Source organism: Sapajus apella, unplaced genomic scaffold (assembly GCF_009761245.1).
Source record: "Sapajus apella isolate SASKATOON/1434 unplaced genomic scaffold, GSC_monkey_1.0 scaffold26, whole genome shotgun sequence".
Lineage (NCBI taxonomy): Eukaryota > Metazoa > Chordata > Mammalia > Primates > Cebidae > Sapajus > Sapajus apella.
This window is the reverse complement of record NW_022436966.1, coordinates 5,024,493-5,136,434: the sequence shown is the minus strand read 5'-3', so window position 1 is coordinate 5,136,434 and position 111,942 is coordinate 5,024,493. Positions and strand designations below refer to the sequence as shown.

The following is a 111,942-nucleotide window of genomic DNA, read 5'->3' as shown; positions in this document are numbered from 1 at the left end:
GACGGAGTTTGAGTAGGACACCTGGTGATGTACGGACTCACACCGTGACGAATGGTCTGTGCAGTTATTCAGGGGCCTGTAAGGAAAATATCAGAAGTTCAGAGACAGGAAGTCTAGTTAACTTTTAAAATGAACTCTAAGCTATATTCTAATCGTTTGGCTTCCCTGGGCCATAATGGAAGATGAAGAATTGTCTTGGGCCACAAATAAAATTTAATAACACTAACGATAGCTGATGAGCTTTAAAAAATCACAAAAAACTCTCAATGTTCTAAGGAAGTTCATTAATTTGTGTTGGGTGGCATTCAAAGCTGTCATGGGCTGTATGCAGCCCAGAGGCCATGGGTCAGACAAGCTTGGCATAGTCCTCTAGCTTTGGCTCAGCTAAACTTAACATTCCTCTCTTCTCCCAATAAAACTTGGCACTGGATAACAAAAACATTGGCTTTCATAATTATTATCTCTAAAGTAGACATTGATTTTTTTACAGCTGGGTTCTTCACTCTTCTCTGAAGGGGCTAAGGGGGTAAGAAAGATTGCCAGGAATAAAAAGTACTTCTGACTTCTTTCAAATTACTACCTTGCAGAAATTAATCATATGATTTTACTTACGTGAAGTGTAAAGTAAGGCAAAATTAACCAACATTGATAAAAGTCAGAATAGAGATTACTTTTTGAGGCTGTGATATTGTGACACATTAAGAATAGAAGAAACATGTATTAGATCTTCATCTCCAGTTCCTGGCACATAGCTCCTAAACCCTTGTAAAATCCTGGATGATAAAGGCTGGAGAAATGTCTTTTGTTATTTATATTAATTATTGTATGTTATTTAATCATATCTGAATTTGTTTTCATGAGGTGACTCTCAGAGGCTGGTGGTTACCAGAGGAATCACATGGCTGATTACAGGGTTGGAAATTTTAACGCTCCCTCCCTCCCTCCCTCCCTCAACCTCTGGAGAGGAAAGAAGGGCTGGAGATTGAGTTCAGTCACCAGTGGCCCATGATTTAGTCCAATCCCCGGGCTGCAGACCAGTACCAGTCTGTGGCCTGTTAGAAAGTGGGCTGCAAAGCAGGAGGTGAGCTGCGGGCAAGCAAGCACTCCCTCCTGAGCTCCGCCTCCTGTCAGATCATCAGCAGCATTAGATTCTCACAGGAGTGTGAACCCTATTTGAACCAAGCATACGCGGGGTCTAGGTTGCGTCATCCTTATAAGAGCTGAATGATAAATGTAATGCACTTGAATCATCCTGAAACCATACGCCCCATCTGTGGAAAGACTGTCTTCCACGAAACCGGTCCCTGGTGCCAAAAAGGATGGGGACCACTGATTAGTCAATCATGCCTACCTGATAGAACCTCCATAACATCCCTAACTGACAGGACTTGGAGGACTTCTGGGTTGGTGGACACATGGGTGTGCTGGGAGGGCAGAGCACCTGGAGCAGGACGGAACCTCTGAGCTCCACCCTCATACTTTGTCCTGTGTATGTCTTCATCTGGTTGGTCTTAAGTGGCATCCTTTAAAATAAACTGGTAATTGTAAGTAAAGCCCTTTCTTGAGTTCTGTGAGCCATTCTAGCAAATTATCAAACTTAAGGAGGAGGTCATGGCAACCACCAATGTCTAGCTAGTTAGCCAGATGGACAGGTCACAGTTTGGGACATGTGGAAGACAACTCTTCAAGCTGTACACTTAAGATGAGTGTACTTTTTGCACTTAATTGTATATTCTTTCTAATAAAAATTATTGTACATACAAATAACCACACATTTAGCAGCTTAAAACAACACACATTTATTAGCTCACAGTTCTGGAGGTTATAAGTCTGAAATGGGTCTCAAGATCTTGGCAGGGCTGCATTCCTTGATGGAGGCTGTAATTTTCTAATTTTACCATTCACTTAATCTTTTTTTTTTTTTGAGACGGAGTTTCACTCATGTTACCCAGGCTGGAGTGCAATGGCGCGATCTCGGCTCACCGCAACCTCCGCCTCCTGGGTTCAGGCAATTCTCCTGCCTCAGCCTCCTGAGTAGCTGGGATTACAGGCACGCACCACCATGCCCAGCTAATTTTTTGTATTTTTAGTAGAGACGGGGTTTCACCATATTGACCAGGATGGTCTCGATCTCTTGACCTCGTGATCCACCCACCTCGGCCTCCCAAAGTGCTGGGATTACAGGCTTGAGCCACCGCGCCCGGCCCACTTAATCTTTTAACAGATGCTTAGTGATTGTCAGCCACTAAAGCCTCTAATTACAACCTATCTGCACTTCTAATTCCACCCTATTCTCCCCATGCAGGTAGATGACTATGTTAGGCTTTTATTTTCAGGAAGCCTTAAGAATAAGGCACATTCAACTTGTTACAGGCATATTCAACTTATCGATACTATCTTGTCGCCTGTACATTTACACACATTCCTGTGACTATTATTATTATTAGAGAGGATGCTCTAATCATTCTTTCTCTATACAGATGTTTTCTCAGGGCCCTCTGTCTTATTAGAAATTGTAAAAGACCTTCCAATTCCCTTCACAGATGATTCTCCTCACATTCTCTCCATTTGCTTTTTTAATATACTTTTTGAGACAGGGTCTTACAATGTTACCCAGTCTGGAATTCAGTGGTGTGATCAAGTCTCACTGCACCCTCAATCTCCTGGAGCTCAAGCAATTCTCCAACCTCAGCCTCCCAAGTATCTGGGACTACAGGCATCTTGATATATTGCCCAGACTGGTCTTGAACTCCTGGGCTCAAGTGGTTCTCCCATTTCGTCTTCCCAAATTGTTGAGATTACAGGAGTGAGCCACTGTGACCGGCCTTCATTCAAATTTGCCTGTATACTTTTTTATTCTTGACAAATGAGTCAGCAAAGTTGCAAATGTCCCCTTATTTGACTTGGTTCAGTGTTTTAATATCATTCTGAAACAAAGATGCCAGGGATGCTGTTTCCAAAGTCTATGGTCTCTGTGCATATAGAAGCTCTAGTGAGGGCATGCTATTTCTCTTTTCCACTCAATCTGCACACTGGGGTGATGGCTACAAATGCTTATTGTATTACGGGATCCTTGGGGTGTCACTTCACCAGCTGGAAACCTCTGTGGCCAGTGGCGCCTTTGCCTGAGTTTTGCTCTGGCCCACTGGGCTTGTTCCACCCAGTTGGCCTGGCAGACTGAACTTAGCTCATGCTACTGGCCTGGATCCCATGCCTGCCAAGGAAGAACCAGGCATGTAGTAATGAGGAGTGTGTGAGTGAGCATGGGGTCCAGGCACTGCACATAGCCAGGCATACCAGCTGCTGCTGTGGGGTGGGCAGCTTCAGGTGCTGGTGTGGGCGCTGGCTCCCTGTGAGGCTGCATCTGGACTAGGTCATCAAAAGCTGCTTCCACAGCTGGCACTGGAGAACTTGGTGGGGCCTAGAAGCTTGGAGACTCCAGGAGCTGCAGGGATCCAAAGAGGGAATCACAGCCCTGGCTCAGGGCACTCCCAGGTCTGGGCTCCCTGAAGGGCTGCAGCTCTTCTCTCCTTTTTGCCTGCAAAGTGGTAAGCAGGGCATGTTTCAGCCCTATTTGTGTTACAGCTCTTTTAGCCCCACTGTTCGGTGGGTCCCAAGTTCTTGTCCTATGTTCAGGAAGAATGAGGTATACAGACAAGTAGAGGGTGAGTGAGATGAAGAGGAGTTTTATTAAGCAATAGAACAGCTCAGAGGAGACCCACAGTGGGCAGCTCCTCTCCATAGCCAGGTAACCCAATGAGTGTTCAGCTCTCAGCAGAGAGGGTAGCTCCCTCTGCAGGCAGGTCATCCTGTCATATCTTTAGCACTCAGCACACAGGTAGCACCTCTCTGCAGGCAGGTTGTTCTGTCATCTCTGCGGCTCTCAGCACAGAGAAGGCCCTGGAGTGGGTGGATCCTCTCTGCAGGCAGGTCATCTCTTTGTCCTCCTGTCATCTCCCCATTGTCTTTCCATTCTCTCTGTCCTCTCTTTGACTCTGGCTGAGTCTGGAGTTTTTATGGGTCTCAGAGAGGATGAAGTGTCTGCTGATTGGTCCATGGGCAGCAATTGGTGGGCCCAGGGAAAAGCACCACAAATTCCCCCTTAGGTCCCTGGCGGCCTGACCCCAGGCTTCAGGCCATCCCTGGCTTGAAAGTGGGGCTTCACCAGGGACCCACCCCCTCCTACCCAGGATCCTGTGTGCCTCCTGCCACTTTTCATGGCACTCAGGCTGTTCATGCCAAGGAGCACCTGCAGGCTGGCATTGGGCTTTCTTCAGTCCCCCACTCATCCTCCCTCCTGTGTTTGTCAATGCCCAAAGTCCAGAGGGCGCCAAGGCAGCATGGGACTGGTGTGTTGATGCCTCCCCGCATGTGTGCACACCTGGCTGGGCTGTGACAGCACCTGGGCTTGGTCCCATCTTTGGTCTGAGATTGGAGCAGATGCTGACAGCTGGGAGAAGCCAGGCAGTGGAAGCAGGCACTTCTTAGCCTGCAGGGGAAGGAGGGGGTGGCTTCCCAGGCCTCCAAGAGTGCAGAGATGCCTGGATCTGCAGCCGCAGCCTGGGTAGCTGTAGCTGTGCCTGGGATGGTGGGGTTCCTGCCTGCTCCTGACTCCCAAGAGCACAGGAGTGCCCTGGTGGCAGCTGCAGCTTGGGTGACTGCAGTTGCCTCTGGAGAGCTCTCTGCCCTGCCAACTCAAAAAGGGCAGGGCTCTTGTTTGTTCCCCCGCTTCTGTGGGCTCCGTGGAGTGCGCCCCCTGGCCATGCCTCCTTTCTGCATTTTCCCTGTAGCAGCAGGGGATGAGGTGCAGGTGGCACAGCAGCCCCAGCCAAACCCTGCACAAATGAACACGACACTCCAGGGGCCGCCCTGTGAGTCCCTCCCACAACTACGATAATAATGATAATGCCTGTCACATTATAAATACATAAATCTATAATGTGGTGATAGTTATGACATTAATATGTGAGATATAGAAATAGAGTCACTGCTCAGTGGCTAGTGGTGTTCTTTTAGCAGGGCTAGTCAGGGAAGCCCTCGCTAATAAAATGACACTGGAGCAGAAACCTAAAGGAAGAGAGTGAGCCATGTTGACATCTGGGGGAAAAGCATTCTAGACAGAGGGAACAGCAAGTGCAAGGCCCTGAAGCAGGAGTCTGCTCGAGGAGCATCAGGATCAGTACGGCAAAAGCAAAGTGTGCGTGGGAGATGTGAAGAAAAGGGACCTGATGGTGAGATGAAAGCAGCAGTGGCGTGGTGGAGCAGTGAGCCATCAGAGCCCATCGGCATAATGGTTCCATCCTTGGATCTATGAGCAACAATTCATGTCATTTGTACCTCCCTCCCTCCTTACAGCATTTGACTTTACTTCCCAGTTTCCCTCTGCCTCGCTTGTCAGTCCCTTTGCTGGCTTCATCTCTGGAGATAGAGTGGCCCAGGGCTCAGTCCTTGGACCTCTTTTTAATCCACTTACTACTGTGTTTCAAAAAGTCTCAAGCTTTTTAATATAAATCAACGAAAATGATGATTCCCCTGCAATGATTGGTGTCAATGCTGGACTTGTTATAAAACTTAAATTCAAAAACAAAATATTTTGCAAGAATATAATGCATATTTGTTACAGTGACAAGGAATGATTTCTCCTTAAAATAAAAACATGGAGAACACTATGAATGTATCACTGTAAGCTAAATATGGCCACATTGCTCAGTCTATGCACAGTTTTATGCACTCCTTAATAAATTGGCTGCACAAGTGGTCAAAGCAATTGACTTAGTTCTGCCAAATGTTAAACAGATTTCTTGAAATGTTAATTTAAAAAAATTAATTTTTTTAAACCTCCCTTAGATAACCAGGAAGATTGGATCAGACTTGGTTTTTTGATTGACATTTTAATACATCACATTTGGACTATACCCCTTCATGGGTATTCATAGGTGGTTATATAAACACATTGTGTAATCCACTCATTCCTAGTGAAATTGTGTCTTGAGGGAAATCAACTGGCAAATAATTTGACCCACTTTGCTAAACTGAAGTCAGTTTCCAAAAATAGAAATCATGGTATGAAGTATATTTGTGAAGCTGTGGACAAAATTTCAAAAAATTTGCCTGATTTCAAACTTTACGAAAATTAGTTAAGACTATTCTTTTTATCATCTAACTTAATATTGACAGTGTGGAAAAATTGCTACTAAAAAAGCAGAAGTTACTAAACAGTTGTTAAACGAGATCATAAAAAAGAAACAGTTATTTTAGAAGAGCAGAATTTTATAAATATCTTAAGAGTGGTTAGCCTAGATATGAAAATCATTGTGCAAAGATTGTATCCATATTTGGAAGTACCTATACTTGTTATCAGCTGTTTTCACTATGTATAAAAATAAATCTCTCTCCTACATAAAGGACTTAAGGCTAAATTCTGTGTTATAAACTGAATAAGAAACACGAGACCTAACACTGATGGGTTGGTGAGGAAGAAAATGTGTGAGGTTTTAGCTTCAAATTGAAGAAATAAGAAATCTTAAAAAGAAAATGTCATCTAACAGGGAAGCATTTCTGTGCCTTTCCAGGTACACGACAATCTCCCTTAGCCTTGGGGGAGATTCAGATCTATTACAGAAGCCACGTGAGAGAGAATAAGGTAACATTCCAACTCTGAAGTTCTTTGAGCTTGACAGCAAGGCTTACAATCCAGTCATTGGTGAGAGAGAAGGGGCTTCCTATTTTCAGACCTGGAAATTCAGATGGTGTAGCTCATGGAAAGAAGATGCTTCAGCTGGGTTTCCAGATGATGGGGCCAGAAGAGGGTGGTGGTGATAGAAACCTGACCCTCCCAGTTCTGGTGCTGTGGGAAAGTCAGGGACAGAGAATCAGGAGGACAGAAAAAATCTTGGGTCAATCCAATAACAATATGTCGTACTCAAGCTTCTGAGCCATGGAGAGTGGGAGGTTAGATAACTTGGAGACAGAGTGGCTTTCCCTGCTTGCAGATTGAGATTCTGGAGGAGACGAGGCTCCGTGCCAAAGTAGGGTGAGCCAGCACAGCCAAGACCGTTGCTGGGTGTTACCAGGAAGAGAGTAGCTCTAATTTAAACTCCAAGCCTCTCTGTTTCAGATGCAAAGGCAGGGGGTTTGTCATCACCCCTGCCATTGGGAGGGTCGGGTTTCCCCACAGCAGATATTGGAGAGAGACTGACTGGCTGTGTGGGTCTACATGGACGTGGAAGAGATTTGGGTCTATAGTCAGGCAATAGCTAAGGGAGGCCTGATTAACATGAGGTGCCAGTCCCTCCCACACCCCCCTCTACTCCCCATCCACTTACTGTTTCATAGAGAAGAGGCCGCACGTGCATCACCTATAAGGCAGGAGTAGATCCCCGCAGAAAGCCCAGGGACACTATCAGCCAGTTATTCTCCAGCAGACCTAACATCAGATACTGTAACCAGGTTTTGGGGTGCATGGGAGGCACAGCTCCCCAGAGAGAATATTGTAGGTTCTTGGTCCCTCGCCCTCTCAAGGATGAGAGAGGGGACCACGGCAGCTGCATGGTAAGCTTGTAAAGTAAATACCAGACCCAAAAAATGTTGCAGAAAAGTTATTTATTTATTTATTTATTTAGAGAGAGAGAGACAGGAGAAGAAAGAAAACTTCCACACAAGAGAGAAAAAGTACGTGGAAGGGGATCCAAACATGGAATCCAAAGGAGTGTGGAAGAAGGGGACTTTGAACCCAGGAGGAACCCCTACCTTCTCCAGGACCTCTGGCCAATGAAAAGAGTTCCTTAGAATTTCCACTGGAGTGATTGCCTTTTCAATTCTTCCCGCGCCCTTGAAAATTAAAACAGAGACTGTTAAATTTCCCGGATGGAGAGAGATGGGAGGGGAGCAAGAATTCCCAGCAGGGGGACTTGACACAGTTCACCCCCTGGTGGACCCGGAAAGAGGACACATTCCCTCTACTGGGCTGCTTGGGATAGCAATGATGGAAGAACAGATGTTACATGACTTCTCCTGGCACAAAATCACATGAATCCTTCTGTCTCCAGGTGCCACTATGAATGGGAATAGCATAGAAGGTGGCAGATAAACAGGGCAATGAGCATTTTCTTCAAAAATCTGATATTTAACCGTTGTTATTGCATTGGCCTAAGGTTTGAAATGGATTGAATGTTAAATCTTTTTCCCCTGCTGAAACCCAAAGGTTGGGGTCTTGGGAGGAACATCTGCTCTCTTATATCAGTTAAAAAAAGAAACAACACTTTTCTATACGTATATAGATTGTGTAAAAAAAAAAAAAAAAAAAAAAAAAAAAACCCTCGGCCGGGCGCAGTGGCTCACGCCTGTAATCCCAGCATTACCTGAGGCCAAGGCAGGGAGATCACCTGAGGTCAGGAGTTCGAGACCAGCCTGACCAACAGGGTGAAACCCACCTCTACTAAAAAAAATAAATAAATAAATAGAATTACCCAGGCGTGGTGGCGCATGCCTATAATCCCAACTACTTGGGAAGTTGAGGCAGGACAATCACTTGAACCTCGGAGGTGGAGGTAGCAGTGAGCCGAGACCACGCCACTGCATGCACTCCAGCCTGGGCAACAAGAGCACAAGAGCAAAACTCTGTCTCAAAACAAACAAACAAACAAACAAACAAAAAACAAACAAAAAAAAACTTCTGGCAGCATTCAGGATAACTAAATATTTAATTTTTCTATCTGTGATCCATTTCATTTGCAAAATAAAATTTGCAATGTTATACAAATATGTGTGGATTATGTGCTTTTGCCATAGTTCCGTAAAAATAAGGCAAGTCTGGTTATGACTTCCATCAGGTGATTTTTCTTTCACTGAGCCTGTTTTATTCCTGTATGTCACTGCCTTGGCCCCTGGAGCCATTTTGGGGTTTATGCATTTCTGCATTAAAAGAAATCAAATACCTCTTCAGGAACTCCTTGACACTGTGAAGGGAATACAAAGGGAGGACAGCAAAGAAAATTAACACACAAAACTCATTCAACAAAAGGATTTGTTAGTAATTTCATAGAAAGCGGACATGAATCCAGGAAAAAAATATGCATAGAAGTAGGGTTGTAAAGAATGCACTGCTGCATTCTATGGCTGTTTGTAGGACAGACAACCACTATGTAGTTCCTCATAAAAGTAAGCCTGCACTACACTAGGGGAGCTCCTTTATCTTTCCTTTCTCTTATTTTCTTTCTGGGTTCAGTGCTAGGCACTGGGATCTCACAAGGAATGAGACAGGTGTGATGGCACCCCATAATTTTAGTCAGGGAAGGAGAAAAAGAAAAGCCAGTAAAGACATACATAAAGTAAAATAATTTCCAAGTGAACTAAGTCCTCCTTACAGGGGAAACAGGATGTTCAAATGAGAAATAACGGGATCTTGGGAGGACGGTCAGGGGAGCAGTCCGCTTTGGCTACAGCAGGCAAGGAAAGCCTTGCTGAGGAACTGGTACAGTAGCTGAGACTTGAACGTAGGTGATCGGCTTGACCCAGTTTGATCAGGGCTTTCTTGGTTTTAAAATTAAAAGTCCTGCATCCCAGGAGTCTCTTTAGTCCCAGGCAAACCAGTATGGTTGGTCACTCTACTTGAAAGATAAGAAAGAACCAGCATTGCACAGAGTAGGGGAGCAAGTACCCCAGAAAGAGGGACTCACATGTATGAAGGTTTGGGGGTGAGAGAGACCTTGGCATGGCCAAGGAACCGAAGGATTGGTGTGAGGGAGGAGGCTGAGGGAACAAGCTGAGGCGGAAGAGACAGGTGAGGACCATGCCACATGGTGGAGGCTTCCGTAAATAGCTCTGGTTTTATTTGAGAGGCATTGAGAAATCATTGACAGGTTTCGTGTAGGGAGTGATGTGACCCCATTGCGTGCTACACGGAGAATAGATAGAAGGAATCAAGATGAGAAGCAAAGTTGGGATGATGTGGGAATAGCCCAGGTGAGAAGAAGAATTGATGAGAAGAGGAAAAATATGGGCCATGGTTTGGAGATGGAATGCACAAAGCTTGCGTGGATTTCTCATTGGTTTCTGGTTCAAGCAATGGGATTCATGGTTTAAAGCAATGGAGAAAATTGGAGGAAGAAGAGGCATTTTCTGCCCGATCTCCACCCTTTCTATAGATGAGTTATATGTCAGAGACCATAAGTTTTTAGAAGATGTAACTCTTTACAAAGAGACATTCATTCTAGGATTTCAAATATGGTGCCTGCATAAGCAGGAAGCTTAGAGCCCTGGGAAGGGGTTGTCATTCTTCCATCTCTGTCTTAGCCCAGTTACTTATTTTTGGAGAAAAACATTGAAGATAATGAATGACTTGCTAAGCAGTCAGAAAGATAAATGCAGAGATGGCTAGAAGGAAAAAAAAAAGTATCCGATGTTCCACGTGTATGCATTCACCACAGCTGTGTTACTTCTAGATCATAAACCCTGCCCAGCACTAGATTGAGAGTTAAAAAAAAAAAAGAATAAAAAAAAAAGAATAAAATATTTTAAACATACTATGAGCAAAAGAGAACACATTTAAAAAGAAAAGCATGCAAATAAAAATTTAAGTTAAAAGAATAAAAATGGAACCATAAGTGAAATGATTGAGCCAAGAATGATTCAGAAATTAAAGTAATAGATTCCGTTAAAAATAAACGAAGGAGGGCCAGGCGCGGTAACTCACGCCTGTAATCCCGGCACTTTGGGAGGCCTAGGCGGGTGGATCACGAGGTCGGGAGATCGAGACCATCCTGGTCAACATGGTGAAACTCCGTCTCTACTAAACCTACAAAAAATTAGCTGGGCATGGTAGGGCGTGCCTGTAATCCCAGCTACTCAGGAGGTTGAGGCAGGAGAATTGCCTGAACCCAGGAGGCGGGGGTTGCGGTGAGCCGAGATCGTGCCATTGCACTCCAGCCTGGGTAACAAGAGCGAAATTCTGTCTCAAAAAAAAAAAAAAATAAAATAAAATAAAAAAATAAACGAAGGCAATATCAAAAGAGAGATAACCAAAAAGTTAGTAAAAGATTAAGGTAAAAAATTACGGCTAAGTAAAAAAAGATTAAAAGGATGAGATATACATTGTGAAGTCAAGAATAGAAAGCGTGAAAAATAAAAATGTTAGACCCCGATGATTTAGAAAGGTCAAATCATGACAAAGTTAAATTAAGCTGAAGGGTAAACAGAGAGAACAAAAACAGGTGGCAAAAGACTAAAGGAGGAATTGCATACAATCAAAATATTAGAACTTGCTAAAATTTAACTCCAAATCCCCAAGCATTTATGGAATAAAGGTCTGGAAAAATAAGCTCCCATTACTTAAAAAGAAACAAAGCTGACAAGCCACATGAGTTACTAAGAGCAGCCTCTGAGCTGACGCAAACCTCATGGGCTGGGGGCTCCATTCTGGCTTCTTGAGGGCAGTGCAGAAGGCCTGAATGTGAATTAGTGTGTTCTCATGCTGCTGATAAAGACCTACCTGAGACTGGATAATTTATTCAGGAAAAAGCATTTCATGGATTTATAGTTCCACATGGCTGGGGAGGCCTCACAAACATGGTGTAAGGCAAAGAGGAGAAAGTCAGATCTTATGTGGATGGCAGCAGGTAAAAAGAGAGCTTGTGCAGGTCAACTCCCATTTTTAAAACCATTCGCTCTCATGAGCCATTCACTACCAAGAGAACAGCACGGGAAAGACCTGCCCCTATAATGCAGTCATCTCTCACTGGGTCCCTCCGACGAGATGTGGGAATTATAGAAGCTACAAGATGAGATTTGGGTGGGGATACAGAGCCCAACCATATCAGTGTGTGACCCCTCAAGTGCCCCTTTAATGCCAACAGCAGGTACTCAGCCTGGGACATTGCTGCTAGCTAGAGTCAACAGTGTTTCTGCTGTATCTCTGTTCCTACTTGTTACTGCACAAAACTGTGCAATACAGAAAATATCAGAGCAATAGTCCTTGAGTGTGAACGTACTGTACATTCCTTCTGCACTTTAATGACAAAAGAATATTCTAGGCTGAGATTGGCAGGGAAGACAGCCCAATCACTCAGAAGTCTTTTCTTCTGGGACAGTTTTTCTCTCTCCTCCTTATGAAACACTCCTCTAGCTAAGGTAAAATTATAAAGACTTTCTTCCCGGGACTCAGAATAGCCAAAACAATCATTAAAAAGAATCAAGTTGAAGACTTGGAATAGAATTGAGAGCCCCAAAATGAACCCATTCATCTATAGGCCAATTGAAGTTCAACAAGACCATTCAGCGGGGGAAGAATAGTTTTTCAACAAAGGGCCCTGAGACAACTGGAGAGCCATATATAAGAAAATGAAGCTCTCTATCTCATACCATGTGCAAAAATTAACGCAAAATGAAATGTCCAGAATGAGCAAATCTATAGAAAGGAGGTAGGTTAGTAGTGGCTGAGGTGGCAGCAACAGAGGTCCCTAAACATTTTGGACCAGGGACCAGTTTTGTGGAAGATAATTTTTCCACAGACTGCAGGAGTGAGGGGCAGGGTGGGAGTGGTTTCAGGATGAGGCTGTTCCACTTCAGATCATCAGGCATTAGATTCTCACAGGAGTGCACAACCCAGATCCCTTGCACACACAGTTCACAATAGGGGTTGCACTCCTGTGAGAATCTCATGCCGCCACTGATCTGACAGCAGGTGGAGCTCAGGTGGAAATGCTTCTTCCCTGCCACTGACCTCCTGCCTTGTGGTCCGGTTCCTAACAGGCCACCAAACAGTACCAGTCCACAGCCCAGGGATTGAGGGCCGCTGAGTTAGGGAATATGTACATGAGATGTGACTGCTAATCTTCCTACGAGTTCCATAAGGTGGATACTTTCATAATCTTCATTTTAAAGGTAAAAGTCCGAGGCACAGATAAGGTGCAGTTGGCAGGAAAGGAATTCCTCCAAGGGTTGTTGGCAGGATAGCTTCTGTACAGTAAGCACTCAACTATTACTGTTATCTATGGACATTAATCTTGAGTGTTGACTTTTGAATCAAAAGTACCCTGTACTTTGGGCAGGGTCAGGAAAGTAGAATCCAAGAGTAAGTCATGGTGAGATAAAATTATACACCATACTTAGACACATTTTACTTTCCATTTTGAGGTGTGGATATTTTGTGTGTGTGCATGTGTGTCTGTGTGTACTAAAGCACATAATCCAGGAGATGAATTTCAAAATTTCCATGTGATAGGTTTATTTTTAAATGAAATTGAATCTTGCATGTGAATTTTGATTACTTTGCTTAACTCCCCAAGGCCTCTGGCTTATTCTTTCTGCCTGTGCGAGTTTTCAGAGGGAAAGAATAAAAACATAATCTTAGAAATGTTTCATCCCTAGGTGAACAACTCCTTTTATAGTCTTTTCGTATAAGATACTAGAATTTATTCACAATATTAGTAAAAGGGGAACCCAAACTCAGAGCTCATATGTGCTATGTCAACAGAATATGCTCACACCTACAGCCCGGCTTCACAGAGCTACAGAGTCAGTGGAGATGCCAGGCTGAAGCTTTGGAAAACAAATCCATATGAAATAATATCCCTGTGGCAAAACATTCACACAGAATAATGACTTGGACCTTTGTGGATAAAATATGCAAAAACTGAATTTAAATGTTCTTAATTGGGCCTTTAGAGGTTGAGATAGAAACCTAAGGGGTTGCCTGTTGGCCAGGCCAGGTCTAAAGGGTGGAGTGGGGTGAGAAGTCTATTCACTGGAGTATTATGCTCCCTGATATCTTGTATTTCTAGCGGCAGAGGCTTTTTGTCATTTTGGGGCTATACTCTATGTTCTCTTTGGGGAAACACCCTACTCCACTTTCAGTCCAACCCTCCCATCTGTTTTGGGCAGAACTAGTTTCAGTTCTTTCATTTGCAGCCGAAAGGGTTCAGACAAATTCTGACTTCTGAGGTGTTGCAATCGGCAAACCGGGCTGTAATGAGGGACTAGCTGCTCCCACTCAAGTGCTCTGATTGGCCTTTGATAGAAATATTGCGCCCTCTGCTGGCAGAGAATTAGATTGACCACCTCTCAAGGACAATGTGACAGAAAGCATTTTAGAGCCAGTCCTGGAGTCAAGGTCTTTCTCCTCCATATGCAAGCTGTTTTGCCTTGCTTAAGTAATATTACTTCTGTAAGTCTGCATTTTTGTATCTTAAAAATATTAATGTTAGAAACGACCATTCAAGACTCTTTGATGAGTACATAAATGGCTATGTGAAAGGTACTTAATCATTGAAAGATACTATTATAAGACAGTTTTGGAGAAGAAAGCCAGCCTATTTATCAAGATTTTTCATGGTTCTAAAATATGATATTCAATGTTATTGGTTCTCTGGAGATGAGAAAACATACATATATTGTATCAATTTAAGAAACTATTGTTATGTTACAGAATGTGGTCCCGGCACGTTGGGAGCCTGACAGGAGGATTGCTTGAGCCCAGAAGTTTGAGACCAGTTTGGGCAACATGGGGAGACTGTCTCTATACAGACACACACACACACACACACACAAAATTATTATTTGTGTATGGTGGTGCACTGACTGTAGTCCCAGCTACTTAGGAAGCTGAGGTGGGGGGATCACTTGAGCCTAGGGGGTCAAAGCTGCAGGGTGCCATGATTGTACCACTGCACTTCGGTGTGGGCAACAGAACAAGACTCCATCTCTAAAAATATAAATAAAATAAAATATAAGGAATATATATATATATATACATATATATGTGCTACAAGCAAAGTCAAAAGACAAGCGACAAATTGAGAGGAAAATAATTGCAACACATGTCATAAAGAACTGAACTCCCCAATTTACAAAACACTCAAAAATTAAGAAACAGATTCAGACACACCAAAACTCACAGGTGCACTTAAACATATGAACTTCATGTTTATGGCAGAGAAATTCAAATGAAATTTACAATGAGGAAGTTGTTTTCAACTTTAGTGTATGTCTGGAAAAGCTCATAATAAATTACTGAGAAAAAATTAATATATTTCTCATTTTCAGCTTGGTATACATTCTGAAGCTTGAAAACACATTTTTCTGTGATCAGCTGGGGGAAATTGCAATCTGAACTGGGTATTAGATGATTTCATTATTGTATGAAAGTTAAATTTCTTGGGTGTGGCTATGGTTATGCAGGCATGTATACATGTCCTTAAGAAATACATGCTATGATATTTAGGGGCAAAATGTCATGAAGTCCACAAACCTACTTTCAAATGCAACAGCTCAACAAAAGTGTGTGTGGTTTTTTATTCATTTTTAAATTTATTTCTTTTATTTTTTTGACTATCTCAATAAAAGTTTATTCACAGACATTGAAATTTGAATTTCATGATTTTCATGTCACAAAATACATTTTAAATTTGTTTTCAGCCACTTTTAAATGTAAAAATCATTCACAGGTCATATTTCAGGCAGTGGACAGGACTCAGACACAGGCCATTTTGCTAACTCTATCCTAAGTGAAGATACCAACAAGGCCAACCCAAACTTCTCCTAAAACCAAGACTTTCAAAGTGGACTATTAACAAGAGCATGCCCTGCGCCAGATGACCCAGAAGAATCAAGGAGGTCAGGCTGCTGGGAGTGGAGGGCAATGGTCTGGCATGGCCCCTCTGTTCTGAAACCTTTGGCCCCCAGCACTGTGACTTCCAATAGTATGGGACATCACCCAACCTGTGACTTCCAGTCATTTAGTTCTGTCTTTGAGGATGCCTGATAATGTTTTGAGTGCAGACATTGTATATGAAAAACTGTAGAGGCTCTAGATGATGTCATCTTCCTCTAGAGTGAATTCACTTTATTCTTTGTTAGGCAGTGGGGTTTGCTCACCTTAATCAAATTGGGGATTTGCCTGAATTGAGGCTGGAGTCCTTTATATGGAGCCCACCAAAGGTTTCAACCGAGAGCCTGAGTTGTTTACCAAGTTCCTTCCCTCTGCTGGATCATCAACTGTAATCAGTGTGTCCTCAGTAATTTGAGACTAGGCAAAAACTCCTTTGCTTCTAAGAGGCTCTCGCTTAGCTCTTAGCCACCAATCCCTCAGAGCTTCAGAATTTAGTAAATGTCTTGAGGAGAAAACCAGCCATATGTCAGATAATGTCTGTAAAGCACTTAGCATACTGTTGGCAATAGGGGAGTATGTTAGAAATGGATTGTTGAAAGAAACAAACATAGGGTATATGGAAAAATGTCTCTTTCAGTGAAGAGATTTGGTGATTACCACCTCAACCAAAAGGTCAGACTTAACCATCTTATATAGTAGAACAATCAGACATTATGTGCTTCTTAGGTGATACAATGAGAAGTGTATTTCATCACTTGCAGTATAAATGCTATGTAGTATAATTGCTAAATATGTTTTACCTGAATCTTTATTTTTATTTTTATTTTTTTTGAGATGGTCTCACTCTGTCGTGCAGGCTGGAATGCAGTGTTGTGATCACAGCTCACTGCAGCCTTGACTTCCTGGACTCAAGCAATCCTCCCACCTCAGCCTCCCAGGTAGCTGGTACTACAGGCATCCACCACCATGTCCAGCCAATTTATTTAAAAAAATTTTTTTTAGAAATGGGATCTTGCTACATTGCCTGGGCTGGTCTTAAACTCCTGGGCTCAAGTGATCCTCCCACATTGACCTCCTAAAGTATTGGGATTACAGGCATGAGCCAGTGTGCCTTGCCCTCTGAATCAAATTATGAAGACAGAATCAGATAAATCAACTACAGAATATTCTATAAGACAACCAGTCTCAATCCTTAGAAAAATAGTCAATATCCTAAAAAATAAAACCAAAGCCAAGAGATATGTCTGGTTAAAAGAAATTAAAGAGACAAGAAAAACTCAGATGCATGTATAAATCTTTTCTTGTAGCCTGCATTCAAAAAAAGAATACATAAAAGATATCTGGGGGCCGCTGGGGAATTTAAATATGGATTGTAAATTACATGGTATTATTGCATTAATATAAGAAATTTTAGATGTGATAACGGTATGGCATATGGGAGTGTATTCTTAGGAGATACATGCTGAAGTATTTAGGGAGGAAGTATCATCATGTCTGCAACTTGTTTTCAGTGTTTCAGCAAAAATAAATAATAAATAAAACAAACCATAGAATCATGTTAACAACTTGTATTTCTAGGTAGAAGGTGTACAAAATAGTGGTTTGTCAAATGTTTTTACTTTTCTGTGGGTTGAAATTTTTCAAATGAAAAACTTGGAGGAATGTTATTGGCTGTTCCATCTAAGTTATTCTAAGTTTGTGAATTCATACGATAAATATTTATTGAGTGCCTACTATGTATGAATATTTTTTGTAGGTGCTGGAAAGTGGTGATGAAATAGATGGATAAGCTCATTCTCTTTTAGTTTCCTTTATCCATAAAATAGATGCAGAGTAAGCATACACCGTATAAGCACAGGAAGGCATTCAATGAATGTTCACTGTTATAATTAATCAACTTTGTCCATTGTTGATCTGATTTCATCAATTTGATGTTTTCGGTCTTAAACTAAATAAAAATGTATGAATTTCCATCTTATGTATTCTTCCCAATCCATTTCCTGAAGTTACTACTCATCTTACTTTTGTTAATATTATTAGGGCATTTGAAGTCTTGGAGAGAATACATCATATGAAGTCAAGGCAAAGGTGAAGTTAAAGTGATCGGGGTATACATTTTTCTTTTCGTTTCTCTTGAGACAGGGTCTCACTCTGTCACCCAGGCTAGAGTGCAGTGGTGCGATCACAACTCATTGCAGCCTCAGTCTTCTGAGTTCAAGCAATCCTCCCACCTTTGCCTCCCCAGTAGCTTGGACTACAGGCATGCACCACCAAACCTGGCTGATTTTTAAAATTTTTAGTGCAGACACGGTCTCACTATGCTGCCCAGGTTGGTCTTCAACTTCTGAGCTCAAGCAATCCATCTGCCTCAGCCTCCCAAAATGTTGGGATTTCAGGTATGAACTATTGGTCCCAGCCATATTTTTAAAATTAGGTTTGTATATATGTAAGTATCCTTAGGTCAAAAGTATATATTCACAGAGATTTTATTGATGATTATGTTCTGGTCTAAGATTGGTTTATAAACTACAAGAAACTAAAAAAAGATTTCTAAATTTATTTTTCTAAATACTAGGTCTTAAACTGATTAAAAACACTGGAAGTTCCTTAAGACTCTTGCCCAAGAATCTTGCTGCTTGTACACAGGGTGAACATTTAACATGTTATTTTATCTGTGAGTAAGAACCCTCCCTTCCTTCCATGCTGCTCTACCCACTCATGTCTTCAGATGCTAACGGCTTGGCCTGATAAAGGCATGGTTCATTCTAAGCCCACACCATAAAATTTATCAGTAAGTTCCAAAGGTTTCCTTTCAGTGTAGACTGTGATCATAGCACATAATTTATTAAATAAAGAATTATTTTGGTTCAATACTACTTAAAAATCGAAGCTAATGTTCATTCATATAACTTGCAAATGTAATACTTAAAACTGATGGGAGTGATTCAATAATTCAAAATAATAAGTGATATTTTTGAGGTTAAGTTTATTTTCAAGTGTTCAAAAAAATAAAACATTTTCATTTTCCTATTTCCCTCTTACAGGTTTGGAGAAGACTGGAACAATTATTCATATATTTGTATTACTATCAAGCATTCCATATACCTTAAGGATTATACACTGTATTTTGATACTATCTTGTTCACTAACAATACAGTAAATTATTTTTATACATTCTGGGTAGAATTAAAATAAATAACAATAGAAATAACTTAACAAATCTTTATAAAACACCTACTGTGTGCCAGGTTTTTAAGACACAGAAATAAATAAAAAATGGTCCCTGCCATTAAGAAAGTCACAGTGTAAAGGGGCAGACACACAAATAAAATAGACAATTTAATGTAATATGACAGCTTTGAGAGAGGTCTATACAAAGAACCACAGGAACATTTAATAAGTCACTTAATCCAGAACAGTAGTAGTTATAGATCATTTCCAAGCCAAGGTGGTAAGTTTTACAATAGATCTTGTGAAGAAAAGCATCAACAATGGGGATTACTCCAGGTACGTAAAACAGCCTGTGCAAACACAGAGAAGTGATACATTTGTATGAAATAGTTTTGTAAGACTGAACTGAAAGATATAGCGTGGGACAGTTGTAAGAGAAAAGGCTTGAGAGGTAAGTCAGACCACATCATTAAAGGCCCCACGGGCTTTATTAGAGAATTTTTATGTCTACCTGAATGTGGTCAGGTGTTTAAGTTAGGGGTGACACGCTAATTTGGGGTTTAACAAAGATTTTACTGCTAACAGTAAAAGGAAGGAACTGGAGGCAGGCACACCAGTTAAGAAGTTATTTTAGAAATCCCAATTTTGAGTAAGGACAGGAATTAAGTAATGAGGCAGAGATAAAGATGGAGAAGGGGTGAATTACTTAGATATTTAGATGATAAAATCAGTAAGAATTGACTTGACTGGACATGGAGAATGATGGAGAAAAGTAAAATATGTTGTTTTTTTTAACAGGACCTATCATTCACTGAGATAGGAACTGGAGGAAGAACTACTTTTATAAGATGACAAGTTTTGATTCAGGTGTTTATAACTTTGCTAAAAATCCAAAAGATAGTAGCATATGTATTTCTGGAGCATCTCCAGGAGCTCTGACGTTGGGACACGAACATGGACGTCATCAGCACCAACAATGGTAGCTGACACAGGAGTAGTAGATGGGATCACCAAAGATGTTAGAATATAGAGATGAGAGAGCAACAGTCAGAACCTTGGGGAACACTAACGTGTAATGAGTAGATGAACAAAAGTGAGACTTTGGGGGAAACTGCAAAGTCTGGTTAGAGAAGGGAAAGAAAAGTCCAAGAGGCTGTAGTCCCAAACCATGCAGGAGAGAGTTTTTCGGAAGTACTTATGTGTGTCAGTGTGAGTGTTTATGTGTGTCAAATATATTAACGATTAAAATGCATCCAATGGATTTAGCCATTAAGTAACCTGTAATTTGGATACCAACAGTTTCCACCATGTGGAGTGATGGCCATATGACAGCAGATTGATAACTGAATGACTGGTGAGGAAGTCAACAGTAAAATCTAAGATACTAATGTAAGCCAAAAATACTACATTTTAAAAATAGGCAAAGAAATCACATCAGGTAGGGCTCCCAGTATGATGCCAAAACTCAATTTGAATTAGTTTAGGTAAGCAGATGAGGAATGGCTGGAACCAGGGTCTGGAATACAATGGGGCCGCTTTCCCTGAAACTGTTCTGTCTCCTGGTGGCTCCATATTCTCTTACCTAAGATCCATTTTCTTTGCATGGCAGGGAACAGTTTCATCAGCAAAGAGAAAAGGGCTTCTTTCTTCCAACTTACAGAAAGAATAGATTGGATCATGTTTCCATCCTGATACTAAACACAGAGACTGCGAAAAACAGGATAATGTTTAAAAAAAAAAAAAAAAAAAGCCACATGTATAGTAGGTGGTTGGAAGTGAGATGGGTGAGTCTCTTAATTAGGGTAACTTCTATTAACAGATGATGGTGATAGTAAGGGGGTTGGACAAAATCCACATCCATTACAAAAAAACGGTTAAAAATATGTGTGCATATACTATTGTACATAGATGCTATTCAGCAAGATGCTTATAGCTTTAATTTTTCCCATATTTTGAAAATTTCAAAGTGTTTTCTTATCTTTTATGAAATAAAATTAGGAGGATACCTTTCTTTTGTTAAGAGAACATGGACAGAAGAGAATGCTGTTGGAGGCCGGGCGTGGCGGCTCACGCCTGTAATCCCAGCACTTTGGGAGGCTGAGTGGGCGGATCATGAGGTCAAGAGATCAAGAGCATCCTGGCCAACACGGTGAAACCCCGTCTCTACTAAAAATACAAAAAAAGTTAGCCGGGCATGGTGGCACGTGCCTGTGGTCCCAGCTACTCGGGACGCTGAGGCAGAAGAATCACTTGAACCCAGGAGGCGGAGGTTGCAGTGAGCTGAGATTGCGCCACTGCACTCCAGCCTGGTAACAGAGTAAGATTCTGTCTCAAAAAAAAAAAAAAAAAAAGGAAAAGAGAATGCTGTTGGATCTAGAAATTATACTCTATGATTATCAGTGGAATTAGGAAGAAGATCTAGGAAGAGACAGGCTAGCAGTCTTCAAATATCTGGCAATCATAAAGGAGGAGGACTGAATCAGCCTGGTTCTAGAGGGTAGATGTGGGGCTAGAAGACAAACATTGCAGAGAGGTGGTCTTCAGTTCAATGAGGAAGAAATTCTAAGGCTCAGAGCAAGCCTAGACTACAACTGTACTGTTTTGCGACATATTAGAGGTTCAATTAGTAGAAGTACAGGATTTGAGCTTAGGCTGGCTGATTGACAGTGTTCCTATTGAGAAAATTACTAAATAATCCTGGAGACTTGACTGCCTGATTTTCAAAGCCTCTTCCAACTCTAAGAAGATAGTAGGAGACAATTAATTATCTACTGCTTGATTCAACATAGGGAATTTGCATATAGCGGGGCATCTTTCTAATATTTGTCTATCTGTTAAATACTGGTTTCCTGGATTCTTATATTTAATGCTACAGAGAACACTTTTTAAGAAGAAAATGCCATACTAACTAAAGCATTTCGTAGACACTTTTTACTATGGTGTTGACTACAGATTCAGAATAGTTTGTATAGTGAGTAGTATATTATCTGTTTTTATGAAAAGGAGAAACCAAAGTTAAAATGAAAAAAGTTGGCTAGGCATGGTGTCTCATGCTTGTAATCCCAGCACTTTGGGAGGCCGAGGCGGGCAGATCATCTGAGGTCAGGAGTTCGAGACCAGCCTGACCAACATGGTGAAACCCTGTCTCTACTAAAAATAAAAAATAAGTCAGGTGTGGTAGCATGCGCTTGTAGTCCCAGCTACTTGGGAGGCTGAGGCAGGAGAATCACTTGAACCTGGGAGGCAGGGGTTGCAGTGAGCCAAGATCTTGCCACTGCACTCTAGCCTGAACGACAGTGAGACTCCATCTCAAAAAAATAAAAAAATATAAAAAGTTAAAGGTTCCTAAAACGTTATAAACTTTAACAAAGACTAGTGTTAAGGATTCTTTAGAATAATAGTTTTCTTTCTTTTTATTATGGAGAAAACAAAAAGGAGCTGAAACTCCTTTGTCGGAGTATCTAAGAATAGCACACTAGATGGTGCTATAAGGCTGTCAGAAAGAGAGTTTTACCAGGCTAAGGTGGCAGCTCTGATGGTAGTTAAGTGTTCTGGAAACTTTCCACCTACTTTCAGCTTCTGAGAGCCATTCCAGGTTCACATAAGCTCTAAGATTACATTAACTTAAAACTAAACCACAGGCTCAACACATTTAAAATAGTTTCACTATTGGACATTTCAATCTGATTCCATTGAAATGGAAAGGTTAAAGTGGTTAAAATGCCAGTGTATTAATTTAAATGTATTGCTATTAATTTTACTTAGCTAGTCTTCCTATGAGCCTAGTTATATCTACCACTTAATGAATCTTAAGTTTCAAGTGGCTTCCTGAAATTCTGAATTATCATTAAGCTGAACATACCAGTCACTCTTTCATTTAGTATTGTGAATATATTATCACAAATATATGAAACATTATATTTTGAAATCACTCTATTAGTATATTATCTTATAAAAATAACATTTCGCCATACTGCCCAAAGTAATTTATAGATTCAGTGCTATCGCCATCAAGCTACCACAGACTTTCTTCACAGAATTAGAAAAAACTACTTTAAATTTCATGTGGAACCAAAAAAAAAAAAAAAAAAAAAAAAAGACCATATAGCCAAGACAATCCTAAGCTAAAAAAATAAAGTGGGAGGCATCACACTACCTGACTTCAAACGATACTACAAGGCTACAGGCTACAGTAACCAAAACAGCATGTTACTGGTACCAAAACAGATATAGAGACCAACGGAACAGAACGGAGGTATCACAAGTAATGCCACACATCTACAACTATCTGATCTTTGACAAACCTGACCGAAACAAGCAATGGGGAAAGGATTCCCTTATTTAATAAATGGTGTTGGGAAACCTGGTTAGCCATGTGCGGAAAACTGAAACTGGACCCCTTCCTTACACCTTATACAGAAATTAACTCAAGATGGAATAAAGACTTAAATGTCAGACCTAAAACCATAAAAACCCTAGAAGAAGGCCTAGGCAATATCATTCAGGACATAGGCATAGGCAAAGACTTCATTACTATAACAGCAAAAACAATGGCAAGAAAAGCCAAAATTGACAAATGGGATCTAATTAAACTAAAGAACTTCTGCACAACAAAAGAAACCATCATCACAGTGAACAGGCAACCTACAGAATGAAAGAAAAATTTTGCAATCTATCCATCTGACAAATTTTGCAGTCTATCCAGAATCTATGAAGAACTTAAATAAATTTACAAGAAAAAAACAACCCCATCAGAAAGTGGATGGAGGATATGAACAGACATTTTTCAAAAGAAGAGATTTATGTGGTCAAAAACATATGAAAAAGGGGTCATCACTGGACATTAGAGAAATGCAAATCAAAACCAGAATGAGATACCATCTCCTGCCAGTTAGAATGGCGATCATTAAAAAGTCAGGAAACAACAGCTGCTGGAGAGGATGTGGAGAAAAAGGAAAGCTTTTACACTGTTGGTGGGAGTGTAAATTAGTTCAACCATTGTGGAAGACAGTGTGGCAATTCCTCAAGGATCTAGAACTATAAATACCATTTGACCCAGCAATCCCATTACTGGGTATATACCCAAAGGATTATAAATCATTCCACTATAAAGACACACGTGGGACTGTTTACAATAGCAAAGACTTGGAACCAACCCAAATGCCCATCAATGATAGACTGGAAAAAGAAAATGTGGCACATATATACCATGGAATACTATGCAACCATAAAAAGGATGAGCTCATGTTCTTTGCAGGGACATGGATGACGCTGGAAAGCATCATTCTCAGCAAACTAACACAGGAACAGAATACCAAACACTGCTTGTTCTCACTCTTAAGTGGGAGTTGAATAATGAGAACACATTGACACAGGAAGGGGAATATCACACACTGGGGCCTGTTGGGGTGGGGGTCTAGGGAAGGGATAGCATTAGGAGAAATACTTAATGCAGATGACGGGTTGATGGGTACAGCAAACCACCATGGCACATTTATACCCATGTAATAAACCTGCATGTTTTGTACATGTATCCGAGAACTTTAATTTAAAAATATTTAAATATTAAAAAAATAACATTGCATGATTTTTCCACATTACAATAAAACCAGAAAAATATTTTTTACTAAAGTGCAAAACAAAAATAAAGCTTTACTTTTATAATATTTTCTATTTTCTTTTCTTTTAAAAAGGTGAACAACAACAAAATGAACAAATAAAGATATTCCTTTTGCAACCTAAGAGTCATTTGAGTTTTAAACTCTCAAAGACCTGAGATCTGTTTGTGAATTTTTCCCCCTTATCTTTCCAGTTCTGCTTCTAGAATTTCCCCCCATGTATCTGCATCCATTGGGTACATGATTTTTTCTGGTAGGCTAATGGAAGAACAAATGTTGCTATATCTGCCACTTAGCCATTCGTGTTTCACTTTACTCTTCTGGTAATTCCTCAGGAGTATTACCTGAAAGAGATAAATCACCATTAAAAAAAGACTGTAGTAGGTGGTTGTGTTTAAAGCTAGAGAAGGGGATGGACAGGGCTGAAAAAAAAGAGTATCTACATTGATATACACATATACTAATAAATTTGTATATCTGTGCACGTGTGTACATGTATATGTGTACTTATAGAGTGGGCCACACTGTTTACTGGGGGTTTGGGATAAGGTGAAGTGAAAAGAAGGAGCTAATTCCCCTCTGGTCAACAGAAGAAAATTCCTGAATTTAGAATTTCAAAAATGCAAAAGGATAAATGAAAGATACTGTGTAAACAGTGTGGTTAGCAGGAAAAGACTATTAACTTTAACTGGTTTCCCAAAGTCAATACAGTCTCTATGTTATTCTGCATATGCAATTCTATTTCCTCCAAGCAGCAGAAGTTATCATTGGTTCAAAATCATGACACTGCTATCATGACACTGTCAAAAACACTGCAGATTGCAAAGATTAAACTTACCCTCCAAGAATAACCACTTTCTAAATCATCATCTATTTCTCTTCGGCACACAGCTCTTAGAGTCATGCAGTGAGGTTTCCATAAAGAGTCATTGTTTCTTACTGTGTCATTCCAGCTCCTGCATGTCAAGGAAGCCCTGCACAAACTCCGTATGTCCAGCTGACTGAAAATTTTTAAACTGATTTCTTCAGGCAGCAGGTCAACAAAGTTGTTTTGACTCTCATGTTTTTCCTTCTTAGCATCCACAGAGTTCGTGTCTGTGTGAGAAACTCTTGAATTATTGCTTCTCTTGGAGTTTTTCTGCATAGCTTAATGTTTTAGTAAATTATCCTCACATGTAACCTAAAAGGCAAAATTTAAACATGCTTAGTCTCCAAATAGGGCTATAAATCCTACTTTGAGTCAGATGCTTTTTAGGTATAATTTAAGAACTCTAACTTTCTTGACTTTAGCATCTCAATCTGTAAAATGGGCCAATGCTGCTCCTCTCCTGAAAGTTCTTGCAAGGATTAACAGGGATAATGTGTAAAACATCTAGTCTTGCCACATCTTTAGTGCACCTGGGAGGCACTCAACATGTTAGTTTCACTCTCACCCAGGTTGAAGTGCAGCTGTGTCAGCATAGCTCACTGCAGCCTCAACCTCCAGCCTCAAGCGGTTCTCTCAACTTAGTGTCCCCCATACCTTTTTTTTTTTTTTAAACAAAACAAAATGAAAAAAAAAAAACAAAAACCAAAAACTTTTTGAGAAATTGTTCTTGCTATGTTGCCTAGGCTGGTCTAGAACTCTCGTCCTCAAGCGATCCTCCTGCCTTGGCCTCCCAAAGTGCTAGGATGACAGGCAGGAGCCACCACACCCAGTACTTTTTTATCTTGGAAAATGTATATGAGTCAATCCTATTAAACTTCTAAACACTTGTTGTATATGGGTACTGATGCCTTGTCATTAAATTTTTGATTTGCAATTTGTGACTTAATCATAAACCGGCTGGACTTCTAGTTGTTTATATAATAATGTTTTCTACTTGTAATGTAATGGGTAGGTAGGTGCTTACATTTGACACAAATACTATCCAAAATGGACGAGAAGATGAGATCTGGGTTAGGACGCAAAGTCATGCAAAGTCTCAAATATTCAACTCAGTTATTAGTATTTTAGAAATGACCCCTTGAAGTTATTCTACATGCATAGTTAATTAAGAGTTAAGCATAACAGTCACTGAAGCCATCAAGCAACAGTGAGTCACAACTGTAAACAATGTTTAGAACTCAGCTAGGTATAGCATGTGACTATTTGAAGCCCAGATTTAAAGCTCAGTTTCAGCTAATGTACCTAAGGTGAATGGTGCAGGTTTCTTAAATCAGTTGAAAGCATCACTGGGTACATCATCACCCTTGAGTTACTTTTGTATACAAAGACGGCTTGTACTCACTTAAAATCAATTTATTCCATTTTGCACTTCCTTTTATAATGGGGGTTGGTTGTGCAAGAGGAGGGGTTTGAGATAGAGCTAAATACTTCTTTTAACTCAATAAAACACAAATCTCTTTTGTAGATGAACTACTCAGCTATATGTTTCTGGACTTGTCAAGACCATGGTGGCTCCCATTCATGAGGTTGATTTATGATCCAGATTAGCTGTGGTGGCTGGAACTGTAGTCTGTGTTCAACAGAGGTCTTCTTCTTGAGGGTTTGGGGAAGGAAGAAAGCAAACTGGTAAAAACAAGAGTGAGTCAAGCGCAAGTTTTTGCCACATACCTTGGCCCCTCCCACAGTCAATACACACCAAAGCCAAACCACCAGATTCTTGAAAATCTCACATTAGGACAATGTTACAGTGTATTGAAACGTTACAGTGTGTTTATCCACTTCTTCCAGGATCTTACTAGGGGAATCAAATGCCTTCCCTTGTGGAATTCCCTTAACGGGAATGAAGGCTTTTGAATTTCATCGCAGGGGGTGCCTTGGCGAGGTTCTAAAATCCCACCAGCAATCTTTCTTTTACGTCCAAGTTCCCTGGATGCCTGGAAACGACTCCCATTTTTTTTTTTTTTCCCTTTCTCCTTTATAAACCGAGCTTTGCTGAATTCTCTCTCAAGTGAGGTAAAATCTCGTTCCTCTTTCACCTGTCACTTGGCGGGATGGATCGGAGGCAGCGCAGTCGGAGGAGCTGGGAGCCACACTTCGTCCAGATCCCGTGGGTCAGGGCTAATCACCCCACGTCCCATCTGGGCCACCCTCCTTGTGTCCCGCGCGGGCTGCAGCTGCTGGAGCCCAAGAACACGGGACACAGACAAGTGAAAAACAACAACCGTCAGCGCTGTCACCGCGGCTCCAGGCTGCGGAGGGGAGGCTCAGCTTGCGTCGGGGCCGCGCCCCCAAGCATGTAGACACCTAAGCCAAGGCGTAGACACCTAAGCGCGTAGACAACTAAGCCACCTAAGCCAATGGAAGACATTCCTACCTACTGGATGGCGGTGGCTTCTGCCGCGATTTAAATTCTCCGGAATTCGAATCGTTCCCCATAGCCCTCCACATCCCGCCCACCTGAGCCCCGCCCTGCTGACTCGGAACTCGCGCAGGCGCCGAGAGGGGCGCGAAGTGCCTTTGGGGATTGGTAGTTTTTGCCAGGGCGTCTCAGCTCGGGAAAGGAAGGAAAGAAAGGCTCCAGGGACTACAAGGCCCGGCGTCCTCCAAGTTGGGTGGGCGGTGAGAAGGGTGGTGGAGAATAAGCCGGGGTTTTTAAATAATAATTTTGAGGCGGTGTGACGGGGGAATCCCCCAATCGCGTCATCAGTAGGCGTGGAGGGGCGGGACTCGGTAGGCTGGGGCTGGGCTTTTAGAGCACCGGCGTAGCCGCTCGGAGCCTTTGCGCCCCTCCCGCGGTGTTTTTCCCGTGGCCTGGGTTTGCCCCGCGCGTGTCTGTGGAGGGCGGAAACAGCGGACGGGTCAGTCTCCTGGAGAAGAGGCCTAATCCTCGCCCACCATGTCCGGGGGCTTCGAGCTGCAGCCGCGGGACGGCGGTCCCCGGGTGGCCCTGGCGCCCGGGGAGACGGTGATTGGCCGCGGGCCGCTGCTGGGAGTAAGTGTGGGCAGGGGTTCCTGAGGTTCCTGAGAACTGGTTTCAGTCTTGGCCCGATTCCCCACAGCGCCGGTCCGCCTGTCTTGATTTTAAAAGTTTGGGGGGCCGCACGTTTTTCAGTCACTTTAAGCAATTCATAAACGTTTCTTTATGTTGCTTTTAAAACACCAGGGGTTGGCAAACCAGAGTCTGGGGGCCAAATCCAGCCTGTTTTTGTATGACCCCATGAACTAAGAATGATTCTTAAACTGTAAAATGTAAACAAGAAACCTACTAATTTTTCAGGGAGAACAGTTGCTCCAAGGGTTGAGGGTATTGCGGCGTGTCCTGTAAAGCCTAAAATATTTACAGTAGTGTCTGGCCCTTTACAGAGAATTTTGCGAAACTGTGGTATTATGTCCTCTAGGCTAATTTCTTTTAAGCTTTGGTCTCCTTTGCAGGGCTGTGTGGACCTTACTTGTTTATTTATATTATTTATTATATACCGTAAAATGAGTAACCCTTAATAAGTAAAGTGTATAGCATTCAAGTCATTGATCTAAGGAGACTTTACCTACCTATACCAACATCTTTAACTGTTTCAAAACCCTATCAGTTAGGTGTTTTTGTTATTCTCATTGTTCAGATGAGAAAATTCAGCCATACATGCGTTATTTAAAATCTGTACATAACATTTTGGACACATAATGCCACAAAGCTAAATATGCCCTACCTTCTTTGGGAGGTTTAGGAATGAGAACATTTGCGTATGGCATTCTGGAATTCTATACATCTCTTCTTAAGAACATCTAGTTTTTTTCTTCAACGTTCAGCATTTCTTATTTAGTGCTCACTCCGTAGAACATTTTGCAGATCATAGCACTGTGGGGCACACAAAGATGATTGGAACATGGGTCTTTACCCACTAGGAGTTTTCTCTTGGGACTGGAGAGACAGACCTGTATTAGTGAGTTAACAGCAACGAGTAAGGAGTGTGTACCGTTATCCTGGTTAACTTTCCGGAATCTAAATGGAGCCGTTGGTACTTGCCTTAGGTCCCTTCTGGGAGCAGGGAAAGGAGTGGTAGTTTAAGATTGTATTATGGAAGTTGATACTAAAGGTGTGTGTGTGTGTGTGTGTGTGTGTGTGTGTATGTGTGTGTACATGTACATGCACATGTGTATGTAGTAAGGTTATTGAGGAAGTAGATGGTCCCTTGCTGTTCATTTTTTTTTTTAAACTGGGCAAGTGATTATTTAAATGTTTAAGTAACATCATTTCTACTTTTTTCCTTTAATTAGCCTATACAAACACCAGAAGGAACCGTCTGGAGACTTTCTTTTTCTTTTTTTCTTCCTTGAATGCATAGGTTAGAAACTTAGAGTATGTGCTTCGTCTAGTAATCATATGTCTGATGACTAACGAGTTTTGACTTGCTTAAGAAATTGTCACCAGTAGAGTACTGTGAGTCGGATTAAAAGATGGATGAATTTAGGCCCCTATTTTAGAAACATGGCAACAGATGGCGGACCCTTTCATTATTTGTAGCTTATTCTTTGGATTGTCTACTTGCTAATGTGAGATGAGCGTATTTGATATCTGTTTTTAAAAATGGTAAGGAGTAAAAGCCGGGCAATTATCTGGTCAAGATTTTGCTTTTCCTTTTGAAATAATATTCAGTGATGAGATTCTGTTGTCAAGGTTGGCAGGTATCAGAAGTGGTTATGAATGACATCCTAAGTGTATTGAAGGAAAAATTTGGAGAACAAAAAAATCACCTTGTGGTTTTTTGATTTTGGAGCTGACAGATGCACTCATTTCTTCTCTTCAGTAGTTAAAACACAACATAAGGGCTTCTGTTTTCAACAACAGCAATTCCAGTGAGATTTATTTTTATATTGTGAGAGAGTGAAGACTGAATTCTAAGTGGAAAACTTAAGAAATTAGCTGTAAATTGGTATACATTGGAAATGATTAGTATGAATAAGGGTGATTTTGAACTTTCTTATTTAATTGGCCATGTTTTTCTGAGACAAGCTTCGTAAACCTTGATGGCCACACAAACATAAAGGCTTATAATCCCACTGTGTAAAATAGTCTTGGTAGTAAAATGGTTTGACAATGAGAATGTTTTTATATTTTTACAGTGGTAGGAAGACACAGCAGAGAAACCTGTCACAGAGAACGAAGCACAGTGAAATTTAAATCTTTCTTGTGCTCTTTGCTTTCATGTGAGTCATCAGCGAACCCCAGGTCTTTGTTTACTAGATTTTGATTCTGCCCCAAGATTGGCATCAGAAGGTTTGCAGCAGGATTAATCTTCAGAGAACTTCAGAGTTAAAACAACCAATCCAAAAGATTACATATTGTATGATTCCATTTATATAACATTATTGAAATTGCAAAGTTACAAAAATGGAGAACAGATTAGTGGTTGCCAAAGGTTAAAAAATTAGGCAGCAGGGCAGAAGGGAATAAATATGGCTATGAAATAACAACATGAGGGATATTTGTGGTGATAGAATTGTGCTTTTTCTGGACTGTGTCAATATCAGTATCTTTGGTTGATATATTGTACTATAGTTTTGTAACATGTTACCACTGGGGGAAACTGGATAAATTGTACAAGAGATCTTTCTATATTACATCTTTCAATAATATGTGAATCTACCATTATCTTAAGAAATTTAATTTAAAATGGTTTTACAGTACAACATGTCAAGCACTGTTAGGCCAAAGAATTTCCTTTATGGCTTTTCTTTGATTAAAGCTATTACACTCTTAAATGAAATATATTATTTCTGATTTCAAATTTTTCTTATTTTGTTTTGACAACAGGGATTATATGACACATTTCTTTATGATTAATTTTTCTTCTAGGGAACAAGATAATGCAAGATATCTAGTGAGACTTTCTCAATGTAGATGTAATTAAATTGACTGCTTTGATTAAAAAAAGAAGAAACCCCAGTTGGGGGAACAGAGAAGGTCATAGACTTCATATAGACTCTTCAGAAGACATCAGTTCACCACTTCTAAAAATGTTATAAATGTTCTACAAAGTTCACACAAAGTAACCATTCCCGGACCTGGCAGCCCAAGAGTTTAACTACTTATTGCAGAATCCTCCTTGCTGTCCTGGAATGCTCTTCCTACCTGCTCCAACACAAGTTTCTTCCCTCACACTTCTTTTATTTCTAGTTTGTCCTTCACTCATTTTAATTATTTAGGCTACAACCAGTGCCTAGTACATAGTAGGCCTTCAACACATGATTTCTTCCTTCCATTCCTGCATCTCAGCCTCTCATTCACTCTACCCTCAAAAGGAACCTAATTGTGACTTAGATATGAAAAAGGGTTTCATTGAGTTTCAAAGTGAATTTACATATAGTAAAGATGCAGTCCTACCAACTTCTAACCTTAGGGAGTAACATTCATATTGAATTAAGTGTTAACATTTTTCCTATTTGTTGATTGATAATTCACCAAATTCAGGAAATAGTTGATGAAGTATAGGAGAAATAAAGATGAAAGAGAAACAAATCTTTACTCTCAAAAAACTTAGAGTTTTGGGTTTGAGAGGCAAATAAGTATTAATAAATAACAAAGCTACAGCCTCACATGGGGACTGGAGCCAGGCTGACACTCGGAGTGAACGAAGTGGGAGGGAGAAGAAAAACAACACAGGGACAATGATAAATGACAGCAGTTCTGCCTCAGTGTTGGGAAGGCCACACGGGGAGGGTCTCTATGCAGTCCCTGCTACTTTCCCCTATTCCCATCTGGTAACAGTGTCATATTGTTTTTTAAAGAATAGTAAGAAATTTGAATTTTTAGATATAATTCCTGATTTTTAAAATGTCACATTTAATGAAAAGTTTTGATTAAATACCATGAGCCTTTTGACAAAAAGACTTAAATTCTATAAACTATTTCAAGAGATTTATTCTGAGGCAAATATGAGTGATCATGGGCCGTGACACACCCCTCGGGAGTCCTGAAAACATGTGTCCAAGGTGGTTAGGGTACAATTTGGTTTTCTATATTTTAGGAAGGCATGAGACATCAATCAAATACATTTAAGAAATATGTTGGTTTTGTTCAGAAAGGTGGGACAACTTAACATGGGGGTTGGGGCTGGTGCGGGGAGCTTCCAGGCTATAGGTAAATTTAAACATTTTCTGGTTGACAATTGGTTGAGTTTATCTGAAGACCAGAGGTCAAAGGAAATGTTCAGGTTAAGATAAAGGATTATGGATACCAAGTTTTATTATGTAGAGCTCTCAGATAGCAGACTTTAGAGAAAGCAGGTTGTAAAAGTTTCTTATCAGACTTGAAAGGGTACCTGGCTCTTAGTTGATTATCTCCTGGATCTGGAAAGGAAGGGAAACAAGGGGGAAATGGGATTCTCTGTAGAATGTGGATTTTTTTTTTCCACAAGGGACTTTGCGGGGCAATTCCAAGGTATGGCAAGGAAATATATTTTGAGTTAAAATTATGCCAGAGTCAGATTGGAAAGTAAGTCACAATGTACAGGGTTAAATAAAACTTATCTGATGAGAATTTATGATTTGTAGGGCATGACTCCCAGCTCCCTTAGAAAGGAACTTGGGCAAGATAAAAAAAAAAAAAAAAAAAAAAAAAGCAGAGCTTAGTCCTCAAGCCAGAAACAATGATGTCAACATGGAACAGAGAGGTATAAGAAGGAATCTGCATTTAAGAGGTGGGATCAGGGAAAGAAAGCTTCATGAACTTGTTAGCATATTGAGCTTGACTGTGTGTGTTGGAACAGTTGGAATTTTGGTAGGTGAAGAGTGAGTGGTGTAGGGAAGGGCTTGTGTGGTTTAAGGCTCTAAGATGTGGCATGTTGGATAATTGGGTAAGTGTTGACCAGACTTGTGGGATGATCACATTATGTCCATGATCCTGTTTATCTTTTACAACCATTGTTTTTTAATGTATTAGTTTTTAAAGTAGACTTTATTTTATGGAGCAGTGTTAGGTTCACAGCAAAACAGTGGAAAGTACAGAGAGTTCTCATATATACTCTGCCCTCATACATGTACAGCTTCCCCTGCTATCAACATTCTACACCAGTGTGGTATGTTTGTTACATTCGATAAATCCACGTTGACATGTCATTATTATCCAAAGTTCATAGTTTATACTAGGGTTAACTCTTGGTATTGTATATCCTATGGGTTTTGACAAATGTGTAATGACATGTATCCACCACTGCAGTATAACACAGAATTGTTCCACTGCCCTAAAATTTTCTGTGCTCTGCCTATTCATCCCCCAGAGGTTCCCTGGGACCCCTGGCAACTACTGGACTCTTATTTTCTCCATAGTTTTGCCTTTTTCAGAATGTCATAGAGTTGCAGTCATACAGTACATAGCCTTTTCAGGTTTCACTTAGTAATATGCATTTAAGGTTCTTCCATGTCTTTTCATGGCTTGATAGCTCATTTCTCTTCTGTGATGAATAATATTCCATTGTCTGGATGTACCAGTTCATCCATTCACTTACTAAAGTTCATCTTGGTTTCTTTCAAGTTTTAGTGATTGTGGATAATACTACTATAAATATTTGTATGCAGATTTTTGTGTGGACATAGGTCTTCAACTCATTTAGGTAAATACTAAGGAGCACAGTTGCTGGATTGGATAGTAAGGTTGTATGGTAATAGAATGTTTAGTGTTGTAAGAAACTGCCAAACTGCCTTCCAGAATGGCTGTACTATTTGCATTCCCACCAGCAATGAATGACAGTTCTTGTTACTGGGCATCCTTGTCAACATTTGGTGTTATCAGTGTTTTAAATTTTGATCATTCTAGTAGATGTGAGATGATTCACTTTTAAAATATTCTGAGTGAATAAAAATATAACAATCCATACAGAAGACTCCTGTAGTTGAATATGTGGTGATTTCTCCCCAACAACAAGCAAGCAGTCACTTTTGCAGCAGACATCAACTGGATGTCCTCTAATTCAATTTAATTCTGGCATCATCTCTCTGGAGATAGCATCGGCTCCCACAGGTTGAGGGCTCAGTTCCCAAGATTCCCCCCATCCTGATGCTAATTGCAAGCCCCAAGTTGTTTTACCTGTGCTTCTGGACCACTGGCTGTAAACTGGAGATCCCATGACCCTTTCGTTGGGCTCTGTTAATTTGCTGGAGCAGCTCTTAAAACTGGTTTGTTATAAGGGATATGACAAAGGATACAGATGAGGAGATACATGAGATAAGCTATGGGGAGGGGTGCAGAGCTTCCAAGCAATTGCTCAGATTTCATCACCACCAGGCCTGCCTTACAAGAGCTCCTGAAAGAAGCACTAAACATGGAACAACCAGTACCAGCCACTCCAAAAACGTACCAAATGGTAAAGAGCAGCGACACAATGAAGAAACCATGTCAACTAATGGGCAGAACAACCAGCTAGCATCAAAATGGCAGGATCAAATTCACACATAACAGTATTAACCTTAAATGTAAATGGGCTAAATGCCCCAGTCAAAAGACACAGACTGGCAAATTGGATAAAAAGTCAAAACCCATTGGTGTGCTGTATCCAGGAAACCCATCTCATGTGCAAGGATACACATAGGCTCGAAATAAAGGGATGGAGGAAGATTTACCAAGCAAAGGTAGGGCAGGAAAAAAAAAAAAGCAAAAAAAACAGGAATTGCAATTCTACTCTCTGCTAAAATAGAGTTTAAACCAACAAACATCAAAAGAGACAAAGAAGGGCATTACATGATAGTAAAAGGATCAATGCAACAAGAAGAGCTAATGATCCTAAATATATACGCACCCAATACAGGGGCACCCAGTTACATGAAGCAAGTTCTTAACGACCTACAAAGAGACTTAGACTCCCATACAATAATAGTGGGAGACTTTAACATTCCACTGTCAATATTAAACAGATCAACGAGACAGAAAATTACCAAGGATATCCAGGACTTGAACTCATATCTGGACCAAGCAAACCTAATAGACATCTACAGAACTCTCCACACTAAATCCACAGAATATACATTCTTCTTAGCACCACATCACACCTACTCTAAACTTGACCACAAAATTGGAAGTAAATGACTCCTCAGCAAATACAAAAGAACAGAAATCACAGCAAACAGTCTCTCAGACCACAGTGCAATCAAATTAGAACTCAGGATTAAGAAACTAATTCAGAATTACACAACTTCGTGGACATTGAATAACTGGCTCTTTAATGTTGACTGGATAAGCAATGAAATGAAGGCAGAAATAAAGATGATTTTTGAAACCAACGAGAACGAAGACACAATGTACCAGAATCTCTGGGACACATTTAAAGTAGTGTCTAGAGGAAAATTATAGCAATAAATGCCCACATGAGAAGCAAGGAAGGATCTAAAGTTGACACCCTATCATCAAAATTGAAAGAGCTAGAGGAGCAAGATCAAAACAGCTCAAAAGCTAGCAGAAGACAAGAAATAACTAAAATCAGAGCAAAACTGAAGGAGATAGAGACACAAAAAACCCTTCAAAAATCAATAAATCCAGGAGCTGCTTTTTGAAAAGATCAACGCAAGAGACCACTAGCCAGATTAATAAAAAAGAAAAGAGAGAAGAATCAAATAAATGCAATAAAAAACAATAAAGGGGATATCACCACAGATTCCACAGAAATACAAACTACAATCAGAGATTACTATAAACAACTCTATGCACATAAACCAGTAAACCTGCAAGAAAGGGATACATTCCTGGACATTTGCACCCTCCCAAGCCTAAACCAGGAAAAAGTTGAAACTCTGAATAGACCAATAACAAGTGCTGAAGTTGAGGCAGCAATTAATAGCCCACCAACCAAAAAAAGCCCAGGTCCAGAAGGGTTCACAGCTGATGTACAGAGCTGCCTTTCTGTACAACCATTCTTTTGGTTGTACAAAAAGAATGTTTAGAAATGAAAATCCTTTTTCTGAATTGGTTCTATTAATGCTTTGTCACTGAAGTCAGGGCCAGTAAGAGACTGCCTTTTAGAACTCTTTTGAACAATGCCTCTGGCCAGAGTTCAGTAACGAAGGTGCTGAAGTGGTCTGCTTTCCCCCAAACACAGCATCTCTAATTTAGCTACTTACTAGTTGACAAACAGCAATTTAATCAAATAAGGCATTGATTTTTCTTCTATAAAATGTCTATGTGTGTGTGTGTGCATGTTTTTTTTCTTTCCCCTGAACACAGTTGAACCAAGTACACTGCAAGCATTATGGCACTTCATCACTAAATATGTCAACTTGTGTCACCTAAGAACAAGGACATTTCTTCATAGCTATATTCTGTTGTTATATTCTAGGAATGTGTAACCGTGCCATCAGTTTTAATATTCTATACTCAGTTTTGTTCAATAATGTACATTTTGCATTTTTTAAAAAATCAGGATCCAGTTAAATATGTTTTAATTTAATCCAGAATGGTTTTCTTGCCTTTTGTCTTTAATGACATCAATGCTTCTGTAGGTCCAGGCCAGTTATTTATAGAGTATCCCCCAATTTTGATTTGTCTGATTGCATGCACATAATTTGTTTCACATTAAACATTTTTGGTGAAAATATTAAGTAGGTGATGTGAATTCAAAGTACCATGTTAGGAAGCATATCTATCAGTTTGTCCTGTTGTGGTGATGTGGTAAGTATGATCACCTGGGTAAGGTGGTGTTTGCCAGATTTCCCAGTTAAGATATCATTTCCTTTGTCAGTAATCTGTGGAGTGATACTGATACTTCATAAGTATTTTTTCCCAACAAGCCTTTTTCTGACATCCTTTTATCCTTTCCTAACTTAATTTTTACATTGATAGTTAGAAAACAGTGATTTTTCTGGTTCTACCATTTCTTCTACTTAAGCTGGCATTCTTTTATAAAGAAAAGCATCTCCCCCAGCCTTACCCTCCCATAATACTGGAATATAGCACATTGAATCCCAGAACAGTCTATAATTCAGACTCATGGATTATTTTGGGATTCAATATGCTGTATTCCAGTATTATCACTATTTATTTTGTTGCTCAAATCGTTCTAAATTTGGTCAGCGAGAGTTTTTTCTCTATGGTTTCTCTGTCCTTCTGACATGCACCCATCCATTTTTGAGCGTTTCTTAGTCCTCTGGCACAAGAAGATATCCTTGGTCCACATTATGCTTTTCTGCCTCAGACCTGGAATATGACGTTTCTCAAAAGAGCTCTGGTTTCTTTTAGTGGGGAATGGTATTTAGAAGCCAAGGTCTGTAATATTGGATTTATTTTTTCTTCCAAGTGTCCTCCTTCTCCCTGAGAAATGCTGCCTTTTCTGAGCTTGCTATACCTGGTTCCACATATTTTTATGCCACTCTTTTGGATTCTCTATTAGCTTGGCTTCTGCAATGTTGGATCTGAAATGTGTTTTTAGCATTTCCCACTAACAGTGTGACTTAATTTTTCTGGGAGTGATACCAATGCTTCAGCACCCCTAGATCCCTACTCCCTCTATCCTCTTTTTCTTTCAGTTGCCACCTGCTTTTCTCTGCTCCAGCATAGGTTCTGGGGCTTGATCTTCTGAAATTGGCATTCCTCATCTCTCTTACATATAAGTTAAAACTTTTAGTAATCTTCGTCTCCTAGTTTTGCATTAGATATGGGATGGGATACGTATTGTTTTATTTGCTCTATTTGTTGATTTCTTTTTTTTTTTTTTGAAGAATATATGTTGTGATTAGAATTTAGGTGGTTATAGTTATTCTATAAAAATTGGAATTCCTCAATTTAACTATTTTTATGGCTTTCTAAGATGTCAAATATCTGACTTTGAGTTGAAGTTTTGGTTTAAACTTGTTGACTCTTGGTAAACTTGGGCAAGTCTACAGTATATTTTGAAGTATGTTATGCCGTTTGTCCTACCCTAAATGGCCTCTAGCCAGTGTATTCTGAGTCCTTGGGTTTCTTTACTTTTTAGTAGCCTTTTTCTTTCCACTCGCAGACCAACATCAGCCATTTTCTCCTATTGTCAGTGTGCTACCTACTAAGCCCTACCCACTTAATGAATAGAGAATTGGGAATTTGGATGACATGTCTTGTTAGACTTAGCTATGCCATTAGGATCAGCAGGACCAAATGGAAAGCCTGAGGGCCTCTTGTAGCTTTATTTAGGATCTGAATTGCCTCTGAATGTCTATTTGATTATTAAATAGCCATTTCTGCCTTGTTTTCAGTTCTTTACTATGTTCTAGTTTAGACAGTTACACTGGATAAATAATCTTAAAAACTGAGGTTTTACTTTAGGTTTTGTGTAATAATACTGAGGGATGTAATACAACATTAAGAGCATGGATGGTTCTGGAATCTGATTCCTTAGGTTCAGGTCCTGGCCCAACTACTTATTGGTTATGTAACTGAGTAGTTGCTTAAACTCTCTGTACTTCCATTTTCTCACCTATGAAGTGAAGTATACTAATAATGTTTTCTTCATAGGTTTTGTGAAGACTGAAAAAGATGATACATGACGAGTCTGGAATGGTGCCTTGATATTGATAATTGATTGTTATTACAGTTGATATATTAATTAATAAATAATAAAAGTGTGTTGGATATTCATTCTGTACAAGGAGCAGTGATAGGCTGTTAAAGCAGATCACCAGATCTTTAAGATAATCTGTATGTTACATGCTCCCCACCCCCTCTCCGTATATCAATCCTGAAATTAAAATGTTTTAATGATAATTTATTAAACCTTTACACTTCCCATTGAGAAAGTGCAAATGGTTATTTTATAGCGTATTCACTATTTAGGGGTTTACTTTAAAAGGAACATTATAAATGTCTGAGTGATGTTAATTGCAAAGACTCTTGATTCTTTTTGTATTCTGTAGGGACACATAGCTTGTAATGAAATTACACTGTTGTAGAGTTATGTGTCCACTAGAGGTCACATTATGCTTTTATATTGCTTAAAATGTCTTTTATCTTTGTAATGTCAGTGAAGCCTACTTCAAAGAAAGACAGAGATAGGAAAAGTTCATTTATTGCTTCCTGCAAAAATACAGTTTTAAAAAGAAAAGAAAGAAATTTAAGATAGACTGTTACAGGAACCATCTTTATATGCCATAGTTTGATATTTGATAGCTGTTACTCCGCTGGTTAGAAAATTGGTTTGTAGTATCGAAGTAACAATGAGATTTTGGTACCCAAGCCAGAAATAGGAACTTTTTACTCTCAGTCACAGAATAATGTGTATTTTTTGAAATTTTTGAATGATTACATGTAAGTGTAGTCATGTATAAATGTGTTCTCACATTTATTATTATTACTTTTTCTTTTGAAACAGGGTCTTACCCTGTCCCCCAGGCTGGAGTGCAGTGGCATGATCATGGCTTACTGCAGCCTTGACCTCCTGGGCTCAAGCAGTCCGCCTACCTCAGCTTCCCAAGTATTAATAGTTGGAACTCTAGGCACATGCTACCCTGCCCAACTAATTTTTTATTTTATATAAAGATGGGGGTCTCACTATGTTGCCCAGGCTGGTCTTGAACTCCTGGGCTCAAGCAATCCTTCCACTTCAGCCTCCCAAAGTGCTGAGATTGCAGCCAATGCACCCTGCCTATTACCTGTTTTTATTAAAAAGAGTATGGATTTGGAGTACTGCCTGCTTGGAGAGTGACCTACCCAAGTTACTTCTCTGGACTTTCAATTTCTTTGTAAAGTGTGAATAATAGCTGTAGCAATGTTTTGTTGAATCACAACATTTAAGCTAAAATTCTGTGTAAATGATGAAATGAGTCAACAGATAACTGCTGTTGTTTTTATCCTGCTAAGGTACATTCTGGGAAAAAGAAAGGAATCTTTAAATTTTTAATAGATTTTTAGTTTGTACTTACTTCTTTGATAGTCATTGTGGCTAACAATAGATTGTAAAAAAATTCATTCAGGTGATACTCATTCCAATGCTTGATGTTACTCTCTGTATGTCACAGCCTTGAGTGTGGAACCACTGTCTGGTAAAAAAGTGAGTACTGTACTGACTCCTGGCAGTTTTACATTTTTTTTGTGTGGACTAATAGGTTTAATTGAATTTTTGTGTTGACTTGGTGTGTTTTTACTGATAAATTTGGTTCTCATGCAGATAATGCCAAAATTCAAGTGCTAAATACCAAGGTTACCAACAAATGGGTCAGGTAGTTATGGTGTTAGTGAAGTTGGTGCTTAACATGATCTTTACATTTTTTTTTTTTACTCTATAGATAACAGACAAGAGAGTATCCAGAAAACATGCCATTCTTGAGGTGGTGGGTGGTCAGCTGCGAATCAAACCGGTAAATATTTTGTCAATTATTTATTTTTACTTTTGTCTCTTACTCTTTCAGTTCCCAAGCAGAGGTGCCTATTTTCTAAGGTTATGGGAATAGAGAATTAATGTTAGAATATATCCTTCTCATTGCCAGAAAATAATTAGGAGATAAAGATCTAAACTATGAGAAAAATTATGTATTTTCTTATATGACAATGCCGCATTTACATAATCAGAATTTTAATGAAAGATAACCGCCAGTTCATGTATATGTTATGATTTGGTTTAAAATTGAATATTCCAAATAATATCCAATAAAAAAGCTCATAACTATGTAATGGTTGTTTTTTGAGCTGGGGTGGTGACCAAAGTCACTTAAATGTTATAGGGTAATATTTTAACACATTCTGTATCACTCTGTATAGAGTTGAATATTTGCAAAATTTAGACTTTGTTCAACTTTGAGGTTTTAAAAATGATTTTAATTTGGAAGTTTTTGTTGAGGACTAGAATTTTAATTGCTTGCTTTATAGTTTACTGCTGCAAAATCACTGATGATATGCAGGGACAGCCAGTTTCTAAGAATATACAATGTGATTATTCCTTTTCATTTGCAGAGTCTATTGTGTAGAGGAATGAAATATGTGTATAAGGGTCCATTTATTTTAGACTAGATATTATGGTGGTAACATTTTAGGGAATTAAATTCATTAATTTATAACCTCTTTAAACCAATTTGTATTTTCATCTTTTATATACAACTGCCTGTTGTATTGTTAGTTCTTTATTTTACACAGCTAGTACTTGCTTTTATTATTCTATATTGAACTGTTTATAAATTTGGAAAACATCTTTTTAATTTTAGTACTTGGAAATTTTTTGAATAAAGTTGTACTCACCTTATCTCAACTTTGAATAAATACTCTTTAAAAAGGTTTATATCTCATCTTCATTCTGCATTGTCTTAGTGTCTTGAAAGAGTGTTAATAAATATCTGGAGTCAACACTCCTGTGGGAGCCACTTTATTTACCATCAGTTATTCATCTCTGTATCCTCTCCAGCTATCTTATTCTTCTGAGATGACATAATGGATCTTACGGTCCTTGAGTATAGGAACTCTGACTAATCTTTGTATCACTAATGTTTGGCATATAATAGGTATTTAATTAATATTTGTTGAATGCATGAGTAAATGCTGTGGTGAGAATTATTTTTGACATTTCTAGGAGTGGGAACACGATAGATTTTTACAAAAGTATGTTGTTCTCTGGTGCCCAGTTTCTAACACCTTGCCAATAAACTACCATGGCCTAAAATAAGTTTTTTGTTGTTACTGAAGCACATTAAAGGAAAGAATAGAGATCTTGAAATTCTTATCCTGCCTTTTCTTTTCTTTTTTTTTTTTTGTTTTGTTGAGATGAGTCTCACTCTGTCACCCAGGCTGGAGTGCAGTGGTACGATCTCAACTCACTGCAACCTCTGGCTCCTGGGTTCAAGTGATCCTCCTGCCTCAGCATCCCGCGTAAGCTCGGACTACAGGTGTGCACACAATGCCTGGATAATTTTTGTATTTTTAGTAGAGATGGGGTCATATTGGTTAGGCTGGTCTTGAACTCCTGACTTACCTTATCTGCCCGCCTTGGCCTTCCAAAGTGCTGGGATTACAGGCCTGAGCCATGGTGCCCAGCCTTATCCTGCTTTTCTAATAGAACATGTTATCAGTAGATTTACTTTTTTCAAAATAGCAATTCTAAGTTGTCAAAAAAAGGTACTTGAAAAAGGATAAAAAAGATCTACCTTTCTCCCATGCCTAACTATCACATTTGTGGGAAAGTTTACTTTTTACTTTATTATGAAGGCAAGGTTAATACTCCTGTTACAGCTTTTTTTTTTTCAGCTTTGTTTTTGCTCCAGTGATATCTGAAAACATATGGTAGCATAGTATTTGGAAATGGTGAATGACTCATTTTAGAAACTCAGCAGGTTTAGAAATGACTATATTTTATTTTTATAGATTTAGGGGGTACAATACAGTTTTGTTACATGGTCATATTGTGAAATGGTGAAGTTTGGGCTTTTAGTGTAACCATCACCTGAATAGTGCACATTATACCCATTAATTTCTCAACCCTTACTCACCTCTCACACTACCACTCTTCTGAGTCTCTAGTGTCTGTTATTCCGCTGTGTCCATGTCAGCACATTTATTTTGGGAGCAAGTTAATTAGTGGAATTGTGAAGAACTCAATAGATCTCAGGGTTTCTCTTTATACTCTTTATTTACTTAGTGATAAGAAGAAACCCTTCTTATAAGAAGATTGACATGGCATTAAATTTTTGTATATCAAAAATAAGTTGTTAGAAAACCTTCATGTTTACTAATGCATGAATATTTTAAACATTCACGTTTTTCTCAGTGTTAATCAGGGAAATTTATATTTTACAAACTAGGATGTTTTACAAATTGGCTTTAATAAAGGTGCTTAGTTGGATTTGTGTCTATACTTGGCTGAAAATTATTCAGATATATTTTATACTTCTGTGGCTATTCAGAAGAGTACTAATAATGTAAAATAGGTATGCCCAAATTAAAGGTGATTTCATTAGTTGAAGATCTTATCTTGAGTTAAATTTTATCCAGTATGTAGTGAGCCGAATTTCTATGTGGGATTTTGGCAGTGTTCAGTTAAAAAAAAAAAAAGGCTCCTTTTTGAAACTACTCTTCACCTTTACTATATCTTTAATTAGATGGTACTCAGATCGTAAAACAACTATGTATGACATTAACAAGTGTCTTTTGAGCCCAAAACTGTAGTAGAAATAATACTAGAAGCAAAGCAAAAATTCTTCATGAGACTCTAGATATAAAACTAAAATTTGGAATGATTTAAGTTACATCTCTGTTTATGATCTTTTAAGTATTATTTAGTGTAATTTTGTAAACTTTCCCTTAAATGTAATGTTTAGACATAGGAGAAAGGTAGATATTTTTTATCCTTTTTCGAGTACCTTTTTTTTGACAACTTAGAATGTCACACTCTTCTGGAGAATGTCTAATCTTAAATACTCTGCAAATTTTAGACAGGGAATTAGAGCCCAGGCTCTTTGAACTCTGTGTAATATTTTGTTGTTGTTGTTATGTTTCTGAAGTCAGGATTCTCTTGGCATTGGGTGTTTCTTCTTTAAAAAAATGTCTTCAAGTTAAAACTAATTGATAATCTATCTTAACAAGAAGTTTTAGTGCCTTCAGTTAAATAAAATTTTAGAACTGAAAGCAGCCTTAGATTTAGCTTACGTATGTGGAAATTTGATTGGGTCAGGGCTAGCATTACACAAGAGGAGTTTTTATCAGTAGATGGTACTGGGACAGTTATCTGTTTGGAAAAAAAAAATTAGACCCCTACTGAAGACCCAAAAATCTACTCCAGGTGGAATAAATGTGAGGGTCAAACTATAAAACTCTTAGAATATAATATAGGGGAAACCCCTTATGACTGTAGAGCAGGGAAAACATGAACTATAAAAACAGTTGTAAAAAGCCAATTAAATTAAAATTAAGAAACTTTATTTATCAAAATACACTAATGAAAATGATAACTACAACAGGGAGAAGATATTTAAAACATACGCAATTGGCAGATGAGTTGTATTAGGCCATTCTTCCATTGGTATAAAGAAATACCTGAGACCGGGTAATTTATAAAGAAAAGAGACAGGCTGGGTGCAGTGGCTCATGCCTGTAATCCCAGCATTTTGGGAGACGGAGGTGGGCAGATCACTTAAGGTTAGGAGTTCAAGACCAGCCTGGCCAACATGGTGAAACCCTGTCTCTACTTAATATACAAAAATTAGCGAGGTGTGATGGTGTAATGTTTAGATGTGGGAGAAAGGTAGATATTTCCTGTATCTTGGTTGCTTGGGAGGCTGCGGCAGGAGAATTGCTTGAACCCCAGGGGGACGGATGTTGCAGTGAACTGAGATCGCACCATTGCACTCCAGCCTGGGAGACAGAGTGAGACCCTGTCTCAAAAAAAAAAAAAATTTTAATTGCCTCATGGTTCTACGGACTTTATAGGAAGCATGGTGCCATCATCTGCTACATTTCTGGTGAAGCCTTAGGTAGCTTTCAATCATAGCCGAAGGCAAAGGGGGAACAGGCATGTCACATATCGAAAGAAGGAGCAAGGGAGAGAGTGAGGGGAAGGTGTCACACACTTTTTTTTCTTTGACTTTTAAGTCCAGGGATACATGTGCAGGATGTACAGGTTTATTACATAGGTAAATGTGTGCCATGGTGGTTTGCTGCACAGATCATTCCATTCTCCAGCTGATAAGCCCAGGATTCATTAGCTATTCTTCCTGATGCTCTCCCTCCTCCCACCCTCCACTCTTCAATAAGCCCTAGTGTATGTTGTTCCACACCATGTGTCTATGTGTTCTCATCATTCAGCTCCCACTTATAAGTGAGAACATGTGGTGTTTGGTTTTCTGTTTCTGCATTAGATTGCTGAAGATAATGGCTTCCAACTCCATCCATGTCCCTTCAAAGAACATGTTCTTGTTCCTTTTTATGGCTGCATAGTAATTCATGGCGTATATATACTGTATTTTCTTTCCAGTCTATCACTGATGGGCATTTAGTTTGACTCCATGTCTTTGCTACTGTGAATAAGCCACACACTTTTAAACTACCAGGTCTCACGAGAACTCACTCACTATTCCGAAGATAGCACCAAGCCATGAGGGATCCCCACCCCCATGATTAAAATCCCCGCTTCCAGCATTTGTGGATTACGCTTCAACATGAGTTTCAGGTGAGGACAAATATCCAAACAATATCATTCTGCCCCTGGCCCCTCCCAAATCTCATGTCCTTCTCACATTGCAAGATACAATCATGCCTTTCCAATAATCTTCCAAAGTCTTAACTCATTCCAGCATTACCTCAGAAGCCCAAAGTCTCAGTTGAGACAGAGCAAATCTCTTTCATTTATGAGCCTATAAAATCAAAAGTTATTTATTTTCAAGAAACAGTGGGGGTATAGGCATGTGGTAAACATCCCAGTTTCAAAACAAAGGGTGTGTAGGACCAGCACAAGTTCAGAACCCGTCAGGGCAGTCAGTAAGTCTCAAAGCTCCAATGTAACCTTTGACTCCATGTCCTTATCCTGGGGCACACTGATGCAAAGGGTGGGCTCCCAAGACCTTTGGCACCTCCACCCCTCTGGCTTTACAGGGTTCATCCCCTGGGGCTGCTGTCACAGGCTGGAATTGGTAGATCTACTATGTTTGGGTCTGGAGGTTGGTGGCTCTCTTCTAACAGCTCTACTAGGCAGTGCCACAGTGGGGATTTTGTGTGAGGCCTCCCACCCCGCATATCCTCTCTGCACTGCTCCAGTAGAACTTCTCTTGTGAGGGATTTGCTGCTATAGCAGGTTTCTGCCTGGATACCCAGGCTTTTCCATACATCCTCTGAAATCTAGGTGGAGGCTGCCAAGAATCCACCACTCTTGCACTCTGTGCACCCACACGTTTAGCACCATATGGAAGCTGTCAAGGCTTATTGCTTGCATCCTCTAAGGTGGTAGTTTAAGCTGTATATGGGGTCCTTTGAGCCATAACTGGAGCCAGAACAGTGGGAATGTGGACAGTATTGTCCCAAGGCCATGAGGGGCAACAGGACCCTGGGACTGTCCCATGAGATCATTCTCCTCTCCTAGGCCTCTGAGCCTACGATAAGAGGCGTTGCCATGAAGGTCTCTGAAATGCATTTGAGGCCTTTTCACCATTGTCTCGGATATTAGAACTTGGCTTTTTTTTTTTTTTTTTTTTTTCTTTTTGAGACGGAGTCTTGCTTTGTTGCCCAAGCTGGAGTAGTGGCATGGTCTTGGCTCACTGCAACCTCTGCCTCCTGGGTTCAAGCAATTCTCCTGCCTCAGCCTCCCAAGTAACTAGGATTACAGGGATGTGCCACCACGCCTGGCTAACTTTTTGTATTTCTAGTAGAGGTGGCATTTTGCCATGTTAGCCAGGCTGGTCTTGAACTCTTGACCTCAGGTGATCGGTCTGCCTCAGCTTCCCAAAGTATTGGGATTACAGACATGAGCCACTGCACTCAGCCTGGCTTTTTTAAAGTTGTGCATATATCTCTAGCAAGTGGTTGCTCCACAGCCTCTTTGAATTCCTCTCCTGAAAAGGTTTTTTTTTTTTCTCTGCCACATGACTAGCCTACAAATTTATCAAGCTTTTCCACTCTGCTTCCTATTTAAATATGTGTTGCAACTTTAAGTCATTTCTTCACTTATACATTTGAGTGCAGGTTGTTAGAAGGAGCCAGGCCACATCTTGAACACTTTGCTGCTTAGAAGTTTCCTCTGCCAGATCCTCTAAATCATCGTTCTTTAGGTCAAACTTCCACATATCCCCAGGACATCAACTGAATGCAGCCAAGCTCTTTGCTAAGGCTTAACATGCTTGACCTTTCCTTTAGTTCCCAATGATTTCCTCATTTCCATCTTAGACCTCCTCAGCCTGGACTAGATTGTCCACATCACTATCAGCATTTTGGTCACAAATTTGCCGATCATTTGGTCATTTAATCAGTCTCTGAGAAATTCCAAACCTTCTCTCATCTTCCTGTCTTCTTCTCAGCCTTCCAAAGTCTTCTAATTTCTGCCTCTTAGTTAGTTCTGAAGTCATTTCCACACTTTTAAGTATCTTCATAGCAATGCCCCACTTCCATTCCCAATTTTCCGTATTACACCATTCTTGGGTTGCTATGAAGAAATACCCAAGACTGGTAATTTATAAAAAGAGATTTAATTGGCTCACAGTTTTGCAGGCTTTACGTGAAGCATGGTGCTGGCATCTGCTTGGCTTCCAGGGAGGTCCCAGGAAACTTACAATCATGGAAAAAGGCTAAGGGGGACCCAGCACATCACATGTTGAAAGCAGGAGCAAGTGAGAGAGAGTGGGAGGGTGATATGGTTTGGATTTGTGTCCTTGCCCAAATCTCATGTCAAATTGTAATCCCAGTGTTGGAGGAGGGGCCTGGTGGGAGGTGATTGGATCATGGGGGCATTGAATTTTCCCTTTGCTGTTCTCATGATAGTGAGTGAGTTCTCACGAGATATGGTTGTTTAAAAGTGTGTAGCACCTTCCCCTTCTCTCTCTCCTGCTCCAGCAATATCAAATGTTGCCTGCTTCCCCTTTGCCTTCTACCATGAGTGAAAGTTTCCTGAGGCCTCCCCAGCCATGCTTTCTGTACAGGCTATGGAACTGTGAGTCAATGAAACCTCTTTTCTTTATAAATTACACAGTCTTAGGTAGTTGTTTATAGCAATGTGAAAACAGACTAATACAGAGTGGGAGGTGCCACACACCTTTAAATGACCAGATCGCACGAGAACTCAACTATCCTGAAGGCAGCACCAAGCCATGAGGCATCTGCCTCTATAATCCAAGCACCTCCTGCCAGGTCCCACTTCCAGCATTGCGGATTGCAATTCATCATGAGATGTGGGCAGTGACAAATATTCAAGCTCTATCAGGAGTGCTATCCAAAACATATGACAGATGCCTTTAATCAATTAGAAAAAATAAAAAATCCAGTAGAAAAATGGGCTGAAAACTTGAGTTGCACATTAGAAATCTGACTGGCTAATAAACATGTTTATATTAATATATTTTTAATAAAAATGCCCATTATCTTGAAATAGATTGATGTATTTATTTAGCAACTTATTGTAGCTACACCTGCAAGGTACAATTTAAATAAATTTAGATAAATTCTATAACTGATTTTAATTGTTAATGGAAGTTTAAAGATCTTGACAATCAGAAAGATGAACGAGTGACTTCTAGTTCATTCATTTTATCTTAATATTTGTTAAATATCACTTATTGTCTGCTCCCTCATCAATCACAAATTCTTTGATATACTAAAGCAAGTTATATATACAATTGTAATAAAATGCTGAGGGAAATTTTAGTTAAAAATCTTTATAAAATTACATAAATGAATATAGCAAATTTTTTATGATGGTCCCTTCTGTATACTGCATAACCCAAATTATATTTAAGTGATTAATTTTTTTTTGCTTTGCTTTAACTCGGAAATCTACCTTAAAAACTTACCACCAAATAAAAAAAATAGCTTTGACAAAGAGAGTTGAATGCAATTAGGGCAATTACTAATTTGTACTTTTGAGTTGAATGACTTTCTGCCTTTTTTCCCTCTAATATTTCTCCTACAAAAAATGCTTTAGCTCTCCAGCAGTTCTTGGAAATGGTGCATGAGGATATGATACTAGCTCTTGAGGAGATGATGTTAGCTTTTTTATGTGCCATTTAAATTTAATCTACAGTCTAGTATCAGCAGGGAGAAAAGACATTATAAAGGCAAACTGAGGATGATGTTCTTTGTAAATAACTGCATCACTAGTGATTGGTTATGCCCTCAGGGTGAATTCATAGCTGTCAGTGCTTTTATTTCATTTTAATAAAATCTTACTCATTTGGGGTCTTGGATGATTGAGACAGTAGCTTTATAACTATATATAAATTGCAATTTTTCTTTTTTTCTGTTATCAACCCTCAAATATATGTCTTTGTGTGGTTGTGTTTGTTTTATTGCACAAGGTTCCCGAGTTGAGATTGTTTTCTTTTCATGAAATTAAAAGTATACTTGTGAAATATCTGGAAAATCCTGTGATAGCCTTTTCTCAACTTTACTTTGTTTAAAAAAGTTTTCCAAATTAAAAAAAAAAAACACAGAAAATAAGGTGTTTTGGGGGGGGGTATACATCTATCATTCTTTAAAATTTAATGATAACTCTAAAAGAAAGCTATAGGAAATTGATTTGTATTTTAGTTCCATTTTTTGCAGGGTAAATGCATCCTTTGCATCACTTCTAAAGTTATAGCATTATCTATTTGTTTGAATTTATAATTCCATGGATTTGTTAAAAGGCACACACCAATAATATGTCTCTCATGTAGGTAGTTATATCTTTTCATCACTGTGGGTTTGGGTTTGCCAATATTTTGTCTGCCCTTGTTTGCTTTTAGAATCAAAGCAAATGAGAAAAATGGTCTCACTGAAGCAATTGGGGATCCTTAACCCTTTTTGGTGTCAAGAAGGGTTTGAATATTCAGAAAAATCTTTAAATTCACTGTGGTCTGGTTTTGGGAGGGATTGAAAAGATTTTTAATTATTTATTGTTCTTTTGAAATGTTACAGGTCCAATTCAGTCTCCTTTCTATTTTTTGTTACTGCTACTACTCAGCATATGTCCATTCCCAGGGTGGTAATTACTTTGCTGTGATGTCTCCAGAAAAAGTCTCATTTAAACTGATATAGACAGAAGGAAGGGTAAGAAAGATAGGTGCTCTATATAAGATTGTACTAAAAAGAAAAACAAAAAACCAAAGATCTGCATTATGTAGATTGCTTTGTCATATCCTAAAGCTTATTATTTAAAAAACCCAGTGATATTGATGAAAAAAGGACATTTGACTTATGGAAATAGCCAATTTTAGCTTGAATCTTGTTAGAGTTTTTAAGGCACTTCATAATAGGTCTTTTTTTTTTTTGAAGCAACTCTTGTTACCTTTCCTAACACGAAAATAGTGGCAAACACAAGTAAAATAGTGGATATTATAATCGTTTTAACTTTGAGATCTGTTACTACTTGTGATTTGAATGAGGATGATCTTCATAGTGGGAGTTTTATTTAAACAAATAAGATGATTCCTCTTTCAGGTAGAAAGAAAGCTGTATTGTTTGCTTTAGAGATTTGATTAGAATCTTCCTTCCCATATGTCTTAGTTCATTTTGCGCTGCTATAACAGAATACCTGAGGCTGGGTAATTTATAATGAACAGACATTTATTTGGCTCACCATTCTGGAAGCTGGGAAGTCTAAAACGCAGGGGCCGCATCTGGTCAGAGCCTTTTTGCTGCATTCTAATGTGGTGAAAGGCATTACATGGAGAGAGAGCATGCATGAGAGAGTGAGCAAGAGAGAGCCAAACTTGCATTTATGACAAACCCACTCTCGAGATAGCAGAGTTGCTTTTGAAATAATGAATCCACTCTGGTGATAATGCCATTAATAAATTCATGAGGGCATTTCCCTTATGACCTAGTTACATGTTAAAGGTCCTACTTGTCAACATTGTTGCATTAGGGTTGGCATTTCCAGCACATGGACTTGGGGGATACATTGAAACCATAGCATTGTAGTTTCTGATTTTTTAGTTGTAGTAAGAAATTAGTAGGAGAAAATAAATGGTAAAGAAACTAGCCATTGTCAGGGAATTAGTGCATTTTGGATATAGAAGTTGGGGGACTCAGTTTTTCCGTACTGAGAATTACTTTTCATGTTTCTCTTTGTGATATCCAGTTGTATCTATTAAGCACAATAGAAGACTCTTTTAACCAGTTAAGTGATAACTTTGCTTTTTTTCTTTGATTCCTGGAGAAATGGGAGGTATACCATAGCTCCTTTTCTCTTATATAAATAATAATTATGGTACTTATAAGAGTTAGATTTATTAGTCTAAGTTTATGCTTAAATTGTTTTGATACCAAAATTCGGAATTCATATTTAATTGTATTTTTGTCATAATTTTGAGTTACAACATTATTGTATTGCATTCTTTTTTAATTTAATTATATTATTTTTAAATTTTTTAGATACACACAAATCCATGTTTTTATCAGTCTTCAGAGAAGAGTCAGCTCGTACCATTGAAGACAAATCTATGGTGCTATTTGAATCCTGGAGATAGTTTTTCTTTGTTAGTTGACAAATACATTTTCCGCATTCTCTCTATACCCTCTGAAATGGAAATGGAATGTACCTTAAGGTAAGTGCTTGATGAAATGAGAGTAAGGATGCTATTTTTAATCTAATTCCTCAGACATCACAAATCCTTTGGTAGGAACCAGTAGAAACCATTAAACTCAATTGGAGATAGAGTAGGTGTGTAATGTGTGTGTGTGCATGTGTGTGTTTTGTGCACGTGCACATGTATATCTCTTTCTAGAAAACATTTTTTTTTTTTTTTTTTTTTTTTTGGGACGGGGTTTCGCTCTTGTTACCCAGGCTGGAGTGCAATGGCGCGATCTCGGCTCACCGCAACCTCCGCCTCCTGGGTTCAGGCAATTCTCCTGCCTCAGCTTCCTGAGTAGCTGGGATTACAGGCACGCACCACCATGCCCAGCTAATTTTTTGTATTTTTAGTAGAGACGGGGTTTCACCGTGTTGACCAGGATGGTCTCGATCTCTTGACCTCGTGATCCGCCCGCCTCGGCCTCCCAAAGTGCTGGGATTACAGGCTTGAGCCACCGCGCCCGGCCTCTAGAAAACATTTGACTTTGGAAACTTACTATGCCTTGATAGCAGTTGCTCCCATATGTGGTGTCTTTTACCATTGTATTCAGAATGTATTTTCCATTGAACAGTGTTCAGTTAGTTAATTTGAAATTGACTATCTTTTCCTCATTTTTTTTAGCTTTTTAAATTTTATTAAGGTATTAATTTCTGGCTTACATTACACTTGTATAACTCCTCTTTCTTATAAAAATAGAAAATATAGAACAGGGAAACTGAGGACATGAGGTATTAGAATAAATATACTGATATCTGGCTTACAGTTAAAATTCATTCAGTAGTTTTTTTTAGTCAGTCTTAGAAGATTATTTGGCTTCGTTTCTGCTTTTAAATTATAGAATGCATAAACTAGACTTATAGAAGTAGATGGACAGAATTATGCAGAGTATGTTCTCTGATTGCAATGGTATTAAGTCAGTAAATCATTAACAATAAAATAGCTATACAAATCTACAAATACTTTGAAATTAAATAACACACTTCTAAATTACCCTTGGATCAAGGAGAAGTCATAGGGAAATAAGAAAACAATTTAAACAGAGTGATATTGAAAACAGTATAAAATATTGTGAGACTCAAGTAAATTAGTCCTTAGGGGGAAGTTTATAGTTGAATGCCTGTATTAGAAGAGAAGAAAGCTATAAAATCAATGATCTGTGCTTCTACTTTAGGAGGATAGACAAAAAACTAATTAATCCCAAAGAAAATAGAAAAAAAAAAAAAAAGAAAATTAAAACTAGAAGGCAATGAAATAAAAAATAGATGAAAAGAAAATCAGTAAAGCTATAGGGTGGTTTGGTGAAAAGCAGCCTTTACTACAGTAAAGCAAGTACTTTACTTAGTAATGCTTACCAAGAAAAAAGTGAGAAAACATGAATTATCAATATCAACAGTAGAAGAGGGGATATCATTACTGATACTACAGACCTTAGAAGAAAAATAAGGAAATATTATGTAAAACTTTATGCCAATAAATTTGGCAGTTAAAATAAATGGGCATATTTCTTTAAAAAAAATCGATTCAGGAAAAAATAGATATCTGATGAATTCCTTATCCATTTAAAAAATTGAATTCACAATTTAAGGATTTCCCACAAGGATCTTCACTGATGAATTCTGTTAAAATTACAAGGAAAAAATAAATGCCAATATTATTCCTTTTTCTCAAAAATAGAAGAGGATGTACTTCCTAACTCATTTTATGAAGCTTCTATAATTCAGATACTAAAATCAGACAAGATTTTACAAAAAAAAAATACCCAAACTACAGACTGATATTCTTTATAACAAAGTATTTACAAATCAAGTAAAAAGGATAATACTCTATTACAAAGTGGGGCTTGTTCAAGGAATATAAGGTTAGTTTATCATATAAAAATCAAAGCAATTCAGCATAACAGACTAAAGAACTATCATTTTAATAGATGCTCAAAAATAATTTTGACAAAATTCAACACCTGTTCATGATTTTTAAAATTTTTGTGAAAACAAGGAAAAGAAGGAAACTTTTTTTCCTACAAAAAACCTGTTAGTGAAATGTTGAAAGTTCTCTCCCTAAGATTGGGACTACAACAAAGGTAATATATATCAGATTTGAAAGGAAGAAGTAAAACTGTATTTGTTTGAAGATGACATGATTGTATATTTAGAAAATCCTGGGAATCTACCAAAAAGAAAAGCAAGTCACAAACAGTATCTATTATATTATTACGTGTACATTAAATTCTGTAATAAGTAAACGAATCTGTTAAATAGAAATTTAATCAATGGTTATTTCCAAGGGGATTGACTAGGAAGAAGCTATAAGGGAGCTTTTTGTTTGGCTTTGTTTCAGCTTTTAAACAAATATGGACTTATTCTGTCTCTTGTTAAGGGTGCAGATTATGTGGGTGTCTGCATTTGTCAAAACGAATCAAATTTCACACTTCAGATATCTGCATTTTGTATATAAATTATATCTAAAAATGCTTAAACATAAGTGGAAAAAAAGGAAGTTGCTTTTTAGTTAAATGAAATTCCTTAACTAGTGCTTACTACTTTATTTATTTATTTAGAGATGTAGTCTCATTCTGTTGCTAAGGCTGGTGTGCATTGGCAGGATCTTGGCTCACTGCAACCTCCGCTTCCTGGATTCAGGTGATTCTCCTGCCTCAGCCTCCCAAGTAGCTGGGACCACAGGTGTGTGTCACCACCCCCAGCTAATTTTTGTATTTTTGGTAGAGACCGGGTGTCACCATATTGGCCAGGCTGACCACGAACTCCTGACCTTGTGATCTGCCCGTCTTGGCCTCCCAAATGCTTACTACTTTAAAGTTCAAGTCTTTTTCTCTCATCATACATGTATGAAGCATGCTGTTAAAACAGCTGTCAAAATGAGACATGTAAAGAACTGATTTTTTTGTTATAATAAACTTTCATGATAGAATTATATACTTTTTTCAAAAATTAGGAAAATATGCATCTTTATGAAACAAAGTATGGTCATTGCCTGATAACTTATTTAAAGTATTATATGTCTATTTAAATTTTATTTATATTAATTCAAATTAGCTTATTCCCTTAGTGTGAAAGACCAGTGTCTTTAAGGCCAGTGTCACACTTTAAATATATCAGGTTATGGGATTAGTGAATTTTGAATTTTTTCTTACTGATGAAACTGAAAATAAACCCACTTTCACAGCACTGTACTTTTCTCAGGCTATTTAAACCTTGGCTTCTGTCATTTGCTGGAAGGGCTCACAGAACTCAGGAACAGTTTACTTACTACTAGATTACTGGTTTATTACAAATGCTATATTACAGTATACAAATTAATGGCCAGATGAGGAGATACATAGGGTAAGGTCTGGAAGGGTCCCCAGCACAGGAGCTTCTGTTCCAGTGGAGTGTTGGGGTATACCACTCTTCTAGCACTTGGACATGTTCTTGTTCACCAACCTGGAAGCCCTCTGAATTTTGTCTTTTTGGGTTTTTATGGAGGCTTCATTACAAAGGCATGATTGAGTAAATCATTGGCCAAGTAGAGTAAGTCAATCTCCAGCCCCTGTCCCCTCCCTGGAGGTGGTGGGTGGTGGTTTGGGAGTTCCTACCCTCTAATCATATGATTGGTTTTCCTGAAAACTAGCCCTTCATCTTTAGAGGCTTTCCAAAAGTCACCTCATTAACATAAATTCAGGTGTGGTTGAAAGGGGCATGTTGTGAATAACAAAAGATGCTCCTTTCACCTGTTTTGGAGTTCCAGCCAGGAACCAGAAGTGAAGACCAACATATGTGTTTCTTACTATATCACACCATCGCAGGCACATTCTTGTGGTTTCTGCCAGTAGCCAGAACCTGTAGCTCTTTAGTGAATATTTAGTTTCCTGTTGAAGTAAGGGCAGTACTTCTCTAGTCAGGTAATGATGAGTTAACTCTGATATTACATTAGAAGCCATGAGGGGAGGTGGGGGCAGATTTTGAATTCGAGTATCATCATGAGAGATGTCTATATGGAGGAGACAGCTGCCTGATTTCCAGAGAGGGAGAGTCCACTGTCTAGCAAGAAGTGGACTATGTCGTAGATTGGAAGCATTGAAATACACTTTAGACATTTCTTGATATCATTGGGATTTTCACGTTTTTGAACTAGCTCTGTTTGGCAGTGTCAATCACATAAAAACACTTTTTACTGTTGCACAAGCTTTACATGTATGAACTTTTTAATCTTTATAATAATCTCTATGAGGACTAAGTATTGTTAATATCCTTATATTACAGATGAAGAAATTGAGACACAGAAGGTTTAAGGCTTGCCCAAGGTCACAACTTAATACATGGCAGAGGTGGGATCCAAACTCAAGCCTGTTTGCAGAGTTGATGCTCTTACTGACTACCCCCTGCTGCATGAGAATGCTTACTATAGCATTCATTTGAATTCTGAAAACACCTGTAGAAAGGCTAAATAAATTTGGTGTAGTCCTATAATTATGTGGAAGAGAATGAACTAAGAGAGAGCTCAGGTTAAAACATGGATAAATCTCCCCACTGTAATGTTGAGGGAAAAACCCCAAAAAGGTTATAAACATATAAAACATACATAATTTCTATAAAATAGTGGATATATACATACAAATAGTAAAAGTATAAAGACAGGCATGGGAACAATAAAATCAAATTCAGGCTAATGTTTACTTTTGGAGAAGGAATGGGAGAGAGAGGAACAAGACTCAGGCTGGGCAGGGAGAGGGCTTGAATTATATTTGTAATTAATCTGGAGCAAATATGAGAAAATGTTTCTATTGGGGTGGTAGATACAAAAATATTTGTATTCTTAGAGATGTAGAGAGACTACATATATTCTTTATATATTTTTGCATGTTGAAATATTTAAGAAATTTAAACAGAATAGAAGAAAGTTTACATCCTTTGTAGAAGTTGTTAGGACTCTCTTGCCATAATTCTTTTCTTCCAACCAGTTGTAAATTTAAGAAAGGGATCTGAACCACAAACCAACGACAGAAAAGCTTGTCATTTCTTTAGGTTTTCCTTTTACTCATATTAAAGTGTTTTTTACATACAGAAGTTAGATTCTGCATAATTAGTCCTACTCATTGCCTACTTTGACCGAATGAATAAGTCTATACGTGTCAGTTCTAGTTTGTTCATTCTGCACTCTTTTCTCTATATATGTAACTATGAAATTATCCTGCCTGGAGTATCAAAACCCATGCTTTTATGAGAAGTCAAAGAGAAAGTCAAATAAGAAAAAGAATACTTGTTTTTTTTATTTTAGTAAATTAAATTATAGCACATTTCACATAGAAGCACTAATATTAATTCTTCCTCCCCAATAGTAGGTGCTTAGTAAGTGTTGGTTTTTTGAACACATTAATGAAATGTCTGAGGATATTAAATTGAGTGATAATGTGATAAGTATAACATTTTGTTTTCGTAGCTGAATTTCATTGCTGATAAGGAAGTATGATCTTGTCTCTCTAGGGAGATTATTTAAGACTCTTATGAGGAAAGTAAAGTAAATCCTTTGTCATACTGAATTACTTTTTTTTACAAATTGTTGAAAATCTATGTACATAGATTCCAGATAAATAACTACTAATTTTGATTACTGTTATTGAAGAAACAATAAAATGTTGATGAAAATGTCATGATAGTATGATAATATGCAAGTTTCAAATTCATTTATAATTATTTAAAAATGTATTTTTAGATCCACATTATTCATAATAGTAGCATGTTATATTCAAGATATGAAAATACATAACATATTTAAACAACATTTTGAATATATTTGAAAGACTTTAAGAATAACTTAATTGCCAAAACAATCTTAGAAAAGGAGAAGAAAGTTGGATGGTTCACACTTCTTGACTTCAAAACCTACTATGAAGCTACAGTAATCAAGACAGTCCTGGTATAAAGAAAGACATATAGATCAAATAAATAGAATTGAGGGTCCAGAAGTAAACCATTGCATTTAGGGCCAGTTGGTTTTTGACAAAGACATCAAGGCAATTAAATGGGAGAAAGAATAGTCTTTTCAACAAATGGTGCTGGGACAACTGGATATCCACATGAAAAAGAATGAAATTAGATTCCTGCTGTACACCATATTAAAAATTATCTTAAAATGATCAGAGGCCTAAATATAATATAAGCACTAAAACTATGAAACTCTTAGAAAAAAACAAGTGTAAATCTTTGTGACCTTACATTAGGCAGTGGTTATAACACCAGAAACACAAGCAAACAAAGAAAAAGTAGATAAATTGGACACAGTTAAGAAAGTAAAAAGACAACCACAGAATGAGAGAAAATATTTGTAAATCACATATCTCATAACAGACATATTCAGAATATTTAAAGAATTCTCAACAACACAAAGGCAAACAACCCAATTTTAAAATGTATAACTGATTTCAATAGACATTTTTCCAAAGAAGACCATTTGTTCTATACAAATGGTCAATAGAACATGAGAAAATGTTCAACATCATTAGTCACAGGGAAATGCAAATCAAAACCACAATGAGATACCACTGCACGTCTACTAAGAATGCTGCAATCAAAAAGATAATAACAAGCATTAGTGAGGCTGTGGAGTAACTGAACTATTATACACTGTGGTGGGATTATAAAATGGTATAGCCTCTTTGGAACATATTCTGGCTGTTCCTCAAAAGTTTAAACATGGAATTACTATGTGGCTCAGCATTTCCACTCCTATGTATATACCCAAAAGAATTGAAAACCTATGTCCACATAAAAACTTGTACATAGATGTTCAGCAACATTACTCATAATAGCCAAAAAGTGGAAATAGCCCAGCTGTCCAGCAACTGTTGAATAGATAAACAAATATTCTGTAGTCATACAGTAGAATATTATTTGGCTATAAAGAGGAATGAAATACTTATATATGCAACAACACAGATGAATCTTGAAACATTGTGCTAAGTGAAAAAGCTAGATATGAAAAACCGCATACTGTATTTCATTTATATGAAATATCTAGAAAATGCAAATTCGTAGAGACAGAAAGTAGATTAATGGTTGCCAGGAGCAGGAGGAAGAGGCAACGGGAAGAGACTGCTAATGCATATGGAATTTCTTTATGAGGTGATGAACGTGTTCTAAAATTAGAGACTGATGATGGTTGCACAACTCTGTTAACCATTACTAATAACCACTGGATAGTACACTTGAACAGGATGAATTTATCATTATTATTTTTCAGTAAAGCTATTATAAAAAAGATAATTACCTTTATTAGACCACATTTAACTTTCCAAGTTTTAATTTTTTATTTAAAATATCCTGTAATAAAGCTTTCTAAATCCTGTGATAGTCGATTGCTCCTAGAAGTATTTGAATATAAAATAAAAATATGTATTACAGTGACAGTGTTTGATATTTAAATAAAGGTATAATAGAACAATTTGTACTTGTTCTTTTTTTGAACAAAATGTTAAATAGAATTTTGTTCTGAGGTTGTTATTACATTTATTCTGGATAACTGTTAATAAAAGTTGCATATGGACTATAGAGTGTGTATGAATTCATCTCAGACTTATGCCGGAATAGAAAATAAACTAGAAATGGAATTGATGATGTTAGTTAATTCCTATCACTTGTGAAAAATTATCACACTACTGTTAAATGTTTCTTAATATTTTCCATGTGAAATATTAAGAAAACTTGAGAAAAAAATTATAATTTGGAAGTACACCTGTAACTTATGAGTAAAATGGATCTGGTATTGTAGTGGAGTGAACTTTTATAGATTTGACAATCATATATTTCCAAGAATTTGTCTCCAGCACCTGGCACAGTGTGTGACACAGTAGAAGTTTTAAAAATATTGATTGAATGAACAATAAATATGATGCTGCATAGTAATTTACTCTAAATTTTCTCTTTTGGCTGATTCCTGCCATTGAAATTCAAGGCTGCCTTTGAAGGAAATTATTCACTGTATAAGAAATACCAAAACAAACAAATAAAAAGTGGTTAATTAGATTCCTCTCAGCTAGACGCACTTCTAAAATCTTACATCTTAGTTTTTAAAAATTCACATTTAATGAGGACAATTTACACACAATAGAATTCATCCCTTTTAAATGTGCAATTCAATGCACTAAAAATGATAATATAGTCATTTAAAATACTACCAGAGTGAGATATAGAACATTTCCATTTCCCCACATATTGTCTCATGGTTCTCTGTAGTGTGTCCCTTCATTCTACTACAAATCCCAGGCAACCATTAATCTGGTTTCTGTCCTTGTAGCTTTGCATTTCAGGATGTTATATAAATGGAGTAATACAATATGCCTTTTGTGTCTGGCTTCTTTCACTTAGCAAAATGCCTTTGGGATTCATCCGTATTCATACACACATCAATAGTTCATTCCTTGTTATTTCTGAGTAGTAGTTCGTCTACAGTTTCAAATTTTCAAAAAGGCAAATGTGTTGGATCATGTCTATGCATACATAAGTAATAATGACCTAACAACTTTGGATGACCTTACAGCATATTGCAGAGAGTATGAGGTAATTGGTTCTGCTAGTATGTCCCACGTGTGACCATGGATGTTCCTGTGCCAGAACATTTAGCTTGCAGCTATACTGCAGTTTGGGGATATTTCATAAGTAGCTCTATTAATACTTGCCTGAACTTCGGTAGCAGCTATGTGTCAACTGAAAATCAGGATTTTATTTATTTTTTCTCTAAGAGTCTAACTAGCTTAACTGACACCATTGCAGTTTACATGATCTCTCTGGAGGCTGGGTGGTGGTCTTAATTTTTATGAACTATTTGCCCAAATATTAAATAAAGAGCTCGTAAGCCTTGAGAGAGAAGGCTGCCACACATCTCATAAATAATTGGGGTTTCTAGGCCCATGATTTGGAAAGATTGATGTATTTCATGGCTAGCAGGTAGGAAATAAAGAATATATTCTAGTCTATATATTTTATTCTAGTATACTATAATCTGCTTTTTTTGTTTTTGCTAAGTCTGAGAAAAGTGTTATAACTCAGATGTAGTCTGAAGGCAGCAGAAATGTATTACATTTAAAATTTAAGACAAGTTTCTATTTTATCTTATAGAAACAGTCAAATGCTTGATGAAGATAATGTACTGAATGAAACACCAAAATCCCCCATTATTAATTTACCTCATGAGACTACTGGTGCCTCACAACCGGAAGGAAGTGCAGAAATAGCCAAGACCCAGATGACTACCACAAATAGTGTGGTGAGAAATTTGAGATCTCATCCATTGATAACATGTTCTTCAAGTTATTATAAAGGCAGAAAAGACAACTGAAATTCGGTCTATTATGACAGTATTGCTAGCATTTATCAACTTTTGCTGATTTTAAGTTAAGCTCTAGAGAATATGGCAGTAGTCCAACATTTAATAGAAATAATTAATTTCTTTGTTTAAGAAATTTGATGAACTCAGTATACAGTTGCACATGGGTATTTTAATGGTAGCATTCGGCAAAGCAAATATTTTGCAAATTCATTAAGGATGTATGATTATTTTTAGTAATTTATAGGTGTCTTTTTAGTCTTTCCTAGGTGAATGTAGAGACTTCAGTAAGCAGCAGCCAGTCCTTGCCGAGAGGAAAAGGATCCTTCCAGCTTGGATGTTAGCAGAACATTTAAGTGATCAAAACCTTTCAGTACCAGCAATCAGTGGAGGTGGGTTTTTGTTTCTGCCAATGCTGACTTTCAAGAAAACATTAAACAGAATTTGAAAGTTTTTCTGAAGAAAATCTATGAACTGTCTCTATAGAGTTGTGTAAGTATAGCTTAGCCTAGTTTTTTTTTTAGATGTGAACATGAGGTCTAATTTAAAACATAGGCTATTAACATTTGTCAAATACCATTTATACCATTTATCAAAACACTTGTTTTCATTTAACAAGTGCTATTATGTGCTAGAATTATATTAATAAAGACTTTCAAAGAAACCCCTTGGTGCTATGTCTAGGATAAAAGGCCAGCACAATAAGAATGTTTAAAATTAATGTTTAAAAATGCCAGATGAATTGATATACCTTCAAGTTTACTGATTGTTTTTTCTGCCATCTCTAATTTGCTGTTAAGTCTATCTAGCAAATTATTCATTTTACTTACTGTACTTTTTAGTTCTAAAATTCCTATTCGGTTCTTTTTTGTATAGTTTATGTTTCTCTGATAAGATTCTCCATTTATTCAATCTTTTGTATATTTTTCTGTAAGTCTTTGATTATATTTATAATACCTTCATTAAAGTCTGCATCTGTGTACAACTTTGTCATTTCACACTTATTTTTTATTGACTGCTTGTTTTTTATAGGGGTCACATTTTCCTGTGTATTCTGTGCCTAGTGATTTTCTATCGATATTGGATATTGTGAATGATACATTGCTCTTGATTATGTTATATTCCTCAGAAGAAGTATTTTTGTTGTAATAGCAATTAATTTGGCTGGATTCAGAGTCTACACTGTTTCACCTGTTATGGATGACAGCTGCAGTCTCTATGTAGTTCTTTTACTTCCTAGCTGCTGCATTTTTCTCTGAGTCCCTGGGATTGGCCCCATGCAAATGTAGTCTAGCAGTCAACCAAGAATTTGGGTCAAGTTTATAGGTAGGTTTTTGCTCTTGCCCCTTCTGAGGCTGCCTTCCCTCCAGGATTTTATCCCTCATCCTCCACTCTCTCTTCTAGCCTTAAACTCTCTGCTCTGACCATTTAAACCAGTAAGGTTACAGCTTCCTGCCACAAGTGAATTGGAGAATACCCTCAGGAAAAAAGTCACAAGTTCACAAACCTCATAGGTTATTGTTAATTGCAATGTCGACACTTCTTCAACTCTGCCTCTTTGGTCAATCTCCAGTGCCTACAGATAGTTAAAAAATATTTTATCCTGAATTTATAATGATTTTATTTGCAGTGATTAGTTTAGTTATGCTATTTTGCCATTTTACCTTAAACATTATTAAAAAAAATTAACAGCACAAACGAATACACATTTTAGTTCGAAAGTTATACTCTTGGTGCTTTGTGTATTTTGCATAGTGGTCATAGAAGCCTTCCAAAGTTTTGGATTAAATATATTATGCACAGAATTTATCTTATTTAATGCTAGTTTGGATTATACTAGGATCAAAGTGTTCTCATGGGAAAAGTGTAGTATACATTATGTGTTAAAGGGGACGTGGTTTAATCTGGAGAATTTTCCAATCTAAGCCTAAGAATTTTGCAGTAAGTTTTATTCTGGTACAGTTGTTTTCAGTTCTCCCCACCCCCACAATTCATGTTTAATATATATATGGATATATTTTTATCAGTAACATCTCTGACTGTATGTGTTGATCCTCAATTTCTAGGAAGGATATGGGGAATGGTAGTGGGGAGGTGCAGGCACTTTCCCTCAGTAGAACAATTTCTCTGATAGAAGAAAATGACTAAAAATTGGACGAATGTGACCTGGTCTCTGCAAACAACTCCTTTTTTTTCAGAGTTGTTTTGTACTGCAACTGCTTCTGTGCCACCACTTATAGTAGTTCAACGTGTATTTTGTTTCAAATACATTTTCTTTCACTTGATAGATGTTCGATGTAAAATATGAAGCACCTTTTTGGGCACTTCACTTTGAAAATACATATGAGAGTAATTTGACATTGGTCTGGAATATTGCATGTGTATAATGTACTTAAAATGCTAAAGCTTCAAAATAAGAAAAGTCTTTGGATTCAGGTAATCTTTTTATAAACTAAGACTGTGGGAGAAGTACGGTATAAGAGCAAGATTAGGTTACCTAATTCCTTTAAAGACAGTTTAGTATTTTAAAACAGTTTAGTACCTGAATCCTGCTAATTAAAAGTTAAAGCAATTAGACTTCTCTGTGGTGCTGTTAATTTTTTTAAAATTATTTTGTTTGTTTAATAAATGACGGAGATCAATAGGACAATGTGAGAGATTTAAAAAAATCAATTTGCAGGATGCATTGCGGCTTGTTCAGATATGGTTAACTTTCATATGTCTTTTGCAGCTTTGGGACTATAACTGTGGTTATTGGTCTTTATGTAGATTATCTGAAACTAACTTGATTTTTGGAAACTTTGGAATCATTAGGAACAGAACAAATAGCATTAATTGATGTTATTTGACTTATTCAAGAGCATATAATAAATGCCAGAGCTATAATTGAGACCTAGCTCTGACTAACTTTAAAGCCCATGTCCTAAAACATATCATCGTACAGCCACCTAAATTTACTCTTTATATGTTTGGTTTTTGTTTGTTTGCCTTTTTTGATATGCCCTTGCAATCTCTCTTGGATGGTCTCTCAGTTTAACTCTTTGTTTAGTCCTTTATATGTAGGGGAATTTTTGCTGTTATCAGGCTTTTTCATTTTTTCGGCCAATACAGTTTTTTATTGTTATCATCGTCATTACTATATTTGTTTTATTATTATTTTATTTCAGTAGGCTTTTGTGAAACAGGTGGTGTTTGGTTACATGGATAACTTCTTTGGTGATGATTTCTAAGATTTTGGTGCACCTACTGCCTGAGCAGTGTACACTGTACCCAATGTATAGTTTTTTTTTCCTCACTCCCTGACTTTTCCTCCCAAGTTCCCAAAGTCCATTGTGTTATTCTCATGCCTTTGCATCCTCATAGCTTAGCTCCCACTTATAAATGAGAACATACAATGTTTGGTTTTCCATTCCTGAGTTACTTCACTTAGAATAATGGTCTCCAATTCCATCCAGATTGCTGCAACTGCCATTATTTTGTTCCTTTTTGTGGTTGAGTAGTATTCCATGGTGTGTGTACCATGGTGTGTGTGTATTCCATGGTGTGTATACACACACACATACACACACACACGGATTAAATATATTTTATATATATCAGTTTCTTTACTCATTGATTGGCATTTGGGCTGGCTCCATATTTTTACAATTATGAATTGTGCTTTTATAAACGTGTGTCCAGGTGTCTTTTTCATATAATGACTTCTTTTCTTTTGTGTATATCCCCAGTAGTGGGATTGCTGGATCAAATGGTAGATCTACTTTTAGTTGTTTAAGGACTCTCCACGCAGTTTTCCATAAATGTTGTGCTAGCTTACATTCCCACCAGCAGTGTAAAAGTGTTCCCTTTTCACCACAGCCATACCAACATCTATTATTTTTTTGATTTTTAAATTATGACCATTCTTGCAGGAGTAAGGTGTCATCACATTGTGGTTTTGATTTACATTTCCCTGATAATTAGTGATGTTGAGCATTTATTTTTGTATGTTTTTTGCCCATTTGTATATCTTCTTTTGGGAATTGTCTATTCATGCCCTTAGCTTACTTCTTGATGGAATTATTATTATTATTATTTTTCTTGCTGATTTGTTTTTTCTTGTACATTCTGGATATTAGTCCTTTGTCAGATGCTTAGTTTATGAAGATTTTCTCCCATCCTGTGGGTTATCTGTTTACACTATTGATTATCTCTTTTGCTGAGCAGGAGCTTTTTAGTTTAATAAGTCCCATCTATTTATCTTTGTTTTTATTGCATTTTGCTTTTGAGTTCTTGGTCATGAAGTCTTTGCCTAAGCCAATGCCCAGAAATTTTCTGATATTCGAGAATTTTTATGGTATGAGGTCTTAGATTTAAGTCTTTAATCCATATTGAGTTGATTTTTGTATAAGGTAAGAGATGAGGATCCAGTTTCATTCTTTCATATGTGGCTTGCCAATTATCCCAGCACCATTAGTTGAATAGGGTGTCTTTTCTCCACTTTGTATTTCTGTTTGCTTTGTCAAATATCAGTTGGCTATAATTATTTGGCTTTATTTTTGGGTTATCTATTCTGTTCCATTGGTCTATGCGCCTGTTTTTGTACCCATACCATACTGTTTTACTGGCTGTAGGCTTGTAGTATAGTTTGAAGTCGGGTAATGTGATGCCTCCAGATTTGTTCTTTTTGCTTAGTGTTGCTTTGGCTAGACTTGCTTTGGGCTATCTTTTGGTTTCACATGAATTTGGGGATTGTTTTTTCTAGTTCTGTGAAGAGTGATGGTAGTATTTTGATGAGAATTTCATTGAATTTGTAGATTACTTTTGGCAGTATGGTCATTTTCACAATATTGATTCTACTGATCCATGAGCATGGGATATGTTTCCATTTATTTGTGTCATTTGTGATTTCTTTTAGCAGCGTTTTATAGTTTTCCTTGTAGAGGTATTTTACCTCCTTGGTTAAGTATATTCCTAAGCTTTGCTTTGCTTTTTTATTTTTATTTTTTGCAACTATTGTAAAAGGAGTTGAGTTCTTCACTTGATTCTCAAGAACTGTTGGCGCATAGCAGTACTAAGGATTTGTGTACACTGGTTTTGTATCCTGAAACTTTACTGATTTTATCAGTTCTAGGATCTTTTTGGTTGTGTCTCTAGAGTTTTCTAGGTATACAGTCATATCATCAGCAAACAATGACAGTTTGACTCATTGACTCTTCACTGATTTGGATGCACTTTATTTTTTCTCTTCTCTGGTTGCTCTGGCTAGGACTTCCAGTGCTGTGTTAAATGGAAGTGTTGAAAGTGGACAGCCAATATAGTTCTAATTTATTTTATTTTTTACGTCTCAGGTACTAGCACTTGGATGTTGTCATGAGTTTCTCAGGCCTGGGCTAAATTTTTTTGCATGTCCTTAGTGATTGAGAACTAAATATATTTAGGGAAAGGCTTTCAGAACCTCCCCTTTCTTGAACTCCATTTATCTCTGTTCCTTCAGCTTTCCAGGCTGAAGACTAATCATAACTCTTAGGTTAGGATACTCTTGGTAGATTGAAAAAGGAGCTTTTATCTTTTCACTGATATCATGCTATTCCATAGAGCTCTTCTTCCTCCATCTTCTAAGCGTCCAACATGAAGTTGTAAAATGTGGCACATGCTGGTGAAGATTGAACTGGTCCTCATACTGTTTGGTTTGCATTTTATTTTATACTGTGAATATTTTCAGTATGGCAATTTAATGCAGATTATAACTATTGAGCTAGCATTATTTTAATTGAACTACAGTTCAAAATGTACTTATATTTATGTAAAGTGCTAGTTATTCTGTTTACTTTGTTTCCAGCAACTTTGCCAAGTTATCTAATTTTAATAGTTTTTGAACCTCATATTTTCTAGCTGTATAATCATATTATCTATAGAATTAGGATAATTTTTGCTCTCCTGATCTACCTACTGCTTTCTTTTCTTGTCTTAGCTTAACCCTATAAACCTTAAATAAAAATGCTTCAAATTGGTCTGTTCTTGTTCCTGATTTTAATAGAAATTAGTATTTTGGCATTTTATGTGGTTGGTATTAGATTCTGATGAATAGTCATCTCATGTTTAGTATGGTTCATTTTATTTTTACTGTTTTTTCAGGAATAACTGTTGAATTATTTTAAAAATGTTTTGGTATAGAAATAGTTCTGCAATTTCATGTGTTAATGTAATTAATGATATTAGTAGATATCCTAATATAATATACTATGCCAGTGTTCCTGGAATAAGTTCAGTCTTGTGATAACTTATTATTTTTATACTCTGTTAGATTAAACTTGCTGTTTGATTTAGGATATCTCTATTTATAGTTATGGTTAGTCTGCATTTTTCTTTATGTATGCCTTCTATGTGCGATTTTACTGTTAGAGCACTGAATTGAGAAGTTTTCCATATATAGTCAGGGACAATTTGAATAATTGAAAAATTATGTTTCTTCATGGAACTCTCCTGATCTGGGCCTGATGCCTGTTTTTGGTAGTTGATAATTCTGGTAGAGGAATAGGTAAGTTAGTTAGACCAGTTAAAAAAAAAAAAAAAGAATGAAACACCTAGAAACAGATTTTAAAAACATATATTTAATATATAAATACATATCAGTTCAAACTGATAGAGAAAAGATACATTATTCAACAATGACATTGAGAAAATTGGCTCTCCATTTGGAAGAAAATAGTGTTAAAGTACTACTTTATACTACATTCAGAAACAAATTTCTATTGAATTAATAGTCTTAATATAAAAATTGAAACAATTAAGGCATTTGAAGAAAGTATGGGAAAAATATTTTGATTACTTCTGTACACTTTCTTAAGATCATAGAGAGCCTGAAATCCTAAGGGAAAACCTGATAGATTTACTTAAATAAAAAGGAAAAATATTTGTATGCAAAAGATACTATAAATAAAGTCAGAGGTAAATAACAGACTGGTAAATGATATACTGAGATATATCTACCACATTTATAAAAGAAGGTTTTTTAAACATTGTCTATTTATTAACGAAAATGATAAAACTCAGTAGAAATTTTAGACATTATATATGACATACTACAGAAGAATAAATACAAATAGTAAATATATGACTTTACTATCAAGTAGGAAAATGTAAATTGAAAACAACTCGTTACCATTTTTTGTTCATTAACTCATCAACATTTAAACAATTGATAATATCCAGTGTTGGCAGAAAGGAGTATTATCGAACATTACTTGTGGAGGCATAAATTAGTATAACATTTCAAAGTCACTTGTAGTATCTCTTAAATTTTTACATATACGATACACTTTGATCCAGAAATTGCAATCCTAGGTATTTAAACCACAGAAATAATAACATTTGTACCTTTAGTCCTATATATGTTTATGCATATGTATTTGTAGATATATTGGCTTAAACACAGGAAAAAATTGAGAAGTATATACATGTAATAGTTAATATAGTTGTTTGGAAGTAGTTCCTCTAGAGGGTAAGATTGGATGGATGTATTTTTAATGATACATATATATAATTGAGCTATTATTCATGTAGTGTTAGTATAACAGCTCATGTAAGTACAATTATTAATAGTTAAAATTAAGCTGTTTTGTATTAATAGTTAATTTCTTTTATATTTCTGTCATTTAACTGTACCTATTTTAGATTTCAGAAGAATATTTGTCATACCAGATATAAAGACTGTTTTGAGCCATTTTAAGCTATTCATTTTTTATATACTCTTTGTGAAGAGCATTTTAATAATATCAAAGTGGCTTCTTATGCAAAAAAACAAAAATTAGCCCTAGTCCCTAGAGGGGGTTTGTAGTAAAGAATTTGGAGTTCTGAGTATTTAAAATATATATATTTTTAATTTTAGAATTTTGGGTACATGTGTGACACTTGGAATATATAGACTACCATTTGAGTAGAAGCTGTGTCTTATTTAATTTACTATAGTTCTTAGCATAATCAGCAATACCATTAGTTCAATATTTCCCTTGGTTTAATTCATAACTGTTAACAGCATTTGGTCATTTGGTGTACCAAGCTACACAGACCTATTAAATCATGTTTATGACAGTTTCCAGAAATGATATGAAATATTTCCTAATTTAGATTCATGATGAATATTTAAATAATTTAGTTAAAGTTTAGTTTTTAGAATAGTTTATTCACAAGTTTCCTGTGATAAATATGTTATTTTTACATTGGTTCAATTGATATTCCTATTTGATAATAAGGACAGTATTCCATTGGCAGTTCTTTCCTCAACTTAAAGAAGGAATGTTATTTCAGGCTACTTGAATGTCCTTTAGAACTGGAGTAAATAAACTACAGCCCATATGCCAAATTTGGCCCACTGCCTGTTTTTATAAATAAAGTTTTATTGGAACATGGCCATGGTCAGCCATATATGTGTTGTCTGTGACTGCTTTCATGTTACAAGGGCAGAGTTGGGTAGTAGTGACAGACACTGTATGGCCCACAGAGCTTAATATATTTACTCTCTGGCTTTTTACAGAAAATGTCTGCTAATCCCTGCTTTAGAATATTGGAATAATGACTACATATTGCTTTACATACCTATATCCTGGCTCTTAAGAGAATCTTTGGACAAATTGTTTATGTTCAGAATTCATTTAGTCAGAAATATTTATTGAACACGTTTTGTGCTAGGCACAGTTGCAGATACTAGAGACACAAGGGAGGAACAGTGAACAAGGCATGTAAACTTTTTGCCTTCATGAAGATATCACTCTCAAGTAGAGGAAAAGGACAATTTGCCATGGACAATTATGAATTTGTTAACAAAATATGATAGTGACTTAGGCTTGCCAACTGCATTAAACTTTGGGTAAGTATTTTATGGGATACAATGTCCATTGTTATTGAGATTTATTTACTTCATGGGCAAGTTGGTAGAAATCACTCTCCTGTTTGGGTTATGTTGGGTTTGCCTGTAATCCCAGCACTTTGAGGCCTAGACGGGTGGATCACCTGAGGTCAGGAGTTCGAGACTAGCCTGGCTAATGTGGTGAAACCCCATCTCTATTAAAAATACAAAATTCAGCTAGCTGTGGTGGCGTGCACCTGTAATCCCAGCTACTTGGGAGGCTGAGGCAAGATAATTGCTTGAACCCGGGAGGTGAAGGTTGCAGTGAGCCAAAATCGTACCACTGCACTCCAGCCTGGGTGACAGAGCAAGACTCCATGTCATAAAAAAAAAAATGAGCTTAATTCCTCACTGTGGGTGTTAGGATTTAATAAGTATATGTAAAGTTTATTGGATAGCTGTGAGTCAGGTTTTCTGTTGGAGAAATTCAATTCTATAATTATAAAAATAACGTGTATCAGGTACTCTGCTAGTTTATATATCTTACTTCATTTACTTCTCCTAATAATTCCATGAATCATAATTCCCATTATCCATGTTATGAAACTAAAGTTGAGAAAGGTAAGATAGAATAGTTAAAGGGTGGAGCCCCTATTGGCATCTCAGCCTGGTAGAATCCAGGGCTGGAGCCCTTGGCCATTTTGCTGCCTAATACTTTCTGAGATTTGCACATAAGTGTTTTAAGTTAGCATTACTGTAAATGGAGCTTTAATTTTATTTGCCCTTTTATCCTTTTTCTTCCCCCTACCCCACCACTTTTTTTTTTTTTTTTTTTTTTTTTTTTTTTGACAGAGGCTCACTCTGTCGCCCAGGCTGGAGTGCAGTGGCATGATCTCAGCTCACTGCAACCTTCACCTCCTGAGTTCAAGTGATTCTCATGCCTCTGCCTCCTGAGAAATTGGGATTACAGGTGCACGCCACCACACCTGGCTATCTTTTGTATTTTTAGTAGAGACCAGGTTTCACCATGTTGGCCAGGCTGGTCTCGAATCCTTTTTCTTTTTTTAGTATGGATTATTGACATTTGAAAATACAGAAGATAATTTTCTTCTTCTTTTTCTTTATGTGTGTTTAAGGTAATGTAACCCAGGGAAGTGGAAAAGAAATAGTCTGCAAAGATAACACCCAACCAAACATACCACAGCAAGGAAGAGGGCAATTAATTTCTGCAGGAAGTTCAGAAAATACATCAGCAGAACAAGACACAGGAGAAAAGCGCAAAAATGCTGATCAGGAAGAGTCTGTCATTTCAACCAAGGTGATTTTTAAAAATTCATGATTTGATTGTTTCTTTGTTAGATATTTTAGATAGAAATTAATCATACGTGGTACAAGGAGAAGCCAAAACTGCCTTTTTTTGTTGAGTCTCTGAAGACAAAAACTAGCCCAATTTTTTCAGACTTACTGAAACGAATCTTTAACATAGTATTTGTTTGCTTTGTAGAGAATAAAACCATGACATTTAGAAATTTTCAGACTGGGAAAAAAAGTGGAGACCACTTGACTCTGGTCATAATTTGGCACCTCCATTGTGAAACCTGGCTTCTCTTATTCCATTGGTTGTTCTCAGATTGCATTTAGCCACCATTTTCTTGCTGAGTGTGATAAGAAAAACAAATGATGGGATAGTTCTTAATTACCTGTTGCAGGATCACTTCTGGGCTGACTCACAGTATTTCTAGACCTTCTTTCCTCTTTCAGTTTTTTGCGAACTCCCTAGAATTGTTTGACAGAAACATGCATTCTGTAACACTGGGTACTTAAAGAAAATGAGGACTGTTTATTAGAAGTACTTAAAAAGAGAGAAAGATAGAGATGGCCCTGGACAGAAGGTTCAGGCATCCTTCCTCTCTAGTGAGAGGTGGCTTATGATGACAGTTTTCATGATCCTTGTAGTCTTGTGGGTGAGCTCTGTGGATGGATCCCTGTCTTAGTCTCAGGGAAAACCAAAGGAAGAGGATTGGTCATAGAAGACTGTACACTAAAATGATTGAAATGCCAGCATCTACCTTAGAGGTCAGTCTTTGAATATATTCTTCACACTCTTCCTCTCTCGCCCAGAGAGAGGAACCAGCTTCTCACTGGAGTCTGTCTTCCAGCTAGAGAAGTGGGGCCTGGTCACTATACACTCAATTCCTTTGCTTTACTTATGGAGGCAAGCTTAATAAATGAAAACAAAATGTTTTCTGGCTCACATATGTTTGCCATAAAACTTATTAAAATTTTTTTTGTCTAAACATTGAGCCCTCATATACTCTATTCTCTGAACTCTGAACGTGACAATTGACGTTGCCTTTTTTTCAAGAGAAATTATTGTATTCATAAGAAAATCTATAGTATACATGTTTTCCTCTATTTATCCCAACCCATAAAGTTTGATAATCACAAGAAAAACTTTGAGAAACATCTTAATTGATAGATTATAGAGAGGAGCAGATTTAAAATATTAAGGTATTGTGAGGTTTTGTTGACATCAGGGGAGTATTACAGCCAGGTCCCTGAAATGCCCAAGTTCTATTTGGCCAATTGCTTTTTCTTTCCTTCCTTCTGAGGGAGATTTACCTCTTCTAGCACAGGAAAAATAAGGCTTACATTTTCATGATCCTTTATGCAGGTAAAGCTGAGGCAGAGAACATGACTTAAACTGAAGATCCCAGCAGGGCCTTTCCAAACCCCATCCTCCATCCCTGACTAGTTTTGAGTCTGAACACTGAACCTTTAGAACAGCTAGTCCTAAAGGGATCGCTAAAGTGCAGAGCAGGTGAGAGGAAACAGGAGGCTAGGCTCACCTATCTAGTTAATGACAGGAGGTTGCCAGCTACAAAAAAACCACTAACAGTTTAGCTAGGCCTACATTTGGATCAATGTACTTGGAATGAATTACATTCTCTTTTGGAAAAGTAGGAGAAGCAGTGGAAAGAAGGGACAAAAATCACTTTTGCCCAACTAGACCTTATTTCTGAGATTCTGATTCATTTGGTATGTGGAGCCTGTGCATCAGTGGTATCTTAAACTCTCCCAATTTTAGTGTCCCTTCAAAGTTGAGAGCTACTGATGTGCCATCATTGAACACCTCAGAGGAAACTAAGGCCCAAGTTCACATTGTTAGGAACGTTGGCGTCAAACATAGGTCTTTTCATTTTGGGTATAATGAATTTTTCTACCATACATATTAGACTATGAAAAGAGTTTTGTGACTCTAGTAACTTCTCTTCATAGGACAATTTTCAGAAATAGTCTGTATTTTTCATCAGTTCTTATATGTCTTTCTACAAAATTATGTAACTGTCTAGAAGTGAAAATGAGGGTACTTGAATTAACTTTAGTGAAAAGGATGGTTGCCATGGTTTGAGTGTTTTTGTCTCCTCTAAAGAGTTATGTTGAAACTTAATCCTCAGTGCAACAGTACTGGGAGGTGGGCCTAATGGGAGGCTGTTTAGGTTATGTGCTTCATGCTCATGAATGGATAATGCTGCTGTAAAAAAGCTTACAAAGCTGGATGCAGTGCCTGTAGTCCCAGCTACTTGGGAAGCTGAAGCAGGAGGATTGCTTAAGCTCAGGAGTTTAAGGTCAGCCTGGGTGACATAAGGAGACCTCATCTCTACAACAAGATGGACTTGGCTTGTAGAAGTGGGTTTATGCTTTCACTCTTCTGCTGTGAATGACACAGCATTCATCCTTCCATGCTCTTCCACCTTCCCTCATGTAAGAACATAGTAAAAAGGCCCACACTAGATGCTGGTGCCTTGATCTTGGATTTTCCAGACCCCAGAACTGTGAGAGAATAAATTTCTGTTCTTTATAAATTGCCCAGTTTGTGATATTGTTATCGCAGTTACAAAACAGACTAAGACATTGTATTTCCTTTACATAATCTAATGAGAACTCTTGTAAATGATGGAAGCCTAACTGAAACAATGTAAGTGAAAGTATTATGGTAAAGTATTTTAGCTGTCTATTGCTGTGAAACAAGCTACCCCAACACTTAGTGGCTTAACACAACATGATTATATCCGTGATTATGATTATATTCTGTCTTATAATTGTGAGGATTGGCCGGACTCAGTTGGGCAATTCTTTTATGACACATTTTTTGGTATCAGCTGGGCTTCATTCAGCTGAGAACTCAGCTGAAGATGGAGCATCTGTGATAGCTTTACTCATGTGAATGGTGCCTCAGCAAAGGTTGATGGAATGGCTGGGGGCTGGCTGGGCCCACCTCCCTCCTTGTACCATGAAGTAGCCCAGACAGAGCATCTTTACTTGACAGCTGGGCCCCAAAAAAGTGATGTTAAAGCTGTTAGATCTTTTAAGGCCTACAACTGGAATTGTCATTTATGCTGAATTCTTTTGGTCAGAGCAAGTTACCAGGCCTCAGATGGATGGCAGTGTGAGATGAGGGTGAAGACAACAGTGCGACCAGTTTATAGAGAGGGGCCCTTGAAATGTTTTCAGTCACAGATATAATCCTGGCAGCTTGCTAGAGGAGATATTGGAAAAGAACAAGATTAAAGACGTGGAGGTAAGGGAAGAGATTGTGGAATTAACACAATGATGAAATAGAGAATCTAAGTTAGGGCAGTGACTTTAAGGATGGAAAGAAGTATTGGATTATATAAGTATTTAGGAATAAAATCGTAGGACTTCTTGCTTGAATCTGGGGAGAGGGCAAGAAGGAGTAAAAGATAGACTTCTATATTTCTGTCTAGCATGAACAGATGAAAAGTGTTGGCAGAAACTATGCCAGAGAACACAGAGGCAGAATGTCAGTTTTGACATTTAGAGTTTGAGGAGCATGGAATATTGAGAAAGAAATGTGTAGCTAGTGGTTGAATGTATGAGTTTGAAGCTCAGGAGTGAAGTTGGGGTTGGAGGTTAGGAGTTTTTAGTCTTATAGCACGTCAGTGTTAATGGAATTGATGCAGGACTTTTAAGGCAATTTATCACCACAGACATTCTTGCCAGGAGCAGTTTGGAAACAACAATAAATTACTTTATTGAATTTGTTCTAGGTGGAAGTTCTTTATCTTCTCCCTTCTAGTACATTAACACTCAGATGGTTGAGGGGCAGGAGAAGGGCTTGTTTGATAGGTTAACCAGCTATTTTAGTAGCCTTAATTATACCTTCCCACCACCTCCAAACACCCAGGTCACCCTCTATCAGCTCCATGCTCTTCAGTCCCTCAGGTCTCTAACATGTATATTTACATTGTAGGGGATCTGGCCACTCTATTCTGAGTTACCAGCCTTCCACATTTAATCCTGTGCATTCTCATCTAATCTAAGAAATAAACAATATGGGATGCTTAGGAAATATAGAGCTCTCTGCTTTTCTCCTACTTCTAAGTACAGAGCACCTCCCATCTTTCCTATTCCCTCACTTGCCAGTTCAGTGACTTACTCTAGCTCCTGAGCTTTGTAATTGGCACAGTGCAAATTTCTGTCTCAGCAAACTTACAAATTACTGCATGTAATGGATTTTTGGACCATTTATAAATAATTTAAACTATGAATGTTAAATTCTTGAATGCCAAGGGTATACTATAAATCAGTATTTCATGGAGTTCATGAAGAGCATTATGATTTCCAGCTTTTGATCCTCTTAAAATATATTTGAGAACCTCTGATCCGTTGTATTGATATTTGGGACTTTAACATTTCTTTCTCTTTTAGAATAAGTTAACATATTAAATATACTCCTCATGAGGATTTAAAAAAATAAATTCTAATCTTTCATGAAGTTGGAGTTGAAATATGATACTCTACATTTCATTTCCTATATTTCATTTTGTTGGTTTTTTAATTTTTATTTTTAAATGGCAATATAATACCTGTTTATCATCAAAAACGGAAGTATCAGAAGCATTTGAAGAATGAAAACCTCCATTTGTTTCATCCTTCAATATCATTGTCTTAGTAATTTTTTGGTTTATATACTTCTAACTCTTTTCATTTGGATTTACACAGTGAAGGCACACATAAATATATAAGGAATTTTTAAAAAACTAAATGGCATCACAGTATAGATATTGTTCTTGTTTAGTTAAAAACATCTTTAGATGTTTTTATTTTAATGTCTGCATAGTGTTTCAAAATAAGAATATAACCTAATTTTTTAACCACTTCCCTAGTTGTGCTTTTTTTTTTTTTAACGTGATATGATATTGAATGGAATTGTTTCCCTGTTGTCCCAGAACTGCTGCTAAAGCTCAAAGCTGTGAACAGAAGTACTAATAAAGTATCCCATGTTAAGGGGCCCTCAGCAGTAAAAAATAGCCCTTTCCCTTTATGGTTTATTTAAAGGTACAAAAAGTGACTACCATCCCAACCCCTGGGCTTTATACAAAGAGAACTGAGAGGCCAAAAGGTTTTAAGGTTAAGGAAGTGCAGTATTTATGGGAGAAATTATTTCTTTCTTTTCTAAAATCAAGAGAAGAGGGACACTCTAAGAGAATTACTTGTGGAGTTTGGAAATGCCAACAGGAACAAGATGTACATTTTACTGAACATCTGTTAGCCAGTGCTACCTGAACAAAGAAAAAGAAAACTGGGGAGAACTGACCCAGCGAGGGACTACCAAGTAGGTGGCTGGGTTAGGATTGCCCAATTCTCACTCGAGAATTCCAGTTGCTTGCGCCGGCCAGTGGGTCCTGTAGTTGGGGGAATGAGATTGGGGTGTAATTGTGCAGCTTGAGAGCAAAGGGCATATGTTTTAGAGAGATATGATATGAATGTTACAGTGAGGGTCAGCTCCAAGAGATAGCCAAAGGATTGTTTTCCCCATTGGTTATCTGTTACTATAAGAACCATGATAAGATCTAGGTTCCTTTTTTCAAGGCAGTCAGTCAGTTTCGGTAGCATTGTAAATTTATGTACTGTTTCTTAAAAAATGAAATATCTTCTTAAGAAATTTAAGCTATTAAATATTAGGTAATGTAAAACCACCTTTTTTCAGATGGCATCCAGCATACATGAGTCCTTAGTTATAAATGGAAGCAAACATTGGTATGTATCTGGTATGTTGTTATCACATCCTAGAAATGGTTACCAGGAGAACTGGGGTTTATCTGAGCATTGTTTCTACTCCACAAGAAGTATAAGTAATTAAAAGATCATTTTTAACAGAATAAGACCAGGCTTATTGTTTGTGCTAGTAGTAAGTACAAATTATAAAGGTTCTGCAGTGCTAATGAAAGTATTTATTTGGTTAAAAGCACTTTCAGTTTGGTTAAACTCAAGCCTTTATTAAGATAAATTTAAAGTCTTAAGACTTTAAATTTTGCATAAAGCTATGTTCTGACCAATTTAGAAAAAGAATCAGATCTTGCAAAATTTTCTGTGGGGGCAAAACAATTTTATCATTCGGCTATGTTAAAATCATGATTATATTTAGAGGGCAGAAATAATGTATTATACATTAATGTAGCTTATAACAAATGATAAGGGGCCAGGTGCAGTGGTTTATGCCTGTAATCTCAGCACTTTGGGAGGCTGAGGTGGGCAGATCACCTGAGGTAAGCAGTTCGAGACCAGCCTGGCCAACATGGTGAAACCGCAGCTCTACTAAAAATACGAAAATTAGCTGGGCATGGTGGCATGTGCCTGTAATCCCAAATACTTGGGGAGCTGAGGTGGAAGAATCGCTTGAATCTGGGAGACAGAGGTTGCAATGAGCAGAGATCGTGCCACTGTGCTCCAGGCTGTGGGACAGATCAAGAGTCTAGCTCAAAAAAAAAAAAAAAGAAAAAAGAAAATACAAGGACAGTGCATGTTAAGAACATGACACATTGTTGAACATGACGTATTGTTGAGCAGTGACATTTAAGAGATATTAAAGATTACATTTAATGAAAGCAGATGTCTTCTCTTATATTTTATTGTATTTTCTGGTTATTTTTCACTGAAGGTTTGACACGATTGTAAAGGTTTAATACAACTGTAAATTTCTTTTCTAATAACTAAAAATGTTTTAAGTTATTAAACTAAGAACAGAAAAGAGTGGCATTTAATAACTTTAAAATGTGAATCTTGAAGTTTTAAGTTTACATTTTGCATGGATCTTATAATTTTGTGCTGATATGCTTGAGTTTCTTTTTAAAAATGTTTCATTAATTTCTGTTGTTTTTCATTTTTGTTTTATAGGAAATGCCACAATCATTTTCTGCAGTCACATTAAGTAATGCAGAGATGAATAATATTAAGACTAATACACAGAGAAATAAACTTCCAATAGAGGAACTTGGTAAAGTTTCTAAACGTAAAATTGCCACCAAAAGAAAGCCACATAAAGATGATGATGCAGTGAGCTGTTTTGAGAATTGTTTGAGTGCCCAGGGCGAGTCATCCCGGGATGAGTCTCAAGGGTCTCATCCTGAGTCCAGCTCTAATCCCTCCAATTCAGTTCTACAAGGTTCTGAAGAAAACAAGGTCAAGAGGACATCCTGCATGTATGGGGCAAACTGCTATAGGTAAAATGAATTTTTTAATAGCATTTTAGTAGCATTTAATTCCATTATTTTGATAACATGTAACTATGTAGCTACATGCTACAGTGTATTAAAAATCTGATAAAACCCACTGGCCTAAAGGTTAGGGGCTTTAATCATGTTTCTAGTGTTTGTACTTTCTCAGTGTATTTTCTAGACATGCTGGCTAATGTGAAGATCTGAATACTAGGGAATCCAGACATAAAAACTGAATCCCTCAGACCTAAATACCTGTTATTTAATCTCTTCTTAGATATTAGAGAGATGGCTTCCTAAGTAGTTGTTGTATACAGTATAACTATAATTTTAGGTTGTGTGTAAGTGTCTTACTCATACATGTGCATTTTTCTTTATATTTTTCTAATGGTGCTTTGAATCATCATGGTACCCTAAAACAACTGAATGTAATAATCCTGGATTGATGGTTGCTCCTATACTTGCTTCATTTATTTACATTGCCCTGTATATTCTAATTTCTTATTTTGAGAATTCAAATTATGATCTCTTAGTTTTAGATATACTTTCATCCATAGCGTTTACAGTAACATGTTATAATTACATAAACCTATTTCAGAAAGATTTATTTGCCATTCTAACTTGGCAAACCAAAATATTTCTAGCAATGCATTCCAGTAGATTACTGTCTTCTGTGTCAATAAGACATTAGTCAGCATGTGTACATATAAAACATTTAATTCCCACACTGTATCTTAAAAGCTTATAGCAGGATTTTCTAGAAGATGGCTATCTTTGTTGCAATAGTATATTTTAATATATTCTGTTACTTTCACATTTATATTACTTCTCTTTAAAATGTATTGCCATTTTAGCACTTGAATAACTCATATTTTTCAATTTGAATAGTTCTGATTTATGCCTTTTAAAAGGCATAATAAATATTATATCCTGAAACTTTGTATGCAGAGGCAACTGATTCAGTTCAGTTTTGGGAGGTAGGAAACAATTCAGTTCATAACACAGTTTAAAAGAAAAAATTCCTAATGATCATCTCAGTGGAGAAAAGTCATTTGATAAAATTCAAGATCCCATTTATTAAAAGATTCTTAATAATGTAAGAATAGAAAATACTTCCTCAGTTTAATAAAAAATATCTACAGAAACCAGCAGCTAACCTCATACTTAATAGCGAAATATTAAAGCTTCTCCCATGATATTGGAACCCACTATGTCTACTATCGCCACTCCTATTCAACATTGCAGTAGAGATCATAACCCCACTAAGCATATACTTAATATACACTAAGGCAAGAAAAAGGAATACCTAATGTAGAGTGGAAAGGAAGATATAATACTGTAATTATGTACAGATGACATGATTGTATAATTTTGAAAATTCAGAATAATCTCTTTTTAAATTATATGTCAAGTTCTGGGATACATGTGCAGAACGTGCGGGTTTATTACACAGGTATACATGTGCTATGGTGGTTTGCTGAACCCATCTAGGTTTTAAGCCCCACATGCATTAGGTATTTCTCCTTATGCTATCCTTCCCCTTGCCCCACACCACCCCGAAAGGCCCTGATGTATAATGCTCCCTTCCCTGTGTCCATGTGTTCTCTTTGTTCAACTCCCACTTATGAGTGAGAACATGCAGTGTTTGGTTTTCTGTTCTGTGCTAGTCTGCTCAGAATTATGGTTTTCAGCTTCATCCATGTCCTGGCAAAGGACATGAACTCATTTTTCTTAATGGCTGCATAGTATTCTATAGTATATGTGTGTCCCATTTTCTTTATTTAGTTTATCATTGATGGGCATTTGGGTTGGTTCCAAGTCTTTGCTATTGTGAACAGTGCCTCAGTAAACATACATGTGCATGTGTCTTTATAGTGGAATGATTTATAATCCTTTGAGTATATACCAGTTATAAGATTGCTGGGTCAAATGGTATTTCTGATTCCAGATCCTTGAGGAATTGCCGCACTGTCTTCTACAATGGTTGAACTAATTTATGTTCCCACCAACAGTGTAAAAGTGTAAAAGCATTTCTGTTTCTCCACATCTTCTCCAGCATCTGTTTCCCAACTTTTTAATGATCACCATTCTAACTGGCGTGAGACGGTATTTGTTTAAGTTTCGTGTAGATTCTAGATATTAGCCTTTTGTCAGATGGATTGATTGCAAAAATTTTCTCCCATTCTATAGGTTGCCTGTTCACTCTGATGATAGTTTCTTTTGCTGTGCAGAACTCCTTTAGTTTAATGAGATCCCATTTGTCAATTTTGGCTTTTGTTGCCATTGCTTTTGGTGTTTTAATTGTGAAGTATTTACCCGTGCCTGTGTCCTGAATGGTATTGCCTAGGTTTTCTTCTAGGGTTTTTATGGTTTTAGATCTTAAATTTAAGTCTTTAATCCATCTCGAGTTAATTTTTGTATAAGGTGTAAGGAAGAGTCCAATTTCAGTTTTCTGCATATGGCTAGCTAGTTTTCCCAACACCATTTATTAAATAGGGAACCCTTTCCCCATTGCTTGTTTTTGTCAGGTTTGTCAAAGATCAGATGGTTGTAGATGTGTGACATTATTTCTGATGCCTCTCTTCTGTTCCATTGGTCTATATATCTGTTTTGGTACCCGTACCATTCTGTTTTGGTTACATTAGCCTTGTGGTATAGTTTGAAGTCGGGTAGCGTGATGCCTCTAGCTTTGCTCTTTTTGCTTAGATTGTCTTGCCTATACAGGCTCTGTTTTTGATATGAAATTTAAAGTAGTTTTTTTTTCTAATTCTGTGAAGTCAATGGTAGCTTGATGGGAATAACATTGAATCTATAAATTACTTTGGGCAGTATGGTCATTTTCACAATATTGATTCTTCCCATCCATGGACATGAAATAAGAGAAAATTCAGAATAATCTTAAGATAAACTGAATTAATAAATGAAGTTAAGACAGTCATTCAATTCAAAATGAACATTCAAGAATAAATATATTTTTGTATCCTAGTAACAAATATCCCCAGGAAAATGCATATAGATGTGCATCAAAAGGCTTATATACTAGAATGCTCATTGCAGTATTATTTATAAAAGTCAATACCTGAAATGAACTCAAAAGTTTATCAGTAGTAAAATGGATAAAGTATAATAGCATCATCAAATGGATGATGATGTTACTACATAGTAATGAAAGTGTACTTACTGCTACATGTAACAACACGAATAAATCATATAAACATAAAAGGGTAGGTTCAAAGAAATACATACGAATATATATTTTCATTTAAGTTCAAAGGCAGGCAATATTGATCTGTTGTTTTATAATATCACTTCTTAAAGTATGATCCAGAGAACCCTGGAAGTCACCAGAACAGTTTTAAGAAATCTGTTAGGTCAAAGTATTTTCTTTTCTTTTTCATTTTTTTTGAGATGGAGTCTTGCTCTGTTGCCCAGGCTAGAGTGCAGTGGCACAATCTTGGTTCACTGCAACCTCTGTCTCACAAGTTCAAGCGATTCTCCTGTCTCAGCCTCGCGAGCAGCTGGGATTACAGGCATGTGCCACCACACCAGCTAGTTGTTGTATTTTTAGTAGAGATGAGGTATGACTATGTTGACCAGGCTGGTCTTGAACTCCTGACTTCAAGTGATCTACCCACCTTGGCCTCCCAAAGTGCTGGGATTATAGATGTGAGCCACCACAACCAACACAAACATATTTTCATAATAGTACTGTGACTTTTCATGAATGCCTTTTTTTTTACCGTCATTTACTCTTTCACAGTTGTATAGTGGAGTTTCCCAGAGGCCACATGGTATGTGTTGTTGTTAATGGATTGAATGCAGAAGCAGGCATGAGAAGCCAAATGTCTTCTCTAAAGCAGAGATTAAATAAATTTCCATAATATAAAACAACATTGCCTTGAATTTTTTCTTGAAAATTAAGAATTATTTAAGATATGTTATGATAGTATGTAAAGGGTTTATTATTGTTCTATTTAAGTCAATAAATTTTTTTTTTTTTTTTTTTTTTGAGACGGAGTTTCACTCGTATTACCCAGGCTGGAGTGCAATGGCACGATCTCGGCTCACCGCAGCCTCCGCCTCCTGGGTTCAGGCAATTCTCCTGCCTCAGCCTCCTGAGTAGCTGGGATTACAGGCACGCACCAACATGCCCAGCTAATTTTTTGTAATTAAATGTATTTTTTTCAATTCCTCATTTTTAATTTCTAATAGGGTCAATATCCTATGTAAACAAAGGCCCTCTGGAGTTTTAATCATTTTTTGAGTATAAAAGAGTCTTGAGACTGAGAAGTTTGAAAAGCACATTTAGAAGTTAGTATAGTTACCTTTGGGTGGTAAAATGGGTTTAGTGATTGGAAGAGGGGAAATGGGACCTTTCTAGGATGTTGGAAATGTTCTGTTTTTTTTTTATCTTAGCAAAGGGTACAATATATGTTTTCATTTTATTAAGTTTTGAAAAGCTATATATGCTTATGATATTTATATTGTATGTTACATACATATGTGTCCTATATATAGTAATGTTTGCAAGTTGTCTACTGATATTCATGTCTTATCACATGATACCAGAAATGGATTATGTTACTGTGAGAGTCCTGTACTGAGCTGATATCATCAACTTTAAGTCATCAGTTTAACGTGTTGCTATAATTTATGCTTATGTCATCAATGTAGCATGTTGGTTTATGTTCAGGAATAGCCAGATATGGATTGCCTGGTTTTTTGCTATATCCACTGTAAATCTAGACTGTTATATTTATTTTTTCTGACAGTTTGTTTGTTGCCCTCCTAGGAAGAATCCTGTTCATTTTCAATGTTTTAGTCATCCTGGTGATAGTGATTATGGAGGTGTACAAATCGTGGGCCAAGATGAGACTGATGACCGGCCTGAATGTCCCTATGGACCATCCTGTTACAGGTGTAGAAACTGAAATGTTTGCCTGTACTCCTTTTCTTTCTTATCTCTGTTACTTATCTGGGAGAAACTGACATCAGCTTGTTATGTCAAGTCTTTTAATTTTCATTTTTAAACTTCTGTAGATTACAGGTTTTCATATTGGTAATAGGTAGGATTATCTTTCTTTTGGATATGTAATTCTAAATTACTGAAGCTACGCATCTTACAAGTACCTGAAATTTTTTCTTATTTCTTACTTTCTAAAATGCAAATTAGATCACTTAAGAGCTGTCGATGCTACCCCAACATACACTCTATTCACTCTACGTGTCCTAGGTGTGACATATAAATCCATTTTGGATGTTATCTCTGCATCCCTCTGCTTCCTCAACTTTTACTACTCCACTATTCTTGCCAACACATAAAATACAATTCTAAAAGAAAAGTAAGAATACCTCTCCTCTCAGTTTTCATGGCATCTTGTCCATGTCTTTATCATGCACAGAGTAGGATTTATTTCATGAGATTTTGTTTGTTTGTTTATCAGAAACATCTCTTCTTACAGGTAGCAAGTATCTTGACAGCAATGACCCTTATCCTTTTATCTTGCAACTTTGCTTAATAAATGAATGAACTTGAAATGAAACAGACTAGCAAAGAAAGAATTAGTGATTTCAGCTTTAGAGAGCGTTAATTCCAGACAGCCATATTTCTTAGATATTTTTAAATACAGATTGCTGAACCTACTGGGCTATTTGAAGTTGTTGACATTTCTATGATTGTGGTATTCAATGAGAAGATAAAGTAAATTTCTGGGTCCAGAAAGGAAAAAGGCTTACACTTTTTTAGAAAGATAAGTGTTCATTATGATCAACTTTACTAATAAACTTGAAAATTTTTGGAGAAATTAACAAATTCTTAGAAAAGTACAACTTTGAGAAACATATACAAGAAAAAATTGAAATGGAGTTAATGCAAGAGAAATTGAATACATGATTTAAAGCTTTCCACCAAAGTAATAATAGATCTGTTTGGTTTTAATGGCAAGTTCTAACAAACATTTAAAGAAGAAGCACTTCATTTTTATACAAACTACTCCAAAGAAATTAAAAGAGTGTGTATTTCCTAGTTCATGATGTGAGACCAGTACAAGCTTGATACCAAAACCTAGCAAGAATAATATAAGAATAAAAAATTGCAGGATAAGCTTACTTTTGAACATAGTTGTAAATATCCTGAGGGGGGAGAAATGTTATGAGAATCAAGCAATAAATAAAAAGGAAAATGTAATATGACCAACTGTGGTTTAAGAAATGCATGTTTTAACATTAAAAAAAAAATATCATTTACCATGTCATCAGAGTAAGTAGAAAAGTCATCTCCATACATGATTGGAAAGAAAAAACCTGACAAACCAAAATCAGCATTCATTTATGAAAAAAACTTTTTACAAAGTAGGAATAGAAGGGAACTTCTTTAATATCAAAAAGAATATCTACAAAAAACTTACAGCAAATATTATACTTAAAGTAAAATATTAAAAATTTCACTTCTGAAATCAGAAATGATACAGGAATGCCTGTTATTACCACTTCTGTTCATCATTATATGGAGACTCAAGACAGTATACTAAAATAAGAAAAGGAAAATGTATAAGGATTGCAAAGGAAGAAATAAAATTTCGTGTTAACAGATGGCATTATTGTATATGCAGTAAAGACAGACTGGCCCACTGCTGAATTATAAACTTAATAAGTGCTTCGGAAGGTTATTGGATAGAAAAATCAATATACAAAACCAATTATATTTCTATAGTCCAACATTAACCGGTAAGAAAATAAAAATTTTAAAAGATTATAACAACATCAAAAAGTAAGAAGTCCTTAGAAATAAATATAAAAGGTATAGAGTCCTCTATGAAGAAAACTATAAAACTTTAAATGTAAAATGAGAAAATATTTTTCAGAAAGAGCTAAATAATTATGAAGATCAAAATGTTCATGATTGAATTATCTACTAGTATCAAAATACCAATTTTCCTCAATGGATTTGTATACAAACTGATTCAAAATCATAATAGCTTTTATATAGAAATTCATAATGTGATTCTAAAATTTATATGGATTACAAAGGATAAAAATAGCTGTGACAATCATATATAATGAAGAATAGGTGGCAGCATGTGTTATACTTTATAGTTACTAAGGCAGTGTGGTATGGGCACAAAGATCAAGTAACATGACCAGAACAGAACGGTACTTCAAAATAGACTTATAAGGTTACATATTTATGAAAAGGGACATTGCAGGTATTAAGAAAAATGAATTTTTTCAATTAATTATGAGGGGATAAGTAATATTCATTTGAAGAAAAAATAAAACTGGACCCTTATATTACATCATAGTCAAAAACTGAATTCCAAATGACTCATAGTACTAAATGTAAAGAACAAAATAATAAAGCTTTAAAAATAAATAGAAGGGAATTTTTTCATGATCTCAGAGAAGGGATAATTTTCTAAAATAAGAAACAAAAAGTGGTAATTAAAATGGAAAACATTTAATTATTTGACTACATTAAAAGTAAGGTGTTTTTAATGCATCAGTACGCAACATTAAGAGAGTAAAAACAAAGCACAGAGTAAGAAAAAATATATTTACAACCTACATAACTGACAGTAGCATATATCTACAACAATGAAACAATATTTTAACTTGCTATTGCTTTTGCTTAGTAATATACATAGGCTTTTTGTCCAAAAGGAAAGCCAAATATTAATAACATATGAAAAAGTACTCAGTGTCATTAGTAATCAGGGAAATTACACACACATCCATACACACGTAAACATATCACCTTGAAGTAACTGTTTTCTCCTATTTATTTATTCAAAAAATATTTTCCAAAGAATCAAGCGCAAAGTATTGATGAAACAATGTTGAGATGTACTTGTAGAAAAAACATATTTGTATATATTTTTTATATATTTGGAACAAAGCCACCTTTGATAGCTCATGTTGTACGTAATTGATGACACAGTGGTGATGTACCTTTTCATTTGTTTAGAAAAAAAACTTTTGTAATGGAGAATTTTATCCATAAATACAAGTGAAGAGAATGTAGAATAAATTCCAGTGAAGCCACCACCTAGTTTGTGCAGCTACCAACTCATGGCCAATATTGTTTCATCTACCCCCCAAATTTTGAAGCAAATACCTAACCTCGTATCTTTTTATCCCATTTTATCTATGAGTATCTTAGTGTGTATCTGTAAAAATACTGTCTAAAACATACCATAACACTGTTATTAAATAAATCTTTAGTATTATTCAGTATCCTGTCAGGTATCTACATTTCCCTATAGTGTCTGTTTTTTTTTTTTTTTTTTTTTTTTTTTTTTTTTTTTTTTACAGTTTATCTGAATTAGCATCTGCTTAAGTTCTATATGGCAAAAGGTAGCCATGTCTCGTAATTTATTTAATCAATAGGTTTCTCTTTATTTTTTTCCTTGCTATATATTTGTTGAAGAAAGCTAATCATTTGTTCTGAAAAGGATTCCATGATTCACACTTTGTTGATTGTATTTTCAGGATGTATTCATGTTCTCCTGTATTTCCTAAAAATTCATAGTTTGAACTAGAGGGTTGATCAGATATCAGTTCTAAAAATTGTTTATAATGTAACTACCCCAGGTTATGTGGTTAATATTTGTGTAATATCTTTTTTAATCCTTTTAGTTTTAACATGTGTTCTTATATTTAAAACATGTCTCTTATAAAGAGCATATAGTTGGTTCATTGGTTTTTCTTTTTAATCCAGTCTGGTAGTCTTTGCCTTTTAGGTGAAGTACTTAGTCCATTTACATTTTTTTTGAGATGGAGTTTTGCTCTGCTGCCCAGGCTGGAGTGCAGTGTTGCAATCTCAGCTCGCTGCAGCCTCCACTTCCTGGGTTCAAGTGATTCTCCTGGCACAGCCTCCTGAGTAGCTGGGATTACAGGCATTCGCCACCACGCCTGGCTAATTTTTGTATTTTTAGTAGAGATGGGGTTTCACATGTTGGTCAGGCTGGTCTCAAACTCCTGACCTCGTGATCTGCCTGTCACATATATACATATATGTGTGTATGTGTGTATGTGTGTGTGTGTACATATATATGTATATGTGTGTGTGTGTATATATGTGTGTGTATATATATATATATGAATACTACTCAGCCATAAAAAGGAATGAATTAACGGCATTTGCAGTGACCTGGATGAGATTGGAGACTATTATTCTAAGTGAAGTAACTCAGGAATGGAAAACCAAACATTATATGTTCTCACTCATATGTGGGAGCTAAGCTATGAGGATGCAAAGGCATAAGAAAGACACAATGGACTTTGGGATCTCAGGGAGAGAGGGTGGGAAGGGTGTGGGGGGTAAAAGACCACAAATTAGGTACAGTGTATACTGCTTGGGTGATGGGTACACCGAAATCTCACAAATCACCACTAAAGAACCTACTCATGTAACTGAATACTACTTCTTCCACAATAACCTATGGAAAAAAAATATTTAAAAAATGAAGTATCTTGCCTGTCAACTAATTTATTTTTTTTGTGCTGTCCACTGCTGTTTGTCAGAATATTCACTCAGTTTAATGGATTTCATTAGTTTAAGGCACTTGTCTGAATTAGAACATTAGATACTTAATGTCCAGTGATTGCTCTTTCTCCCTCTGACTCATTTAGTTCCTCTGATGAATAATAGGATTTTATGCAGCGTGTATTCCTGTTCTTATTTGTTGAAGTAAGCACTTGCCTTAGAATATAAACACACTGATATGAATAGAGTCTGGTTTCAACCACCTTGGAGTAAGAATGTAAAGTCAAACACATGTACATTGCCTTGGATTACAAAACCTTAGGCTGCCATGTGTCATGCAAATAAAATGTTGGTGTCTTGATGTCTTTCAGAAGCTAGTGTCTTATATATTTTTTAATTATAATGTCTTCTAAGAGGGTTGACTTAAGGAGGTGTGTTAGTTATCAGCTATAAGTGCTCTCAGTGTAATATTAAATCTGTAATGTGGCCTGTGTTGTGTGAAAAACACAATGTCTTGCCACAAGCACATATATATGATAGTGAGTAAATTAATTATTTTTTGTTATTTGCTGATCCTGGTATGATCTAAAATTTTTTGCTAGTTCCTCTTTTATTTTTGAAAAGTTTTCCAAGTTGTCCTAAGTACAGACTGTCTTTGGTATCTGTGGGGGATTGGTTACAGGACCCCAGGGCATACCAAAATCTGGGATGCTCAAGTCTCTTATGTACAATAGTATAATATTTGCATATATCCTACATACATCCTTCCATGTTCTTTAAATAATCCCTAGATTCCTTATAATTCTTAACAAAATGTAAATACTATGTAAATAGTTATTGTACTGTATTGTTTAGGAAATAATAACAAGAAGCAAAAGTCTATACATGTTCAGTAAGGATGCCAACATTGTAGGCCTAACTACATTTTAAATCTGGAGTTGGTTGAATCTGCAGATGCTGAATCCTGCTATGAGAGCTGACTATATCTGTAGATGTACACTTCAAGCTGCAAGATAATGATTTTCAGAAACCACTTAACAAAAAGTAAGAACCTGTGTTGTTTAGGGTAAATCCACATTATATTTCATTAGCAAAAATAGATAGATCTTCATGAGGAGACCTCTAGTTGTCAGGTAGTTAAGATTTTCAGAATCAGTCATGTGATGCTATCAATTTATTTATAGTTAAGAATAGTCAAAGTTGGCTGGGCATGGTGGCTCACACCTTTAATCCCAGCACTTTGAGGGGCTGACGCGGGCAGATCACGAGGTCAAGAGATCAAGACCGTTGTGGCCAACATGGTGAAACCCTGTCTCTACTAAAAATAAAAAAAAATTAGCTGAGCGTGGTGGTGCACGTCTGTAGTCCCAGCTATTCGGGAGGCTGAGGCAGGAGAATCGCTTGAACCCGGGAGACGGAGGTTGCAGTGAGCCGAGGTCGCGCCACTGCACTCCAGCCTGGCGCCTGGTGACGGAGTGAGACTCTGTCTCAAAAAAAAAAGAAAAAAAATACAAAAATTAGTCAGTGTGGTGATGCACCCCCTGGAGTACCAGCTACTTGGGAGACTGAGGCAGGAGAATCACTTGAACCCAAGAGGCGGAGGTTACAGTGAGCTGAGATTGCACCACTGCACTCCAGCCTGGGCAACAAAACGAAACTCCATCTGAAAAAAAAACAAAATAGTCAAAGTTGGTAGCACCTTAATTCATTTTTATAGGTTCTGCATATATAGAAAGTAACTTACCATCATTTGCCATGCTTACAGTTCTTTAATTGTGTATAAGAATATAATCTTGGAAAAAAATGTCTTAAATATTAATTACTTGCTTCACAGTTTTATGTAAGACTTGGCCATAATATTTTTTAAACTCCATTTAGAAATTACTGTAACAGCATCAGTTATATTCATGTAACCTTGACAAAGTGTACTGGAATGTCTTCTGTGGTTTTCTTTTTCTTTTTCATTTATTTAAATGAGCAATTATTTTCATAATAATAAATTTGTTCTTTGTTATATTTACTGTTAATTATACATACATAAAAATTTTCACAGTTCTTTTGGCATACTTAGTAAATTGTAGTGATTATCAAGTAACAAAGTGAGTACTTTTTACTATTTTATGCTGGTTTACTTGTTTAATATTAATAAAGACAATACTTAAACATTTTTTTCTCCTAAATTTTGAGACCTAGATATTTGATAATATGGGATTTGTGGTTTTGTTTCAGGTTTTAAAATAGAAATTGAATTTCAAAATTGCAAGATAACCTATTTTGTTTTGATAGGACAAAAATATGGTATGCTCATTTCTTCACTGGGTAAATATTGAGCATCGCAAATGTGCTATTCACTGATCTAGGAGCTGATGTAAAACAGTTCTTTTTTTTTTCTCTTCAGCTTTTATTTTAAGTTCTGGGGTACATGTGCAGGACGTGCAGATTTGTTACATAGGTAAACATTTGCCATGATGGTTTGCTGCACAGATCAACTCATCACCTAGGTATTAAGCCCAGCATCCATTAGCTCTTCCTCCTGATGCTCTCCCTCCGCCTGCACCCCTACCACCCGCCACCGACAAGACCCAGTGTTTGTTGTTCCCCGCAATGTGTCCATGTGTTCTCATTGTTCAGCTCCCACTTGTGAGAACATAAGGTGTTTGGTTTTCAAACAGTTTTTTAGATTCGTTTAAAACCATGGTGTTAAGTTAGCAAATCTTTGGAAGTAAATAAAACTAAAAACTATTATTCTGCTATTGCTACCACTGTCTAGTTAATCTTTAGCTACTTCTTTATGATGAAATGATAAAGTGTTTTTAAATTAGCAGACTTAGGTTCTAGTTACAGTTATGCTAATTCTGCAGCATGACTTTGCATCAGCTAGTTGTTTTTCCTGGGTTTCATTTTCTTGTGAAAACATAAAAAACACAGAGTTGGATTGCTCTGGGGATCTTGATTCACTATGGAGAAATCTAGAGCAGAGAGCTGTATCTTCATATTCATAAAATCAGCTCAGTTATATGCCTGGCTACCCTTCCTTACCTGCCTTTGGTGTCTCTTCTCCTTCTTCCCTGTTTGTAAATATTATAGAGCCACAGGGCTCAGTTGTCAGATCTCTTTCTTTCTGTTTTTATTTCTTAGGTGAGCTAATTCAATTTAATGGTTCCAGATTCATAGGTTTAAATGCCTCTACTTGGTTGTATAATAGGTAGGTCAAACTTACCACCTCTAAGTCAGAACTCTTGATTTTTATCATGAAAACAACTCTGTCTCAAGTGTTCTTTGCCTCTATAAATGAGGAACTCCACCATTCGCATAGTATTCAGGTGCACTAGCAAGAACCACCTTTTATTCTTCTCTTTCCTTCACATCACTGATTCAATCTATCAATATTTCTTGCCATTTCAACCTTTAAAATATATTAGGAACCTGATCATTTCTTAGGTCCTCTACCTTTGCCCTCTACCACCTCAGTCATAACTACCATCCTCTCTTGCCTGGAATACTATAGTAGTTTCCCAATATCTCTGTTTTATCTTGTGTCCTCCTGTAGTTAATTCTCCACCCAGCAACCAGAGCACTTCTTTAAATATAAGTCATTTCATGTTATCTTCTTACTCATAACTTTCCAGTGGCCTCCTATAATAAACTTTATCAAGGCTGACAAGTTCTTTGACTTCATTTTCTACTATTTTCCTTTTTTCTGATTCCCCTTCAAGTATATCAATCTTCATTATTATTATTATTTTTTTACCCAATACCCTAGCTTGTTAGGGGCCTTAGCAATGTAAAGACATTTGCTGTTTCCTCTTCCTGGAGTACTCTTCCTTTATGTATGTATGTGATATACTTCCTCGGAAATGCCCTTCTCTGACCTCTCTACCTAAATATGTTCAGTCACTATATCCCTTGCTTTATTTTTCTTCATAACAATCACTTTCTGAAATTATAAATATATATTTGTTTCCCTGTCTTATCCACCAGGTTATAAACCCCATGAAAGCAGAGACTGTCTGCTTGTTTACCTCTGACTGAGTCTCTGGAACCTAGAACAGTGCTTGGCATATAGTAGATATTCAGTGAATTTTTACTGATAGACAGTTTGAGTGAAATGGATGGTAATAGGACCGTTTTATTCATTTCTATTTAAACGTTGTTTGTAGGAGCATCATCAGGAAATATTAGAAAGGGTCAAATTTTCCATGGTTCATTATAATTACAAATATTTATAACTTTGTCATAATGGAAAAATTTATAAACTACTATGTTCCTTACAGTATTACCTAAACTTTTTGTTATTTATGCAACTGCATCATTAAAATCAGAATATTGTTTTTGAAAACACATATTTTAAAATGTAACAGCTCACAAAAATCTGATGTGATATGGTTGTATAGCTTTATGTTTAGATCTCTAACTGTTAATAATTAACAACAATGAAAAAAACAAAAAGGATTTTGAGACCAGCTGAGTTACAGAAAATGCCATTTGAGAAAAAGGCAGATGTAAATCTTTTATGAATGAGCTCTGATTAAGTAATCCCCTTCATTGCTAGGAAAAAGATCTTGTGGAATTTGGCATTTCCCCCTGAAAGTTATTTCAAATACTCATATTTTCCCAAAGAGTTGTACAGAGTTGCCATTTAGCTGCGACGTAGGCTTACATGCAAAAGATGTTTTTCCTTATTATGAAATAACTGATTTCTGAAAATGGAATATGCATAGTCAGATGTTAGAAAATCTTATATAAAGGTGTGAGACATGACAGGGAAAAATATTCAGTAGGAAATTTTATTATTGAAGGAAAAATTCAGCTATTTAATTTAACAGTGACTTTTACTAGCATGTAGGATTTCTAGCCATTGTTGAATATCTTAAAGTAAAATTGATTTTTATGTCTATCTGAATAACTGATATCTGTAAAATGCTTAATAGCCTACAGATTTTTATACACACTACTTTATCTAACCCTTGGAACAATCTTATATGAGGTAGACAGTGTTATCCCTCCTTTTCAGATGAGGAAAGAGAGTTGATTCAAAGGAGTTGCCCTAACTTGTACAACCACTAAAAAGTGTAGTTTGAATTTAGGCTTAACTCTTCTGATCCTAAAATCTGAGCTCCTTCCACAACATAATGCCTAGTGATCCAAAGTTTAAATTGCCAGATGAGAACAGGCCCAAGTCACTGTGGCATCTTATGTCTTAAGTGTTTCTGGTTGACCTGAGTGATTGATTGACTAGAGCTAAGTGTATTACAATGCTGAGCAGTCTGTATCTCAGGAACCTGATTACAACATAATCTGATTAATATGAGTGTCAGATTTTCATTGTTTCCCGAGGAAGTGATATGCATTGTTAATGGCAGGAAATTCTGACATATTTTAGTCTTGGGTTTGTGTAAGAAGATTCAATGAGTACTTTGATTATTAACTTTATAGGTGTGAGTGCAGAGCAATTTCAGCACATTGACAGTCTCTTTGACCTAATGAGAATAGCCATTCTCTGGAATATATCCTACAGAAAAACTGCTTCTCAAAGGGTAGATTTCTGAAAATCATTAGAATCTATAGATTTGGTTTTACTAAAAATAAAAAATTAGAAGTGTTAGCATTAACTCAAGAAAGTTTTAGTCCAGAAACTATTAGATACTTTTTTTTGTACTTTAACCAATGAGAATTTTAAACTTCTGCTTTGTGTTGCAAATGATGGAATCCATGGACGTGTCCATCAGTGGATAAAGGGATAAAGAAAATGTATATATGTACACAACGGAATACAATTCAGCCTTCAAAAAGAAGGAAATGATATTATTTGTGATAAGGTAGATGAACCTAGAGAACATGCTGTTAAATGAAATATGCCAGGTACAGAAAAGCAAATACCACATGGTATCACTTACATGTGGAATCTAAGAACTTCCCACTCATAGAAGCAGAGAGTAGAATAGTGGTAACTTAAGGCTGGGAGGGGGTGTGGGCTGGAGAGGTATTGGTCAAAGGATACAAAACTCATTTTGAAAACTCATGTGTAAGCTTAACTTAAAAAATACATTCTTGAAGAAAAAAGGTTGATTATATTCTAGTAGATGATCTATGAAAAATGTAATTGAAAACCAGCTGGAGAGAGGCACTTTTGTAGGTGCTATGAAAGATATTGAAAAGTTTAAGAAAACTCATGCTCTCGAGCCACTCATTTGACAGATGATCGAGATAATGCATACATATGCAAGTGTATGTTTGTGTGTGTGCTGAAAATTTAGATGACAGGACAAGAAATGACGTGGTAGGTACCAAGTGGTAAATATAGACAATACATTCTGGAGCTATTTTCCAGTATTATCAAAGTTACTTTCATGAAAGAGATATGATTTGAACTTAGATAGTAGTACACAGTAGAAGAATATACTTCCTAAAAAAGCTATGAACAAATTCCTATCAATGGGGGAAAAAATCACAACGTACTCCCCAAGAGTGGAAACAAAAGATTGAGCTGCTAATAAAGAGTGACACTGAGATTATGAAGAACCTTGAAGGAAAAGACAATTTAAGAATTTAACATTCAGAAGACTCAATCTAGCATTTAAATTTTTATGTAAAGCAAACATATCTAAAATTTGTTTTTGAGTGTGTGCTTTTGCATGTGATAAACTATCTTTTCTGTTTGGGCTCATTTTCTTATTAAAGTCCATCTATTCTGTGAGTTCTGTTTATCATCAAAGAGAATAAATACCCCAACAGGAAACTTGGGCCTATCATAGATATTCTTTTCCTTCATTTTCAGTGAAATAGCTAGCAAAATTGTATTGATATTAATTCTTTTGCTTTAGGTTGGAAGGTCAGTGTCCAACTGAAAAACACCACCTCAGCTCGTTTCTTCTGTTCTGCATTACAGTCTTTTACCTGTCTTTATGAAAAGAGTAAGTTCTAGGAAAGGATGGAAGATCCTCAAAGAAACAACTTTTACCTTCTAAGGCAGATGAAAACCTTTATGTGGGCCTGAAATTTTTTTCCCATTTTTAAATATAAAATTTCACATTACATTTTCTACTCTTCCTTTTTGTAATAATTAAATGTAACACTTCTTTCATAGTTATTTGTTCATTTATTCTGAAATGGCTTGCTGTTTCCTAAGTAGGAGGTTGGAGGATGTAGACGGTGCATGTGAGTGCCACTGTGAATGTGTTCCAAGATAATAGAGAATGAGGAACTACCTTCTGAAACTTTAAGGTTGAACTCCACTCCCCCACTTTGCGATACCCTGTCTTTACTTTCTCTTTTTAAAAAGTTGCTCTTCTTTTTAATCTTTCTAGTCTGATAACTGATGTCAGCAGTCTTTCAATCAGTATTTGGTGCTTAAACCATACTTGAGTCTTTAACTCCCTGGGTTTCATTACTCTACTTTTTTTAAAAAAAGCCTGACGTTTAGTTACTTGAGCATTTCTAAAGCAGCATTGAAGGAGGCTCTAGTAGCAAACAATTAAGGCCGTATTTAACTTTTCAATAATCCTACTTAACTCTTAAGGGCAAAGCAGGAAAAGAGGACTGCTTGGTACCTGAAGCAAACATATATTAAAGGAAGGAGAAAAAGCCTTAAGCTGAAATGATTATAGATGGACAACAATAAGACACCCATGTAGAATGTTAACACTTGAAAAATCTTGATGAAGTTAGGTGGAATTTCAGTGTACTGGTCTTACTTGCTTTTTAAAGTAGGTGTGAAATTTTTTCAAAATAAAATGTTACTGAAAAGAATCCCAAATGACTAGTAACCTTTTTTTTTTTTTTTTTTTTTTTGAGATGGAGTCTCACTCTGTCACCCAGGCTGGAGTGCAATGGGGTGATCTTGGCTCACTGCAACCTCCTCCTCTTGGGTTCAAGCGATTCTCCTGCCTCAGCCTCCTGTGTAGCTGGGATTACAGGCATATGCCACCACACCTGGTTAACTTTTTTGTATTTTTAGTAGAGATGGGGTTTCACAATGTTGGTTAGGCTGGTCTTGAACTCCTGACCTCAAATAATCCACCCACCTCAGCCTCCCAAAATGCTGGGATTACTGGCATAAGCCACCATGTCCAGCCAGTAACTTTTTTTCTAAAGTAAAGATGAAGAATATCTTTGGTATTAATGTTCCCCATTTTTGTCTTTCTCTGTTCCTGATGCCCAGCATTAATTATACTTTAATGAAGACTGAACTTAAGTCAGTGACCTGCACTAGCATGGTCAGTAGGAAAGATCTTCCCACAAATCATCACCGTAGCTTTGTTCGTTAGCAACTGTCTTCATCACAGCTAAACTGTCCAGTTTTTGCTTTGTTTTTTTTTTTTTAATTTGAATTTCTTTTTCATTGAAAGGTCAAATTTGGGTTAATTATGCTAAACACACAACCTTGCATAGAATCTTTTTTCCACTTTTCAAAGCTGTTGAATTAGGACCTTAATTAACTGTGCAGTTAGATTTTTGCACTGTGTTTAATGCTCACATTGTAGGAAAAGAAGAGAGATTAGGGATGAGTGTCACACTTAACACAAGGCCTGACATGTAATAAGTATTCTGTGACTGTTTCTTAAACTAATAATGAATGGATCAAAGGCTAACATTATGTATTTACCACCTGCCAACCCCTTAGATTCAAGACTTATTGTGCCTTATCTCATGAATCCTAAAAATGGCTTCATGTGAGTATGGGTTCTGTTGTTATCCCCCTTTTACAAATGGGAAAACTGAAACTTAGACAACATACAGGGAGGTGGCTGAGTTAGGATTCTAATGTCTTTTTGACTATAGTCACTGACCTCCTATTTTCAATAATGCCATTTCTACCTATAAAATGTTTACCTTGTTTGAGGGTTACTTCATAAAAAAGAGGTTGTTTGTTTGTTGATCTTGAGAGGATTAATTGTAATTAATATTGGCTGGGGTGAGAGGATCTCCCTTTTCTTGATTTTTGAAATAAAACTGTAGTCCAGTATGATAGCCACTAGCCACATGTGGCTGTTTACATTTAAATCTGAATTAAGTAAATAAAATTTAGAATTCATTTCCTTAGCTTTATTACCCATATTTCAAGGGCTTACCAGTCACATACAGTTAGTGGCTCTATATTGGACAACACAGAGCAATTTTCCCTCATTACAAAAAATTCTGTTGGATAGCATTACAGACTCCAGGGTTTTCAGCTGAAACTCTTGAAAGTAACACCAGTTAAAACCTATCTTGGAAAATAGATTTCATGATTACCACAGCTTTTAAAAGCAATAACACTATTTTTCTTGGTTTTATCAAGTAATTTAAATTTATGTATTTGTAATTACTTCCTATTGCCCAACGAATTATGATGGAGAGACAGAAAATTAGGATGGGCTCAGTGACTCATACCTGCAGTCCTAGCTGTACTCAAGAGGCTGAGGTGGGAGGATCACCTGAACTTAAGAGTTTGAGGCTGCAGTGTGCTATAATTGTGCCCTGCGCTCTAGCCTGGGTAATGGAGTGAGGCTTGTCTCTAAGATGGATGGATGGATGGATAGATAGATAGATAGATAGATAGATAAAGGAAGTCAGTATTTGGAGCAAGTATAAGATAGTAGGCAATGCTGGAAACAAGAAAACAAATATTTTTCAAGCAGATGGTTCTATGTGATTAGAAAGTATTTATTTTCCTTTGTTTCTAATATCACATAGTGTCAAAGGCACAGAGAAAAAACAATATTTTTAAAGTATAATTTTTATTATAAAATATTTTAAAAACAGTGTATGCTTTTTTAAATGATGAAAAAGAGCAGTTGGATACTTTTTTTTTATAATAGACTCATAGAGGAATTTATAAGTGGAAAATTTAATCTGCTGATTATTGCAGAGATATTTTAAGAATTTAGTTCATAATTTTGCCTGGACCTCTGTCTTAATATAATCATTACCCAAGTTGGAAAGCACAAACCCTGGGCATGGACTTCATCTCCTTAGGCTCACATTGCTCATCTGTCACCTGGAGGAGGTGGAGTAGCTACTCTGAGATCATTCCTAGTACATATTCACATTCTATGACTCACAGACTAGGTTCAGGGCTAGAGAGCCACTTCCTGAGACTGGCCACTTTTCTCTGTTGCAGTAGATGTGGAATTATAAAGTTGAATGGGAGGACTTATAGAAAAAATTAAAGTGATATTTTACCTAAGTTATATAATTTTTTTAAAAAGTGCTTTATTTGCCCTATTGAAAAGGTAAAAAAAAGAACAAATGTTATTTAGCCTGAGAAACAGAAAATTTAAGGCTTGACTTAGTTTCTGTGTCCTAAAAGATATATTATTAGAATATTTCCTGTCTTCACAGAAGATATTCTTATTTTTCAATGAAGAAAATGCTTCCTTAATGTGTGTCTTTCTCCTGCCCTGAGACTGTGTCTTTTAGGGGCAAGAATGTGTATCTGGTTAAATATTTTATCCTCAGTGCCTGTTTAGAGCCAGAATATAGTGAAATATTCAGCCAATACTTGATGAATGAACAAATGAATATTTGTTATGTAAAAATAATCACTTCTGACACAGGCAAATTCAAAAGTTGTCACCTCAGCACATATCTATGGTTAGTGTACCCCAGCCCTGCTTTGTCAGTTCCCTGAGGGAGGGATATCAGTCAGTTTGGTCATGATGAACCTGTTGACTTAGATTTTACTGCTGGGACATTTGGAGAATGTCTTGTACATATAGGGTGCCCAAACATTTGTTTAACTAACAAAATAACAGAAGGTATCATAAGTACATATAATTAAAAATAGATCTTTAAACACTAGTTCCTCTTTGACTTCAGAATATGTTATCTGAATTTCTAAACAAAATTAACTTTTGTGTTTTTTCATAACAAATAATTGGTGTTCTTTTGAGAGAATATTGTTTTCTTTAGATTCAAGGAGAACCTTAGAATTTTTAAATACTGTACACACACACATACTTATATACATATTTGATATTTGTGTCATGAGTTTTAGATTCTATTTTATATTATATTTTTATATGTGTGATACATCACAGTTTAAAAGTATATATTTTGGAAATACATATTTTGTCTTTTCCATCTTTCTAGAGTGTAAGTTCTTGAGGTAAGAACTTTGTCTTGTTCATCACTCTATCTTTGCATCTAGAAATGCACTTGGCGTGGCATAGATACAAAGGAAATATTGTAATTAAGCAACAAATGTTTTTTCATAAGAGGCCTCTTGGGTCCTAAGTTTATTTGTAAGTTAGTCAGTATTGTAGTTTAGTGTAAATAGTCATCAATTTTTAGTAATTGGAAGACTAGCTCTTATTTTTGCATTCTTCTTTCAGGAAGAATCCCCAGCACAAGATAGAATACAGACATAGTATGCTTCCAGGTAAGTAATTTTACTTCAGGAAACTCAAAATGAAAACTTTAAATGATTCTCCTATTAAACCTAGATACAGTTACCAATTATTACAAAAATCTTTTTTAAAATTTCTGCTGTGAATTTTTTGAATTGCTGATTTTAATAATTTTTCTTATATTAAAAAAAAACACAACTGTGAACCTTCTATATAGTAAATGCTTTCCCCATTGTCCACAATATATATTTGCCCTTGTATCTCTTAGGATTCTTTTGTTTGCAAGTACCTGAAAACAAAATCTCAAACTGGCCTAAATGATAATTGGCTTCTATAACTAAAATGTCCAGAGCTAGGGCTGGATTTAGATAAGCTATATTGCTTTGGCTCATTAATGTCAATAGTGTTCCCAAGGACTCAATTTTTTTTCCTCATTCTGTCTTTAGAGGGGTCATTATCATCCTAAGGCTGTTTCCTCTTCCAGTGAGGGACCACATGGGAAGATGGGATGTTGTGAATATGATTATGATATTAAGGAACCATTGTTATTAATCTCATGGGCCATTTTAGTTTCAGGAGCCTCACGGTAGGCAAAGTTAGAATAATAAATAACAATGCATCATTTTAGTGCCCTTCAGAAATTTGTAGTGGTAAGCTATACATTAGTAAAATTAATTCTCTGGTTGCAGGAAAACATTTTATAGTTAGATGTCTATCATCCCAGGTTGAGTGGTGATTGCTGTGTTGTGTACCAGTCTTCTGTTTTTCAGTGAGAAATGTTTTAGATGAAGATAATGATAATGTTGAGGAACCCAATGAGTATGACCTGAATGACAGCTTTCCAGATGATGAGGAAGACGACTATGAGCCAACAGATGAAGATTCTGACTGGGAACCAGGAAAAGAAGATGAAGAGAAGGAAGACATGGAAGAGCTTTTGAAAGAAGCAGAAAAGTTTATGAAAAGAAAAAGATAACTCATTTCTGTAGTCATATGTACCTTACATTTACTACTTCTTTGTGGGAAAACATTTATGAACTAAGGAGGTACTTAAGTGACAGTTATTTTCCTTCTTTTGATAATGACTTTTACTACTGACTCTTTACAAATGAGGCATTGAAATGTCAGCCTTCAGTATAGTGGATGGAATTTATTTTATTGCCTTGCCTTTTTTTTGTCCTACTTAAGCATATGGAAATAGGAAGAGAGAGAAGGCAAAGTAAAAATGGATGTTTTTAATGTGCTTTGTATATTGGTAATAAAAAGTAAAAGCCATAGGTTGTACAAAACTTTGGTTGTTTTAAAATTTTTTCCAAATATTATCTTTATGGAGTACTCTGCAAGTATAACCAGGCAAATTACATGAAAATATATGTCTTTCATTGTTACTAAAGTAATTCTTTAAGCAGAACCAGGCTTTTAAAAATGCAGCCAGGAGGGAGGATCCAAGATGGCCGAATAGGAACAGCTCTGGATTGCAGTTCCCAGCAAAAATGCAGAGGGTGAGTGATCACCACATTCCCAAACGAATTCTTACTGCCCATAGACCAGGAGATTCCTGGGTGGAAAAGCGCCATGAGTCTCCAGTGTGGCACAGCCGGTGCAGTGGGTCTCTGCACAAAAACTTACACAAATCTGGGTGCTGTTTCAACTGGTGACTGGAATGCCTGGGAGACAGAGTTGCCCATTCAACTGAAAAAAGGGGAGGTTAAACAGGGAGCCAGGTGAACTGACTTTGCTGGTCCCACCCCCACAAAGACCAGCAATCTGAAATGCTCTGGATTGAGAGTTTCAGAGCAAGTACAGCTGGTCCTGGAACAGTCCAGCTTTGTGGGGGGAAGGGCATCCACTATTACTGAGACAGTCGACCACTACTGAGGCAGTCCGCCATTACAGAGACACTCCGCCACTACTAAGGCAGACCAACATTACTGAGGCAGAACACCATTACTGAGGCAGTTCTAACTATACCCCTATAAACAAAACTGCAAGGAAGTTCACACAGCAGCTGGGCAGAGCCCATGGCAGCTCAGCAACGCCTCTGCTGGCAGACTGTGACTAGGCTACCTCCTAACTGGGCAGGACATCTCTGAAAAAAGGCAGCAGCATGACAGGAACTTATAAATAAAGCCCCACCTTCCTAGGACAGAGCACCTGGGAAAAAAAGGCAGTTATGAGTTCCACTGCAGCAGACTTAAACATACCTGCCCAGCAGCTCTGAATGGAACAACGGAGCTCACAGATCAGCACTTGAGCTCCTATAAGGGACAGACTGTCTCCTCAGGCAGCTCCCCAGTGCCCTGTATATCCAAAGAGACATCTCATAAAGGAGAGCTCAGGCTGACATCTGGTGGGTATCCTTCTGGGACAAAGATAACAGAAAAAGAAACTGGTGGCAACCCTTACTGTTCTGCAGCCACTGCAGGTGATCCCCAGGCATGCAGGATCTGGAGTGGACCTCCAGCAGTCCTACAGCAGAGGGGCCTGTTAGAAGGAAAACTAAGAAACAGAAAGAAATAACTTCATCATCAACAAAAAGGATGTCCACTCAGAGACCCCATCTAAAAGTCACCAACTACAAAGAACACAGGTAGATAAATCCACAAAGATGGGAAGAAACCAGCACAAAAAGGATGAAAACACCCAAAACCAGAAAGCCTCTCCTTTTCCAAAGGATCCCAACTCTTCACCAGCAAGGGAACAAGGCTGGATGGAGAATGAGTCAGATGAATTGACAGAAACAGCCTTCAGAAGGTGGGTAATAACAAACTTCTCTGAGCTAAAAGAATATGTTCTAACCCAATGCAAAGAAACTAAGAACCTTGAAAAAGGTTTGATGAAATGGTAACAAGAATAAACAGCTTAGAGAGGACTATAAATAAATTGATGGAGCTGAAAAACACAACATGAGAACTTCACAAAGCATACACAAGTTTCAGTAGCCAAATTGGCCAAGCAGAAGAAAGGATGTCAGAGATCGAAGATCAACTCAATGAAATAAAATGGAAAGGCAAGATTAGAGAAGAAAGTAAAAAGAAACGAACAAAGCCTCCAAGAAATATGAGATTATGTGAAAAGACCTAATCCATGTTTGATAGGTGTACCTGAATGTGACAGAGAGAGTGAATCTAAGCTGGAAAACACTGTTCAAGATATAATCCAGGAGAACTTCCCAAAACTAGCAAGGCAGGCCAATATTCAAGTCCAGGAAATACAGATAACACCACAAAGATATTCCTCAACAAGAGCAACCCCAAAGCACATAATAGTCAGATTGACCAGGGTTGAAATGAAGGAAAAAATGCTAAGGGCAGCCAGAGAGAAAGCTCAGGTTACCCACAGAGGGAAGCTTATCAGACTTACAGCAGATCTCTTAGCAGAAACCCTGCAAGCCAGAAGAGAGTGGGGGCCAATATTCAACATCTTTAAAGAAAAGAACTTTCAACCTAGAATTTCATATCCAGTCAAAGTAAGCTTCATAAGCAAAGGAGAAATAAAATCCTTTACGAACAAGCAGCTGCTCAGAGATTTTATCACCACCAGGCCTGCTTTACAAGAGCTCCTGAAAGAAGCACTAAACATAGAAAGGAACAATCGGTACCAGCCACTCCAAAAACGTACCAAATAGTAAAGAGCATTGACACAATGAAGAAACTGTGAACTAATAGGCAAAAAAACCAGCTAGCATCAAAGTGGCAGGATCAAATTCACACATAAAAATATTAACATTAAATATAAATGGGCTAAATGCCCCAATCAAAAGACACAGACTGGCAAATTGGATAAAAAGTCAAAACCCATTGGTGTGCTGTATCCAGGAAACCCATCTCACATGCAAGGCTCAAAATAAAGGGATGGAGGAAGATTTACCAAGGAAATGGCAAAAAAAAGCATGAGTTGGAATCCTAGTCTCTGATAAAATAGACTTTAAACCAACAAAGATCAAAAGAGACAATGAAGGGCATTACATAATGGTAAAAGGATCAATGCAACAAGAAGAGCTAATGATCCTAAATATATATACACCCAATACAGGAGCACCCAGTTACATAAAGCAAGTTCTAAATGACCTACAAAGAGACTTAGATTCCCACACAATAATAGTGGGAGACTTTAACACTCCACCATCAATATTAGACAGATCAATGAGACAGAAAATTACCAAGGATATCCAGGATTTGAACTCAGACTTGGACCAAGCAAACCTATTAGACATGTACAGAACTCTCCACACCAAATCCACAGAATATACAATCTTCTCAGCACCAAATCACACCTACTCAAAAATTGACCACATAATTGGAAGTAAATCACTCCTCAGCAAATGCAAAAGAACAGAAATCATAACAGTCTCTCAAACCACAGTGCAATCAAATTAGAACTCAGAATTCAGAAACTAACTCAGAACTGCAGAACTTCATGGAAACTGAACAACTGGCACTTGAATGTTGACTGGCTAAACAATGAAATGAGGGCAGAAATAAAGATGTTCTTTGAAACCAATGAGAACAAAGACACAATGTACCAGAATCCCTGGGACACATTTAAAGCAGTGTCTAGAGGAAAATTATAGCAATAAGTGCCCATATGAGAAGCAAGGAAAGATCTAAACTTGACACCATATCATCATAATTGAAAGAGCTAGAGGAGCAAGATCAAAACAACTCAAAAGCTAGCAGAAGACAAGAAAAAACTAAGATCAGAGCAGAACTGAAGGAGATAGAGATACAAAAACCCTTCAAAACATCAATAAATCTAGGAGCTCATTTTTTTGAAAATATCAACAAAATAGACCATTAGCCAGATTAATAAAAGAGAAAAGAGAGAATAACCAAATAGATGCAATAAATAACGATAAAGGGGATATCACCACAGGTTCCACAGAAATACAAACCACCATCAGAGATTACTACAAACAACTCTATGCACATAAACCAGTAAACCTGGAAGAAATGGATAAATTCCTGGACACTTGCACCCTCCGAGGCCTAAACTAGGAAGAAGTCAAAATCCTAAATAGACCAATTACAAGGGCTGAAGTTGAGGCAGCAATTAATAGCCTACTAACCAAAAAAAGCCCAGGTACAGATGAGTTCACAGCTGAATTCTACCAGACATACAAAGAGGAACTGGTACCACTCTTTTGGAAACTGTTCCAAACAATCCAAAAAGAGGGAATCCTTCCCAAATCATTTTATGAGACCAACATCATCCTGATACCAAAACCTGGCAGAGACTCAACAAGAAAAGAAAACATCAGGTCAATATCCATGATGAACATAGATGCAAAAATCTTCAATGCAATACTGACAAACTGATTGCAACAACACATCAAAAAGCTTATCCATCACAGTCAAGTAGACTACATCCCAGGGATGCAAGGCTGGTTTAACGTACACAAGTCTGTAAACGTAATTCACCACGTAAACAGAACCAAAGACAAAAACCATATGATTATCTCAATAGATGCAGAGTAGGCCTTCAACAAAATTCAACAGCACTTTATGCTAAAAATTCTCAATAAACTAGATATTGACGGAACGTATCTCAAAATAATCAAAGCTATTTATGACAAACCCACAGCCAATATCATACTGAATGGGCAAAAGCTGGAAGCATTCCCTTTGAAATCTGGCACTAGACAAGGGTGCCCTCTCTCACCACTCCTATTCAATATAGTATTGGAAATTCTGGCCAGAGCAATCAGGCAAGAAAAAGAAATAAAAGGTATTCAAATAGGAAAGGAGGAAGTCAAATTGTCTCTATTTGCAGACGACATTATTTTATATTTTGAAGACCCCATCATCTCAGCCCCAAACCTCCTGAAACTGATAAGCAACTTCAGCAACTTCAGGATACAAAATCAATGTGCAAAAATCACAAACATTCCTATACACCCACCTTCTGAATTGATCTCGCTGGGAGCTGCAGACCAGAGCTGTTCCCATTCAGCCATCTTGCCAGTCACAATCTTCCCAAGTTTTGAAAGATAAAAGGAGTAAGTGAAATTGCAAAGCTCACATCTAGGATACTAGAAAAAGTAGCCATTATGTAATGGCTGCATTTTCAACTGAGGCACCTTTCTCATCTTATTGGGACTGGTTAGACTTGGGTGCAGCCCACAGAAGGTGAAGCTGCCCCTTCCCCAGGTGCTCTGTCCCAGGAGGATAGGAGTTTTATCTATAAGCCCCTGACTGGGGCTGCTGCCTTTCTTTCAGAGATACCCTGCCCAGAGAGGGAAATCCAGAGAGGCAGTCTAGCTATAGGGGCTTTGTCAAGCTGTGTTGGGCTCTGCCAAGTTTGAATTTCCTAGTGGTTTTGTTTACACTGTGGGAGGAAAAATGCCTACACAAGCCTGAGTAATGGTGGATGACCCTCCCCCCAAGCTCGAGTGCCCCAGATAGACTTCAGACTGCTGTGCTCACAGTGAGAATTTCAAGCCAGTGGATTTAGCTTGCTGGGCTCTGTGGGGGTGGGATCTGCTGAGCTAGGCCACTTGGCTCCCTAGCTTCAGCCCTCTTTCCAGGGGAGTCAATGGTTCTGTCTTGCTGGCATTCCAGGCGCCACTGGGGTAAGAAAAAAAATCTTCTGCAGCTAGCTTGGTGTCTGCCCAAATGGCTGCCCAGTTTTGTGCCTGAAATCCGGGGCCCTGGTGGTGTAGGCACCTGAGGGAATCTCCTGGTCTGTGGGTTACAAAGACCATGGGAAAAGTGTAGCATCTGGGCCACAGTGCACCATTTCTCATGGCTTCACCAGTCCCTCATGGCTTCCCTTGGCTAGGGAAGGGAGTTCACCAACCCCTTGTGCTTCCCAGGTGACATCCTACCCTGATTTGTCTGCCAGACAAACAGGACCCTGGGAAACTGGACACCTGAAGAGTTTCAGGACACTTAAACACTGACTTTGTTTTTTTTCCCCTAGGTTGAGGATGACCCTATTGATACTGAGTTTCTAGAATGAGAGGATCCTAAGCATTCATTGTAATGAAAGCAGATAGATTGTGAGTATAATTCTTCCAGAATATTGATGTAAAGCTGATAATATGATAGTTTCTTATAACTAATTGTTCAGTGTCACCAACACACCTCACTGAGGGTGAACTGTCCACCAGCATGCTGCATCCAGCCCTGCTCTGTGACACCACCTTATTCTCATTCAGTTCTCTTTGTTGGCCAGGAGTCCATAATGGTATGTGCATGTGAGGGAGGGGGATTTTTTCCTGCCAATCTGCAAACCTAGCCTACAAAGCTGCACCTCTACAATATGTACTGAAAGTAAAGTGATAAAGAATAATTATGATTGAGATTATTATTGACCACCCTAATTTACCATCATAAACAACCAGAGTTATACTCTGTTGTGCTCAAGATACTGCCTTAGGTATCTGCAATTCAAAGAATAACACAGAGTCCCTATTTTCAATGTGCTTACTATCTATTCTGAACAATAGGATATTTACTCATTTGGTAATAGTGACTGCTAAGTACCATGAAAGATACAAGGAAGAAAAAAAATCGTATCTACAATAAAAGATTTTACAAAGACAATGAGGCAAACATTCAAATAACGTAGTGAATAGAATAGGACCAGTCAGAGAAGGGGATGCTAGAGTATAATTGAAATAATCCTCTGGCTGTATTCTAAAGTATATACAGTCTCAGTCATGAGAAAAATATTTGTGGGATTGAGTTGCAGGGTGAACGAACAGACTTTTTTATGGAACAAAATTTTTACTTGAAAGAATGACTGGCAGACATACTATGATTATTCAAACTTGAGTATTTGGCAGACATTTTATCAAACATAAACTAATGAGCCTCTTTTTTCAAGGAAAACAACCAATGGTATTAGTTGTAATGCTGAAATTTGAGCTTTTAAGCAAAAGTCAGAATTTTGGAAAAATTTGGATTCACTACCATTAGCTTGATAGCTTTTCAAAACTCAATGATATTGTAGGTGATATGATATAATAAAATGTATCAATATTTGGAAACTCAGTGAGCCAACATTTTCCACATAACCAGTGTATGATGTTATAAAGCCAGCCATGGTAAGAGATCCAGTGAAAGTGTAAGATGAAGCAATGGAACTTAATGTTAACAGAATCTGTAAAGTTCATTAATATGGTTTCAGATTCCATATTTCAACTAATTTTTCAGAAACTGCCATTTGTCTATTTTTGTGACATATCAAGAAAAATATCCACCATGATCTGAAAAGCCTATTAAAATACTCCTTCCTTTTCAACTACATATCAGTGTAAGGCCTGCTTTTCTCCATGTACTTCAAGCAAAACAACATATGAGAGCAGATAGGGGAATCTACCTGTCTTCTAAAGAAGACAGACATTAAAGGGGTTTTCAAAAATGTAAAACAATGCTACTCATCTCACTAAATTTTTTAAAATATATAATTATTTTGTATAAAATATATGTTTGTGTTAGTGTGTAATAGGTTTACTATTCCTTTTAAGTGAATAAATATTTTAAAAATTTCCCAATTATAATCTCCCGTATGGTAACTATCTACAAATATGACCCTCATAAACAAAAGCTTTTTGGGTTTCTCAGTAATTTTTAAGAGTGAAAGAGTCCTGAGGCTCTACATTTTGAGAACCACTCCAGTAGGTCACTGTACCATTCAGTTAGACTAGTTATGCTAGGATAACCCCAAAATCTCAGTGCCTTAACACAAGGAAAGTTTTCTTATACCAAGATTTTCTGTGTTGGGTGACTCTCTAGGACATTGTCTTCCATGTATCAACTCAGCATTCCAGCTTTTTAGAGTCTCCACCTTCTTGTAGTCGTGTCTTCTGGATCATGAGATCTTCTTAATCATGACTGCAAAGGGAAGAGAGAAAGTAGAAGGTTATAGTGTGGTAATTAAAGGCTTCAGGCTGAAATGACATCACTCCTGCTTGCAGCCCTTTGGCCAGAAGTAGTTACATGGCTTTAACCACTAGAAGGGGTTTGGGAAGTACAGATTTATGGGTGTCCAGAAAAGATGAGAAACAGAGTGAATACTAGTAATGTCTACCACAGTCACTAAAGGAATAAGTGGTAGAAGAGAGTTGAGGACAAGATCTTAAGTGTCATCATTTAAGGGATAGGAAGAAAAAGATTCTTCAGAGGAATTGCAAGAAGAGGAATTTAGGAACTTTCTGTGTCACAGGACCTAAAAGTACAATAAATATTAAGAAGGAAGAAGTAGTCAATATTGTCAGTTGCTACAGAATGGTTACACACCTAAGAACTGAGATTAGATTTGGCTTCTTACGTCACCGAGATAATTGAAGCTATTGGATGAGAACTTTTACAAACACTCACCTGCATCTACCCACCTACCAGCTATTCTCAAATTCCTTATCTTCTCTCCTGGTATTATAGATAAATTGTTTATGATTTTATTTAAAACTGTTTCCCTAGATCCAGGCATCCCTTACATGCTCAAGGACATTAAACTGGTAATTTCTCCCCCTATCCTATCTCATCAGGTTTTTTTCTATGACTGATTCATTCCCATCACCATGTAAACTTAATGATACTTCTTCGATCTTAAAGAGAAAGAAACAAAAAAAAAAAACTTTCCTTATTTCACTCCCCCCAACAGCTTTGCTACCCTATTTATCTTCTCCCCTTAACAGCAAAATTCCTTAAAAGTGTTGCTGTCACCAATGCCTCTCTTTTAGATCCTTCAAAAGAACTAACATAACTAATTCCCTTTTTGTTTAAGGGGCCTTTACCCATTGCTACACCTGGGCTAGGATAATTTTAGAGCACTGAAATTAAATGCAAAAACTTGAATCATGTAGTTTTTGAAACTAATTCTGGGATTATAGAGGAAGTATGTAAACAACTATGTTTTATTAAAGATTTATAGGTGCACTGTGACCTGAACAAGGACAAAGAAGTTCCCAACCTCCTTGGACCCTTGCTGGTGTCCATATATTTGTACTCATTTGTCACCTCTTGGTCCCAACACCCTCCTCTTCCTTTCTTCCTTAACATAAAAACAGCCTGAAATTTGTTCTGATTTAAGATGGTACATTAATCTGCCGTCTTCTCGGTTTACTGGCTTTCCAAAAGTTGCCTTCCTTGCTCCAACTCCTTGTCTCTCTAATCATTGGCTGTTGTGTGGTGAGCAGGACGATTTTGAACTTGGTTACAAAATCAAGCTTTTCCCACCACCTTTACACTGAAACTGCTTTTGTCAGGTGCATTAATGATTTCCACTCTCCTGAATCCTATGGTCAATTCTCAGCCCTCATCCTTCTTAACCTTTCTGCAACATTTGAAACAGTAGGTCACTCCCACCTTCCTGGAATTTCCTTCATTGACTTCCAGGAAATTAGAATATCTTGAGTCTTCTACCCACATTACTCCCAGTGTTCTTTGCTTGGTATTTTTTTCCATTAACACTTAAGAGTGTTCCAGAGCAGAGTTCTTAGTCCTCAGTTCCTTTCCTCTCTCATTTCCTTGGTGATTTTATGCAATCATGTGGCTCTTCTCTATATGCTGATAATGCCTAAAGTCGGATCTCAAGCACAGACCTTTTCCCTAAGCTCCAGGCTTTTATATATCCAACTGCCTCCCCAACATTTTCACTTGAATGTGGTATAAACACCTCAAAATTCACATATTTAATGCTGAATTCTAATTGTCCTTCTAAAACTGCCCTAGCTCAGGCCACAACACCTTTAAAAATATTTATTCTTCAGTCTCACTTCCTTCTATAGTCAGCAAAATCTTGTTGATTCTACTTTCAAAATATATCCAGAATCTGATATATTTCTGCACTTCACCTGCTATCAACTTGGGCTCCCTGATCCAACCTTTGGTCCCCTGTAAATTTATTCAGAGCACAGCAGTCAGAGTAATCCTATTACAGCTTAAGTCAAATCATATTACATCCTTGCCCCAAACCCTCCAGTGGTCCCCTTACTCATGCCAAAGCCAGAGTCTTTATTATGTCCTTTATTATCTCCCCAACCTCACCTACTACTATTTTTCACTTTCCCCGATCCAACGGGATTGGCCTTCTAATTTTTTCTCACAAATGTTCCTGACTTCAGATCTGTGGCCTGGCTGTTCATTCTGCCTCGAATGCTCATTCCCAAGATAATCACATGGATCAGATCATCACCTCCTTCAAGGGTTTTTCCTCTTGAGGGAAATGTCTAAGCCTTCCTTGGTCACCCTATTTGACCTTTCTGCTTCCTCCACTCCATCCCCACATACACACTTCTGATCTCCCATACCTAGCTCTATTTTTTTCATAATATATATTTCTCACAGTACTATGTAATTTATCTCTGTTCATTTTTTTCTCACTTTATTAGAATGTCAGCTCCATCAAGACAAGGATATTTGTCCATTGCTTTCACTGCCAAATTTCCAGCGTTAAGAACAGTGCCTAGAACATAACTGGCACTCAATATATATTTGTTCAATGGATAGATGACTGTTTGGATATTAGCGATGATGACCAAAAGAGTAGCATGGGCAGAAGCCAGATGTCAGGGTGTTCAGGAAGAAATGGTGGAGAGGAAATAAATACATTGATTGCAGTCACTCTGGGGAAGTTTAGAAATGATAAAATCAGTGGAGGTTTGTTTTGTGTGGCATTGTTTTTACAGTGGGAACACAGCATGTTTTACAGGCAGAAAGAAGGAATCTGCAGAGAGAGAGAGAACAATGTTGTGGAAGTTAAGGAATAGGTACTTGTATTTCTGTTAGCATTTTTGTATTTAGTTAAATTAATTAATATAGTGATCCTTAACCTAGCTGTTCATCAGAATCTTCTGTGAAATTCTTTAAATAAAAAATAGGTGCTGGGTTCCATGAGAGACCTACTATGTCAGAATCTCACAGATGGGGCACTAGTATTAGTATTAAACACACACACACTGTACTTTCTGATTCATGGATAAGATGCTGTTGAAGGCTAGCTTTGGAAAGTAAGCATTATAAGCCCACTTCCATAAATCTCTAATGAGCAGTTCAGTCCAGCCCCAACAATGAAAAACAACAGAGTTTTCGACACCTCAAAAGAAAATGAATCATTCTGAAGTCTGGTATTAACCTGTGAGACTTTCATTTTTCATAAAGCATAAAAGATGGAAAGTCAAGAGTATGAGTAGCCAATACTCTTTGAAACCAAAAAATTATACACAGTAATTCCATCAGCGTCACACATTATTCTTGAGATTTTAAAATTCATTAGCTGTGAGTTTAGCATCTCACATTGGTGCTAACTACACTGTCAGAAAACTTCCTCGTATGTGCCATGAGTGTCATTTTGTCTGTGGAGCCCACAGTAGAAACCTCCTATAGTATAATGAAATTAGAAACAACCAAAGAACAGGAAAAAATAAATCTGATAGATGTGATGTTTTAATCCATCCTTCTGAATAGATTAAAATCATACTTATAAAAAAAAAAGACATCATGTTGAACTTGTAAACTGTTTAAATATAAGCAACAATTAGAGTATTATGTTACTATTATGTAGCAAGTAAGATATTTGAAGAAAAATAATATTGCCCTAAATATATATATTAGAAAAAAGATTAATAATAAATCAACTAAGTATTTTAGAGCTGCACAAAAGCAAGCATCAAAATTAGCCAAAAACTGGATAGAATTAATTAATAAAGTAAAATCTTGAGATAAAAGACTAAAAAAAGAAAACCCAACAGACTTGATCAATAAGACAACAATAGAGACAACTCTTAGCAAAAAAAACACAAACATTAAAAATGAAAAGGGTTAGAACTATAAATATATATGTTTTAAAATTTTGTAAGAGAGCATGTATAACTTCATGTCAATTTGTAAATCTAGATAAATATATGATTTTCTAAAAAAAGAAAGGAACTTTCCAAAGTGTACTTTAAAATATATTAAAAAGTGTGAACAGACCAGGCACTGTGGCTCACGCTTATAATCCCAGCACTTTTGGAGGCT

General features: G+C 37.1%; 2 protein-coding genes across 15 annotated transcripts; one reads left to right on the top strand and one right to left on the bottom strand.

Moving 5' to 3' along the window:
* Positions 1 to 24,349: 24,349 nt before the first annotated feature.
* FBXO48 (F-box protein 48) lies at positions 24,350 to 27,826 on the bottom strand. Of its 11 annotated transcripts, none has more exons than XM_032291900.1 (4): positions 27,696 to 27,826; positions 26,664 to 26,944; positions 25,232 to 25,573; positions 24,350 to 24,737 (listed from the first exon to the last, which is right to left on the bottom strand). In XM_032291900.1, the coding sequence occupies exons 3-4, from the start codon at positions 25,535 to 25,537 to the stop codon at positions 24,576 to 24,578; spliced, it is 468 nt and encodes a 155-aa protein (XP_032147791.1). In that variant the 5' UTR covers positions 25,538 to 25,573; positions 26,664 to 26,944; positions 27,696 to 27,826; the 3' UTR covers positions 24,350 to 24,575. The 11 variants fall into 11 exon arrangements, with proteins under 11 accessions (XP_032147791.1, XP_032147796.1, XP_032147797.1 ...); XM_032291905.1 differs by having other exon boundaries at positions 27,700 to 27,826; XM_032291906.1 differs by having other exon boundaries at positions 26,664 to 26,911; positions 27,700 to 27,825.
* A 129-nt stretch (positions 27,827 to 27,955) lies between these two features.
* Positions 27,956 to 100,259, top strand: APLF (aprataxin and PNKP like factor). Of its 4 annotated transcripts, none has more exons than XM_032291894.1 (10): positions 27,957 to 28,313; positions 40,553 to 40,624; positions 51,300 to 51,472; positions 60,607 to 60,754; positions 61,074 to 61,206; positions 70,778 to 70,959; positions 77,844 to 78,169; positions 82,956 to 83,081; positions 98,963 to 99,009; positions 99,748 to 100,259. In XM_032291894.1, the coding sequence occupies exons 1-10, from the start codon at positions 28,218 to 28,220 to the stop codon at positions 99,951 to 99,953; spliced, it is 1,509 nt and encodes a 502-aa protein (XP_032147785.1). In that variant the 5' UTR covers positions 27,957 to 28,217; the 3' UTR covers positions 99,954 to 100,259. The 4 variants fall into 4 exon arrangements, with proteins under 4 accessions (XP_032147787.1, XP_032147785.1, XP_032147784.1 ...); XM_032291893.1 differs by having other exon boundaries at positions 99,733 to 100,259; XM_032291896.1 differs by lacking the exon at positions 82,956 to 83,081 and having other exon boundaries at positions 27,956 to 28,313.
* The last annotated feature ends 11,683 nt before the right edge of the window (positions 100,260 to 111,942 follow it).

Coding starts and splice junctions, on each gene's coding strand:
- FBXO48 (XM_032291900.1), bottom strand. CDS start 25,537: ATGCAGAAAAACTCCAAGAGAAGCAATAATTCAAGAGTTTCTCACACA. Junction 24,738..25,231: donor AAAGTGGTTATTCTTGGAGG/GTAAGTTTAATC, acceptor TATCTCTTTCAG/GTAATACTCCTGAGGAATTA.
- APLF (XM_032291893.1), top strand. CDS start 28,218: ATGTCCGGGGGCTTCGAGCTGCAGCCGCGGGACGGCGGTCCCCGGGTG. Junction 60,755..61,073: donor TGACTACCACAAATAGTGTG/GTGAGAAATTTG, acceptor GTGTCTTTTTAG/TCTTTCCTAGGTGAATGTAG. Junction 61,207..70,777: donor AGTACCAGCAATCAGTGGAG/GTGGGTTTTTGT, acceptor TGTGTGTTTAAG/GTAATGTAACCCAGGGAAGT.